Below are 143,713 nucleotides of genomic sequence, written 5' to 3' on the forward strand. Positions count from 1 at the left end.
TCCAGGCGTGGAAAGTACACAGGGCATATCTTTTTACGGTCTTCTTAAAAACCCCACGGTAATATGATGCTATTTCTTCATTCCGTCACGCTGTCTGAGTTCCCTTTCCTTTAATTCCTTTTTGGTCTTTCACCATTTGTGCACAATAAGACAAGACTGGACCAACACAAACTCCAGCAAGGCATGCCTGTGTCTGCCTGGGAGGATGGACAAGATGAGTGAGTAATTAAAGTTTAAAGAAGGAGAGAGTCTGGATTCTACCTTTTTCCCCCCTCTTTCTGACCATATGGATGAATGAGTCTTGAGCAGTTTTGACTCATGTCCTATTTGTGACACCAGTTTGATGTTTGACAGAGATCTGAACTCTTCAAACCTGCAGAACAACCACAGCACTGTAGATATCCAGAGCAGAGATTCCCACAGTGTGTTAACAAGGCTGGCTCTCTGTTCCTCTCATTGCTGGCAGACTGAATCCAGTTTTACATCTTGAATGTTAAAAGAAAAAGAATAATCTCACAGCTGCCATGCAACCCTGCCATGCAAGTATTTAGAGCTAGGAGCAAAGAATATTCAAAGGGATCCAGAGCAAGTTGTTTTGAATAAGTTTGTGCTTTCATGTTCGCTTTGCTTTAGTCGATGGAACAAAGATCAGATGAGCTGGTCAGTTTCGCCGTGGGTTCCCTGGCTCTGTGTGACAGTCAGAGTTAATTCCTCTGCAAAGAGCTCTCTGGGAGCTTAAATAACGAGTGACTAGAATTAGATTTTGCTCAACGTGCCCTGGCTTGATTGACACATTCTACAATCAAATCAAAGTGCTGACAGCTGGGACTGATTTCCCCCAACTGTTGCGGTTTAGGGACAGAAAACCGAACGATTGGGAAAGCAAAATACAGAGGAACAAAGTAAAACAGAGACAGAGCTTGAAATATGGGTAAAGAATGGGTCTTCTTTTGTTCCTTGACGTCACATGAGATTATTATTTGGAGCTTGGGTGCTATTTGTTTTATATTAGACAGCCTGTTGTCATTTTTGACAGAGAATGGTGACTGAAAAATAGGAAATTGAACTGCACCACAGAGATGCTCAGATAGTTCAGGGTCTGCAGCAGCTACACTTAGCCGCGCCAGCAAGAGGGCCATTTTATTATCGTGTCTGTTTTCTCTTGAGTTTAACATGAAAATGTTATAGTTTAGTTTATAAGTTTCAGATCCCATAAGCAGAAGTTTAGGTGGAGCCCTACAAGGCAGCTTTAAACTGTAAACACAACATCACCTTGTAAAGTTTATCCGCCCTGTTTGTCGCCCCCACCACCAGGGAAATATCTAACTCTTAAGGCCTTTGCGCACAAGACATTTTTTTTCAGTGCAATAAAAAAAATAAATGCTTCTCCAAGCTGTATGCAACCAATCGAGCTCATCATCATCATCAATGGAATTTCTCTGAGTGATATTGCAGCTATTATATTTGCAGACTGAGGTAGATTTTCCGAGGTTTCCCTTCTGATACGAACACATCTGAACAACCAAACTACATGTTGTTGACAACGTCACATTCAAAATTTTCATCATGGCAGATCATTTGTTTCACCAAACACCGTTTTATATGATAAAATAGAACAGAACTACAGAGACAGCAATTTTGTTGGACACGTGGAGAGGAACAGCAAATGAGATTCAGTATGACGACGGTGTGTATATCACACTTCAACAGCTTACGGAGAACTTAAACTACCAACTAAGCTACAGCCTACATCTTACCACACATGCGATCTAGCTGCCTCTCCAGGTCAATCAGCTCTCTGAAATTCCTCCTCTGTTTCCTCAAGCCTGTTGTCAGCTTTGCTGAAACACATTGTGAAGCAGCTGTGTTACAGTTTCAGTACGTGAACCAAGCAGAAAAGTTCACCAAGTTGTCCTGTCTTACTCAGTATTTGGTATGCCCTCTGATGTCTTTTTTGTTGTTGTTGTTGTTTTCTTTTTTCTTTTCATTGAGGTATTTATTGCCATGGTGAGATTTTTTTTCAGAAACTTGATAATTTACTCGTTAAACCATGTCACCCTTGATGTGAAAATTGAGGCAGTCGAAATTCGCTGTAATCTATAATTTTGTGCCATTTATTTCCTTGGGAGCTGAGGGGATTACAGATAAATAGACATAGTTCTCTGACTCCTTGTTAATGTAAAACTATTGATTAGCACAGCTTTAAAGGGACAGTTCAGCCCCTAATCAAAATGACATGTGTTCACCTGGTCTGTAGTGCTCCTTAGCCATCAATATTTTTTTGGAGTGACTCGCAGAATCTCGTCGATATCAGCCATTAAAATGCCTGCGTCCTCTCAAATATGATGGGGCTACATGTCATACATTTGCAAAAATTCAAACTCATGACCTGGTTGTTGTTACAGACCTTGACATGAGCGGTTTCATGTAGGAAAAGCTTTTTTTCAGCAATAGAATCTACTGGAACTACTTTAGAATCTACCAGAGAGAAAATAGTTCCTACATGGAACTGCTCATGACAGTAATTTTGAATTTTTCAAATGCATTTTTTGGTGCCATGGAGTCACATTATATTTAAAAGAAGGCACACATCTCTACAGCCAGTATCTCCAAAACTGTGCAACTCACACCAGAACAGTCTAAATGAATAAACAGCACTACAGGGGAAAATATGTATTTTTCATTTTGGGGTGAACTGTGCCTTCAAGAGTTTAATTTTGGTCAAAGCAAACTAGGATGTTAAATGTGCCATTCAATCACGTTTAAGACAAAAGTATTGAAATCTGTATCAAATGGCGTCATTAAGACAGGACATAAAGCCTGCCACCATCTGCATCAGTGGCGCCAGCAGCCATAATCCTGTACACACTGTGCATACATTTTTTTTCAATGATTTTGATTGATTGATTGATTGATTTTTTGGCTGCGTCCACTCACTATGATGCAAATGCATCTTGAAGCCAATGATTGTTGTACATGTCACGGGCCACACAATGTTTATCCTCAGTGCAGGATAAACATTTTTGCTGCTCAATTGTGATCCTAGCAATGTTTAGTGTTGCTTATCTTGTGTGTTAGCAAGCAAAAGTAGTTAGAAATGAGCAAATGAAAACTGAATATTTTCAGGCTTTTGAAATAAGTAAGCAAACAAGCCTCAGCAGCGAAGAATGTGCAGAGAGCAGCAGCATGAGCACTGACTCTGCTAACGTTAGTGCTGCTAGCATTAACGTTTCGACGACAGAGGCTAGCAGCCAGCTACATGTCCAAGATCCTCCCGCTTTGCAAAGCGATGAGCCCGGGAGGAATCTACTGCTGCAGCTGCCCTCATCAGTGACAGCTGTGCAAGCCAAGAATACTTGGATGTTTTGTCTCAGGAGCAAATATCCACAGTATGTGGTACCTCAGCATCTTAGGAATGACAAAGACAGTGTTAAGGCTGATGAACTCAAGTGGGCACCTGACTCTGTTAAACTAAAAGCATTACGGTCCAGATTCAGGCCTCCCAGAGGGTGGATAGCCCCACCTAAGGAAATATGCGGGAAGCAATGCAGAATTTTGGAGGAATTTTTTTTGATGAGAGCCTTTACCCCATTCTGCACTGCAGCAAAAACATGGATGGAGTTTTTTTTTGTGTAGCTTGCATGATTTTCTCATCAGGGGACACGATTCTGAAAACAAAGGCACTGAGTGACTGGAGCAATGCAGAGAAAATAGTTTTGAGATACTTGGCAACACCAGCTCAAATGAGCGCACAGCAGAGTTTGTTAATATTGGTTTGGGAAAGAGCCAGTCATCTATTCCAATCAACACAATATTGGAATTGATGCAAAGGCTGTTCTGCAAGAGCTTGCTGCAACAGGGAGACAGAATGAACTTCAAATAGGCAGGAATGCTGCTTAATTTTCTCATATGGCCTTTTAACCGTTTATTGTAGCAGGTTGGTTTGGGCTTTGTGTTACATATTGTTGCTGTATATTTTTTATGGCAAACTGTTTATGTTGTTGCTGTGATGCTGCTGCAGATGAGAGAATCTGTTGTCTGCTAAATGCCTGTACGTTTCTCTGGGCTACATTCAGTGTAGTGTATTGTATTCTATTATTTTGCTGGCTGTTGTTTTCATTTCTATTGACTTGTCTTTGAAATGCCTGAGGTAGGGCTAACCAGAGTTTTATGGTGGTACCATTAATGTTAATCTCGCTTGCTTGCTAACTGAGTAGACTGCATATGTGCATGCATGAGAACCTAGGTGTTAAAGGTGGGCGCCCCTACAAGTGGGCAGGCGGTTCCTGCGCGTACTATGAAATATAATCCTGCCGGTGCCACTTATCTGCATCACACTGCTGCCCTGCTCTCTCTACAAAAGTTCTGCGTATTCTGTGTCTCTGAAGTCTTGACATAGTGAATCGTACAAAAGGCGATAACAGCACACATTGTATTGCAGTCCACTGTACACATAAAAAGTTATGGTTGTACATATGGCATCTATGCTGACATTTTTACATGCTTGTTTGTGCTGGAAGGCTTCTGAGATTTCTGCCTGAAGAAGATGTCCTGCTCTATTCATATAACTGAGAGAAGTTTGTGAACTGTGACTTTGGACTAAATAATACTTACTTTACTTGACTAACGAAGCAGATGTCTACAGAATGAAAATAGACGACCTGACAGGCCGTACGGAGGCCCTCGCTCTGACACATGATTCTAATAAGAGTCAAAGTTTAAAGTTGACTCATTCACCGTTGATTTGAACCCAGTGATGAGGTTGCCGTCTCCTTGAATCCTAAATTCGATGGGCCCTCTTATGGCTCCTTCGAAGTATAAAGAATCTGAAGTTTTGTTTTTTTTTTAAATATATTCCCTCTGCTGCCAGCATTATGAAAAGAACAGTGAAGAAAGACAGGACTCCAACTGCGACTGCAAAAAGAGGAACGTGATGAGTGCAAAGAATGGTGAGAGGGGGATTTGGGGTTAAACGCAAAATCAAGAATTTAAAAACATCTCAACCACGAACTTGTATTTTCCTAACCTGCATGGGACCCATCTCTGCCTCTGCCTCTCTAAAGCTCTTGGTGTAGTTTCATTAAAGTATGCTTTTAGTAAATGCACGATCTTATCATGCATCTCCACTCAGCTCAGATCCTCTCTCGCTTCATTTGTTATCACTTCTAATCTTCCTCTTCCTTCCACTGTTTCCCACTGCCTCACTCAATCCACCCTCACCCCCTCCTCACACACACACACACACACACACACACACACACACACACACACACACACACACACACACACACACACACACACACACCTTTTCTCTCCCCCTCTGTCTGATTTACTCAGCCTGCTTCAAGGCACTCATTATCTACTTGAAGTTATGGAGTTCCTTAAAAGGCAGAAATAGAAGAAGGGCAAGAGGAGAGGAGTAATTCTTGAGGCCTGAGACACTAAGACCTCCACCATTCTCTCCTCCTCCTCCAACCCATCTTTTGTTTTGCCTTTCACTCCCATCCCTCCGTCCGCAGTTTGTGTTACAAACGGTAGCCCTGTCTTTTTCTGTGCTTGCCTTGTTCATGTTTTTTCCTCCCTAAGCTCATCCATCATGTGCTGTCGCCGCCGGTCGTGATGCTGTCGTGTAATTATCTCATATTTATGCGAATATTCTTGTCCTGTACTAGCACTGCCTTTGGTTTTATGCACACTCAGGGTTCCCTTGACTCTATGCCGCTGGTTTAAAAAGCTTCATATCATAATTCAAGCCAGAGGGAGACATCTGATTGGCCCACAGGCCCAACGGCACAGCGGGATCTCTTTGATTTTACGCCACTCTCAGTGGTTGCTGTCATTTTCAGACAACAGGAAAAAAAAAAAAAAAAAAACGATGCATGTGCTAATTACTTTTAGGCACCTACTCGCCTCACAGGGTACAAATGCACCATAAGCAATTTGGAGGATACATTTTATTATTAGTGTTTCAGTACTGTGCAAACATACAGTTTCAATTTGAGGAGACACAGCGGGAGTCTAACCCCTAACCACAGCACGGCTGGTGCCATGCTCTGCCCGTTGAGCTTCAGAGCCAGAGCGTGCAGAGAAACAGCATGGAGGTTAATCACAGCCTACACTCAATGCCCCGAAGGTCCAAATGCCCCTTGAAAGTATAACTCAGGCCACGTTTAACCTGGACTCCATTCTCACATCTTCTTTCAATTCAGAGCAGAGTCTTATTTGGTTATAATAAATCTCCGTACATCTTTCTTGCCAGCATTCCTGGCTCTACGCTCCGAAAAACAACCTCAAAGGCTCCCAGGGCCCGCTTGATCTCTAATGATGGATAATGCAAACAGGTTTAAAATCAAACAAAAATGTCAATTTTCTTCACTTTTTTTGTAGCAAAATGTATACTTTAATGCAGCTATTGTGGACATTTTTCCATTTTTCAAAAGAGATTGGACACTTTTGGCTGGTTTCTCTTTGCAGCAGCTGTCTGACATCTTACGGCCAGCACTGTGTCATCAACTTCTATGGTGCACTACAGTGACTGGACCACGTCATTGTCCTGAATGGACTACAAACTGATGAAAGATGTTTTCCCCCTTTTTCCATATGTATTGGTTATGTGCCATAGACATTTTAAGATGGCTTATACACTGTAAAAAAGAAAAAGCTGAGAAAACTCAAAATTTCAAGGCAACAGACTGAAACAAATTTCTAAGGTTTGAGCCCAACTCAGATTCTTACGTTTTGAAAACATTTACCAACTAGTGATCTTTTGTTGAGATAATTTACTTTTCTGCTTTAGATATACTTAAAGCTTTGAAATTTACAAACTCAAAACATTGTATTTAAAATATCAAAAATATCAAGTAAATTAATTGAAGTGCATGTAAATGTAAAAATTTTCATTGGAAACAAATCAGAAAAAAAAAAAGACAAATCAGGTTTACACTTCACTGTGACCATATCAGAGATTGCCATCATCAAGCTCCTATGTATGAAGTGTTGTGTTTGTCCCATATGAGTCAAAGGAGGGGGCCACAGGCAATGGGGTGCCCTGGTAGTTCACTTGGTGAAGCGTATGGCTCGTACCGAGGCTGTCGGTCCTCTGCAGCGGCCATAGTTTGATTTCAGCCTGTGGCCCTTTGCTGCACACTGTCACCCATCCCTTTCTACCCATTTTGTGTCTGTCTTCAACTGTATCAAATATGATGTTACATATAATACATATTATATTAAAAAATATATATATTTGAAACTGCATGCTGTGTTTATACCAAAGTCCAGCTTTGTGTGCAGGTGACAGACTAATTGCCATTGCGTTGCCGTTAAAGTAATGTCAAGTGACATAAGAAGAAAGTCAGACTTTCGTCTCCTATTTGAAATCAAAAAGTCATTGTTATTTAAAGTTTCAAATTACGTAACGTGACATCACTTACTTAACTTAAATCGTGTGACTCATGTAAAATAACACACTTCTTTGAGCCCAAACAATTATCTTCTCTTAAACCGAACCAAGGAGTTTTGTTGCCGAACCAAACTGTGAAAGTTCCCTGTTAAGCACATTTATTTTTGTTACCATGACAATTAACCACCTGACTATGGATCTTCTCTCCACAGATCTTCACAGGAAGAAATGGCATATCACCTACATGTAAAATTAGACTTTGGCATATGCACAGCATGCAATTTGAAAGTGTCATTTGCTCACAGATTGAAGAAATTGAAGAGAGTCGTATAAACAGTTTATTACTCATTTTTAGTGCTAATATTTGACTTCATTTATTGCCAGTGATGGTGGCTTTGCAGCCCTATTGCCAGTGATTTGTTGACAATTAGACAGTTTTTTGTTTTGTTTTTTTTAATACCAGGTCTGTGATTCAGAAATTCAAGGTTTTTTCCACTCAGCTGCTCATTAATTGCAGTCTAAATCAGGGCTGTCAAACATAACACCCACAGCCCACAACCAACCCACCAAAGGGTCTAATCCAGTCTGAAAATTCCTTCTAATTTTTCAATAAAATACACTGCTATTCCTGATTTGTCTGGTCCACATGCTGACAGTAAGAGTAGCAGGCCCTGAGCCAGACAAACTATTGTGGTCCCCATGAACTTGCATACAGGCTACATGACACAACACTGTCAGTGGTAGGTTACTGTCCAGGCAGGAGCCGCCGGTGGAAAATGTCTCTGTCAGAAAGAAGAAAAGTGGACACAGAATGTTGTTTGTTCCAAAAAAAAAATGGACCACTTCTCGTTCCTTCATGTGTAATGACAACAGACTGACTGAATGTGGAAAAACTGAGACATATTGTTGAAATTGCACTTATTTTTTCAGGCTGTTCATCATTTGTTTTGTAAACCGATGGTTCATTAACTGTGAATGCTTTCAGAATATACTTGTAATTTTTTCCACTAAAAGAAAGAGGAAAATGTGGAGGTGTTGTTATTTATGGGCTATAATGCAGTGGTTGTACTGGCTCAGTCCACGTGGGATCACACTGGTCTATTTATGGCCCATGAACTAAAATGAGGTGGACGCCCCTGATCTAGATGACATGACCTGAACACAGCAACAAAGTCGGTCACAACCAGCTCTGTGACTGTTGAGGATAATTTGTATATAGTATATATATAGTTCCAATTTACACACATGACACATTATTCTAACATATTCATATTAGGCCTATATTATCAGAACATTTGAAACTCAGATGTTCCTCACATTTTTTATTTTTTCACTAAATAAATGATCAATGTGCAGGCGTGTTGAATACACACTCTGTTGGGAATGCTTTTGGGATTGATTTTCCATGAATCTTACAGGATTGATGTGCTGCACCCACATATGGAAGATGTATGAAGCTCTGCAGCGAAACAGCTGATGAGATATCGGGCAGAATCAGCATAATAAAGAATAATGGGGGAGACGGCTCCAAGTTGGACACGGTGAGAGTTATATGGCTTCAGGACTGAGAAGTCAGGAGAAAAGCCTCCAAGTTACTGAGAACAAGAGGCTGGAACCAACTGTCAAAAAGATGTATTCATGCTTTGTGTTTTGTGTTTGAAGAGAGAACTGGATTACATTAACGATCAAGCTCCTGCTCCAAATCTTGCCGGGGGTTAATAACCACACTGGAAACTGTTTTGTTTCAGCCCACAGTGCTGTTTCCTAAATGATTGGCCAGTAGTTAATGAGGTTAAATAGACTCCTCTTGTAAAAAGTAGCACCATGCTGTTTTTATAGGCCTCTGTTGCCCTCCTGTGGCGAGCAGCGAGCGTTACTATTAGCAGCTCATGACGTCCCAGGAGCTGTGAGTGTGTTTGACCACCTGTGTGTAGTTTTGAGCTGAGAAGAATGATGTGTTATGTCCTTCTGCTAATGGAATCACGGGATTAGATATGTTTTATGTTTCAGGTACCGTGAGACTCGCCCGCTCTCCTGCCAACCCACCAACCGTCCCCGCATTAATGAAAATTAAGACCACATTGAGTTTGAGTGTGTATGTGAGTGTGCACTCACTGATTGCTGTCTGGACCTTATTTAAGTAGAAACAGATTGAAGAATGATAATTAGCTCTAATAAGATGGAATTTCCCTAACTATGTCAAACAGCAGCCGCATCACAGCGCTGCTTTTAAAGGGACTTCAGGTCAATTGGAACCACATATACTCATACACACACAAAAAGTAATATGAAGCCTATGATAACTCTTTCTGCTATTATCGTCATAGTAATATGTTTTAAAATTTACAGAAAACATGTGGCTTCTGCAACACAAGTAATGCATGCTATATGCAGCCAAAACTTTAGCCGATAATTCAACATTTTGAGAAATACCTGTATTGCCAAGAGTTAGATAAGAAACCTCTCTTACAAATAGGAAGCTACTACCAGCAGCTAGTTAGCCTAGCTTAGTACATGGCTGGAAAGAACAGATTTTCAAGAGTGTATTTTTTAGTAAGTTAAAGAGGTGCTGTTACGTGTATTTTATAGACAGAGCAAGGCGAGGAGAAGATCAATACCACTGTTGTGTTTGTACACTAAATATAAAGCTAGCTAAAGTTAGTTAGCTAAAAGTTTAGCTTAGCATAAACTGGAAACTAGATTTTTACACTTTGTCTGTACAGATTAAACAATATGGTGTATTCATTAGTGAGTGTTAGAGGTGCTGGCAGGTGGACTTCACACCCTTCGTACAGAGCCAGGTGAACTGTTTCCCCCTGTTTCCAGTCTTTATGCTACGCTAAAGTAACTGGCTACTGGCTGTGGCGTGTCATTTAGAGGAATAGTTTGACATTTTGGGAAAATGCACTCAGGTTATTTGATTTATTGTCAGGAATTAGATGAGAAAATCAATTACACCATGTCTTTATGGGAAATATTTAGCTACTGTCAGCAGCTGCTTAACTTAGATTAGCACAAAGACTGGAAACACGGTTTTTACACTTCGTTTTTGTTGTTGTTTTTTTGGTTTGTTTTGTTTTTGTACAGATTAAACAAACAAGATACAAATTCACTACTTTGTTTTAGAGGTGCTGGTAGGTCGATTTTGTAATCCTCAGACAGAGCCAGGCTAGCTGTTTACTTGTTTCCAGCTTTTATGCTATGCTAAGCTAACTAGTAATTGGCCGTGGCCTTATATTTAGAAGATTAGTTTGGCATTTTAGGAAAATACACTTGCTATTTGTTTAATTGTCGAGAGTTAAGATGAGAAGACCAATGGCACTCTTGTGTTCATTTAGTATGAGTATGAAGAAGTGAGTCTTAATCACGCCAATAGGGAGATTTTTTTTAACCTTCAGACAGAGACAGACAGGCTGTTCTGCCTCTTTCCACTCTATGCTATGCTAATTTAGCTATAGCCCATCTTAAAGACTGGAAGCAGGGGGGAGCAGGTAGCTTGGCCCTGTTCAAAGTTTAGGAAAAATCTGCTTACCAGCACCTCTGAAGCTCAATAATTACCATGTTATTTCTCATTTGTTTAATCTGAAAAAAAAAAAGAACCTGAAATGTAAAAAAGACTAGTCACTGTTTTATGAAGGGTTATGTCCTGGGATTAGTTGCCAGGCAGCCAACAGAGGGTCCAAGAAGTTACTGCTCAGTCAAGAAATTATCACATAATTTTTATTCTTTGATTTGTAATGTGTTAATTCATGAGCTTTAGAGGCGTTCAGACAGAGCCAGGCTAGCTGTTCACTCTTATTTCCAGTCTTTATGCGAGGCCAAGCTACCTGTCTGCTTGCGTTACATTTCAGAGATAAGTACAAAAGCAGTTGACTTCACATTCCCATTTTCCCACATTGAGATTTGTCAGATCAGTGGGCGTCAGAGTGTCTTTTTTTTTAAATGCATAGTCTGGTTCCTCGGCTCTTTAACAAAAGTGGCAGCTATCGCGTCTGATTTGGAGACCTGACTTACACATCTGAGAAATGTTGGTCTGTTCCACGAGAGAAGAGCCATTAGCACACACGCTTGAGAACCATGTCACGTCATGATCAAACGCAATCCTTCTAACGTCTCCAGGGGGATGATGTTGACGCCTGTCAGTCTGGAAATTCTTCCAAAGTCATTCCAAAAGCTCCAGGACTCTGCTGAATCCTCGCCAACTACATACCGTACAACTGGAGAAACTGTGGGACAGTAGTGAATCTTCCAAGAAGTCATCGTCCTGCCAAAATCTCTCCAAGAGCAAAGTATAAAATTCACACAGGAAGTCAAAAAGAGCCCCATTTCAACATCCAGGGGTCTGGAGGCATCTTCTGTCCTTGGCTTCGGCCAGCACTCATGAGTTCACCATCAAAAAGAAGCTTGAGAAAAATGAGATTCGTGGCGAGGCACCAAGACAGAAACCACTGATCACTCAGAATGAAAAATGAATGCTTGTTTGAAGTTTGCCAAAAAGCGCCTAGGTGATCCGTAAGAGTGAAAACTTGTTGGCAAATTCACATACAGTAGACGTCATAACAAAATCCTTGCTGTTTATGGCAGGAAGACAAACAATATATTCATATTTAGATATACAGTCGTAGGATTATTGCTGCAGCATTGTCAGTGCATCTGGATTCATCAGGCTTTGATTAAGCCAATCAGAAAGTCTGCAGATTAACTGATCAAAGCCAGACGTTTTGCAGTGGATCTGGATACTTGATTAGCTCAGTTATTTTTGTTCCTTGTTGTCAGGACTGATGTTTTCACAGCAGCACTAGAAAGGCTCAGCTACACTGAATAGAATGGGTATGTTCTCATAACATAACAACAGTGTTGGTTTTATGTCAGAAAAACTTGGTAACATAATAATGACCACTTTAAGTCTGAAAAACTTTTTAACATTTTAACATTGAGGGAATGTCATGCAGGAATGTTCAGTGTTCCTAGAACCATAAACAAATGCTCTTAGAACGTTTTGGGAACCAAATTGGCCAGGAGCTTCCTGAGGTAATGGGCCCTTTTTACAGGGTATTAAAATAAAATTAACAATGGCCCCATTCAATTCAGGTGTCTCAGTAAGTCGTCATGAAAGTGTGACTGTGAGCCAACATGAACAACAGACATTTTTCACAGCAGATATTTTGGCATCTTATAGCAGGAAAATGCTGCATTCGTGTTACATTGAAAACTCAGATTTTTTTACCCCTGCTATATCCAGCATGGCATGAACTTGGCGTCAAATCAGCCAAAAGTCGTCTTTCAGTGCAATTAAACCAAAGTTTAATGGATATGAAGTTATATTATATCACCTTAATGATGCTTACAACCTGTTAACATGGGAATCTTTTCTGTCTCTAACATCCATCTCGCATGAAGTGAACGCAGCAAAGCACAGGTGTAATCGATACCATTAAAGACAGCTGCGTTCCATTTAGATGAGCTACTGTAGTTCCAGCAGGGTCCTGGTCTTGTGCCTGCTGGCTCACCGTCGTGGCTGACTGGGAAACTTGATGAAATTGAGTCATCATGAACTGAAATTGTTTCACTTGTTCTTTTCCTGCTTTGACAAGTCCAAATATCTGCTGTGAAAAAGGATCTACTATATTCAATGAAACGTTGGACACTAAAACAAGCACTTCATGCTTGAAAAACTGTCTCTGGGGTTGAATCCGTTCTGACTGTAAGAGTAGGTCAAAGTGCCTCAGTGAGAGAGAGGAATGTATGTAAAAAGGATTATTTTCTAAGTTTTTGGCTGCAAAGGTTTGTTCTAAATCTGATATCTACTTTTGGGTTTAAGGGGTTTTGAGTTATTTTCCAAATTTGTGGGTTTTGGCCTTTGTCTGTCAAAAGAAATGTGACTTTTAAAGGGGAAAAAAGATGTAGATACACATTTTTCTGCACTCCACCATCAAATACACACGCACTAAAAATACTATACAAGACATCACAGTGGAGATATCAGACCAAATATTTGAGTTACATTGTGTATATTATTTATCATCATTAAGTAATAATATGTTTGCCTGTTTTGCATATTTTATTAATTCATTTTAAGGTCACTGAAATATGTTGTTAAATGTACAAATTTTACTTGCCAAATGTTTCTTTTTTAAAAACTTAATCATTATAATTTGCATCCAAGGGCTTTTTTCAAGAGTCTGCCTTGTGTTCGCACAAGTGCACAAACACCAGACACTTTAAACTATAATATATTATTAAATATGCTCTTTATTTATCTGTATTGTGTAAACAATCTGCTAAATGATTTTAGGAAATAATTTATTAACTTTTAGCTCTTCCATTTATTTACAAATCACTTTTTAATTTGATCAATTTATTGTTGGAATTCTTCTCTGAACTATTCTTAAAGTTGTTCAAAATAAATATTACTGAAGCGTTTCATAATTTGTACATATTTTTAAGGGTTGAACTGTTCAGCTGCATTTCTTTGTGATGGGTCTGTTTATTTGTTCATAAAGTATTTGAGTAATCCTTTGCGATACTTGACCATCTAATTGTTAATTATTGAAATACTTTGCAGGACTCTCTGGGTCATTCTTTGTCCAACCAACTGTGACAAACTAAAACTTGATTTCAGGCAGATACTTCTCACAGTTTGATAGCTGAAATAGACAAATTGAAATCCTGTCACAGTCATTCTACACGTTAATTCAACTGTGAATCAGTTCATCTCTCTCTCTCTCTATTCAGAATCACTCATGGAAGTCAGATGTCCTCACTCAACTCATCAGACTCTGTCCTAAAGTTTGCCCGTCGCTCATGGTGATAAAACAATGAATTCACTCTCTCATACTGACACATCTGTGGAGAAGAATCTGTGCATGGTGACGACAGCACCAGTTTGGTTTATACAGCTTTTGGTCACACTAACTGTTTGTAATAAACATTTCTTAGTGAACAAGTAAATGCCACATGGCTGCATGAAAAAGCTTAATTATTACACTTTGCAACTGACTGATTTCCACATTAAAGTGTCTAAAAACAACTAAACCTTTGTTGTATAGTCTGTAGAGTTGTGTGCTAACATCACAGATGTTTCCAATAAAACCAAGAGAAATCCAAATTATTCAAGTGGCATATCTCCTTCACCCTGTCTAGTTGCTACAACCTCTGGGGAAATACATGAAGCACCAGATAGACAGTGAGGAAAGAATTTGGTGAACTAGCTAATGAGACTCTTTCGTTTACTACTGTTTGCATTGCTTATTTGTGATGCATTATTCATTGCCACTTACTGTGGCGCTTTGTTGCCGAAATTATCCCAACCAACCCAGGAAGATTATTGGACGAGAAGAGAGGTCCAACAAGAGGAGATGTTGGTGTGGTATTTCCAAGATGGAGAGAGCTTTGTGGCTATCAAGAGATTAGATAGGTACACACCCTTTTGGCTGTGAAGATAATATATTCCCATGCTACTTTACCATGTCATAAAAGTCTGTCTTTTGTTAAGTAGGTCAATTGGTGGACTCACAGTAGCTAAAGAACACTCATACACCCTCTAAAACAGAGGCTCTCAAACTTATGATGAGTGCCAATTGAGGGAGCCAGAATATAATTGTGGGCTGCACAGCAAAAGCAATGAATAAGTTATAGAATATTTCATGGGTCTCATAAAGATGTTAAGCACTGAATTCACTTGCAGATGAGGCCGATTCCTCTGTCTTCTGAGATCCAACAAAGTAAGAGTTAATCAATTTTCTCTGAAACCTTCTTTTCTCCTTGACCATCATTTTTTTCGTGGTGGGTTTTCCATCTCACTTCCTTGTAAGACTGCCAAGTTTCCCAAAGAAATTGTTAATTTTAGCTACCAGCTCTAGTATGGATAGAGTGGTTTTCTTTGCAGGGTGCCACTCCTTGCCACGCAACCAGTAGCTTTTGGCAAGTTGTTGTGACGTGGCCACACAAAATGTTTCTGAGGGTTGCCATTAGCCTGTGGGCTGCACTTTGAGAAACTATGCTCTAAACAGTTGGGTCGAGGCACCAAAACGAAACACAGACCACAAATAGACCACTGTTCTGATTGAGAAATTCCTAGAAGCACAGATGACAAATGCGTCATTCAAAGTGCTGCTGTGGCCAGTAGGATGTCACATTGAGCAAATAGACTGGTGTTAAATCCAACATCCACCTGAAACATCCACGAGATACACAGTCGTTCACAATCACAGCCTACTTGTAAGACGGTATGTTAAAGCTTTTTCTCCCCAGTGGTGCAGCCTGTAAGTCACCTTCTCTGGGCATCCAAAGGTCGTGGCTTCAAATCTACGTGTGGACAAGGCCCACTTACCAACTAAGTGACAACCTCTGCATGACTCTTTTTACAAGCACTCAAATACTTACAACCTGCGTGGACCCCGCTCATAACCGCTTGTGGCTGAGTCTCTGCAAGATGAAAATAAAAGACGTGTTTGGACCAGCATGAGGCTGAATATGTTTGCATGGCTAACACAAATCAAGCAATAGTTCTTTTAAATACCTCCTCCTTCTCTGTGGTCAGTGCCTGAATCTCTCACCAGCACCGCTGCCTGTCCAGCAGGTGGAGCCCTCTATCAGAAGTCCAAAACTTGCATCCTCATACTAGCAAATTCCCTTCTGAGTATGATGAAAACCAAAAGAGGTGTCTGACTCCAAAAGCAGAATCTCAACAAAAACTGTGCACTTAGAACATCTATACATATGTCACTCCTGTTAAATAATATATTTCAAGTGTGATCAAGGTAATTTATTATCATGACGCAGAACAGGGTTGTACAACGAAATTAGGATTGTAGTTCCTTCATGTTACACACAAAATACAACATACAGGTAATCAATTGAATTTAGAATAGAACAGGATAAAATGTAAAACGAAATTAAATAAATCAATATAAATTCTGTAGTGCATTTTTTGACTTCAAACTTATTTTTGGTACAAACTTAAATATAATGAAATGAAGTAATGACAAATCTGATAAATGATAGTGTGAAGAAGTTACTTTTGGCGCTACAGCCTGAAAGGGGAGGACACAAACAACAGCTGTACAACAAGTTGTGTCATTATAGTAATGTTTTTGTTGTATAATATGATATAATCCAACACTACATGTCACAGTAAGAGCTCAGAAAGGACTGTAGAATTGAATCAATGACCTTTCTGACTGTGGAAGACAAGAACTTAGCATTTGAAACATCATTTTAATAGCCTGGATTTTGGGTTTAAAGCCCTCTCTTTGTTAGTGGAGTCTGACAAACCAAATTTGGGTAAAAGCTGAGGAGCCTGTGTGTGAGCGTGTCAGGCTGAGAGCTGTGTCAGTTAGATACACAGACTGCATCTACATAAGAAGCACATTATAAGTACTGAGACAACATCTTGTGGGGGAAAAGTATTAAAAATATGGCAAAACAATGAAGTGGTAATGTGTTAAGCACTAAAATGAGTAATCAATTACTGATTAGCTGTCAACTATTAAATTATCACTAATTCTTTTGATAACTAATCAATCGTTTTGAGTAATTTTCCGATTCCAGCTTCTTAAATGTGAATATTATCTTGTTTCTTTAGTCCTCTCTGACAGTAAACTGAATATCTTACTTGTGGACAAAACAGGACATTTGATGACCTCATCTTGGGCTTTAGGAAACACTGATCATAATTTCCTGATATATTGTAAACCAAACAGCTAATTGATAAAATAATCAACAGTTTAATCCACAATGGCAATAACTGTTAGTTGCAGCCCTAAATGTTTTAATGGCACTTCTGAAATTTTTCTGAAATTTAGAAATTTGCATGTAACATTTTTCAAAAGTGCAAAAATATGAAGGTTAGAAATCTTCATAGTCTCATAACCGACTTTATTGTAGAATAACCCTGAGCTTTTTTTTAAACTTCAGCTTTCTGTCGTGGTGGGAGACGCTTGTTTCAGAAAAAATCTCAACAAAAACCGGACAGTGAGAGTTTCACAAAGGTATTAATTAACAGAGGTGTTTCTGCATTGTGTCCGCTCTCTGTATAATGACCCAGCTGCATATTTCTGTCAGGCTTCCCCGCCGCGAGGTGAGTACAGTAGGACATCGCGGTTTGCAGGTGGGGTTAAAGGTCACATTTCCAGGTGTCCACAGCTGGAGAGAGCTCACCGAAATTCCAACAGGATTATTTTATTAAGGAAGACATTGGGGCCCGGAGTTCATAGATTTGCTCCTGCAGCTGGAACAAATGTTTCATGACTGACTGTAAAGCAGCGACTGTCAGGAACCGACCATAGCAAATTGTTATACGTTTGAAATGGAAAGCTGGACACTTCCCTGTGGAGCCTGGCAGGGTGCAGATTTTCTTATGTGCTGTGACCACTGTGAATAAGCACAACTAATGCCTTTGTATGGAAACTATGGAAAAGAATTACATGAGAATTACTGGAGCTCAGCTGCCAGAAAGTAATAAACATGGCAGGTTAAGCTGATATAAGCTGATGATCTACATTATGTTCAAAATGACTTCTCTGTTGGTAGCCTCTCTTTGAAGAGCATCTTTTGAATTATTCTGTGGTTTATTAACAAGGGACTCGATCATTTGTGTCTTTAGTTAGCTGGACCAGTGTGACTGGCTGAGAGGCTGGGGCGAAAAAAATAAATAAAAGGGCACCAGGTGTATTCAGTGAGGGACAAGCATGCTGAAAATTGTGTTGCACTTTATCAAGCTTTGTCTCCTGTTTACCACTTTTTTTTTTCCACCAGAAGAGCACTCTAAAGAGCACTTTGTCATGTTTTTCTCCACTGGAAGGGTGCTCTACAGGGCACTATAGCATATTGTTTTGGACATTGGTGCAATTTGTCACATTTTATTTACCATATAGCCATCTAAAAGGAAACTTTTGCTAAATTGCACCAGGGGGGGCAATCGCTCCTGATTTAAACAAAAGGCCTCAGACCCGTGACAAAGCTCTACTCTGGGTGACCAGGTGTCCCACTTTATGTGGCACTGCACAGCATTTTTATGACTTGTCCCACATCCCACAAATTGAGACGATGTCCCAAATTTTGATTGGCTCTGGTTTTTAAAAGTCAAACCACTGCAATGTGGACGCTTTTCTAAACTCTGGCTTTGATCCAGTGGTTGTGAGGAGCACAAAGACGGCTGTCATCACAGACTGTGTTGGATGGCTGTCAACAGGAAAATTATGAATAACTGCAAAGTCTCAAGCAGAATATGATGGAAACTACCGCAAGGGTGAAGACAGTAAAAGGCGATTCTCAGAGAGTTTTGCCAGAGATGGAGAAACTACACCGTGAAACGATACAGTAATACTCACTGGTGGACTCGTGTTGGGGGCCTAGAGCGCCCTCTAATGCAGTCATTCCTAGAAACTGGGTCATGACCCACAGGTGGGTCACAGGAGATTTTGTTTGGGTCGGCAAATAAATAAAAGACTATAGAAGAAACTCAGCCAATTTAGGATTTCTATCTGCACTACACGTTTTATAAAGCATTAAATATTGTTTTACTGGTGAGAGGAAAAAACGAGAGCCAGTTTATTCTGTCTAAATGCACTTATTTAGTCTCATTTCTGAAGTGAGCTTGGAAGTCCGATGTTGTTCTAGTGATGAGAGGAAATAAAACAGTGACCTGCTGACTCGGCCTAACTGCATGCAGGCTTATTTATTTATAAAGTGTTTAACGTGTGTATATATTTTCAATAACATGCATCATGAAAATATAAGGTGATGTGGAAATGTCAGTAAAAAATGGTCAGGAATGTTTATTTATGCACAAATTAACTCTTCCCAAGATCTGTTGATATTGTGAATGGGCTTGTGATGGTTGTAGCAATGGATCCTCTGACTGTCTGTGAACTACACTCATTCTACACATTCACAAATGGGTGCATATTCTTCAGGGTGAAACATTTGTGTGGATGAGTTTGCATGTCAATTTGCACCAAACCCAGGCAAATTCTAATTTTCAGTCGTTCCATTGACCTTGTATGCAATTGTGCCATCTCTAAAATTCACTTCACAGTGTGCTTGAACACAGTAAGTGTGTCATCTCGATGGTGGTATCAGTATCAGAACAACCCTAATAATAATAAACTTTATAGAGAACTTTTCAAAACAAGATTACAAAAAGATTTGCAAAAAAATTAAGACGGAAACAGTCAGGTAAAAAAGTATCTTATGATATGAAAAATTGCATCAGAAAAGATGAAAACATAAGATAAGCTAGTAAAAATATAAAAAGCCCACTTAAAGGCATACTTGTAGAAGTGAGTTTTAAAAAGAGAATAAAAGAGGAAACTGTGCCTGTTGCACACTTCCTCTGATCAACACTTGCCAGCGGTGTGCCAAGAAACACTATAATACTCTAAGAGAGACAAGGGAAAAAAGGAGTGATAGCAGGTGATCGAACAATGTGGATTTGAACATTTCCAGTTTTACGAGGAGGGAAATGCACTCAACAAGTTTGTCAGGCCTCAAGGATACACACACAGTTTGCTTTGATGAGTAACAGTGAATGTAAGAAAACTCCAAAGAGCACTTTAAGGTTTGAGTTGAGTAAAAACTGGCTGCTTAAAGCTATAATAAAGATTTAGGTAAATTTAACTGATAAATATTATATGGTTTATCTTTTAAACATGACACTGAAGTAAACAGAAACACTGATACCGTTAAAAGTCAATTTAAAGCATCTCAGTATCTTTTTGTGTCTTTTTGTAGAGTGCATCATTGAACTAATTTGCTTTGGCTGACTGAAATGTTATGTACTTTTATTACTAAATAGCTTTGAACATTGGTCAGCAGAGACATTTTAGATACATACATACGCACAGAATCAACTGTCAATGAAATAACAAATATATGAGGTCGTAGATCTGTCTCTGCAGAATCACAATCAGCTTTATTGGTTTAATAAGTAAATACATGGCAGGAATTTGAGTCTGGTTTTAAGTTTTTCTCAGTACACTTGCACAAAAATAGACATGCAGCTAAAAACAAGGACAACAAAGCTGCACAAACTATACAGAGAATTTATATACATAGCCAACAAGTAGTTGAAAATGGGTATATCTAAAAATATATGACTATGTATTAAAAGTCAACACTCAGCAACAGCATACAAAGTCTTTATACAAGTCAAGTGTTTCTGTAGATTGCAAATGAATACAATAAGTGCAAAGGAATAAATGCTGAATGGGTGCTTTATATATGCGTGCATGAATTGGATAATTTTGTACCATAAATGCATGTATACATGTCTATTTACTGTATGTATATAAAAGAATGATTTTACTATGTTGGAAAGTTCATAAGCCAAAATGTTGCTTAGTAGAAACATGGTTACTTGAATTTTCTGATCTTCTTTGTGACGAATGAACAGCTGATATGGTCAGCGATGCAATTCTTTAAATTGGGATTAGCGTTTCAGTACTGTGTGCTGCATTTGTAACTAAGACAGACTTTCTTGGGCAGCTTTATGTGAGTAGATTTTGAAACCTTGGTTCCTCCTATACAGGTCATGTACACCTTATGGCGATGAATAATTAATTGTGAGGCGCTGTACTGTACACCGCCCTACTATGCCATGTGTTGTGTCACTGTAATGTCTTGTACTTCTAGTTGTTTTCATTTGTTTGCTTGATTGATTGTCTTCCTTTTTTTTTTTTTAGAGCCTGTGGTTGGCTCAGTTTTAAAGGTGAGAAGATGCTATTATGATCATACTTGCCAACCCTCCAAATTTTGTTCCATTATTTGCACCAACAAATAAGTGCTCTCAACTGGGCAGCCCTATAACAGTCTTTTAGGCATGGAAGTGCCAGACCCCCCTTATTCTTTGGCAGTATATTATAGCTCCTCCTGGGTTTCTTGCCCTGCCACAAGTACTTTGAAATAAGTCTAATTCACTCCACAAATTGTTTATCTGGGATTTCAACAGGCAGAGTTTCGAAAAAAAAAATACAAAAGTCTTGGTAATAAATTCATTTTAACTGATTCCACTCTTGAGGCTAGACTCATGAATGGGAGCAGATTCCACCTGACTATGTCCGCTTTAATGTTCAAGTTCAAAGGATCAAAGTTAATTGGTCCAAATCTTTCAGCAGATACACACCTAAGTATTTCATTGAGTCTGCTTTCCAGTGAATGTTATACTCAGACTATATCTTGTCTGAGGGATGGTAGTTATAGGCCAGCACCTGTGTCTTTTTAACGTTTATTTTATATCCTGACATCGAACCAAACATTAGAAGTAAATTCATTAAATTAATAAGAGAGAGCGAGGGGTCTCTCAAATAAATCAAAAATATAATCAGCAAAAAGGGCAATTTTACGTTCGAGCCCCGTAATGCTTTTTCCCTTAATATTATCAGTCTGCTTAATCCACTGACTGAGTGGTTCAATGAACAGCACAAAGAGCAAAGGTGAGCAGACACACCCTTAAAGGCAGCCCCTCTCCAGAGTGAAACCTTTTGTTAAATTTCCATTGATTTTAATTTTAACAGATGGTTTGTCCATACAGATTTTTAATAATATTAATATCATTAAACCCAAACTTTCCTAAGACCTTGTACAAGTATAACCACTCCACTGAGTCAAAAGCCTTTTCAGCATCCAATCCTAAGACAAATTTGTATGTGTCTCATGATATGTAAAGTCCTCCATATATTATCCTGGGTTTGTCTGCCTCTGATAAAACTGGTTTGATCATGAGAAATAAGATCTGCCAATAAATATTCTATTCTCCTTGCTATTATAGATGCATACAGCTTATAATCCACATTAAGCACAAAAATTGGTCTTTAATTGGCACAATCTATTCTGTCCTTACCCTCTTTTGGAATTACTGATATTATGGCTTCTCTCCAAGAGGGTGGAATTTCAACCTTTTCTAGAATCCAATTGCATACTGTGAGCAAGCCAGGTGTAAGTTGTTCTTTAAATATTTGGTACCATTCTGAGTTAAATCCGAGACCTTTAGCCTCAGGAGACTCAAGACTATCCACTGGCAACATTTTAAGGAAAAGACACTGAGCCATAAACACAGGTACATATTAGTTGATAAAATATAAAGACTTTTTTTTAATTCTGTGAATAGACTACATATTTTTTCAATTGGAGACTGCCAGAATCACTTTACAGCAATTGCAAATGAAAATGAACCGTTATTCATTTTCATATTTTTTTTTGTCAAAGGCACAAGGAGCCACTGCAGGGATGCAAAAGAGCTGCGTGTGACTCTGAAGCCACAGGTTGCATGGCTCTCTGAGGTGTATTGACAATAAGGCTTTTTTCAGGCCATTTCCAGAACAGAAGTACTCACCATCCAATCGCCGAAACAAATATGACAATTGCAGAAATCTCCAGATATCAAACGTTTCTGATATCAAATCAAACCATGAGTTTTTCTATGGTCTTCCTCATGGAGGAAAAATGGTTAAATCGTGCCCCAAACCTTTGCATTAAATGGCATTGACCCAAAAACATGAGACATGATGGAACAAGGGAATTGCCATAATGCTTCAATTATAATGTTTTAAGCCCCTTTTCTCTCTCAGCTCTATGACTGGAGGAATTAGAGGACCCAAATGGCCAGAAGTGACCCTGCCCTTAAATGTAAAAGTAGAAATTGATAAACAAGTAAGTAAGTAAACAAATAAATAAATCAGTATATACAACATGCAAGGTGTAGACAACAGTGTGGGTGAATGTAGTCTGTAGATTTTATTTCCAAACATGCAGGTATTCCAACAGTGAGGGGGCTGCATGTGGTTTGTGACATCTGCAACAGAGCAATAATGATAAAAATAATTACTACACAGTGGCATCAACTTTCATAAAAGAAGGTGATGATCCACATAAATAAATAAAACATTAATATGGCGCCAGCTTAAATTTGTAGGTCACGTGACCGGGCAGGAGCGCCACTACTGACTTTAATGATGCCTAGGCGATTCATAGCTGTACAAAAGTGATGCAGGCTATCTCAATTTCAAAAGCACAGGTAATTAAATAATCAGGCAGCAACTTCAAGATGGAATCAAATTTACTAATTTCCCCAGATGAGCACCTCATAAAGTAAACTAAGAGCCTGCGTATTATCATAAAGCGTCTACACACTGAGTGCCATGAATTATATCATCAATGATAACTTACACTCACCAACGAACACTGTTGCAACAAAGGAAGAACAAAGAGAAGAAGTGGCGAGCCGGGTGAAAAGTCTTAATTACACGAGTTGCATGCGTGCACGCGCACGAAGTCAGAATAGGAGTGACGTGCCATGACGTCGTTTATATTGGTGACATATAACCAGGCTATATGTGAAATGTTGTAAAATGTAAATACACTGTAGTCTATTAGTTGTGAAATGGGTGTCTAATTGTTGCAGGGTTCTTGACACTATATTGACAGTGACGAGAGTAAAGTTAGTCTCTGCTGTATAATAGTGATAATAAATATTACAGCTAGCGTCATTTTGGATGATTAACTCGTTTTCAGTCACTTTTCTGTGTATTTAAAACTATATAGTGTCCCCAGCTGCAGGAGCCATGAACGACATTTGCATGTGTGGAGTGGAGTTAAGACATTTGTCATGTGGAGTGGCGAATAAAGGCAGCAGGGTGGCGACCGAGAAAGTCACAGACGAAAAAAGAGGGAGGGAATTAGAAGTCAAATTAGGAGGAAAAGAGGGGGGGAGTCTGTAATGAAACCGGAGAGAGAAAAGAATCGTGGAGTCTTATACCACGAAACCCATAAGACAGAGAGGAGCAGAGAAAGGAAAAGGCCTGATTCAGTCTCTCACTGCCTCTTTAATCAAAGATTGCAACAAAAAACAGCTGAGAGACTTTTAATCCTCATTATTTTTTTCATTCAGTGAGCAGCAAAGAAACAACATTTCAAATTTTTTTCTTCTGTGAGAAGACACACAACTCAAGTAAGTAAATTAGTTTTTTTCTCTTTAAATATTCACCGTGCCTCTACCGTGCGTTAATAAGTGTAGTATTAACTGTAATAACGTTAAGAGGCGGCATGACGCGGGAGCAGGACGCACATACACGTGGCACGAAGCTGAGACAACTTTACCCGTTTATACAAAAGGCTGTCTGTCTGTCTGTCTCTGTGTGTGTCTGTGTATATGTCTGTCGGCTCAGTGTCTGGGGTAAACCTGAGATAATACAATGTAAAGTGTGCAAAAAGCTCACAGTGTGGGAGTGAAACAGAGAGGTGAAAGTGAGGAAACCGCAAAATGAGCGCGCTGTTGTTTCGGTAGTGAACGCTCATTCTTTAATAACTAGTTGTTTCTGTGTTTATTGGGCAGCCAACTGCTGCTTTAGTAAATCCTGTCATGGGGATCATCTGTAACCACATGAGCACACAGCTACAATTAGACACATATGGTTTGTAAGCGCTAATTTAAATGTTATTACAGTTAAAGCCAGAAGCGGTGGTCGCAGACACGTTACAATACGGACATGACCAGTGTTGCCTTCATGGACACCCCCTGAAATGAGATTTTAAACTTATGGATGGGTGCTGGAAATCCTCAAAAACGCTTGAATTTTGTGTTCAAGGTTTGAAAAATGCTTGGATTTTGGATAAAGAGCTTGAAACTGCTTGAAACTACAGTTGCATTGCTCTCATAATAAATTTCTACACCTGAATGGATAGTTTGCATCAAATAGGATGCTAATCTGCTTACAGGTAAATAATCATTTTGAGTATTCGTGTGTATATATAAATATGTAATTTAGTGCTGGAAACACTTGCAAATGCTCCTGGAAAATAGGTTGAATTTGACTTTGGAAAAGGTGTAGGAACCCTGGAAAACCTTTTGTGATCAGATTGTAATTTAAACGAAAAGTTTAGAGTAAAGAAGCCTATAATAAACAAAGAGTTTAGGTGGGTTGTGTTGCATGAAGTCACTCAGAGAAGCTTTGTGCAGAGGTGATGATGATTACATTGAAAGCTTATATCATGTGTCATTACCAAACATGGGCTTATAAATTGGGTCTGCCACTGCACAACTATAATTATTCAGTGAGGCTGCACAATTAATCAAAATATTAGCAAATATGGCCGAGTGCAGTATCCAAATCGCAGCAGCTATAGTTTTTTGATAAAGGTAGAATGTGTCACAACATACCCTACAAGTGTAGAATTGCAATACTACAGAGATGCCCTGACCTGAAGAACATTGTCGGAAACATGCTTATTTGGTACCAGGGTAGCAAATTTTGTGCATTTTCCCTAAGTGATAGTTGAAAAAAAATCTGATTTTTCTTCTCATTTTATTTTATTTTTATTTTATTGAAGAAAAATCTTTAGTAGCCTCATAATCTGTGGTAAAATAAACCTTCTGACAGATGATTCTGTGAAAGTAAAGCAGTATTTCCCAGAGACTGGGTCATGACCCACAGGTGAGTCACAGGAGATTTTATTTGAGTCAACAAATAAATAAAAGACTTCGCAAGAATTCTGCAATTTTAAGATTTATATCTGCAGTGCACCTTTTGTTTTTTTATTTTCAATTATTTTCTAATTTTCATCTGTTTATTTTTTCTCATTTTAAGTTTACTCAGTCAACAAAGGCCTCCACCAGACAAATCAATGTCCAATGAAGCACAATTATTGCCATGTAAACTATTGAGTAATGCAATTTTAATTAAATAATTAATGACAATCGTATTTGCTACTGACCCCAGCAAACATGACATCATCATTTTTTTTCCAGTGAAAACTCAGTGCAAAAGTGGGCATCGATTACTCATATTGCAATCACAATATCTGTCTAAATAATCACAATATGATTTTTTTTTTTGCATTTCGTTTAGCCCTCTCAGCGTATGTTCTTGACATTGATTTCATGTGTCTCTCTGCCTCCTTCAGTGTCACATGTAGGTAGGCGTGGAATCATGGGAAACAGGTGGTGGGCAACCCTCCACTTTTTGGGGGGTCGGCTTTGAACCCAGAATTCCGACACATTCGGACAGCACGTGAACGCATCGTTAGACTTGCTCCGGGACGGGTCTTCTCAGCGGCCGCCCCGCCGGGTCGGTAACCGGACCCCGGACTGAGGTCATGCCCGCGGAGAGACAGCTGCCGGCCGGCCGGGCTGCCTCGGGGGTTGCGTTTTTTGGACTCCTCGGGGAACAGAGGCTCCTAGAGAGCGACGTTTGTTTAGTTAGAAACTTGTGAGGATAAAGAGTTTGGCCTGCGGTCCTTTGTGTCCTGCAGCGGTGAATAAACACGGCTGGTCAAGGTCAGAAACATCCCCGCGGGGAAAAAAGAGCAGAGGGCTGGATGGGAGCAGCGACAGAAAGACTTGAAAGAAACCGCGACACGTGACGAATCAAACATGTCAGAAAAGACAGAAAAGCTTTGATTTTATCATTGCAATCCTAAAAAATATATAATATAACCCTCTTTCCTAAAAATAGGCTACCAAAACTCTCCATGACCATAACGGTGAAGCTGGCAACATTGCATCATTCAGCTGGAGCGCAGGTATTTCAGGAAGCAGCTTCCTTATATGGTGTTTTCTCTCAGGGAGGACTTCACCTGCTCTCCCTACACACACACACACACACTTCACAGTGTTGTGACAAGGGCTCACAACTGCCTGCCAACCCTTAAAAAGTCATCTCCCTCTCATGTTTTAACTTGATTGTTAGAGTTTGTTGTGTTGACTTTCCCGCGTCCTCACACCAGGCCACTCCTTATTATCACCATGGTCCTGTTGCAGTGGCTATTGTTGTCAGCCTGTTCGCCATGATGGCAACGTGTTCGTGAGTCATACAAATACTTCATTACTGTACTTGAGTAGAATATTCAGGTATTCCTCAGTTTAAAAAAGTTAGTGTCCGGGCTACGATTAAAGTGTCAAGTTGACTGAAAATAAAAAGACAAGTTGGGGTTAATTTGATTCACAACAAATAAACTTTTCCAGTAATGTAAACATGATAATAATTCAGTTGTACATGAGAAAGTATTGTGAACTTATTTAATTTAAGTATAACGGGTGGAGACTGAATTTACACACTCATATACTTGAACTATGTTGTTTTCAAACTATAAAAAAGAAGGTTCTTTGGAGAATCAAGTCTCTGATCATGTTCCTTTAGAAACTTAATTTAACGAGTTGATTGAACTCTGTACTGTACATTCCTTAAACTCATCATTTCAAGTCAAAAGAAAAACTTCATAAGTTCTGAAATGTACAGAAAATAAATACTAGGGGTAGGGGTTCGCTATTTTGGAGAAAGGTTGATCATATTTGAACTCGACAAATAAATAAATCTTCCTTCAGTGCTGGTTCAGAGGATTTACCCTCCCTTGGTCTGAGACACTGTTTGTTGCCCTTTTACAGGGGAGATATTGGCTGAATTTAATTTAAAAAAGTGTAGCACAACCCACCTTTAAGTTTAATCAACCTAAGTGAATAAACCTTGTATATTTATGTGAAGTCAGTGAGAAAAGATTAGTTAATTCGACCAAATTAGTTTATGATTTCCCCACATTTTAACACAAATATCTGTACTTTCTAACCCTCGCATTTTCAAAACAGGCTCGTTACTTTAGGTTTGCTGCATTTGAGAGGAATTATTGATTAATTTTATTTTGCATCACTGTGCGTCACCGTCCCAACATCAATACTGATTTCCACATAAGTGGACGAGACAATAACACAGAAAAAAGACGATTCCTCGGTGTGTCCATCAGTGCATACCACGCACAACAGACATACCAAGACCAAACAGACAAGAGAGGGAGACTTACTGGTACTTTGAGTACATTTCAGACCCTGCACTTTTTCACTTTTACACGAGTAAAGAAGCTTAATCAGTTTCCACAAGTATCTGTGCTTCTACTTGACTAATGAAGGTGTGTACTCTTGCTAACTCTGTCAGTTTCCTGTTGTAATGGCAGCAGCAAACAGGCGGGAAACAGAGAGGAAGAATGTGTGATAAGCAGAAACAGAGGTGGAGGCAGCAGATCTGAACTTGAATAACTCGTGTGTCTTGCATCAGTCACACGTGGTCATATAACCTGAGCTCAAACACACACTCTCACACACACCCACAGCTGACACCACGCTTTTCTTATGGACACACACGCAAATGGGCTCCTCGTGTGCTATTGTGACACGCAGAGTATCCGTGACTCTGTGTTGCATTTACAACGATGTCTCCTGAGCAATGACTGCCCACACTGTGAATGTGATGTGTGTTTATTGTGCGCCGCAGCCACAGCACCGTAAATCCAATCCATGTGACGATCGTCTCTATACTTAGGACTTTAATGGACTGTGTCAGTCCGTGTTTGAATGGCTGTTCTGTCTGTCGGTTCTGCTGGATTAACACATTAACAAATACTTTGTAACTTTGACGTCCCGGTTCATACAACCTGCACTAGTTCTGCACCCGGTATTTCTCTAAACAAAGACACAAGAGTTTTTATTGTTTGTAAAACAGAGGGAACATGGAGAGGATTAGTGGTCCTCAAAGTGACACGGCACATTCAGCGCAGGAAAGTGGATTTACACCTGGGGTTAAAAGAGCGATGAAAGTCTGATTAGTGTGTGCCAGCTTTTCATGTCAGATGCTATGTGGGTGCTGTGAGCTCCAGTCTGCTTTGTAAGTCATGGTGTTGTAGAAACCCAATGACAAGCAGCACAGTTAATGATTAAAGTCGGGGATGGAAGTATAACAAATTACAACTTTAACTGTTACTTTTCACTGTTGATGTTTCTCGAGTCTGCAGTTTTGTTCGTACTTAAGTATACATTACGCCATGTGATCTACTTACTGACTCTTAAAACAATTAGAATGAGCATCCGAACCTTTAATTTGCTTTTGCAAACCATGACATATGGACGTAAAAAACACAGGCACACAAACGACCTTTGATTGAATGCACGCTAATGATCATGCATTGATATCAAAGTAATACTCTGAGCGGTTTTTAAGAAGAATACGTTCTACTTTTAGTTTTACTCAGTCAATATTTAAGCAATGTAACAGTACTTCTACTTGAATACAGATTTCAGTGCTCTTTCCATCATTAGTTAAAGCGATGCACTGATGGAGGATCATTTTCTCCACATCTCAAAGCAGCGTTGGCCATCCTCACCCCGTGGAAATATCTGCCATTGCTATGGAAGCGGAAGCGCTGATTGATTCATCTTCTGTGGCTTGTTTCCCCACTTCAAGCATCTTTTGCAAGTTTTAAACCATTATCAGACCATGATGAACAGAATTTGTAACTTGACATTTGAAGCCAGTTGAAAATGTGCCTGATTCACACTCTGATGAAAGAGTGAAAAAAAAAACAGGAACAAAGTAGAGACAGTAGAGACAGTGGGCCAGTGTTATTATTCAGATATCAGGAGGCAATAAACTGGGGATAGACTGTCAGAATCATGTCAATATTGAGATAGAATTGATTTATTGGTTGGCTGATCGACAAAATTAATCTGTAACTATGCTGGTCATTTTAATTGATCATTTTCAAACAAAATAACAAAAACGTGGTTGTCTCTGCTTCTTTAATGTGAAAATTAAAGTACATTAAAACAATAACTTTAATATTTTTGAGTGTTGCTCAGACAAAACAACATTTGATGAAGCCACTCTTGGATATTGTGATGGGCATTTTTCACTGTTTTCTAATGTTTTATCGTTCAAACAGTTGATTGAGAAAATAATTGGCAGATTAATCGATTACACTAGGGATGGGAACTGATTCATCTGTCTGATCGATCAGAATCGTACGCTTCAGCGCTTATCAGTTTCTTTTATCTAGAGATGTTCCAAGACAATTTTTTTCTTTTTCGATACCGATCTTTCTGCATCGGTCGACCTCCTTTCGAATATTCGAGTATGAGTGTTTTCTCATAATTTTACCACTTTAATTGTCATAAACTTGTGAGTTTGTCCTTGCAGATTCATGATTTTATACTCTCAGATCATTTTCAATTTTTTTCTCAGTAACGTGTGAGTTATTTCTCATAAATCTGCCGCTTAAATTTTCTAAAATCATCAATTTATGACTTAAATCACTCTCCTCCCCACTCTGTATTTATTTATTTGTATCTAGAATAGTCCTAATATGGCATCGTAGTGTTCATACTCAGAGTTGCATTGATGCCGAAAACCTGTGCAGGCGTACTAATTTTCCCCACACAGAAAATTTCTCAGGAATCAATGAGGCTAACAATAAACAGAAGCAATAATATCATTGGCATCCAAGAATAACCGTATCATCACCCCTGATTATAGACAGCCACAGCCAAAAAGTCAACCTTTTTACTGTCAATGTGCTCTTTTGAGTTAATTAACATGTTAATTTGTGGCTTAGACATTTATGGGACTGAGTCAATGAGCGCAGTCTTGCCGTGTTGTATTGTCGTTGAGAGTTGGGGAGTGGTGTGTGTGTGTATGTGTGTGTGTGTTGAAGGGGGTTTCAGCATGGGGTGTCAGTTACATAGAAATCCCCCTTTTTCAAACTCTGTTTTCAGCACAAAGGCAGTTCAGTGGGCCTTGGATAATCGCATTACATGCACGCTTCATGAGCACATACGCAGAGACAAATCTGTCCCATTAGATCCTCGCTCCTTCTCCCATACAACACACACACACACCCGCTGAAGAGATGCCCTCATTAGGAACTACTAAAAATGTTTCCTGTCTGACTGCAGCCCTCCTCCCACGATTCCCCCTCCCTCCTGCCCTCCACCCCCTCAGATTGAGTGGCTGAGACTTTTCCTCCCTCTGTTCCTTTCCACTTCTCCTCTGGTTTGCCGCCAAATGGAATAGCTGGGTATATTTGGATCTTTGTTTTGTGCTGAGATGTTTTCCAGATGTGTGTGCGATCCTGGATGGTCGTGACTGAATTCTGCGCGTTGGTCACACAGGTTAAAGTGACCGGTGACCTGTCCCGTGTTTGTATTTTCCAGGCGGTCATGACTAAATTTGCTCAGTCGCGTCATCGGTTTCACTTTGTTTGTGTGTTGTTGCATCACCACTCACTTTAAACTGATTAATGCCAGTGAGATCAACCCCAAAGCCAAACTGTCGTGACATGCTGTTAAAAAAGACTCTTTGAATTTGGTTGTGGAAATGTTGCCCTTTTCAAGATGCTCCTCCCTATTTCCACAACAAAAGGGCAGACTGCTCAGGTGCTTTGCATTGTTTCCTCCGGTCAAAATCAAGGGTGAAATTGCTGCTGTGTTGACAGCACAGTGGGAGGATTTCTGAGGACAATGAAGTGCAAGGTGTTAGGTGTCCAACTGGGATTTACAAAACAATGGCCGGTCACATGGGCACTCATTAGGCCGACTGGGAGAAAAATGTGCTGTCTCGAGGGACTCCATCCGGTCTCAACTGTGAAGTAACCATAATGAAAAATGAATCAGTGAAAGAAGAAGGTGCCCTGTTAATAATAAGTTTGTAGGGATGTACAAATATTCCCATGAACATGAATTGAATTATTAGTTGAAGGTTTTTCACACAGAGAAGTTTTAGCAGTGTTTCTGATTGGTCAGCACCATTCAAACTTTCACATTGATCTATAAATTACACTTGGCTGTTTTGCTTTTTTCTTCACTGAGCTTGAAGTAACTCCACATTGGGCAGCCCAGTGGCTCAGCTGGTGGAGTGTGCAGCCCAAGTCCTCGGCAGCGGCCGTGGGTTCAGCTCTGGTCTGCGTGACTTTCTGTCCCCCATTTCTGGTCCATCTTCAGGCCGTCCTGTCCAATAAAAGCTGAATCCCTAAACTGTAAAGCTTATTTGCAGCCCTTGTTTGCATATATTCTCATGTTGACTTTTATTTGTGTTAAGGCTTTGGCAGGCATTGCGAAGTAGCCTCGTGAAGCCCAAAGAAATACAGTTAATTGTCATAACAGAGACTGTTTTGATTAATTAGGTGTTCACCTCAAGTTTCTCAAGGACACCTCATGTCATTGTAATTATTTTAATTATTTTCTTTCGCTTTTTCTCACAGAGAAGCAGCGATGGCGCCCTCTCTGCGCCAGGCCTACAGGAGGCGCTGGTGGATGGCGGTGACAGCGGTGTTTGAAAACCTGCTGTGTTCAGCGGTGCTGCTGGGATGGGGCTCCCTGCTCATCATGTTGAAGAGGGAAGGCTTCTACTCCCACCTGTGCACAGGTAACATCAGCAGCTCTGCATCGCAGCCATATTGGTTTATTTTTCTTTAAAGCTAAAATGTCTAAAAAATCAAGACATACAGTATGTATGTTGAATTGTGTGCTTAAATTGTCCAAATGTTTCCAACAATGATCAAACCCACAGAGATTTGTAATTTGTTTCAGGTACAGGTGTGTTTCCTGTTAGCTGTTAGTTGGGATAACTTACAAGAAAACAAATGATTTTTAACTGATGACACATTTCACAAGTCTGAATGAAGAAATGATGTATTACTTCTGTTTTGGGTCTCACCAATAAAAAAAGGTTCAATATAGAGAATTTTCCCTCTTATTTATTGGTGTTATTGGTGACCACAACTGACCCCAAACATAACACTACTACGTAGGATAACATACATACACTAAATAACTTGAAAACCTGAAATGTTTCCCTATTTGATGTAACATAAATGGTTTATGAACTTAAAATTTCAAGGCAACTGTCTTTTTTGAAATGATTGAAATGATTTACTTTGCTTCTTAAAAAAACTTGAATATTTAAGTTTTAGAAACAACAAAAAAGGTTTTCGAAAACTGTTGAATAAATTTGAAAGTGAACTATTTGGTTTATAATTTAATCATTTTAATTGCAACCATTTAATTTTCAAGCACCCAAATAATAAAACTAAACTAAAACTGAAATGTTGACGTTTATCTAAAGAGGAAAGGCAAATTATCTCAACAAAAGACTATAGGTTGGCAAAACTTGTTTTATTTATAATGGTTCATTTTGCAAATATTATTTTATTTTTACTCACACTTACTCAGGAAGTAAACCAGTGTAACAGAAGGGTTAAGACAACTGGCTCATGCATCACACATGAGGGAGCAGTGTCTATTTGCAAACTCGTCGTCACTGTTTGCACATGTCAACCAGCTGTTTGGTTATTTGTAGAGCTTTGAGAAGTATCATTATTTCAGTTATTTACTTTATAAAAGGCAAATATTAGAGTAAAATTTGAAAAAACACACTTATGCAGCAGAAATCCATTTTTCTCTGTTCCTTTTCCTTTTAATTATCTCTTGAACAAATGTTGTTTTATTGGTCTTTCCCTGTATACATTCCTACCTCTCCACTCTCTAATTAACCCTCCGCACTCTTCTGTTCCCACAGGGAATGACTCTGTGGGCTTGTCTTCGGGTAACTCATCTGACGGCGAGGTGGAGTGGCTCAGCTGCGTGGATCAGGAGGAGATGCTGAATCTGGGCTTCACGATTGGTTCGTTCTTGCTCAGTGCCACCACCCTGCCTCTCGGTATCCTGATGGACAAGTTTGGGCCACGCCCAATCCGCCTAATGGGAAGGTAATTCCCGTAAAAATAGTCACGTATACCGTATCTCTCACACTCGTGAGGGAATGTCCTGGGTCCCAAACACTTAAAACTGCTTTTGTTAAATTTTGATTTTGTCATTTGGAGGTTTGGTGTCTTCACACGTCCTTATAAATGTCCTGATGGTGAGAATCTACAGAGAAAGCTGCATGAAACAGTAGTGAATTCTTCAACTACTACTGATTTGATAGTAAAACTAAAAAAGCAGACAGATCACATTCCCTCAGTGGGCGGAGGGAGATTACACCTCTTCTGTGTTCTCAATCAATGAATGTAGGTGTGGCACAGAGTGTGTGTGTGTGTGTGTGTGTGTGTGAGTGAGTGTGTGTCCATTGTTTGTATACTAAGTAGTGAAATTCTTTCTTGGGTGTGGAAACATGTTAACAACTGCACATTCTCGTATAATTATACAGCACTGAATGAGAACAGAGAGGAATGAAAATAATACACATTAATTCATGTGATCACTTAAGTCCATCATGTTTGTATGGCATGTAAAAACATTAAAAAAAATATATAAACACAGACAGATGAGCGCAAATAATTAAACAGTGACATAACCAAAACAAATTCAAGAAAACATACTATATAAAAGCACATAAACACAGTCAAAGTTAAGAAAACAGTGACACAACCACCGGTCCAGATCATGACAGCATGTTTGACTGTCCAGAAACCAGTGTTTTATAGATCCGGAGAACAATTTTAAGAGCTGTGATGTTCGACACATGCGTTGTTTCTCTTTTCTCAGTCATGGTTTTCGCAGCCATGAAATTGAATAGCCTCAGCAGACGCTTTGATAACGTGATGAACGTTGATAAAAATGGAGAATGAAACATTTATCTGCAGCTGCAACATCCAGGCTGTTAAACTACTGGCAGCTTCAGTTCTTTGGCAGATAACCAATTGCTTATGCAACTGCCATTTTAGTGTTATTTATGTATGAAAATATTGCTTAACTCACGCCCACATTGGTTGGCTGTATTTAAGATTGTGTGAACTAATTTGCATCTTACTTTCACTGAATGACATGACAGTTATATGACTCAAAACATTTACAAGCACAGAGAAGGCTGAGTCACCAGCATTTTAGTATTTCTATCATGTCCGTCTGAGAGTTTCTATAGTTGTATATATAAAAAACACAAGCACACACTGATTGTCAGCATTCCAAGATATGATTTTATTGTTATTCACCCTTTATTTAACCAGGAAATTCCAACTGAGAAACAATATCTCTTCTGCTAGGAAGCAAAAAATATAAAAGTTTTCATATAAAAGTGCAGACAACAGACAGCAATCAGATACAAAACACATGCATTACAAAGACATAAAAGCATACTACAACACAAGAAACAGATATATATATTTAAATAAATCAGAGGCTTAAAGGATCATGGCAAATCATGGCACTTATTAGAAGTAATACCACTCGTTTAAAACAACACAATACTAACATTTCATAGTATTAGAAGTATCAAAGCTATAAAAAATAAAAGATCTTAAGTGCTCATTCAAGACCTCAGTTCAGTTTAGTTTAGAGCTCAACAGATACTGGAATTTATTGACGGATGCTGATAAAGATATTAGGGAGTAAATAAATTTTGTTGCTGATATATTTGCCGATACTCTTTAGACAGAATGTGATATACAGAATATAGAACATACATATAAACATTTTTGCAATGATCCCTTGAAAGTGGTTTACACTTGTGACAAAGATATGGTAATTTAGGCAGGATATTTGACAGCTTACCAATAAATTTGAATATCCAAGATGATATCAGGGGACTGAAACAGTTAACTTTGACCAATATTTTAAATAATTACAAATATAAGAAATAGAGCAAAACATGTGTGTCTAATAATCCTGAATTACAAAAAAGGACCAAATATACATAAAGTGCTACCTAAAAAGAAAATCTGTTATGTGTTCTGGTAACATAAAACAGGTTTTCACAGAGACTATTCAAAGACTTTTTCCTTCCCAGGACTGAACAAAAATTATCCTATTTTGTGTGCCAAGGGCTTTTTCTCTTTTCTGTGATATCAACTATCCTTTTTTTTATACTAGTATTGTATCAAAGTTTAAAATGATGGTACTATGACAACCCTAATAAGAAGCAATGACACCGTTCTGTGAACACCCATTTTAAAGTGCCTTTGAACATGTTAAGAGAGAAGATATTCCACATTAAGTATGATTTGTTGCTCAATCCATGCATGTGAGGCGTAAAAGAAAAATTTACCTGGTTTGGTTTGGGTGGTTGGAACCATGAGCAGAATTTTCTCAGACGATCAGGTGTTTTAGTTACTGGAGTAATATGTCAATACTTGGATATGTACTCGGGTAATACACCAAGTAAAGATTTTGATAAAGTATGCATAAAGTCAAAATGTTCTTGTTCTTTTGTTCTAGCTCATGTTTTGCTCTGTCCTGTGTGATGATGGCGGTGTCTGCCTACGACCCTCACGGTGAGTATAAACACAAACGCTAACACACACACACACACACACACACACACACACACACACACACACACACACACACACACACACACACACACACACATCTGTACTAGACATCAATGAATCAACCGCAAAATGTGACATAACCAGTGAGAGAGCTCAAATTCTTTTCTATGTAGCCAAAATGTTAATGTGAATATTATGTAAGAAGGTTTACTGAGTAATGATTTTAAGTTTAGAGTGACAGGTGGAAGCACCACCACCACCTGAAGCGAGGATTTACTTCGAGATTAGAAGCACAAGTGCTCATCTGGAAGAGCGACATTCTGCACGTTAACATACATTGCTGAGGGTTTGTTCATGTACCTGGATTATATAACACTCTGCCTACAGCTAAGACAAGAAGGGCTGAGTTTGGAATATTTAGTTAGTAGCTAAAACTAAATGAAACTGTAATAAATTATGTCATGTATGTCTCCATTGGTCCAATGATTAGCGGCTTAAACATCATACTCAATACTGCTTATTGCAGTATTTCTTTCTGTATATGTACAGTTTCAGTGGTAGAATCTCATTTGCTGAATTATGGTCTTTTAATACACCTTAATATCAATACACAGTCTCTCAGAAGTGCTGAAGAATTTTAAAGCAGTAAGAAAACTTCTTTCAGACAACCAGACAAGACAGGTTGGTGCGTGTTTCCTAATATTAAACTTTTCAACAGAGACAACTGAATTGCACCAGGTGCAGTTGGACAGGTGTCCAAAGGCATAACATGAGCAGTCAACAAACTCTCCAAAATCGATTTTCTCCACATTCTTCACATTCCCTCTTTCACAACTGTCCGTGTGACTCAGGATTGACATTTTGCATCGATTTGCAGTCAACATTCTTTTCCTTCTGCTGTTTTCATTTTACCGTTGTCAAAGTCTTTGTCACTACGTAAAACAGCGTCGGCCTCTGAGTTTGTAACCTGCAAACTAAAAATGGTAAATTACCATTTTGCAGGCATTTATCCATTTTAATGCCACAGCTCACCTCCACTACGTGCAAATGCTCCACCAAAACTTGCCGCTGCGGGGGTGCTGTCACAGCATACTGGGCTGCAACCTAAGTTGCTGGGTTCAGCCAGACCTGATTCCTGACCTGACAGAGGTGTTGTTGTTGCTAGAGGGCGTGGTTTGACACAGTAGCTAAGTATCGTATTAAATGTGGCCTGTTGAAAGTGAAAGAATTTAAATGGAGTAATTAAAATATTAAGCATGCATTTCATGTCACTTGTGGCCACCACTGGCGACAAGCTGACAACCCTTAAATCTCACCAATTGCCTTTGGCTGCAATGGACACCACATAGTTGTAGATGGAAATAAAGATGGGAGAGAAGAAGAATGCGATTAAAATCGGGGTCAGGTTATGAACAATAGCTGGCAGTCAGTCTCTCTGCACGCCACTTCACATTTTTAAATCACATTGGCTCAGCTGGTATTGAAAACACGCCAGAAAAATGCCTGTGTGCTACCTAAAACTGCAATATTTTATTTCCTGTGGCCTTTTTATTGAGCTCATGTGCCATCTGCTACTTCCACTTTATAAGGGCCTCAGTATGCTGCACAAAGTGCCTGTTGGTTCACCACATCTTTCTCTTTTTTCAACTTTCAACTACGAACTGAACTGACAAATGTAGCTGTAGCAACATAAAAGCAGCCTGCAAAAACACAAAAGAGGAAAAAAGTAAAAAGTGTAGTCACTAAAAAAGTCTGTGAAACCTTTTAAGGCTTTGGGAGGACGTGGTGAAAGACATGTCCTCCAGTATTGTTCTGAGAAAGTAGATTTTGGCATCAATTCTTCTGTGGTTCTCCTTTTCTCTGCAGTTCTGTCAGCGCTCATTTTCTTGGCTCTCTCGCTGAATGGCTTCGGAGGAATCTGCCTGACCTTCACATCCCTGACGGTGAGACACACAACCAGCAGGACACAGAAAAAGACAGATTCTGACTGATTAGACTGTAGGTACATCATTAGTGACCTGTAGATGTTCATGTGGTTTTGATAGCTGACTGATTTTCTATAAATCATTCTTCTGTGCCAATTCTCATTGTTTTGGTGGGTGTGGCCCTGTCCACATGCTCAGCGACGCCCATAGTTACATTCCTATCATGTTCATTATCAAAGACCTTTTTGTAAAGAAAGAAAGTAATGCGAACAAGGAAGAACAAGCACATGGCAGCTCATGTTTGTGAACTCTGTTGTGTTATGTACAAACCACAAATTGGATTAGACGGTCACCAGAGGCTGCCTTTGCTTTCGCACTATGTACTGTATGTGTGTTCCTGGCCGCCACCAAAAAAATTTTATCAGTGTGTCTCATATTAATAGCAAGTCTAAGTTCAATGAGGACACCCAGGACAAAATGTGGTCTTTAATGTGACCAGTGTGGGTCGTTAAAGGCACAGTTCGCTGTGGGGTGAAGAAATTACTTACGTTGTAGAAGAGTCAGATTCTGAGCCACAAGGAAACTCTGTCGCCTCCTCCTTCTGTTTGTTTGAGTTGTAAACATTCAGTCCAATGAATGTGACAAATCAAAACAAGTCTGCATATCCTCTTTCTTCTCACACCCTTTATTGGAAGCTGCATTCCCAATCACATTCTTTTTACTTCAAAATTCACGCTATGAAATGTGACGGTTGGATTAGATCTAGGTGCAATGTTATAACGAAGAAATATTTCCCAATTGTATGCATATTGTATGCAACAGTATGTACTTTGTAAGGGGAGCTGCAGTACAAAGTACTAAATGTAAAAAGAAAAACTGAGATTTGTCATGCCGCTTAAAGAAATAGTTCTGATTATTTGAAGTGGGGTTGTATGAAGAACGTATCCATAGTCAGTGTTTTACCAACAGTAGTAGGTATGGGATGATGCACGTGACGCACTGTACCCAAAAAAAAGACTTTCCCATAGACTTACATTGTGAAAGATGCTGTAAAAATGGTGGGTGTTTTTCTTTTCTTTTTTCTTTTTTTTCGAAATTAATTGTTTCACTGTCAGGTTTCGATCAGTTTGGTCCAATAACATTTAGAAAAGCCGCACAATTTTATCTTTTAACCATTATTGCCAAGTGCAAAATCCAAATCGCAGAACCAAATTGCAATTTTTTGAAAAAGGAAAAATGTGTGAGAAAACAGATTAAAGAAAACATGTTGTTTTTTTAGTTTGGCACAAACCTCATTAAATATCACATCATAACAATTTTAGTTTTTTTTTGTTTGTTTGCTTTTCAGTGAACATGAAAACTGTATTGCAAAACTGATCATTTCCTTAAATCGTATCGCATATCACACTTTCAGTCAAAATAATGGCAATGTGGCCTTTTTACCAAATCGTACAGCCTTAGTTAATACACTGACTATGAATGAGTGACTCATACAACCCCACATTTAATAACCCTGACTCTCCCTTTAAGCTGCATTATAGATCACATACATTTTCACTTTATGTTTACTATGTCCTGTACTCACTGACAGCACTGTGCAGCTTGTCCCTTATTACAGCACTGAGACTGAAAAAATGTCCCTCCTGTGGTTGCATAACTCATATTCTGAGTAGTACTGGTACGGGTTGTTGTGTTCCTGGAACAAATGAGCAGAGAAGTTTTGGTAGCTGAGAGTCTCAGCGTGGTCGGGGCCTGTATTTGTGTCAGCTGAGGAAACAGTGTGTGTTGTGACTGGAAGCCGTGTTTGTTTACATTCGTGTCAGGCGTGTGCGTTTGCGTGTGATGTGTCAGCTGGCACCAACATTATCAGGTGTGTTTTATTGTTGTCGCTGCCTCCTGCGCCCTGGCAAGTATGTAGGTTTGCGTGTGTGAGTGTGTGTGTGTGTGAGACAGTGTTTCCGTCTGAGCCGCACATGACTTCTCCCAGATGGAAAGTCGCCCATTTGTGTTTCGGCCAATAGCGGCCTCCAGTTGACCACACACCCTCCGCAAAGCTCGGCCCACTCACCTCTGTTCAAATCACCCAAGGCCACAACTTTCTCCTCGTGTCTCCTCTGGTTCCTCTTCTTCTTCTTCCTTTGTTCTTGTCTTCCCGTCTTTGTCTTCTCTCCGGTGTCTGTTCTGCCCAGCAGTCAGCAGAAAATCAATACTGGACCGTTTCAACTCTACGTGACTGTGCACACATGTGGATGTACAAATGTGTGTGCATGCTTATGTACACACAGGGAGACGAACATGAAACAGATGTTTAGATAATGAAGGTCCAGGCTGAGAGTGGACAGATGACCCTCTGACTCTGTGGAAAAGACAAGCTAAGACACAGAAGACACATGTCTCCGTCTCTCTGCAGCTCAAATTAAAAGGATTGTCAGCTGGACCCATATATCTCACTGAAACCTGCTGACAATGTGAATAAACAGCTGACACGACCGTTTTACAGAAGGAAAACATAAATTTGTTCCAAATTGAGCTATTATTCATGTAAAAGATGTGACATGCATTTGTTGGAGATGATTGTTAACACAACTGCACAACGCATGTTCATTTTTAAAAGACAGACGCCAATAGAGATGAAACCATATGAAAATTTCATATCATGATTATAGTGACCAAGATTATCATGGTTATTGTAAAAGTTGAATGTTCAAGAAGTACCGATACACACTGAAATAACTGTCAGTTTTTCACTGACACAAAACACTCGTTACATGATGTACCAGGAGACTGTTGCCAACTTTAGTTGGTGCTGGACTGTTGTTGGACCATAATCTGACTCATTGGATGCACACTGCAGGTATGAGTCCTGCCATTGGTCGCTTGGTCCAAGCAGCATCACAGCGTCAACTGCCTATGTTTTCAAAGACTCCAGGAAACAAGACCTACCTCCTAGTTGCTGTCTCCTCACTGAAAATGACAAATTAGCACCTGGGATGCTAATGGTACAACTGTAAACAAGCTAACAGCTGTTAGTCTGTCTTTTGCTGTTGGTCATTGCACTAACATTACGCCTCCGCGTCCCATTCATTATTATCTTATTAAAACTGACCAGTTAGGAAAACCTAGGATGCTCAGTGTTTCTTTTCTGTTGGCAGGTTACTCTCTCTTATAGAGGGAGCGAACTCACAGCTGTGTTTGTGAGCCATGGCTGGTAGCAAGAAAAACAGTAAATCAGGGAAGTAAAACATTATTTCCTGTTCACAGCAGTTATCTTCCTTGCCCAGATTAACATGTCAAATGACCCTAATCACCAGATCGTGGGAGATTGCTGCATAGCAATGATGTCATCATCCATTGTAACATCGTCATATGCTGGTTTGGTAGACATTGCACAACTATGCTGGACAGTAGGGTTAGGGTTACTGAGTTTTTCAGTGCGTGGCGATCAAGCACAGCTCTAATGATTATCAAAATTTTCAAATTACTAAATGCAGGGAATTTTACCACAGGTCATCGTGAAACAAGTAGTTGTTTTATCCCCAGACAGCCGTTTAAAATCACTTAACAAGCAGCATGGTCAGTCATCACAAACGTATGCTGTTCAGCTCCACAAGACACCAAATGTGCCTTGTTGAATTTTGGGGAAACGTGTATAAAATGATGCACAACACTTCCGGAACATTTCCATTTTATGGCTGATATGAATAGTCGGTGGATCAATTTGCTGATCCAGAGAAAATTTTGCGCGAGCTTCTGGTGTTCACGCCCATGTTGCCGTCTATCACCACCCTCACACCCAATGAGGAATTTGTTGCTTCAACCGACATTTACCATCAACAGCAACATGAAAAGTGCCAACAGGGAAAATATTAAGGGGTTATTAAGTTTGCGGTTGAGAAAATCTGAACTTTTACACACAGGATCATTATGTTTCAAAGCTACTGACACCAAGTTAAAGTCACAGTGAAAAGGAATGAGTCCGTCACACAGTACAAAGCATGATTCAAGCTGCCGTCGTCACGTTCTCAGATAAAATATGTTCACAGGTGGACACAAAGAGTTTCACATGAGTCAGTCTTTCTGCTTGACACACACACAGTGAAGACTCATTAGTTTGATGCTCTAATCAATACACCATCACTAGAAGCAAATTATGAGTCAAGTTACATTTGACAAGAGAACCTGTTTATTTCCTCAGTGAGTCGGTGTAGCAGCAACAAGGAAACTCAGTTAGTTAGTTAGTACACTTAGTTTTTGACCACTAACTTCCACACAGGAAGGCATTGTGCTGTTTATATTCTATTAATCACAGACAGGATTAATAGTAAACACACACACACACACACACACTGGCCTCTCTCCTTGTCTGACCTCTGTGTAACTGGTTTGGGTGTCCCAGCCTTGACTGACCTCTACACTGTTGTTGTTGTTTTTCTGAGGAGCGAGTGACAGCAGAGCTCAAGAACTGAGAGACGCACACGTGGCGTCATCATTTAAACCACGTGCTTTAGAGTTAAAGCTCAAAATTGATTATAAAACAACAACAACTCTTTATGCTATAATATTAAACCATTAGACCTTAAGGAAAGGTTTAAACATTGTTGGTGAAATAATGTTTAACTGACCTTGATCAAGGTAGTTAAATCCTCCGCCTCGCTCTACAGATACATTATTTGCACTGTTGTTGTGTGCACATTCACCATGTGGACAGTAATAACACATCCAGTCATGTTGCAAGCAAAAGCATAAAATTGGCAGAGAAATTAAAAAATCCGTAGAGGGAGCCAACAAATTACAGCAAGAGGCCAAGGGATTATGGGTGTTAATTCAAGGAGCAGTGATGAAAATTGGAAATGAATGAGTCGCTCAGCACCAGTTCTGCTGAACTGAATTTTTTGTTTTTATTTATTTCTTTTGTGGACGTAATAATATATTGAAGACAGCTCAAACCTGTAAATATGTGATGTGTGTTTTATTGCAAGAGTTGAAGAGAAAACTGACACAACAATGTCCTGAATTCCTGCAACAAAACTTTTTTTTACCAAAACTTAAGTAACCGTTCCAAAAAATGTTCTTCTTTCAAGTGGTTTAATTCTTGAGCATAAATAAACCTTTATGCTTTACTGTCCCAAAACATTGTTGTTTGATACTGGAAATGAGACTCATGTTTATGGTGCGCATACAACAGCAACTGATAGATCCTACTGATTCTACATTTAACTCGATGAAAATCAGCCCAGTGGCAGATCAAAATCAGCCCAACGGCACATTGATAGGCTGACTGCAAAGACAGATAGGCACATTGTATTTGTGTGTATTTATGTGGGTGTGTGTGTGATGTGTATCAGGTACGTGTGGGTACATGCTTATCTGGAATCAGTTTGGCAGGATTTAGGAATAAATATATGATTTCATTTCAAATATGCACAAAATTAACCTGTGGTAAGACTTCAAAAGTAGCCTGATTCTGTGGGAAAAATGCAAACATGGCAACCCTGTTTGCCCTGTTGTACAATGTGGCTGCATCGTCCCTTGCAATATTAAAAACTGATCTGCAAAAAAGCTCTGAAACATGTTTTAATTTGCCCTACAGCATTTTACCGAGTTAGTGATTTAGATTGATATCAAGCCTAATGAACCTGTACAAACACACCCTTGTGGTTTTGAAGGTCATATCAGGTTATTGCTCCAGAACACAGAGGTGATTTACACCTGCCTTACTTTATTCAATGGCACATCTCTGCCAGGCACACAACCTTCAGGACATCCTGGTCACACCAGCTTAATTTAACAACAGTGCCTGTCAACTATGCACGGTATGTCAATACATTTGTGCGTCATGTTGACCTTGAAGGAATGAAGACAGTCTACTTGCATTTACTGTAAGAAACGTAGGATTGCCATTCAACAGTGGCAGCTGCAGGCAGGGACCTGTCTGAGAAGTGCATTTCCTCGCCGTAGTTATGAGAGCTGTCATTCTTCCACGTGCTAACTTTAGTCTTTGCTGCCAGAGAGAAATTAAATTTGCTCAACAAATAGAAGCAACTATGCAGGGAATTGAGGATATTTTGGGTAAGAAAACTCAAAGGCGAGAGTCACATGTCATGATTTAAGGGCAGTTAAAACACCTCCTCTATGTTTGACTGCTTTTTATTTTTTTTGGTGTTATATAAGTCTTATGCAGCTGGACAAGAGCGCTGTGCCAACGCTGTGAGGGATAAGAGTCTGGACCAGGCAGCAGAGAACTGAGGTGGAGAGAAGAAGCCGGTGTTAATCAGCTGTGGTTTAGTGTTTCCTGCTGGGATCTCCACTGCAGCTGTGACATGGGGAGATCAGTCAAACCAAAAAAAAAAACTGCTACTCTCTTTTTCCTCATTTCTATCCTTGATTTTTTTATACACCTCTTACCTTAGTTCTTCCTGTCCTGGGGCTGTTTTACAGAAACTTAACCTATAAGCTAAATTTATCATAAGTTTTAAGGAAGGAAACAAGATTTTTCCCAATTTTGTATTACAGAAACAAATCCTGACAAACTTTTCTTCTATTTCATCTCAAGTTAGGAAATCCTAAATACCCAATCCGACATCACTTATCAACTTTTATGTCTGTTACTTAGCAACCAGCATGACTTTTCTCATCTCGCTAAACTAAACAACTTTGTAATTGTTGGTTTGTTAAAGATACTAAAACATACATTGAAACATACAAAAATGAAAAAAAAAAATCATTGACAGGCACTTAACTTGAAGTCATCCATTGTGTAAAAGCAATAAAATTAGAGTAGAGATACAGATTAAACATGTTAGCTTACACTAGCTTGCTACTAGTTAGCTACTTTTCGGAAACTGCTGCTGTTAGTTACTGTTGCAAATGGTAATGCTACCATTAACTGCTATTAGCAAATACTTCTGTTCTTTACTGTGATTGAACACTGCCGTTATTTACTGTTAGCAAACACTGCCATCAGCTACTGTTAGCAAGTGTCAATGTTGTCTATAAATGGGGTTGTGTTTAGCATGTTCACGAGAAGAGTCAATATGAACTCTCATGTGGTATTCACAACATTGTTAACTGTAAGTTTTCTGAAAACTCTTCAGTTCACAATTTTGTGTACATGACTTCTCACATCATAATTGCGAGTTCACAAGCTCCATTGGAGAGCAGCATAACACTACTTTTAACTATTGCTAGCAAACTATAAGACTAGTTAATTCCACTGTTAGCAAACCACAACACTGTAAACTACTGTCAGCAAACGGCAACACCACCACTGGTTACTGTTAACAAACAGTGAGCACTACCATTAGCAAACACTAACATTAGCTACTGTTAGCTAAAACTTCTGTTAGCTGCTGTTAGCAAACACTACCGTTTGTTAGTAATTTAGCTACTACTATAGGTGGAAAACTGAAAGTTAGGACAGCTTAATGGTTATCCTAAAATTAGGAGAGGTGAAGTTCAGATGATTGTGTACGACACATCTCCCATCTTAACTTAAGATAGGAACATTGCCTCAGGAATTGTTCACCTGTAATAAGTGTTTTTCCTGAATCCGATCCTAACCATAATTACCATGGTTACCAGACAGTTAGGTAAGGTCAGTTTCCTTTTATTTCCTTTTTATTCCACCTTTCTTCCACATGTTCAGCTGCATCAAAATTTCAGTGCTCATTAAGCTACAATTTGGCCCGTTCTCTCAGTGATTAAAGTCTTAATTAAAGCCAGTGCCAAAGTCTTACAACACCCAAGTGAGTGGGCACAGCAGGAGTCGAGCCTGAACTGATTAGTCGTGACAATTGAACAGCCAAAGCTCCGTTTGTGTGTGACTTTCTGACACCAGTTGAACCTCGTGTGTGCCTCCCTACAGTCACATGTTTCTGTCCACGTCCCCCTGGCAGTGTTAACATGCCGGACATGTGCTACAAGGTCCTGTGTGTGTGAAATATGTATTTTATGAGAACTGCCGGAAGAGGGCAATGGGAAACATGCCTGCTGCTGCCACATGCACACACACATGTCATGCTTTTCTTTGCTTTCTGTCTCAAATCTCTCAGACACACTTGGGGTGCTGCCTGCTACCACATTTCTGAAAGCAAACATGAGTTCGCTGACATTTCACATGGTTGGAATATCTTTGCTTTAACATTAGTAAGAGATGCAAACTCTGCTTGTGTGCTCAGAGGGCCCTCTCGCCTACATACCACAAATCAGAGAGTCCAGCGCTGTAGGTCTCAGGGCCACAGACCAACCGTGAAGTATTTCGATTCTCAGAAGTGCTGAATGAAGACGGGTGTTCTCTGGGATGTTTTTCTCGTCTCGCTCAGACAGTCAGGCTCTTTCTTGAACATCCTCAGGAAAGCATTTTTTTCCTGTTTACCTGCCAAACTCCTTGTTGTGTCAGCCATTGAAGTGACCACATGCTTCTTACTGCAACATACGCACAAACGGCCACCACAGCCTAATCTCCCACATGCGCACAGAAAAACATCCACTGCCACAGAAAAGCTTCCCGACGCCTTCACGTTTTGCTAGAAATCAGGAGCGAAATGCAGCTTGAAGACCGTCTCTATTAAGTTTTTTGAAACCTGCTTGGGAGTTTTTCATGGGCTCTGACTCACCAGGGAGTCCCCTGCAAATGTGGCTGAACTTTTTTAAATGAGTGTCACTGCATCATTTTAAAGCAAACCCATAAGTTAGACAGCAGACATTCATTATAAAATGAACTGTCACAGGGTACTTAAAGCTGCTATAATCAACATTTTTATATTAATATAAAATCAAAGGACTGTCGGTGTGAGAGAGGTGTAGTAATGTGTCCACAGATAATTATCTCCAGATTCTGAAGATCTTTATAGCACCCTTTAACTAATGACTTTGGTTTACTGGCCCGCAGCTTTACTGTTCACTCTCCCCACTCTCATCAATGTTGTTTACAGTTGCAGGAGGCTCAAAAGCTCTGAAGCCAAACGTCAAATGGCAGAGTTACTCACTAGCAGATAAACGTAACACAACATTTAGCAGCTAAAAAGTAAGATATTTCCCTTGGAAGGTAGTGGAGACCTAAACTGAGATAAAAGAGAGTGATTGTTGGACTTTGATGTATCAGGTGGACAGAATTACAACCATAAAGAGATGATGCTGGCGCTCCATATCTGCTGCATCCAAATAGATGCATACATGGACCTCTAATAGTGGAGACCTATCAGTTCTGTTTGTACTTACCTTCTTGTAGGACATGTCCCACACAACTGTAGTAGATCGGCATCTGGAGTGGCTGCACTGATAAGTCCACACGAGTACGCCCTCTGATGACAAAACTTCAAACTGTCACACTTGCTGTCTTAAGCGTGTGGACTAGGGGTGTATGATAATGTCAGCAAGTCATCAGTATCAACTGATAAAGACCTTCGTTGCAGTTAGGTGGAAAAAATATGTGTATATATCATCATCAACATCTGGACACTGACAGCACACAGTGAACTCTGACCCAGCGGGGAGATTAGGTGGAGGCAGCAGAAGTTTGGAAAACCACAGTCAGCATTGAGGGAGAATAGCGAGCTTGTCATGCTGCACACCTAAAATCCCACACATGTGATTTTATAATCATGATTGACCCATTTAAAAGTCTAATCAAAGGACATTGAGTGTGTTGGCTGCACAATAGGTCATTGTTATGTTTGCTAAGCTTCTTACTACTGTAAATAGGTCGACCTAATATATGATGTGTTAGTGCCTGGTGCACGCCACCTTGTCCCCCTTGACGTGTGTCATGCGTGCCCCCAGGCCGGGTCCACCGAGTCCTGTGAAGTTCATCGAGAGCGGCTATAGATCGGCTTCAGCATTTTTAATCCTACCTCAAAGAATTTGTTGAAATAGCAGGAACAAAGATGGAGGATGTATTATTTAAGTATAGCTTAGTCTGTGCTTGAACTATGGGGTCAGGACCCAAACTGGGTCATGACTTTGTTTCTTGTTTCCTCATGACATGGAAACTAATATTTTTTTAATGAGTCTGCTCTGCAGGGAGAGAGAAGTGTTACTGGGTGCAAACACCAGGCAGTTCACAGTGTCTTAACGCAGAGGAACTTTTCCAGTCTGATTCATCCTTTTACACAAGCAGCTGTCTGCCCTCTGCTGGTCAAAATAACTTACTGAACCTTGATTAAACGATTTTTAGGTTTAACGTATTTCACACTGCTGAGGTCTAGATGAACATGTTTGATTAGTGTAACAACTGTGTAAGTACATTGTTGTGTTTATTTATAGATTTAGTTTATGAACTCTCTCCTCCTCTGTCCCTGCAGCTTCCCAACATGTTTGGTGCTCTGAGCTCCACCGTCATGTCACTGATGATCGGCTCCTACGCCTCCTCTGCTGTCACCTTTCCAGGAGTCAAGGTAACTTACCAAGTTATACTGGCAGAAATGGGCAATAGTATTTACACATTCTTTATGGTTTTTGCAAATACTTCACATGAATTCAAAGCCAAATAAGAGTTGTGGACTTGAGTCAGATTCAAGTCACAAATTTGATGGTTTTAGACTGGACTTGACAAAATGAAAAAAAGACTTGAAACTCGACTTGGACTTTAACAGCAGTGACTTGTGACATCACTTGGCTCCAGTTAGAGGAACTGGTACCAAAGATAATCTCATTCATGTTTAAAAACAACAAGGTTTTCAACAAAAAACACACAGCATATACAAAATGTGCAGATGGAGACGCAACAACTTCCAACTTTGTTTGATATTTGAAGTCGTACAAAAACGGCAAGTTGAGGCTCTGCTGTTAAAATGGTTTTACATTCGGTGAGGAGCACATTATGACATGTTTAGGACTTGAAACTCAAGGTTTTGGGACTTGTCCATCTTGACTTGGGACTTGAGTGCAAAGACTTAAGACTTACTTGTGACTTGATCCCACATCTGGCCATAGTACTAAATTATAGTGCTTTCAGGATATATAATTATGTTATGGATGAAATCAGAGAGGTTTTTTTTGACAAAAATATACATTTTTAATGAAGTTGAATGGTTGATTTTCACTGAAGCCGCAGCGTGAGAACCCAGTGTGTTTAAAATCACATTGCAGCTAATTAACCCTTTGTTTACATCCTTTCCAGCACCAAGCTTAAGTCATCAGGTCACCAGCAATATGACTCCAAGTAAATCCTAATGTTGCTCTTTATGAGCTGGATGTGTGAAGAAGCAAATGTTTGCCGACACGTTCACCATAATATCTTTACTAGATGATACTGTCGGTGTTCTGCTTTGATCTGCTGCCACCCAGTGGCCAAAAACGTCAATGAATGCACCTTTAAAAACAAGACAATAACAAACCTTTTCATCCCATTCTCGCTTCCTCTCAGCTGATCTACGATGCAGGTGTGTCCTTCCAAACGATTATGTGGATGTGGGCGGGTCTCGCCGGGTTTGTCTTTTGCAACTGTTTCCTCAACTGGCCCACAGACGGCTTCCCAACACCTGAGGAGGTCGACTACAGGTTAGTGTGACTGCAACTCTGTTTCCTCATCTCTTTCTAAAGACACAAAAATATTAATCAGATCAATACTGCTTCACTCTAACTTCTCTCTCTCTCTCTCTCTCTGTGTGCGTGTGTGTGTGTGTGTGTGTGTGTGTTCATATACAACAGTAAGATCCTCTCACTACAAGACTCATCAGACCAGAAAGCTGTTGGAGAGAGACTGAGCCAGAAAAATGGAGACATCCATCACTCCACAGAGAAACTTCCTAATGGGCATGATGTTGCATCCAGTGAGTCCAAAAAAAAAAAAAAAAAAAAAAAAAAAAAAAAAAAAATATGTATATATATATATATATATATATATATATATATATATATATATATATATATATATATATATATATATATATATATGTACATATATATACACACACATACATATAAATTCTCTTATGTAACTAATTTAACAGTGTCCCTCTCCTCCTCTCTCAGATGCTATTCCTTTCCGTCGCTCTGTGTTTTCTCCCATCTTCCTGTGGAGCCTGGTTACCATGGGGATGTCCCAGTTGAGGATCATCTTCTTCATGGGCGCGATGAACAAGATGCTGGAGTTTATGGTCACCCGCGGTGACCCGCATCGTGAGTCTCAGACCCTCACCCACATTCCCAGCAAAGAATTACAGTGTTTTATTTAATTTATTGTACGTCATCGACGGGTTATTGACAGAGTGGGTGTGTGTTTTTTGTTTTTTTTTCAGCACCTGAACACATTGTGCTTGAGGCAAAGGAGACAGGTGAGTAGTGTATTAATACTTAACATAACTTGTCTGTCATGTGTTTAAATTTTTCTTTCTTCTTAATTTCATTTGATCCGTTCTCCTTCAGTGAGTTTCTACTCGTCCATCTTTGGCACGCTGCAGCTGCTGTGTCTGGTCACATGTCCTCTGATTGGATACATCATGGACTGGAAGATGAAGGAGTGTAATGAGGAGAAGACTGGTCTCCCAGGCACAGAGCAGAGGTACTATCCATGCATTGAGTCATGACGCTTCAAAAGCAGCAGAATATTGATCAAATTAATCAAAATCAAATTGCAGTCTGTCCTAAACATGATTGGTCCATTTTTGTTTGTGTCATTATAATGGGTGTGGTCAAACATTGTTAATATGAAATTTGAAGTGGGGTTGTTGATGTACGTCGACGTGTATTAATTACAGTACATGATGGTCAGCAAGCCCCCAGTTTGGAGAAGCAGCAGGAGTACTGGTGTAGGAAGCTAAACAATGAACTGCTGTGGGCACGATCAGCAGAAGAAATTATTTTAGCCACTTATAAAAGGTCTTCCTAAAACAAATCAATGTCAGTATAAGTGTAGGCTATATTAAGAAGATTTTCACTGCTTTAGTTTGCTGTCAGACAGCCTTTTCTGACGGGAAAGTGCCACTATACAAGGCAAACATCGCTCTCCCCAAACTAACCAAACTGCATTAACAAAAACAGCTCTTTTATTTTTCATAACACTAGAGTTGCTGGTCTGCTGCTGCTTTGATTGATTAGTTTGATTTTTGTTACTGAATGACTTCAGTGAGTCCAAACTAACCTTTTAAAATACTGAAGTCACACAAAACCACAGACAAACCTAACAATTGTGGCAGTGCCAGACCAGCAGCTCCTGTGCTCTGCAAGGAAAAATTACTATTTTTGTTAAGGGAGCCTGGTTGAGCATGAGAGAGAGCGATATTTGGCTCATAAAACAGCGGTTTCCTGGCGTGAAAGGCTGTCTGATGCGGTGAAAATATTCTAAATACAGTGTATACTTGAACTGATGTTGATTGTATTAGATGGACCCTTGTTAAGTGGCTAAAACACATTTTGCTGCTAACTCTGTTTCAAGTTTCTGTACCGGTACTCCCCTCTGCTTCTCCTAAGTATTACTGTAGGTAATACACTGACTATTGGTAAGTACTTCGTACAACCCCTGCTCAGATAATCTGAACTGTCCCTTTAAAATCCCTCTGTGTCTTTGTCCAGTGGACCCAAGAGAGATGCTAAGATCCAGAAAGTGACCAACGCCATGAGAGCCTTCATTCTCACAAACATGTTGCTGCTCCTTTTTGGAGCCCTCTGCCTCATAGACAACCTGCCTTTACAGGTAACACACACACACACACACACACACACACACACACACACACACACACACACACACACACACGTTAAAGCAGCCAAAGAACATGAAAACAAGTAAAGAATAAATAGTGGATTCATTGATTGATTCTTTTCTCTTTTCCTTCCTCAGATCTTGACTTTCATCCTCCACACGATGGTGCGAGGCTTCATCCACTCGTGCTGCGGAGGCCTTTACGCTGCCGTGTGAGTGCTGCGCCTCTAATTCATCACCTGAAGCTCTGTTTAACACATCGTAGAGGAAATGGGAAAATAACCTCAGGGGTGTGATGTTTCACAAAGTAATCATTAAAGAGGTGTTATAATTGAACATATTTTTTAACAAAGTAGGACAAGAGAAACAAATGTGCCTTTATTTTCCAGTTCATTACCTGTAGGTCTGTTTGAGACTTGGTAATGAAACAGCAGACACTTTGCTGACCCATTTAGAGTTGTTTCCAGCACCATATAAACACCAAACATAAAGCAGCACTTTACAGTGTGATAAAAGCAACCAGATGTGGTGACAAAAGCAGTGGATGCTCTATTACGTGTGTTACACCATTTAAACCATGTGTGCAGCCATCCAACATATTCTGGTGACAAAATTTATGAGCTGTTCAAGTCAATATTGACTATATTGAATCAAGTGTATAAAGGGTATTGTTGATATGATATAGTGTAATATTTAACCCCTGTTGCTTCTTGAATATCACCAAACATGTTGTCGTGAGGGATTTCAGCTCTTAGACTCTGGCAGTGTTTTCCCATCTTAAATTCATACCACAGAAAACAACAGCTCAGTTGTTTAGCAATAATTTTCCTTATTCATCTTTTTAATTGGTGTGTCAAACTTTCTGTAACCACCCGTGTCTCTCCCGCAGCTACCCATCCAACCACTTTGGCACCCTGACAGGCCTCCAGTCCATGATCAGTGCCGTGATCGCTCTGCTGCAGCAGCCGCTTTTCATCGCCATGGTGGGACCGTTGAGAGGAGACCCTTTCTGGGTAAGAAAGCACTCTCGTCTCTCCACACCGAGCGTGTGGTTTAATTTGTATTTGTGTCTCAATTCTGAGGACGCAGTGAGACATGAGACATTCTGTGGACAGTTTGGGAACCACTGCTCTGACTGACTCTCGGTCTTTCTTGTTTTCAGTTAACTGTAATTCTGACTAGTTTGGCTTGTTTTTGCAATTAGGTTCAAAATGTTTTCAATTAGTTTCCAGCAGCTGCTTGTTAAAGTCTAATTTCTTGCTCAGTCCTGAAAATGTGATTTAAGAGTTAAGTATTTTTGTCATTATTTTCAATGGCAGAATAAATTCTAGCACCCACCAGGAGCTGTGTGACTGTAGTTTAGTTTATTTTTTTTATTATTCAGGGACAGTACATACAAACTAAAAACTAAAAACTTTTCTGAAAATATTCCAGAATTAGCCAGAGGTTTACTTTTCATCTATAGTCCCTGTCCAGGTTTAAAGTTTAGTTTAAACAAGTTTATGCAGCTGTTAACTGTAACTCTCCATCTCTGTCATCCAATCATCCATTTTCAGATCAACCTCGGCCTGCTGATCCTCTCATTCACTGGCTTCCTGTTGCCGGCGTACCTGTTCTACCACCGCAGACACCTGCTGAGAGAAAAGGCAGCCAGAGACAAGCGGGCTGCCGAACAGGAGATGCAGGCGCTCAACCACACCGAGGCCAACGGCTACAAACCTCACAGCAACGGCCTCGCTGCTGTGGAGGCTTAGAGCGACGCAACAGAGGCGAGGATCACGGGAATTGTAGGATTTATTTTTATATGTGCCTTCAAAATGAGCACCAGTGATCTACTCATCCAGTCATATATATTGTGTTCCGATATTTCCAGTGTTTTGTGTTTTTTGATCATTGCTGGTGCACATTTTGCTCACCACAAACCATAACGCAAAGCAAATAGGTTCCCCATGTTTGGTTATGACTCAGATTTAGACTTTAAGTTCCTTGTGACTTGTGGAGAATCAAGTGTCATCATCATTTGTTGCTGTTTATTTATTTTGGTTTAGGTCAAAGAGCCAAATTAGTGTGATTTAAAGCCATAGATTTCACGCACACGCAAAGACACGCACACGTCCTGGTATGGCCTGTGTGTCAGACTGCGGATATCACGGTACTTGAAACACTGTTTATAGTTTTCAAAGATAATCATTGCAATCCGTGCTAACACCAAAGAACAGCTTAAAGATAATAGGAAAGCTGCACTTTCTACTTCAGTATTGTTTCAAAAGTCTGCTGAAAGAAGCAAGCTTTTAGTATATTGTGCTGTTTCTACTGAACTCCCTTCAACAAAAGCTATAAATATATTTATCTATCTGTAAAACACTATTAAAAGCACACCAGCTATTAAAGACAATTCAAAGCATCTGAATATCAGACTTTTGTTATGTACTGTATGTATGGAGGACCACAAGCGTCATGGAAATAGAAATAAAGCATTTAATTCATTAATAACTGATGTTGCAATAAAAATAGGGATCAATATGTTTGTTTACAAATTAATGTATTACTCTATAAGTAAACACTATATTACAAAGATTTTTTTGAAATATAAAAAGAAGAATTAACCTTTCTTTGGTACCACCACTTTTTGCTCTTTGCTCCAATAACAGTTGAGCAAGTTTAGCACCTGTTTCTTGTACTTCGATGTGCCGTGTGCTCGGCTCAGCTATGCTGAAAAGAAAAACAACTTCCGAAGATGGTTAAAAGATGTTGCTGGGGAACCTGTAAAAGCAACGATTGCTGTAGATTAGGTAGCATTATCTAGCCTATTGTTAACAATAGCAATCATATGAAATAGTTTGCTGATGATTGATGCAGATTAACCAGCTAGTTAGTTAGCATTTTGCTAATTTTAGCTAACTATGATTATATGACACTTTGTCGCCCAGCAACATCTTTTAACCAGCTTCAAAATTTATCAACATAGACGAGCCGTGCATGTAGTATATTTAAGTACAGGAAACAGGAAATGAGTCGACCAAGGTTCTACAGAAAGGCGTGATTTTACAAATGAAATATTTACAAAAACAGCATAAAACAGTCAAAAACTAAATAAATTAGAAATACATTAATGGGACCATTAATAAATGATACAAGTTAAAAAGCTTTTTGAAAAGATAAATAAAGTACTGTAGTCACAAATTGAATTTAGTATACAGATTTTAAACAGGCACATAAAATTGAATAGCTTTTTTTTTAAATCACTATTTCCGTGACACTTGGCATCTTCCAGATATATAAAGAAGATTTTGGGGCATTTTTCAGAGCCCAGTCGTTCTCTCTCTCTCTCACACACACACACACGTTCACACACAGATAGGCTGGTTGTAGAGACACCATATCTACCTCCTCTGTTTTCCTTTTTTGTACTGTCTCTCTGCAACCGACTCCTACGTCTGTCCATCTGTTTCTCTGTTCACATTAGGAAGTATTAAACCCTTGATCGTCAAATGCCCCAAAAATTTAATCAGTGCAAAATTTCTCCTCATGCATCCATGTTGTTTAGAGGTATTGCTGAGTCAGACCTTGCATTTCTGGAATTTTTATATGTAGAATTAAAAACATTCTAGGGAAATTTCACAAGGAAAAAGATGACTGACTTTTAAAATTCTGTGTTGATGTTATGAAACACTTTGTACTGCTTTATGCACAGAAATGAACTAGTGTGTGTATAAAAATGTATTTTAAGTGTCTTTTTTTTATACTTTAGCTGCAGTAGCATTAAAAAAGGGAAGCATTTGTTTCAGTATCAGCAAATGTTATTTTGTAGAGTGCTTTTAATGAAGCTCGGATGATTTACTACATATTCTGCTTTTGACTTTTAGCTTTATTTTTTTAGTCATATTGATTTTGGAGAAACAAACCTCCATCAAAATTCTTTTTGTAAATAGAACTGAGGTGTGTCTTGTATTTTATTACATATTCTGCTTGCTTTACTATATATGGGTGCGTGCAGTATATTAACTGAGGGCTGAGGAGACACTGGCTGTCGTTTAACTTGTTTTTTAATGTGAGTTTTCTGCTTGGGTGCTCAAAGTCACATTAAAAAAAAAAAAAATTTTTTCAGCCAGCTTCAGATCAAAAGAGAAAAATGACAACAAAGTGTGTCTCTTCTGTCCACAGCAGCAGGATCGTGTAGATTTATGGAATCAGCTGTAATGTATGATTTTTTTGACTTGATCCATTTCGGTGTCAAATAGCTTTAGCAGATGTTTCTTATCTCGTCTGATGCATTTCTTTGCTGAGTGTTTGCTTGCTGACACTGAAGGAAATTCTGTGTTTTTTATTAAACTCTGTGCCTTTGCTCCGATCTCGGCTTTAATGCAATAGATACGAATGTGAGATTCATGCCTCTGCCAAACGTCTTTCTCTGTAAACCAAAGCCATGTGTAGGAAGTCTAAGTTAGTCGACAGTATGGCACCTTTCCTCAGGAGAACGTACAGAAACAAATAATAGGAACGCCTTTCCAAAACAGTGCATAAGTCCTGCGATAAATTACTATTGTTGACTGTCACAGGTGTTGATTCAGCGATGTCATTTTTGAGGCTGTACTTTGTGTTGTTTCGTCCAAGTACTGCATTTCAAGCCGTGTCTGAGATTTTCCCATTTGTCATACAGTATTTTGTGATGTTTGAAATCCACTGTACCAGCAATTCCAGGAAAAACTATCTGACCTCTGCACCTCTCGAAGTTTAAAGATGACCAGCAGTCAAACAGCATTCAAGTTGAGGTGTCTTCCTTGTGCCGGTCGATTTGTTGATGGTATAATCAGGGTTTCTTCAGGTTTAAATTAAGTTACATTCACATTTCATGTCCATACTGACAAAAAAACAGTACGAATGATATGAAGGAAAATCATAATCCTAGCTGTTAGTGCAGATTGGGTTGTGTTTGGTTTTGGGTCCATGTTAGTTTTGTTTTGTCTTTTTGAATTTTCTCAAAAACGCATTTAAAAGCGAGACTGAAGTTAATGCCTAAAAATCAGATAACTGGATTTTAGACTTTTTAAAGACCCGCAGAAACCCTGGCTGCCTGAACTGTTGCTGTTTGAAGTTTAATCAACACCTCTGACAGTTGCTAAAACAAACATCCTTTTGCTTTATCTGTTTAAGACTCTACAGTGGCTCATTTAATCTTCTGTCTTTGCCCTTGGGGGTTGAAGTGTTGTTATGTCCTGTTAAGTGTGCATCTTCCTTTCCTGCCTTCAATCAATATATCCAGCTTGTGCATTTGCTACACAAATAAATGTATGAATGTTAACACATTTTTTGCGTGATATTTCTTTTGCCATCCGTTTGTGACCTCCACTAAAACGTCACACGATGTCACAATGCCCTATTGCTTTGAAGGGGTGTAAAGAAAACTTTAAATCTATATATGTATTTATATAGCAGGTATATGTCTTAGAATTTCATCTCTCTAAAGGTAACTAAATGAAATTATTTTTCAATTTTAGATTTTTGTTTAAGCTACATTCACAGAGCCTTCACTCTCTGCTAACAGCTTCAACCTGCATTAGAAAAGTATGCAGTTACAATAACCACAGGTAATGATGGACAAGTGTCAGGGAGAAGAAAACACTGGATTTTTCAATAAAAGAAGCCTGTTAAGTATGTGTGATAAATAAAAAATAAGGAAAAACAACAAAAACAAACATAATACAGATAATGGTATAAAAAGTTCCTAAAATACCAAGAAAATTAATTTCTCATGCAACAATCACAGGAAATAATCTCAAAATTCATTCAAATTGTTTGTTTCACACAAACGTCCTCCAGATACTGAGTTCGTGGTTTGGGTTACTTGTAATTCATCTGTTGTTCTGAATCCAAGGAGACACGAGAAAAGATAATAACCAAAGTTTATTTGATTTTGGCATTATGGTCAAAAGATATCACAACAAAATCAAAGAGGGACATACATACAGAGCCTGCTCAGTCATTCATAACACCACACAGCTCCTCAGCAGCTTCCTGCCTTTTACACTGTTCTGTAACATTTTCTGTACGCCACCACACATCCACTGTGTCGCTGCTCCTTTCACACTCACACATCATACAACCACTTGCATTAATTGATTCATGCCCTCTCTCATTAAACATACTCCCAATAATACAATTATCTGTAAAACACACACATCCTCTTACAAAATGCACACACGCACACACTCACACACATTCAACAAAGGCGTGCACACAGTGGGCTCCTGTCTATCTGAGGCTGTTGCTGTTGGGTTGTGATCCAGCGAGGCCGGGGTGGTCAGGACTGTGGCGGTTCTGGAGAAGGACAGAGAGAGAGAGAGAAGTAACACACTGGTTTATACTGAATACAAGTGTCAATGAGGTAATATGTTTTATGTTGGAAAAACAAACAAACAAACAAAAAAAACAGGATCTGTGAACACAAGTTTTCTATTGTAATCATGATGTGAAACCATCGGTGGCTAAACACTTTAATAGACATAACCACAACTTGAATGAATTATGATACATTAGACGGTGAAGATGCCATAGAGAGATGGTATGGTGTATCAGACACACTTCCTTGATACCCTCATTCCCAATGGGATGAATGAGGAATTTTCATCAGCTGGTTTCTTTAGAAGTGAATATATATTGTTTGTTTTTTCTTGAGTTTGTCATGTTTTAGCATCCTATATCACAAGACTGTGCCTGGAAAGGTGACGGATGTATTTGTCATGCTGTTGTCATCTATAATGAACCCCACCTGTGTATACTGATTGTGAAACTGCCACAACACGCCCTGAAGAAGGGCGCTATGTCCGTGCAGCAAATTAAATTGGAGTGCTGTACTAGGCTTAGTTTTTTATTACTAACTACAGTAAGAATCCAGGACCCAGTCTGAAAGGTTTGAAGAGGTACCGCAAACTTAGACATGTTTTTTGAGTTGTAAACAAATTTATATTACTGCTGGTGTTAATATTGACATGTCTTAAGAAATTTATAAAAATCAACATTTCAAAACACTACCCAGTGTTTTAAATCATCCTGAGCCTTGCAAGGCCAAGACTGAGACAGAGTCAACTATTTGGGAATACTAAATTGTGCAAATCATCAATCAAACTACATGGTTGAAAATGTAGTAATCCATATTTTCAGTAATGATATTCAAACACACAATATGTAAATTGTGCTGCTACCATTCTCTCTCAAACTAAAACAATAACAAAACATGTAGTTTGACGATGTTTTGAAGTAGCGTGGGATCATATGAGTTGTTATCTTCACTTAAACAACCACATAGCTAATAAAAATCAATCTGGCGTGACTAAGGGAGAAATCATATTCATGGACGAGGGAATGATAAAGTTTTATTCACACAATGTTTAGTCAATACTGCCGACTTCCTTCCTCACTTTCCAATGTGTCTAATGTATCCAACAAATCCCATGTTTCCCTGGAAGTTATAGCAACTAGCTAGCGATGGCTAGCAGGTAATGCACAGTTACCTAGAATAAATACTGGATTTATCTGCAACCATTTGGGATGATGTAAGTACACAACTCAACATAATATGTCACGTCTCGCATTTTTAAGGCTGAAATGTTACATATTACAGCTTTAATTAAGTGACCAACTAGGATATAAAGGAGTTCACATATAGGGATGAATCCACCAAACGCCCAATATCCCACATCTCTGCAGCTCTATAGCAGATTTACCGTATTTTAGCAAACTGTATTGATTACTGCTCAAACATTAACTGTTTTCTGTCAAATCAAAATGAACACCTAACACATATTTTCCTCATAATAATATTATTCTGCATCTGACAATTTTATAAGTTGCAAACAGCTTGCGGATAGGTAAGCTATAATTTTATACAGTCAGTTTTGAAGTTCAAAAATCAATTCCTGCAGTGGTTAAATACTCAGTATTAGATATATGTTTTAACACTACAACTTTTAGGAATGAGTTTGGTGTGTCATCTCTGCCTATAACTGCATTAGGATCGATGACATCTTCATATATTTTCTTACCTTCTTCTTTTTCTTGTCTTTCTTCTTTTTCTTACGGTCGGGATCATCGTCCCTCTTTTTCTTCTTCTTCTTGGGATCAGAGTCTGATGGAGTTTCTGCGACATCAAACAGAAGCAGGTCAGTGGCCTGAAGACATGTTACATTCATGACAATTGTGTCCGTGTATAGTTTTTATCATACCTTGTGGTAGTGGGTCTTGCGGTCGATGGTGTTTGTGCTTGTGTTTGCTTTTCTTCTTTGGGGGCTGTATGTGCATCAGTCTGTACTGTTCTGGGAGCTGAAGAAAAAAAACAAAACAAAAACATACATCTGTATAAGTATTGTTTTAAATAATAGAAATAAGACCTGAAGCATAACTGTTTCTATCAGACAAGAATATAAAGAGAATTTCAAGAGTCAAAGAGAATCAGAGTCAGCATGCTGAAAATGTGCGGGACTTTAGAACTTGTGTGTGTTGTATTTAGTCAGTACCGGTCCTGTGTGTAGTCTGAAGCCTGTGAGCAAAGCGCCTGTCAGTGGGCTGAAGGAGTTCCCGCACACCGGAGGCTTATCAATCAGAGAGCGCAACGAGCTGCCGTCCTGAGTGCCCGGACAGTCAATCATACCTGCAGCACAGAAGAGAAAGACCAGTCTTACAATTGTATATCTACAGTAAGTATATCCCAATATCTTCAAAGACAGGTTTGGTGTGGTTCTTGGTATAATATCCCCATTAGTAGAGCTGGAGTTTCTTCACAGGGCAGTTTTATAAGGTCAAACCTACAGCAACATGTAGCATAGCATTAATTACAATTTTATTCTGACACTGATGCACTCTGGATTGTTGCCTTCCTGTAAATCATCATTTAATGATTTGATTTCTGTGGGTTTGCAGGGTGGCTGTGGTTCAAGAGGTTGTCCATTTAAACCAGTCTGATGACTCCTCCTGTCGAGGTGTCAAAGTGCCCTTGAGAAAGACAGTACAGGGTTTAACATTAACCATGGCCACAAAAATTCCTGTGGCCACTCAGTATTCCACCTAAGTGGCCCCCTGTGGCCACAATTTCTTTTTTTAATCCCTATACTGTGAGCCAGAGCAAACACAACATTACAGTTCCACAAACATGCCGACTCCTTTGCACCTATCAGTTCAACATTCTACAAAAACAGCAAACAGTACTCGTCACTAGCTGGCTACCAATATAAGAGTTCAAGTGGCTGGAATATGAAACATCTAAAGACATGTTTCACTGCAATATGTGCCGTTTTCCTCAACTAGGTGGAAAGTCTGACTTTTTCATCAGAAACAATGTCTTCAGGAAACACCGCATCACAGTTCACGAGAAAGGACAACACAAGTGTCACAGTTAAGGAAAGCTGTGTTAAGTTTCCTTTTCTGTATTGTGCTTAAAAATATTAGTGTCTCTCCCTGCACTGAACCCCAAGTTGCCCATGATGGGCAGGCCAGCACCTTGCATGGCAACACCGCCACCATCAGAGTACATACACATTACTATAAATCCAAGTGTTGCTGGAATGTAGGCAAAACTCTGGTGATATGATAGGCATCATGAAACAATGGTTGCAAATTAATATATTGGGATATATTACAAAGTTGTAAGCAAGGTGATAAATTGCTGTTTGTTTTATCTACTTGAAGGAAAACTGTTTAAGTATAACGAGCACACCAACTTATATATTAAGTCTGAGTTTAAAAAGTTTACTTTTTTAATGCAATCAGAAGACTGAAGATGGAAAACAACAATGCATTCTAGCAACCCAGGGTTTAAACACAATACAAAATAAACTACAACTACTACTACAAATAAACTACAACTACTACAACTACTACAACTACTGCATTGTCAGTGTTTTTGAGAATCGATACAGTACCACAAAACATAATATCGAAATATTCAAGCGTATCAACATTTTCTTACACCCCTATTCATGATCCAATGACGTGAAATTATAATACAATAACCATTATCCTAGATTAAGTCACTTGGAAACTAGTGTGAACATGACTCTCTGTTAGGAGACAACAAATGTTTTAAGATAATGATTCATGTTCAAAGTGTGAGCATCATTAACACTTGGTTGTCAGGACACATTTATTCCGACTCAGAACCCACCTGGTAACTCTGGCAGAAAGTTGCTGAGCTTCTCCTTCACCTTCTTCCCACAGAATTTGTTGTAGGCGTGCTCCAGGTTGTAGTGCGTGATGAGGTTGGTGTTGCCTGTTAGCTCGTTTCCCACTAAACACACAGATTAATTTCAGTGTAAGTCATACAAGCACTTACAAGTCATGGAACATGTAATTAATTTATAGTTACATTATACTGATAAGGGATTCCAGCAAAAGTTATATCTTGGTGACCATTTCCAACAGCAACTAATGTTAGTTCAGGGATTCTCATTAGAATTTGAGCAGTATGCTACATGACGTTTAATGTTACTTAAAACACAAGAGCAGAGTTAATTAAATCATATGAAATGAAAATGTGTATGTATCATAGACGACATAAAAAAACAATCCTACCTAAGAAAAACTTGCGATCAAATACCTGTAATAAGCTTACTTGCTATTTTCGGGCAAGTATTTATCTTACTGGCTAACGTTAGCTAGCTAGCTAGCTATGTTTACAAACTGCTTAACAACCTTTGATAACAGCTCAACTCTCTCTCAAAATTGATAGACAAATAACCTAAAAAGAAGAAAATAGTTGTAATAGTCCAGCAGTACCAGGAAGCTCCCGCAGTAAGTAGAAAGGTTCATTCATGGCTCCGGGCTTCCGCAGAGCAGGCCCTTCATCCCCGAGCTGCGGTGGCATCTGCCCCGCCATGGAGACTTGATTCTGCGGCAGCGGCGGCGGAGGTTTCCCTGGACCGAAACCCAGAGCCGACGAGCCGGGCGGTCCCTGAACTTCATTTTGCCCGAACAGAGTTGAAAACATTTCCGTCATATTTGTCGCTAAAAATACATTTATATGTAAAGAAAAAGCCGGTCTCTTCCACTATATGGCCTGCTACTTGTTGGGATGCAGCTCACCGAGAATCCATCCGAGTGTCAACTACTGGACTCCTCTCTTCTTTGTGGCATTATTGTCATGGCCCACGTACCGTAATACCAGACATGAACACGCACATTACCATAATGATTGGTATATTTACTCAACGAACAAATCCTTGATCGAAAATTGAGGTTTAATATTAATATCAATTATTTGAGAGTTTGGGACATATGTTTTTCTATTGCGAATCAGTACAGTTTTTCTGGAGTGACAGGCAGAGCTGGCGACAGTCCAAGGGGACTGAGCTAAAACAGTCAAATTAGGTATTATATTTGTGTTTTGTTATTAATATTTTATTTTTATTAGGTTAATATTGTACACACAAATACAGATACTTTAAAACTAAATCGCAGTTAGAGCTGCTAAGTAAGTCTTTAAACTGTGAGATAAGGCCTAATATTGTGATTTATTCATTTATTTTTCATGATTTATTTAGGTATATTTTCTTATGTTAACGTTTTTCTTGTTCTCAAGCAGTTTTATTTTACTTTAAATTTTATTTTGATATATGTTGTAGTCCATGCTCAACCAAGAAGTTGATAACACTGTGATGATAGTTGAAAAGTGCACTGTTGTTTTTTGAATATATAAATAAAGAAAACAAAAAACATAATGATTGGTATATGTCACTTAGGTCACAAAACAATTTTTAGTTGCAAGATGTCAGGTTTATTTTCACAGAAACAGGCACAGTAAACAAAAATCAATATATACAGTTAAGTTAGTTGATATATCTGAAGACGCAGTCATTTGAAGATCAAACATCAAAGACATCAGCAGGGCAGAAGGAAGATGCAAGCCTTTCAAAGTCAGTGACAGAGGCCTAAAAGTGAAAAGACAAAAAACCAAAAACACACCCACATGAAAGACTTTCAACACTTAACACAAATTTGTTTTATATCTCTACTTAAGAATGCATCGGTAAAAAAAGATCGGAAAATCACATGACACAGACCAGCCATTAATAAATTAGTAAAATCTATTACAAAAGTAAATGTGAGTACAATTAACTAAAAATGTTTGCACTATTAAGTGTAAAATATAGTCCATTTTACAGCAATATTTTCATTAAAAAATATGAAACAATGAAATGAATAACCTGCCTATTTTCTTGTTTGGGTTTAGCCTCCATATAACTTTAAGGGTGTTTTTAAATATTTGAAGAAGATACTCATATTGTTGCTGTGTAGCACTTTGTTGTCACAAATAGTGTATCTTGCTATTTTCTCCACAAGTGAAAAGTTGCACCACACCATGTTAAATTTCCTTTCTACCATTCTCTCACAAGTGCCAGACGTCCACGGCTGTTCCACAGTTGTGACATGTTTCAGGCTAAATAAAAAATGTTGGGGTGGGTTGTTTATTGGCACAAACATTATACAAAGTACTGAAAACATTTGGAAGTAATACAACTACCCCTGTTTTGTATTTATATAGTTTTATATTATATAAATTTAAATTATTGATAGTTTTTTAAAGGAATCAATACCAAATAATACTACAATGGCCTCCTTAAAACTGAACCAATACCATTTCACTTTTATGTTTAAAAGCATCACTCCCATTTTCAATATATAAAGGTTATTTAAACTTGCCTGAGAAGTAAAATGCATTTTTTGCTACTGTTCAATCATGCAGCAATTACAGAATGTATGAGACTGAAATTAAGAGTATATTAGAGCTTTGGAGAGCTTTCCAGATGACATTTAATGTCACAAATACATTTTAGAGTAAAGACTCGAGCACTACGTTATACATACATTCCCTCAGTGAGTGTGAAAATAAACATGTCATTTTTTTTTTTTTTTTAAATCTTCCATTGTTTCTTTCTCACCTTCCACTCATCAACAGCTGTAGAAATACCAAGTTCAGTCTGAGTGATACAATCTCTACCAGCCTGAACCTTCTGTGCGAGGGCTGCATTCTCTGCTTTAATCTTTTCCAGCTCCCGTCGCATGTAGGCCTCCTGCTTTTGATAGTAAGGCATCAAAAAGCTGCAGAAGTCCCGCTCAGGAACCCCACTTGGCCGCCTAACAGAACAAGTGAGACAGTAAAGGAATAAAATGTTCTGTATTTTGATCACATTCCAGAATGGAAATATTAAGAATGATGTACAGTGCAATGAAGAGAGACAAATGCACTTGTATTACAGGTAATGTAGTGATGGACACAAATGATCAGACAATAAGATGTTCCTGAGTGATTAACTTAATGCTGCGGGAAATTATTGGTACCGTTTATCAGCAACTGCCCACAAAGTTGAAGAATTGTGGAAACTTCCATGATGAGAAAGTTTTGACTAAATTCAGTTACCATACAACACTACAATTATTTAGTTAATTAAATAAGGGACAGGTGGAGAGAATCTTGTCTGCTCACAGAAACACATAAAAAAAACATCAAATCCTAATACAGGTCAAAAAGTTTATGAGGGGCCATATTTTCAGCAGGAAAATTAATTTACTTGTTGCTTTAACAGTTTATTTGAGCGAGTGGCAATAGGAGCAGTGGATGTCAGAATTCAGATGTTGTTTTACAGGGAAACTGAATATATGTAATAGAAAAGCTTGACATGCAGGTCAACAGCAGGTCATTTTACGGTGGAGAGTTATTAATGCAGTTTACTGACCATGCTGGGTTTTGATTGTTCTTTGCAGCTCGCTCCAGTTTGTCCAGCTCATTCAGTTTGAAATCTAACCGGCCTTCTTCAATCAGTCTGCTGATGTCCTCCTTTACAAACAACAGAGACGGACATTCATGTAAACAGGTGAAAATAAAGGCAGGTATACAAGTAATAAGTAATACAAAAAACAAGGCAGTTGTCGTTTATTTTCATACTTGGTATTAATGTGACGTGTGGCTCACCTGTATAGTTTTCCGCAGCTCCTCTATGAACTGCTTGTGAATGCTCTCCATCCTCTGAGGGTTCTTCTCATACAGTGGACGAAATGTGCTGGCAAATCTTTTAAAACTGTAAGTGAAAGCAGTGTCAACAAAAAATGGAACAAATTTCACTTTCTACCACTACTACTTATATAGTACTGAAAGTATTAGTTGAATAATCTATAAGTTAACCGACAGAAAAATAATTGATAACAACAGCTTTGATTAATGATTAATTCAGATGATTCAGATACAAGATAAGATAAGCTTTTATTGATCCCCAGAAGGAAAATTCGGATTATTAAGTCACTTACCGGGAAAAATGTTCCACTGTTTACAGTCTCTCAAATGTGAGGATTTACTGCTCTTCTGTGTTTTTATTATCTGAATCAAATATATTTGGGCTGGATTGTTAGGTCCAATTTTTTCACTGTTTCTGACATTTTATCAATTAAACCTAAAACTATTTATTAATCAAAAAAAAAAGTGAGAGATGAAACATTTGTTGCTGCCCAAAACAAATCTGTCACTTTAAAGGGAAAATTCACCACTTTTTTGTGGATGTCCAGTCAGTGTTGACGGTAAATGTATTCAACAAAAGCAATAAATTCCTCATTTAAGCCAAGTGCCAACTACTTAGTTACATTGTATAGGAGGCAGATATCGTTGCATATCTCCAAAACTCAGCACCTCACACCAACACAATCTAGATACATAGCACTACAGGTAGGAGGAAAATATCTATTTTTGATTTTGGAGTGAGTTGTCTTTTAACTCACCCCAATTCGATGAACTTGTCAAGACTCTTCTGCATCACTTTATCGAACAACTCCAGTCTGTTAAACCGAGCTTCAGTCTCCTCCGACGGCTTTTTAACTGATTCCGGCTTCGGCACCTGATGTGAAACATCTTCTGTAGGTCCATTAGTCTGATTTTCAGCCGAGTCTTTCATACATATATTCTCTACAGTCTCCTTTTGAGCTGATACTTCGGTTTGTTCCATACTTCAGGTTCCTCTGTTTACGTTTTGCAGTACCCGCCAAATCTACGGCGAGCCGCTGCGCCCAGAAATTCCCAAACATTTTGTTCCGCGCAGGCGCAGTTTGATAGAGTCGCAACGTCCAATCAGTCGTGTCTGGAACATATGCATCCACGATCGAGAAGGGAACCCCAGATCCCACGTCAGGCCTCGCGAGAGTGATCCATTTAACCCAAACCATGAACTTTCCTATATCAAGTGTTTTCTGTCCCTAAACCTACATACATGTTATCCACATCGCCGACTGTCACATTATGAAACACAACTAGCTTGTACAAGATGCACAATAATTAAACGACGCCTGCAAATCTCGCGAGAGCTTCAGATGAAGGGTTCCCTCCTAGATACGATACTGCCAGTCAGTTACTTCAGCTGTCATTCCTTCTCAAACTCCTTGTGGTCGACTCGACTGTCGTGTCAGCCAACATGGGTTTGATAACAGGACTGTGTACTTTCTTGTACCACTTGCCTCAGATTTATAAATGGCTCCTGAAGCCGTATTATATCACGTCGTTCCTTATGACCATCGCCTTCCTGGTGGTCAGAAAGACTCCCGGGCTGTGCGAGCACCTGGCGACCCAGCGGGAGGACGGCAACTCCTGCGACTTTGACTGGGTGAGAGCATGCAGCATGGAGGGGATAGTCTTTCCCTGCCTGCTGTTAAACGTGGTGGCGCTAGCTGCTGTTAGTCAACTTAGCTCATTTAATAACTTATTTTCACAAAATTGTTTTATGTTTAATAGGAATGCATTATGGATTTTTGTCAGCAATACCGATAACCGATATTTACCTGCTTCTCATGGAGATACTGATAAGATAATAGTAATACTTAGATAGTTTCATACTGTTTTTACCTGTTTAAAAAAAAAGTTTATATAATCTGTAGTTAATGCACACCTGAAGAAAGAATTTGTAGTGAAAGATGAATGATTTAATATTTTACAGCTCTGACTTAACCAAATTAAATTGACATGGATGATCAACAAAAACTAAGAAAACTTCAGATGTTATGTGTGTTATTTATTAAATGTTATTTTTCTAGTAAAGTGCATCAAAAAAGGTCACAAATCTACTTAAGCTTTTGTAGAGCATTTTGCCCAAGAATTAAACACTTTGCCAAATTAATTCTTTGAAATAATCTGACAAATCAGACATTATTGTAGCCAGTATACCTGAGCTATAATTCTGTTGTCGGAATAATAAAAAATAATATGAAATTATTAGAAATTATTGTGCATTCCTAATGTTTGTGTCTTTTGTTTCACAGAGAGAGCTGGAGATTCTCATGTTTCTCAGTGCAATAGTGATGATGAAGAACAGGAGGGCGAGTAAGTGTCCCCCCACCCCCACCCCCTCCACCTCACACACACACACACACACTTGTCGTTTACGTGTAAACCACCTGCTGTAATAACATGGCAAGTGTTGTTTACACTGTAAATAGTCACGTCATCAAAAGTGGCCCACAGTTTGGGAGCAGGGAACCACCAGGATTTATTGAGCCACATAAGAAATGTTTCTCCTAATTAAAGCTGGGATAGGCAGTTTTGTTTTAGCGTCATTCTGCAAAAGTTCCATAATAAGCTTTAAGTAGGGCTGAACGATTTTGAAAAAAAAATGAAATAAGTTGCAATTAATTTGACTGATATTGTAATTTTGATATGTTTATATGTTCTTTAATTTGCAATGTTAAAGGGGATGATAATTTTTATATTAGTATTCTCATTTTCATTAAAAAAACATGGTGGATCTGTACCACTCAAAGATGTTTTCCTAAGTCTGACAATATTTAGTTTAAAATGCTATTTTTACAGAGATTTTGCCTTTAACAAACATTGCACCTCCTGCGATTTGAATGTTGTATTGTGAGCTCGATAAAATTTTGATAATTTGTTCAGCCCTAACATTAAAGCTGTAATATGTCTATTTCTAAAAACAGCAGACGTATTTTATATATTTTGTTGAGTTGTCTATTCCCATTATCCCATGTTTCCAAGAAAGTTAAAATGCAGAGAAATCTGTAATAAATTCAAGGTAACTGTGGGTTTCCTGCTAGCTGTGGCTAGTTGCTATCACTTCCAGGAAAACAAAGGATATGTCAAAGAGCTTGTAACTAAACATAACATTAATAAAACTTCATCATTACCTTGTCTTTTGTCATTGTTTTAATGGAAGGGAGACTTCTAGCGACACTAGACTCCTGCTGTTCCTCTGGCCTCATCTTTAACCTAAATTGTAGTTATGTGACAGTGTTAAACTTCATATCCAACAACAAGGACACTGGGTATGTGTGTCCTGTAATGTTTAACTGTTAAACTTCAACCAAATAGTTATTTGTGTCCTATAATGTGTTACTGATTCAAATCCACTAAGTGAGAAGCCACGCCCAGGAAGTGCTTTACCAACACCCTTGCTTTGTTGTGTAAACATTACAGCGTCTGACCTTGTATCAGCAGTGTGAAGGTTGTTTTCCTCTGCTGCGCTCATTGTTTATCTCTCTTCTCTCTGTTTCTTAGTCACACTGGAGCAGCACATAGGAAACTTGTTCCTGTTCAGTAAAGTGGCCAACGTCATCCTCTTCTTCAGGCTGGACATTCGGCTCGGCATCCTTTACCTCTCACTGTGTGTCGGTCAGTGGACTGATAACCCTCGTTCTGAATACTGCCTCAGTCCTGATTAAATTCAAGTTATGAGTAGGGAGATATTTCTTTAAACTTTCTTCCATAATGGAGAAAATATTACAAAAATGTTCCTTACCAATGTTCCACCAATCCATCACCTCCACCTCAAAATGGTGCAATTAAAATGTGTCTGTTGATAGGCGACGCCACTACATGCAGGAAATCGTTTAGCAGAGATGGATCCACACACATTTAGTCTTGTAGTAATTTTTGTTAGTAGATGACAAGCCAAACAATAGACAGTGTCATTAAGGGCTAATTCCGGTATTCTTCAACCTGGACTTTTTTTCCCCATGTTTTTAAGTGACAGTAGTTTTTGAAATTGGTCCAGTATTGAGCGAGGCTGCAGCAGGCAAAAGCGAAACTAAGCTGCAGTTAATCCCTGCAGGGATTTTTTTTTCTCTTTCTATTCTTTCTTCTTTTTAAATAGTAAGACTTTTTTTTTGTTTAACCAGAAACAGCTGCTGTATCACTCTGTTCAAAGCAACCAGAGTCTCCTTTTGCAGGATTTGTAATTTTAACATTGTCATCTTCATTCAAACTCAACTCAAGATTTACTTCAGCTTCTGCCAACAGCAGCGCTCTCCCTCAATACTTGATTTTTTCAGAAATTGTTGTTCCTATTTGTCACTTATACACAGTAACATGGGAAAATAAGGTCCTCATTATAGAAACATTTCCTAAGTGTTTGTCCTTTTTAACTAAAGTTTCCTAGATATAAAAAATCATATCATCCTATTACAGAAGCAACTCCTAAACTCATGGCTGTGTCCTGTCTTATCTCAGATCTTAATGCATGACACTTTTATAATTGCGAAATTCATATCCTGAGTTAGGATGTTTTCCCAAATGCGGTCAGGAAACTGTAATACCAAAAATCCTAAATATCATCCTAAAGTGAGATAAGAGTTACTGTAATGAGGCCCCCAGTTGAAAAATACCAGTTTCCCTTTAATATGTGACATTTGTTGTGTGAAATGGCACATCTGCTCTTTTTCCATTACTATTGTTTTATTACATAAAAGTGTATTTGTTTTATTAGTGTTAGCAGAGGTTGTCTTTATTTCCACTGCATAATAAAACAGTGTCAGACACCCTCAGATGCTGTATAGAACCTTATAAAAGGGACAGTTCACCCCAAAATTTAAAATGCAGATTTTTCTTCTTACTTGTAGTGCTGTTCATCCATCTAGACCGTTTTGATGTGAACTGCAGAGTCTGGATTTATTTTCTGTAGAGATTTCTGCTTTCTGTCCAGATAGTTTTAGTATAATGGAACTAAATGGCACTCTGCTCATGACAAAAAAAAAAAAGAAAGAAAAATTGAAAAGTTCAATAGCAGTGCCTCTTTTCAGAAATGATGACGCTCAAGATAATCCACAGACCTTGTTGTGAGCGGTTTCATTCATGAGCTGTTTTCTGTCTACAGTAGAATCTACCACAAATACTTTTTTGCTACTAGAAGGAAAATAGGTCCTACAAGAAATTGCTCACATTGAGTTCTGTGAGTTACCTTGAGTAACCACGTCGATGATTTCTGTAAAGAAACACTTGTGTTGAGTTTTTCAGTTGTGTTCCTTTGTCACTTTGAGCAGCACAAGCCGAGTGCCATTTAATTCCGTTATCCTGGAGAGAAGGCGGACATCTCTGCGGCAGATATCCCCAAAACTTGACACCTCATGCCAAAACTATCTGATTGAAACAGCACTACAGGCTGGAGGAAAACTATGTAGTTTTTCCTTTTGGGGTGAACTGTCCCTTTAGACCTAAACATTGACTTAGATCTATATATTTGCATACAGCTTCAATGGAATTATTGATAGATGTTCTTAAAATAAGCCAAAATTTGGGGGAATTGAATCAATGTGAATACAACCCTGATTCCATATGACTTACAAATCCTTTTCCACTGACATCCAGTTGAATACAGGACAACATATTTAATGTTTAAACTGATAAACCTGAAATTGAATAACACATCTTTACTGCAAACGGTGCTTTTTGAGTTTCACTGTTTTTTTAAGGTTATGTCCAGCCACTGGGAACATCTGTAATGTCACCGTATCTATGCTTTGTCTGCAGCGTTCGTCATGACCTGTAAGCCGCCTCTCTACATGGGCCCAGAGTACATCAAGTACTTCAGTGACGTGACCATAGATGTGAGTGTTGCTCCAGTTGTGTATCATATAAAAAAGTTTGGTTTGATTGTTTGCTTTTAGTTCAAATCAGTTACACAATGCAAAGTTTTGTTTGCATTATTTTTTTCATCAAACACAGATGGACCATTATAACAGCAGTATGCCAGTTATTATAATATGTCAGACCTTTAAAATGTTCATATTAAAACATTAGAGCAGCCTAACTGATGGTGCCTCAGTCCTGGAGGTGAGTATGTGTGAGTGCACTAATCACATGTGGTGTTATTGACTCATTAGGGGGAGCTGCAGAGAGACAGTCGTGTCACCTGGATTGTTGAATTCTACGCCAACTGGTCGTCTGACTGTCAGTCTTTCGCTCCCGTGTTTGCCGACCTTTCTCTCAAGTAAGAGATGAGTAAATATGAGCCTGCCAGTAGTCAAGATGCTGAAACATGCACTTAAATAAGCCACTGTGATGTCTGTCGGAAACATAATGCTTATGATTAATAAACTACTGACTTAAAAACTCAAATATTTCTTGATTCTACTGAGCACTCTGTATGTTATGATCATATTTATATAAATATATAAATCATTTAATCTACTTAAACCAGCTGCAGACACTGGTGTCATACACTGTACTATAACTATAATGAAATACTATGACTATAATTATAAACATATTGTTTTCAGAATCGTTCTGGACAGCAGCTTCATAGTTGTGGTGTGGACTCCACCATCCATGTTATTGTTCTTGGTGTGGACGTCTCTTAATAGTGTGTTATGAAAGCATGATTGGCTTAATACTCTTGTTCATATTCCATGGTGTGTTTCTATCCAGATCGTACATTTTTAAAGTTCGATTCTAATCAAAATAAACTGAAATTGAGATTCCTTTTTCTGTCTTCTTAAGCAATAACAATCACAGTGTTTGATTAAACTGCAATGTTTCAGTTCTGCAGGAGACTCTAAGGCCTTGTTCAGACTGCCAGCCCAAATCCAGACAATATCCAGACTGATTTTAAAAAGTCTGGACAGCAAAAAACACATGATTTTTTTTTTCTTTTTTTCTTCATCCAAGCCACATTTGAAGGACGCTCTGGCTGCTCAAATCTAATTTCTGAGTGTCTTTTGACAGAAGTGCATCAGAGCGGCTGAGCAGAATCCATGCTGCTACTAGCAGAGTGACATGGCAGAGACACAAGTCTGTGCATAGACACTGATATAATATTGTCCTCTGGCACTTTGGGAGCAGGTTTAGGCACAAACTCTCTAACAAATATGATTTGCCTGCAGTCTGAACAAAGCCTTAGGCAAATACTCCCCAAAATTATACACGCATCAGTTTTGACTTGAGATCTAAAAGTCTCTTTCCTCCCGGACATTCTGCAGGTACAACTGCGCCGGACTCAGGTTTGGGAAGGTGGACATCGGACGCTATGAAGAGGTTTCACAGAAGTCAGTAATTTTTTTTCCCACTCCCATCTGTGCCTTGTCTTGTAGCTGCAGTTTTAATGTCATAATTATTGTATCTGTTTTCCACCAAGTTCTGATTCTTAAACCAGTTCTGTTTAGAATCCTTGAAATGTGGGTGCTATCCACTGATTCAGGCCATGTTTCCACCAGTTTTGAGTGGAACCACCAGGATCAAGGATGCGTCATCAACAGAGGGCATTGCACAGTGACTTGTAGAATATAACTTCAATTCACACTTCCCCACTGAGCACTAATGGGGATTTCAAAGTTGATTTCTAGTCGAAAACTGTTTGATTTTTGGTCTAAATGTATAAGACTTCAACCATTTTCAACAAACCAAAGTGCAAGTACATGAACTTTCACAAAAACTAATTTGTTCAGTTGAAAAAGACACAATATCAGTCAGAGTGAAGGTGTTTCTCTAAAGTCATATTTCACTGGGAGGTGAAATGTGATCTTTACAAAAAAAAACAACTTCAATGCATTTAATGTCCTGGTTTCCAGGACATTGTAATGGGAGACATTCTTAATGCTACATAAAGATATTGTGCTAAGAACTTTGGCATATTGGTTACAGTTTTGACTGTTCTGAAAATGTATATTCACCAGGATGTATTTTAAAGAGCATCAAAAAGTGTGCATGAACAGAAGATGTGGTGGATGATAAATAAATAAATGTATTTTCAATGGAAAAATGCTCACTGGGTCAATTCAAGAAAAACACACTATTTTTTGGTTCCAGCTGGGAACCAACTTTTCGGGTTCTGAACCAGTTTATTTTTGATCCAAATGCTCCGAACTGTTGAAAATTAGGTACGTGAACCAGTTCCATCTTGGTGGAAAAAGGCCTAATATTGTTTGTTTGTGCTTATTTCTATAGATTCTTTGAGCTGAGGTGTTGACTGTCTTATGAATTATGTCTGAACAGGTACAGGGTCAGTACTTCTCCTCTGGCGAAGCAGCTTCCGTCACTGGTGCTTTTCCAAGGAGGGCGGGAAGTTATGAGACGTCCGATGGTGGACAATAAAGGGAGAGCTGTGTCTTGGACCTTCAATGAGGTAAGTCTGGTCTGTAACTAAGTTACATACTCAGTAAATTTTGCTTGAAACAGCCTCGCATTCGCACACAGATGCTAATATGAAGCGTATTTCATCCCTAGGAGAACATTATCCGAGAGTTTAACCTCAATGAGCTTTTCCAAAAATCCAAGAAGCTGAACAAAGCTCGAGGTCTGAAAGAAGAGGAGCAGAACGGCTTTCAGCCAGAGGAGGGCAGCGACGAGCTCCAGCCTGAAACAGACAACCCAGATCAGCCCACAGAGAGCAAGAAAGACCAGTGAAAAGTATTTAGAGAGGAGCTGCATGAAGTCTCTTCATTTCTTCTGACATTGCCATGCCTTACATTATTGCAAAAGTCCAGAATATTAAGGAATGGAGAAATGAAAATAGATACAACAGATACTAGATGTCATCTGGACACAAATGTTTTTTTCTGTAGCAAATAAAAACCCAAAAAGGCTGGACCAGCAAGATCACATTTCCTTGGTCTGTCTGGGTAAAATGCAGCATGGCTTGAATGCAGCCATGCAAAAGATAAGCAATGATTTCGGGACACTTTATTACAGACCTTAAGTTATTTTAGAACAAATGCCTTTTTTTGTAATGATTGTTTTTTGGCTATTTTCAGCAACATCTCATTACTGTGAACCTTTGCTGCCTGTATTTTCGACGAGTGTGCTTACCGATGTCACATACTTCAAAACCAAAGTCAAAGATGACAGCTGAAACTGAAATAAAAATAAAAATGTGTGTGCAGTTAAGATTCATGAGGCTTTGAGTTTTTCATCAGTTTGACCTTTTTATTCTGAGAAGACATCTTTTTAAAAATTCTTTATAAGGCCATTTTGGAAATGTCTTTAATGTACTCGTTACAGATATTTGTGAAACTCGTTCCATTCATCACAGCCCACAATAGTGATATTTTATCTCACATAGAAGTATACTTACTATACCCACATGGTTTCAGGTTGTTCAGTGGCCACCGTCCTTTGGCCAGAGCAGGAAGAAAAGTTAACACAGGTTCTTTATCTCCGTACGACGGCTGCTTGTGCCATGAATGATGCTTCTTTTCTTGTTACCACCCACACACACATGAACCGGGGTGGGCTTTTTGACAATATTCTCACAAGTATGCACGCCAGTGAAGCATTCAGCACAACAAAACAAAAATCACATGCACACTGAAGACATAGCCTGGGAGGGTTGAAAACTCGTCGTATAACACGGTCATTTGGGTTGAACGGTGATACTTGTGTGCTTCAAGCGTGTACCTTCCCCCCCAAAAGACGTGCTTCATTCAGCCAGCTTTGACATTCTACTACAAACACTACTGTGGGCCTTGATAGAAAAAAAATAAAATAAATAAAACTTTTACTGTAATGCCCATTCCTGAAAGACACAAACTCACATACACACCTCCCCTTCTCTAATTATTCTTTTCTCAACATGGCTGTGGGTAAAAAAAGAACTGTACCTTAAAAAAAATGAGCAAGTCAATCAAAAAAAAATCTAATCTGCCTTACAGTTTTTTTCTCAGAAAAGTGTAAAAAATAAAAACCAATAGAAAAAAAATTTAAAAATGCGCTTGCTTTACTATGAATAGTTCCAAGGCAAAAAAAAAAAAGTAACTCATTGCAAACCAGTCCCTCCTTAAAAATCTATTCAGTGGCATTTACAATTTCATCTATAACTTTTTTTTCATAAAAAATATTCATATTTCTTTTCTCAATAAAAGAGAGAACAAACTAGTAGAGAAACTGGTTTGAAATTGTGTCCAAAAACTACAAGGTTGTCTTGTCTGGTGAATAAATAAGCCCTTCCCTCGCTGCCCCTATTTGGCTGGCCATCTGTTAAAGGTATAAGGTTCTGCTAGCGTCTTGATTGACTGACAGACAAAAACATTACAGAAAAGAAGGAAAAAAAAAAACACCAAAAAAGACATACAATGATCTTAAAGCTACAAACAGATTTTGCATAATGTCTCTAGCATAAACATTACAAGCGTACATTCCACAAAGATGCTTGTGCTGCAATCGTGATTCAGAATTTCTTTGTGGCTTTCAAAAAAATTAAGCTCAGTCATTCGCCACTTCAGCCGTCCTCCAAAAGGATCATCATCATCTTTCTCTTTGGACGATGTCAACTCCAGCGAGAGCTCGTGAGTGGCTGATGCAGCCATTAAATATAAACAGGCAACTGATTTGAAATCGCTTACTTAAACACAGTACATCTGCCACCCTCATCAATATAGTCATCTTCAATACCTGGCAATTTGACCCAAGAATAATCTGCAAGATTTTATACATTTATATAAAACAATATTTAAAAAAAAAAAAAAAAAAAAAAAAAGATTTATAAAACTAAAATGATACTGTGTTTATAGGTCGGACTCTTCTCTCCATAATCAATACACAGGTTGTGTGGTCCGTTCAGACAGAGGAGAAGACAACGTTTCTATTGGTCAACAGTCCTGAAATCCGCTGGATAAAGGCCATCCTTTCCTCAGTTGTCGGACACGGTGGTCAATACTCTCATGTGCTAATGTACCAAAATAAAACAGCAAATCATTGAGTAGCTATGCGTGTTCTATAGACATATCTGTACCCAGCCGTGATGATACAGTCACATCAGCCTATGGCTCACCAAGTGGCTAAAATGGAGACAAATTGATCCTGTGAAAATGAACCAATGTCCCCTTTAACTCTTTGTTCAGAACTGAAAGGCTAGCAGAGAGTGGCCAGTGGCATTACAAAGATAAAACAAAGTGAGTACCAGACCGGGCCTGCTCCTTGAGTCTGTTGCAGCGGAGATTTACAGTCAGTCGTGAATAATATCCAGCTCAGGTAAGTGGAAGTAGTCCAGTGACTCTTTTTTTTTCCCCCAGAACTCCTCGTGATAGACCGTGAAGGATGTCTGTCACTCAAACCGATATCTCGTAAGTGGTCCCTCCGACGCCTGTCACCTTCTTCACCCCGCCCCCTGGTTTGGATGTGGTGTGATTGGCCAAGACTGGGCGAGAGGTGGATCTGATTGGAGCCATCAGGAAGGGGAGGGGAGGAGTGGGGGGCAGATTAGGGGTGAGGACAGAGGACAAATGGATGTGGAGGTGAGTGGTGCCACTTCAAAAACAACAACAGTAACACGTTATAATAACCATCATTTAGAAATGGTGAGTGGATATTTAAGTAAATTTTCACTTTTAATACAATATTAAGTATTTAATGATTACCAAGTGATTTATAACCCTTTAAGTAATTATTATACAGAGAGATGGACCAGATATTTGTATGACCTTGTTAATGGTTAATCTTTAGCTTGTAAACCTTTGCATTGCTATCATGAAGTTACAACTTATGATTATAATACCTGTATTATGATTCTACAAGTATTGGGATTCAAGATTACAATTTATTGTGATCTGTGCTTGCTTTTTTAACACAAGACGCTAGGGAAAAGTTAAATCATACACTAGAGACTGTATATCTTGACTGATGTTTCCAAAAACAATGTACGTAACATGTTAGTCTTCATTAGTTTTTATTTGAGCAGACACACTGCTATACTATAAAAGTAGTAAATAAAATACTAAGTTAACTGCTTCATTTGGCTGTTCCTGCTCATCAAGCTGGTGCCATACGAAAATAATAAATAAAATAAGATGCTAGGCCAAAATAGATAGTGACAGGGCCTCTGTTCTTACTAAACCCAACAGAAAGTTTGAGTTTAAGTTTTAACCCTTTGAGGAGTGTTGAAGCTGAAGGAGTAGATTAAGTTAGAAATGTGTAGTCAGCAGTTATTAGTTTGTTTCCACTGATCAGGGGAAATATATGTCATTTTATGTTTAGCATGTGAAATAAACCACATCTGTTTACAGCAATTATTTCAATTTATGGTAATGGTAATTATGTGTTAGGACTGGGCTATTGGACTTTATTGTGACTTCCATGTCTGTATTGTATTGTGGTTTTATGTTTCAAGCTGTATATTTTAATAACACTGTAGGCCCATTTCGTAATGATGGTTGTTATAAAGTGTTGCCACAACAACAAACAAAGACAAACAGTAAAAAGTTTTCTCCAACATTGATATTTTAAGGCATTTGGTAACTAAATTTGTGAGTGAGTGAGAAAAGAACAATGGCAGAAAGGCTACAGGACAGAAGTAAACAGCAGCGTGGTCATTAGACATGCTTCCACAGAGCTACACACAGACTGACATGCTGTTAACACTAATGCACACATTCGTCTACACACACATCCAACTGTGAATGCTACACAAGCAAAGACTGGCTGTAAACTGTAAAGGAGGAAAAGGAAGACTCACACAGATCAGGGAGGAAGAGGAGGGCTGACACAAACCAGGGAGGAAGAAGAAGAGGATTAGGAGGAAAAGGAGAGCGAGGAGGAAGAGTAGCAGGCTGACGGATCTGGCGACGGATCACTACTCACTGTGGAGCCTGTTGCCCTCCTCCAGCTCCTCCCCCTCCCAGCACAGCCCCTCCTCCTCCTGCAGGCCGAGGTTTATGCTGAGGCCCGGCCTCCCCAGTGTAAGACTGGGACTTGCCGAGGGAGAGGCCGCGAGGTGGCGGGGAGACGGGGGGCTCTAGTGAGCGGACCCCCGGGGAAGAGGATGAAGAGGAAGGGTTACGGGAGGCTCGGGAGGAAGAGTCCTGGTTATGATGGAGCAGGTGCTGGATCTCAGGAGGCCCAGAGGAGGGAGGGGGCGGGCTGACGGCACGCAGGTAGGCCCTGTGGGGGGAGGAGAAAGTGGCAGAGCCCTGGAGCAGCTGCCCCTCCCTCTGCTGGGCAATCTGAGCTGAGAGGAAGGGCGATGTGTAGCCCTGCAGCCGGGTGCTGGGTGAGACTACCTCAGGCTGGCCCGTTACAGTCGCTGAGGGATACAGAGCGTGAGGCTTTTGTGGCGACAGCTCGTGGGCAGCTGACTCGAACTCTGGGCTCTCGGATGGCGTCAGCAGGCTGTCATAGGACAGGCTGCCATTCCGAGGCGTCTGATTGGCCAGGCTTTTGTAGCTGGTGTCTGTGGTGCCTTCTGATTGGAGCGTGGCCAGCGGGTTATGTGCCGTGTGCGCTGAGCGCAGGCTGGAGGAGCGGGAGCCGCCAGTGGACAGAACCAGAGAGGATGGGTAGGAGGTGTAGGAGCGCCCAGTCAGGGAGTAACCTGACATGCCCCCTGACAACCCCGCAGTAGTCCCGCAAGGGGCTCCGGGGCCCTCGCCCCTCTCCCCTCCCCCTCTGCGCGCCCCTACACCTCCCCCTACCACTGTGGCCCCGTCCAGGCTGCTCGGCTCTGAGCGGTAGCTAGGCTGGCGGCTGGACTGGAGGATGGTGGGAGATGGAGAGTCAAGACTCTCACCGCGGATCATCTGAGGAGAGGACAGAGGAGGAGCAACAGACCAGGTACAGAGGGAGAAGGGGAGGAAGAGTGTGATGAAGATGAAGGCAGAGGGGAGAAAGATGAAAATCACAATGTTACCTAAAGAATAGATAACATATCAACATTTCTACAGATTCTAACAGAAAAAATAGAGTGGTGGGAGAAACTGGATGCTTGACCGGTGCTCTACTCCATCATCACACTACTGGACTGGAAACATTGACTGGCTGGAACAAGCACTGACACTGCATGTCAAAGACTGTGTGTATTAGGGTTGGGCGACTGGACGAATATATCGGCTACCTGCGATTGACTGAGTTCACCATTGGTTGTTTGATTTTAGTCATTTTATTTTGTAAATTTAATAATTCAATTTAATGGTCTGCAGAGTGACAGCCGCTGCTCAGCGACACACTCACTGGAGCGGAAGACGAGTAAGAGGAAAACAGGATGTAGACTTTTTTCACATCTAACGCAGTGAATTCAGGATTTATTCCAACCAAAGCAGAGTTGGTAATTGTTAAACAGTGAAAAACCTATTCAAATACATTTTCACATATACACTCCAAACTATACCCTGAGGATCAGGTTGGGACATTGTCCAAATAAGCCTTTACACACATACACCAAATATTAGCAGACTGTCCGTATCAAACATGTTCACGCATGTTGGAAATGAATTATGTGGTTTAGGCAACGGTTGGCACCTGCAGAGCGAGCAAGACGAGAAAGAGGACTCACTTGTAATGACTGCTGTTTTTGTGTTGATATCATTACAAACCAATTCTCAAAATTAGTGATCGAAGTAGAGATCTACCGACTCCAATCTACTTGCCTGCAAGAGAGACAATTCATGGTACACTGCTTTGCAGGACAAACACTTTTACTGACTGTGATCTAACTTTTTCACATCACGGATGACAAAGAAAGGCAATAAAACACGAGCTTAAAAACAAATACTCATCGGAGTGGAAAGCAATATACAGGCAAGCAGAGAAGAGACAAAGGGAGATGAAGCAGCTGCAGACCGCACAACGCCATCAACACACCCACTTGTGCACTCTGGACACTGTCTGCTACGCTCACATGTGGCTCACCTGGACTTTGGGCGGGGGAGCTGGCAGGGTTTAGTCTAGGGCAACTAATGTGGACATTTGTAGTCACACATCCAGCTCCTCCAGGTAGTGTCTGGATAACTGCAGAGTTGCAGTGCATGTGTGAAAGGGGCCAAGACAGTTTTTGTGAGTTTTATTAAAGCTTATTTTAGTTTGGTAAAAGAGAGAAACTTGATTTCAGCAGGTGATGGGTTGTTTTTGTCTGTTTAATAAAGACAACAGGTGTGAGACTATTTCCTTTCTTGACATTTGGCGAGTTCCTTTTGTTTATTTATTGGACGTAGTGAAAATAACATATCGAGCTTGCGAACATATCTGTAATTATCTGATGATCTGGCCAACAGTGGCCAGTTGAAATTTTAACACATCGCCCAACCCTAGTTTGTATCAACACATGAATGGAAATACAAATACATACAGTACATGAACTACACATTCCAGTCAATGCAGTCTCGGGGGAAAGGATAGATCCACTCAAACACACAGAGACAGCCAGAGGGATACACGCACACACACAGATGACACTAGCTGAGACTTACTGATCGACCGATGGCCACTGAATGATCAATTTAAAGTAAAAACAAAAAAAGAGGGGCATGGTATTAACCACAAAGGAAATTAGAAGGGGCAGCCACCAGACCATCTGTTACAATTATCGAAGGGATAATGTTTGTTTTGTGAAATAAGGTAAACCGTATGCTTTAAACATGATAAAACAAACTTGCTATGTAATAATCAACGAGTTGGTGTGTAATTCAAATAATGTATTTATATTTACGTGTCTGTGTTTCCAATCAGGCAAAGACATGCGGTTAACTTCACTCTAAGCTCACTGTTCCATTAATACTCATAATGTACAGTATCTAAATTATGTTATCTGAAAAGTTCATACCCAAAACCTCAAGGTCTGTGCTAGTGTAAATCAATACGTACCTTGTTGGGGTGTGTGAGGGCAGTGTGGTTCCTTCCTGGGCTGTTGTAGGCTGGTCGGTACTTGTACATTGATGGCGTAGGTGGAGCTTCTGTCAACAAGCTGCTCTCTGAAAGAAGAGAAACCAAAAGTGACATTTTAAATAGGTGTGTCTGGGATTGCAAAAGTTTTAACTTCTTTACATAAGAGGTAAAAGACTAAGTACCTGGACTGCATTTGATGGTCAACACTCAAAGGCTGGCATGTCCAGTTATATACCTGTACTTACCTAGATTCCCTTATGTTTGTGTGTGCGCATGTGTGTGTGTCTCACCCTCCGTGTCAGCACGGGGTAGGCCAGGGTAACGAAGCTCCGGCTTTGGAGGAGGTGGAGGCTCTGCATCAGCTGACTGGCTCTCCATCTGATCTAGACTGCTCTTAGACTGGAAAAGACACAGAGAAAAATTGTGTAAGCAGCCTTCAGGCTCTTTCACCAATGCACTGCAACACTGTACTTATCTTGGCCCTTCTTCATCATTTGTGAAATGAAAACACCATATCACAGTCTGTGGAAGTTAAAGTGTGCATCCTACAAATCCCAGCACACCACAAAAAGTCTCTCCTGTTGGGCAGGCAGACTGGAGTCTCAATGGCCTCTCTTTCTATCACCCTTCTCTGCTTCCATCACAGCTAGTTAATTCTGAGACTCGGCTTGTATTGATCAACGCAAAAACAGTCATCACGACAGAAGAGTCCTCTCCCTCCTGCACGCTCTGCAGGCAACCACTCACCTAAACCATACAGAATATTTCCAGCATATAAGAACGCATCTAACGCGCACAGACAGACAGTCTCCTGTTGTGTGCTACTTGTGTTCAAGGGCACGTTTGGAGTGCATATGTGAAAACAGCTGTACAGTTTTACAGGCCATGTTCAGACTGACAGTATAACTGACTGAAAACCCATTCACTGACATGAATGATGAGGCCGTCTGGTTCAGAGGGATACAGCAGGAAAAACAAACATGATTATCCAGCAAAATAGTTGAACTCAACATTTGCTGCGATACAATGCACCATTATCCACCAATAGAAAATGATCACTTTGTAACTTCAGCAGTATAGTTTAACTGTTTACTTTGCAACTTCTGTAACTGAGGATAGAACAGCTGTAGCAATAATAGCTTCTTGCTGTGTAAAGTCTTGTTTCATAAACCACTGTTAAAGGTTTTGGCATCTGATAAACTGATTCACTAAAGTTACTTCAAAAGATTTTTAATCTGAACGCCAGTTTACGAAGCTGCTAAGACATGTGGCAGAGATTTCTGATACTGTATTATACAGTCTTATTCAGTGGGTGACAATCAGGGGGTCCTGTGCTGTGCATCACATTACGCAAAGCTGGCATAGCGTGGATACCCTCATTAATCATTTAAACCTTCCATCACATCAGCAGGATTTAAACTGTTAACTGACAACGCATGCTTTTCTGACACTGGTGAGTTGTTCTGATTCACAGTGAGATTTGTAGAAGAGCAGTACACTAGCAAGTCTCCAAACCCCATGTTTTATTATTTTGTTTGAACATTTAAGGACAATTTAAAAATGTTTCTACTGGCTAAATGACAACCTAAGACATAAAGTTTTTCAAATATGGAGAGGAGAAGCAGAACTTGAGTTCAGAATGTGTCATTTCGTCCATAGTAACTGCAGTGCCGGTATATCACCAGCACCAGTGTAGGCTTCAGCTTGTTCAATAAGTCGCTTTTTCTGTGTTGCTTGTCGCCTTTCCGTAATTAACCACTTGGAATCACTTTTTTGTAGATTTCTGGGGTTTTTTCCTGTCTGAATGTCACCTTACAATGTGTTGCAGGAGTCACTGTCATCAGCCTGTGACACCTAATTTTTTGAAAAATGTGAGAGCCACTCCTACTTTGTTTTGGATTCAAGAAATGAATAAAGACTATGCACAGTCGAGCAGCAGACAGAGAAGCATTTATATTAAAACTAAAGAAATTTCTAAATGTAACAAATTGTTGTTGCCGTTTCCCAGTGCAAGCATTAGCAAAGTCCTTGAACACTGTATCATGTTAGTTCTTCAGATGTTTTATCAAATCGCTTGTGTTGTAGGAGCTTGTGCATGAGTACAGTATCAGACCGATACTGGTATCTGTGCATCCCTATTCCAGGCACAATATTTTCAGTCCACAGCAACAATACACACAGTCAAACATAAAATATGCACCAGTAATTTCTGAATAACATGAAAATACATGAGAATGTCTGTGGAGTTCCTACATCCAAACCTCCACATGTGGATTGCTTGTTTTTATTGTTGTTTGTGTTTGCTTAGTGTTTGCATTTAGTATTGCTTACCCTGGTGCTGTGTCGGTCATTCTGGATGCCGTTGTCCAGGACCTTGGCCTCTAGCTGGGCCTCAGTGAGAGGCGGTCTAAGAAATGGTGGCTGTACTTCCATCGCCTGAGGGCTCCGCCACCGGCCCATGTATCTGTGACAGGGACACACACATACACTTGAATCAGGCTTAGCAGTTCATTGCTCTACGATCAAACATAATCTAACACCAGAAGCCACACACACTGAAGGCTTGTATTCATATATTCCTTTAACTAAGCACACAAGTGAGAACAATAAAAGAGGAGGGTGGAAAAGTCGAAGTGGAGAGAGAGCAGTGGAAAGAAAGAGGCAGTGGAAAAAGAATTAATTGCGGAGCAGAGTGTTAACGGAGGGGAGAAAAAGATCGAGGCTGACCTGGGGGCCTGGGAGCTGCAGAGAACATGTGAAATATTCCTCAAGCAGCCGTTGGTGAAAGGGTTAACGCCTCCCCGAAACTTCCCTGTCACCTACAGTTAAAGGGAGGAGGAGAGAAAAACATTCCGACATGAATGATACAGGAAAGGAAACTGTGTGACTGAATTCAGTGATGCAGAATGTGACGCACACAACGAGCTTTTGTGTCTAACCTGTTCATTTGTGGTCCTACCACGGGCCACTAACACTATGTGGAACCCAGTCAGGCCAGCGACTGGGACAAAAAACAGGCCAGCCACACACATTACAGCCATACTGGAAGGAGAGGGTCAAGGAGATTATAACAGATAGAGCAAAAAAGCAGGCTAAAAATCACACTTCACATAAAATGGTAAAAGAAAATCCTGCATCTTGATGACTGCAGTGAGCCACGTGAAGGATACGTAACAGCAGCATGTGGCGTGTCCAACTGTTGGCGGTGGTGCAGGACATAAACCAAGCCAAAGCCAAATACGTTCATGATGTGGGTGGTGAGTGAGAGCAGGAAGAGGAAGAAATAGCGGTAATTCCTTCGACCGATGCAGTTGTTCACCCAAGGACAGTGGTGGTCAAAATCCTGAGAGAGCACGGGATCAAAGAGGGACAAGAGGGTGTAGAGAAGAAAACAATGAGAATAACGAGCAAATACTGCAACAAAACATCAAAATCAGATGAATAGACAATTTCTACCTCCCACTCTCACATGTGAAAATCTAAGAATAGGACAGATCTAGGTTGAGCTGTCAAGTCACACAGGAGTTTATAAAAACTCACTCTGAAATTAGGACTTGCTAAAACTAGAAGACACATCACTCACACACACAGGTATACTTCATGCAAACTCATGAAGGTAGCATTTTCAAAATAAGTGCTCTCGAGACTTTGATACATTAAATTTCAGACATATATTTTAAGAATTACAAAGCCAAGGATGTGTTGTCAAAGTTACAGTGACATCCAATTAATATGTGAAAAATATAGGAACCATGGCTCAAAATGATCTTTTCCACAATGTCCCACATCTGTCCCAGACTTAACAACCAACCAACAAAGTGTCTGTGTGTTCAGCTCAGTACTTTAATAGATTCTAACTGAATCTCTATGGTACTGCTGATGAAAACACACAATTTCCTGATTTTATTGCTTTATAATAAAAGCATCTAACTGATGACTTGTTGTGTGTTTAACAGCTGCTCAACTTGAACTAACCATGTCTTCAAAGACACACCTTCAATCTCTGCTGTGCTGGGCTTATATGCCAAATCAAATCGAGTCAAGCCAAGCCAGCACATGTACATGGAAAAGGAGCACTAGTTCCCTACACTTACATATATATAAATAAAACACTGTTTGTTTAGCTGCAGTTTTCTTTATTCTTTTAGTCACTGGTTGAGTTAATGTTTCTTGTAACTGTTCAGTTTCTGATTGGTATACTGCAACAGAAACTTACATACATACTTTGAACATATCTCAACATGACAGTAAGTGCCAGAGACACCTGGCATTTTTCTGAATTTGAGCACCATACAATTAAAATGATATATATTCCATGACAAATACATGTAATAATTTAATTTGTAATATTCTGTTTCTCAGCAGTCTTAGCCAGGTGCCATTTTTAATTGCACCCAGGACTACAGGACATCCTTAATTTCAAGCAATAACAGGAACAGTATTAACAACGTAACCTGGGAAAAAACGGGCAATTTCAGTCTAGATAATCACATACTGTCACCATGTTCTGCCCAACTATTGTACAACACTGTGAGATAAATAAATTTGGAGTCACAATACAGCAACCCCATGATACTGTGTGTGTGTATGTGCGTGTATGTGTGTTTACCTCCACACAGTTGTCGCACACTGAGCAGTGAGAGCAGCGTGGCGGGCGGTAGAAGCGGCAGGTTGAGCACCACTTCATGCGCACCTGGATGCCTTTGATCTCCACTGTCTTATAGAGCGGAGCGCGGAAATCATCCTCTTTATCCTCATCCTCCTCCGCTGAAGACAACAAAATGCACACACTGAGACTGTACCACCATCATAATACCTGGTCACATGGTCTTCACTACATTGTGTCTGTAAAATATTTTATACACCTGCTTTTAAAGTGAGTTTTTACCTAATACAGTATTAGTGTGTACGATTTAGTTTTCATATACTGTTCATGTATGTTTACCTCTGGGGAAGACTCCAGGGTCCATGAAAGTGGCCATGCAGAAGTTGGCGAGGGTGAAGAGGAAGATCACGGCGATGTAGATGGGAATGACAGAGGAAAAATACTCCGACAACCACGGGCACCTGGACAGTATGAGAAAGGATGGAAACAAAATTACAGTTTGACATATAATTGCCGTAACTACTGGTCTGTCAAAATCTGACATATTATCTCGGTCTATTCAAGACAGACACAACAGCGAGCAGAGATTACACCAGCAGGCCAGAATCCCGGCTCTGGCTGGCAAGACACGGATATGAAAAATGAGTGAGTAACAGTCCATCAATGACTGCTGATAAGCCTTTGTGGAGGCAATTTACCACCAAACAGCTCCAGTGAAGCTGCTGTGATTGTAAATGGGGTGCTCACAGGTGTGACCGTGAGGAGCTGTGCGAATGCAAGTGCTGCTGAAAAGAGGGCAAGTTAGCTCAGTGAAGTTAAATAAATAAAGGTTTAACAAACAACAAAAACAACACGTCTTCAGATCAAACATAATGTATACAGATATTTAGACATGCTGTTGGCAAAAACAAATATGTACAAATATTTAGTTACGCAGTGACACAACTGTGCCTGTGTACATACCCTACAGTTGTCACAAAACAAGACTTTTGTCTCTCTCTTTTTAGATTAACAACCTGCACGCAGGGCTGATACAGAAAAGGTCTCTCAGCACGGTTTGGTTTTGCTATTCTGCAAGCCAAATTTCAGGCAGGACAATAAAGACGGAGCTGAATTGAGGTCTTAAATGAGCACTAATTTATTGTATCAGTTTAAACATGTGGTACTAAAAAAGTATTAAAGTATCTATACTTCTGACAACCAGAAGGCCTAGACCCAATTAACATTAAACACGGGAGAAGCACTGAAGTGAAAAAAACAAAAAAAACAAGAAGAAAACAAATGTGGGTTGAGCAACTATAACTGTACAACAAAAACAGTAATATGATTATTTGACTGTTTTATATGGTTGAACAGGATTAAAACATCCCAAGACTGCAAATAAAATCAGGCAATACAAATAATACAGAAGTAAAACCTCAAAATACAAAAATAAATATTAATAATAAAAGTAACAGGACAAAGTGAAAATAAAACATGCTAAAATTAATAAAGAGCTTTTTTGAGATATGTTTTAGGCATTTTAAAAGATGTCACTGATATGTGCTGCCCCAGTTTTATTTACATCATGTCAAGCCCTTGCAGCCTGTCACACTTATTCAAACGGAGTGACGTTCACAAAAGTCCATGAGGATTCAGTTCAGGAGTCAATGTTTTAGGGTGGACACTGGGAATGGAGATAATATACACATAGACACTTTGCATCATGTTTGCATTTTGTGTGAGTGTGTTTGCACATGTGAAAGAGAAAGAGATACTTACGTGAAGCAGAAGAAGAGGGTGGTGGACCCAACAAGGAAGGTGGTGGCTGCAGATACTGGGACGTATCGGCTGGGTCGAAATGGACGGGGAGGAGCAGATGCAGGGCCACCTACTCCTCCCCCGACCCCCCCACCACTGAACCCCGGCATCAGAGACAGAGAGAGAGGGGAGGAAGACACAGAGAGAGGTAGATATCTACTGCCTACCTACTATAAAGGGGTACTCTACAGGTCAAAATGGTGAATTTGGTGTTTGTTTGGGAGGAGGGGCCATGACTACAGACTGGAAAAGAAATCCAACACTATGCAAAGCAGCAGCTACACAGAAACATGAGGGATCCTCTGTGTCCAGACACTAAATGTCTCCCAGCACTAAAGCAATCACGCAAAAACAGAATTTTTTTTCTATTTAGCAATATACAGCTCCACTTGCGTGTGTACAGCTTGATGTGATTATTTAATTTTTGTGCATAATCTTAATAGAGGCCTATAAAAGCAAAACTATACAAGAGCAATGTGATACAAAAATATGTGTAGGTAATTCATAAATATTTTAGTATGGCTTTAAAGAAACTGTTTTTGGTGCAACAATATAAATAAATCTAATTTAAGCTTCACTCTGGCACCAGCGCAACCTTAACACAGCTGTGCATGAACATAAAAGCATAGACACTCGCACACACAACTAAAACCAAAGCAGTCTAGGTTTCTCTCCACTAAAACTCATTTTTTACATTAATGCTCGTCACTGTGCTTGAGTTCTGATTATGCCTCTCAGAGAAAATGAATATAAAAAGAAAAGAGCAGAAAATTATAGAGGTAGTGGGTGGATAGCCAGCAGGCCGAGAGCAGAAGCACATAGAGGAGAACAGGCAGAGGATTGAGCGCAGCAGCTGCTGATGACTTCTGTGATTGTCCCGAGAGGGCTTATTTAGGCACTGGGTGGGTGGAAGAAACTGAGGATGGCGGCAGGAGGGACAGTTCCAGCTTTTCAAACTAAGTCAGCAGGGGAAAACAACTAAACAAATTCACTTTTAAAGCAGTCGCGGGAAGCTGCTTGACATCAAACAAAAGTCCAGCTGGAATTTCTTTTTTAAAACCTGCTAAAAAAAATGTTTTAAAAATGATGTCTAGCCTTGCCTTTATGGGTAAAATAGCTCAAATAGCCAAGCAGAGTCCCCCTGGATCCTTTGAGACCCCTGCCTTCAGTCTTTGTGTCAATATGGGGACAAAATCAACTCATTCCAAAAAGAGGCCTTGTCACCGAGGTGTCACCGCATTTGGCCAGGTCCGGGTGTAGAGACCTCTCCCACCTCCAATTTCTCTGCAGATAGACCTCCTTTCCCATTTTGCATCTCTTAAATAAAGCCATGTGCAGCAGTGGAGTTACATAGTCTCATGCATTTTAGTCCTTTTTCTCTCTTTGTCACCCTGTCTTCTTTCACCCACGGGCTCTGTGGGTAACCTGTCGGAGGCCCCTGTTAGAAAAGAAAAATCTGTCAATATGCAAAATCTACATAAACAAATAAAAATACGTATGGCAAAAATACTCATTAGATTAATTGGCAGCTATTTTGAAAATTGATATAATTTTCAAGCAAATTTCTCAAATATTCCCCAATTCCCACTTCTCACTAGTAAAGATGTGCCACTTTTCTTTGTCCAGCGTGATGGTAATAAAATATATTTTAAAAGGTCAATTTATGGAATATTTATGGAACAGTTATGGGTATTTCAATGTTCACCATACTATGACATTTCACAGGCCAAGTGATTAAAGGATTATTACGCAGGATTTTTCTGAAAAACAAAGCTGAGACTCTGGGGATGGAATGGTACACGAATTTGTCCAAAAAGTATTTGGTACACAACATTTGGATCGCTATCAAACTTACTCAGTTTGGCACGTCAAACTGTTAGAATTGTTGATTTATATCTATTGCTTGCACACATGGAACAGAAATTCAAGAGTTCAAGTTTTACCCGGAATGATTTGCCAGTGCACCAGTTGTTGTGCAACAGCTGCAGCATGCTGTTTGACCTAGCCTGGTTAGTCATATAATGTTGTTGCTCCTTAGTTACAGCGAAAATGGACAATGCTTCCCGTCAAACCGTATGTCAGCACGCTTTAACTTACTTAACTGTACTGTACTGTGACCCTAAAACCAAGGTATATAGTGAACTGTCAATTTTGTGTACTGTTCCACCCTTTATACACTCACATAAATAATCCTTCTCAATCATCACTTAGACCCACTGGAAGTGAGTGATGGTGTCTGTTTCAGCAGAAACCCTGCCATCTGCCTGTATTTTCTTACTTTGTCATTACTCTGCTGTGTTTGGGACATTTCTGGGCATCAGTGTCCATATTTGACAACCTGGGAATGAGACTCGACAATCAACTACCTTTCTGGTGCATTTACAAACAGTAACTGGCAAATCCTACTCATTCTGCCTTAAAAGAAAATACTTTAAAGAATAAATTAATATCATATATAGTAGAGGCCCTTAGGGTTGTCACAATACCATTGTGGCAATCAATACCTTTTTTTTTCAAATAACAACCTGCACATAGTGTTGATACAGAAATAACTGAACACTGGTTTTTCTGCAAGCCAAGTCAGGACAATAATAACTGAACTGAGGTCTTGAATGACCACTTAGATCATTATTTATAACTTGTTGCTTTCGATACTATTGAATATTAGTAATTATTGTTTCAAACATGGTATTGAAAAGGTATTACAGAATCAATACCTTTGACAACCTTAGTGGTCCTTCACAGAATAACAGAATGGGGGGAAAGAAATACATACCATAATACCATGTATGAAAATGTTTCAGTTACAGGCTTAAACCTCACTGTCAAAAGTTAATTTCCTTGTCATGTTACAGGGCAGAGTTGTCTGAGAGAAACAAGAGGTTTCACTCTGATTTCACAACAACTAGGCTGACTAACCAACTTCTTACTGTCTCTCATCATTACTCATAAACAGAGTTGTTCAACAGCCTGCTGTTGTTAAACAGCTGCCTGCCTGTCAGCTCAATGCCCTCAGGTGATCAAATGAAACACCTCCCTCTCCTGGAAATTCAAAACACCATGGGAGAGACGACGATCTGTACCGGGAGTGGACGCCTTTGACGCGCGCGCACACACACACACACACATCTGACTAATTTCCCTCTATCTCCAGATGAAAAACTAGTCCGTGCGGTGTGAACACAGTGAAAACGGATCCGGAGTAATCTGATAGTTTGGTCACACCCCTCTTCAACAATCATCAGTACTAACAAATACAGAGCTGTGGCCAAGGCAGAGTGTCAGTGTGCCCGTTGTTAATCATCTCATCTCATCTGCCCCACAACAAATCCCCCTCCCCGACTATAATGGATGTTAATCCTAAAATCTCCGTGTCGAGCCCTGCCTATCATGTCCCCGCAACAATCTGCAGTTCACAGGCTAAATACACCGATAAGTAGCCGGTAGAGCTAATTTAATCAATTCTGAGAGCAACAGTGACACACTGACAGTTGCATGCAGATGTCTTGTTAAAATCTAAACAATTTGACTGACAGTCACTCCATCTTTGGATCATACGTTGAAATCGACCAAGCGTTAAACAACAGGCCAGGGCAGTGCTACGATTCAGTCAAGACAACTACCACAATAAACCCAATCAAGAAGACACACTTCAGTTTTTAAACTAAGTGACAGACACTGGGATGTTTTAGTTCGATATAATGAGACATTTAAACGCGACCCACAGTTAGTTAATCAGTTAGCTCTTACCTAGCCTCGAAAGTTTTTTGCGACACTGTTCAGTCCTTTACCACAGCTAGCTAAAAGAGTTAGCCAACGTTACCTGGCTACTAGCATGGGAGCTTTACAGTCGCGGAGCAGCTTTCATTGACGTCTGACGAGATAACTACAGCTGCGTTCATATAAATAGTCACCACGAAGAGCAGGTAAAACGAGCAGCACATACCTAACACCGAACATGCAAGCTGTCCTGCTTGTAGGGTGTGGGTCGTTACGGTCCTCCTTCAGTTAGCCGCTAGCAAACTAGTTAGCTCGCTGGCTAGGCCGACATCGGAATCCCGGAACTAGTCCGTCGTCCCTCAGGTGGGATAAACAGCCAATTAGAGGCCGAGTATGTGAGGGGGTGTGGCCTCAGGCACAGATCAACGCCCTCTATGATGATGTATAGTGATTTTTTTTTTTCACAATTTTTTCTGCCATTTGTTATTTCAGTGCGAAAAAAAAAAATCGGTTTGATTTCAGTTAACGTCTTCAGTTCCACTGATGTTATGAGAGCAACATGACAAACAAATTTCTAAACTTGGGGGGTTCTTCATAAATAAACAGATGCTTAAGGCTTAAAACCTCTTTTCTCTCTTTTTTAAAATTTTAATTCAAAGTTAAATTATCTCAAGAGTAATATTTTCTACTGCCTGACATTATTTATTTATTCGCTTATTTCAAATTCTCTATTTTGTTTTGTACTGTTATTTAATATTCAATTCATTTATCTGTCATTACATTTATTTGAAATATTATTATTGTATGTTAAGAAGTTGTGTCATACTTAATTGTTGTTCAAAATGCTGTTATAACATCAAAGGAAATATCCACATTAATAATGTGAATCACTACAACAGCATGCAGGCTTGTATAATAATTGATGAGTGCTGGTACGAGCTGTCAGTTGTTTACAGAATAAACAGCAAATGAGCTCACATTGTAGTGCCCCTAAACAGTTACTGTCTGTCATACTGGTACTGTGTTGTCAGTTAGGGATATCACCTACAGTTTAGTGTCCTTTGTCCCGCTTACGTCCGAACAGACACGATGAACATGACAGGATATATACAACAGAGGAGACAGAACATGTCTCACACTTCACAGACACATTCATAATAAGTTTGCAATGTGGGACGAGTCTTTGTGGGAATACTTTGCGGTGGTAAAAGCCCAGGAAAGCCATAGAATTTTTAAGAGTTTTCTCAGGCTTAAGTTGTAATTATGTCCAGACCCAGAATTTAAAAAAACAAAAACAAAAACAGTTCATTAGGTACTAGATGTGCAGATAAACATTAACTGATATAAAGTTCAAGTGTTGACGGGCTGGTCAATATATCAATATTGTGACATGAGACTAGATATCATCTTAGATTTTGAAATTCGTTATGTCATGATATGGTGCAAGTGTTGTCTCATATGAAGTAAAGTGATGTATTTTTCTGAACTTATCAGACTGTTCCAGCTGTTTAGGACTGCAACTAACAATAACTTTCACAGCTTATTAATCAGCTAATTATTTTCTCTATTACTGATTAATAGTTGTGTTAAAATATCAGGAGATAGTATAAACTAACATGACATTCTCAAATGTCTTACTTTATTCACAAAGATATTCCTTTTTCTGTCACAGAGGTGTAAAGAAACAAAAAAATATTCACTTTTAAGAAGCTGAAATCAGACAATTTTGACTTTTTTCTTAAGAACTCAAACCAATTAATTATCAAAATAGTTGACAATGAATTTTAAAAAATCGATAATAATCAATTAATTGTGCCAGCTCTACTATTATTTATGCTATTATATCTTTATTATATTTTTACCCACTATGTCATTATATCCACATTATTGTGTTAATATTTTCTGAAAACACAAATAGTCATCTTTATTGTATACTGTTGCAATTCAATGTTACAATTTTGATAAATATAAAAAGTATTTGGTCAAAAATATTGTGATATTTTATTTAATCCACATTGCCCAACCCTAATATATTAGATAAGGAAAATATGAAAACCATTACACAAAACACCAAACGTTGTACATATAAACATTTATTACCCAAGAAAAATCTTTACAAAACATTATCACAAAAATAATTCCTGCACCGATAAAACATCCCTTGCCACAAACTGCAGAGACACCTGTACAGTGTGTGTATAAAAAGGGGAATAATTTACAGCGGGTACCAATTTCTGTACTTAAATCTTCTTTCCGTTTGCCGTCTGTAGTCCCTGAAAAGCATAAAGACAACTGGGAAACAAAATCCAGCTCCTCTGGTACAAACACTTCCTAACAGATCTCCTAACATTATTCCCACATCTTCTGCGAATGAGTCCTCTTCCCTGAAGTGTTACTTCATTTCATGTCCATGAAGCGGATGTCCATGATAAGCAGAGTATGTCTGGGCAGTGGTCTGGGCGCTGGTGACAACACCTTCATCACCTGTGTTTGTGTGTCCACATAAGTCACCACGATGAAGCCACACACAGGGCTCTCCACTATATCCTTTCTTGCACCTTCCTCTCCGTCCTCGGCACTGCTCACACTCAGGACGTGATATGTGAGGTCTCTTCCTGGTGTCACAGGGACCAGCTTCAGCTGTGTGTCATCCTGAGACATTCCCAGTGGCAAGCACGAGTCCGGGATGGATGGTGCCCCGATCTTGTAGATGCGGACGTCTGAGAAACGCACCTCAAAGGAAAAAGGGTAGAAGAGTCCACGGAAGCCGTAGAAATACTCACGGATCTTTTCATCCCGAGCATCCCGCCGGCACTCCTTGGAGCGCTCCACCACCCCTCCGGACTTGGGTAAGAGTACCACCCGCACAAAGTGAGGGAGGTCTCGTTTGAGTTCATTGTAGAGCCTCTCATGGTCCAGCACCAGCACCACGTCCACCTCGAAGGCTGAGGCACAGTGGACCAGAGCCTGGTATCCGGAGCCCTTCACCCAGCCACAGGTGTTGATGATACAGCCTCCCACGCTGGCCTTCCTGTTCACCTCACAGCGCTGAGAAAACACCTCAGCCAGACGTGATGTCAGCTACGCAATACGAGAAAAGAACAGATGAAAGTGGGCAGAGACAAACAAAATAAATGATGACAACACAGAATGGTGGTTTGAAAGTAGGATTTTGGCATCATACTGTTATGTTATGAAGTGTCTTTCTTTTCTCACCTTATTGTAAAGTTTGATGTTGGTTCCTGGGCTGGTTGAGCCAAAGTGGTAGACCAAAGGAGCCTGGACTGAGAAACCCTCCTCCACATCTGCAGGACGCTCAATGCACAGAGCTGACACTGTCCCAGGTACAGACACCTGAGGAACAGAACATACTTTACACACTCAAACTGATGTCTTTCAGCACTTCAATCCTTTATCCCAAGTGCTATAAAGGATATTGTATATCACAAGCAGGCCACTGGTGTAAATCTTGTCTTAGAAATACTATACCTCTCCCTATTTTTACTGCTGTTACAGAATGCAGTAGAAAACTCAAAATATTTTGAATTTCATTGGTTTTATGCCCTGATAACATCATTTACATGTCAAATTCTTCTTTAAAAAGACAGTCTGTATGGTGTGATAAGTGCAATATAACAGCCTGTACAGCTGTGTCATTTCTGAAGTGTCTATTTTCTTTTTCAGACACAAACCAATACTGCAAGTCGGCAGGGTTCTGGGAGAGTCACCTTTATATTCAATTCTTGAAATTGAAAGCTCATTTGACTGATTTTCGATTTAATATTGAAATTGTGACACCTCTTTTATCAAGGCACAAAGGTAGTAGACTCAAAAAACAAAAAACTTCCATATTGGTGAGCTAACCTGTCCTGATGATATTATTTAACGTCATGTTATCTATGTTATTGTAGTAACAATTACCTCTGGGTCTACACTCACTGTCTCACACCATGCTGTTTCTGTTGTTGTGTTACACATCAATGGTGCAACTGACCACTCATAGTCACTCATAGTCATCTATTATAAAGAGACATGACAGGCTGTTTATCAGCCAGGGTTTGTGTGCTTTCATGGAATTTTGCATTTAATGCATTTAAAGTGAAACTATTGAACATTTTATGACTTTTCTTATTAGTATTGATGAAGTATCTTTTCAAGATACATATCACAATTACTTTATTGCCCAGACCTACTGTAGGTTCAATTTGCATGAAGTGAAGATGATAAGTCTGTATGATACAATACAAAAAAAATTAATATCAGCTGATGAAATTTCAGTGATATGTCTGTGTTCTGAGTCAATGTTTACTATAATAACTCCAGTTCATCTTACCCCACTCTGCCCAACATCCAGTTCCACCAGCGTTGGCCTCCGGCCCAACCTTACAGCATAGCTTAATAGCAGCCGACACACTGTTGACTTCCCCACATCTGTCGGTCCCACCACCATCACCTGAGGGATGATCAATTATTAAAGGTTAATGCAGCGCTCACTTACTTTGATCTGACAAACTGCATGTACAGTAGTTCTTTATTCAATCCTACCCTTGGTCCCCTCTCATTGTCCCGCTCTGCTTGTTTTCTCATCTGTTCCAGGGCAGTGTGTGTGTTCAGGTAGAGCAGCATGGGAGTATCCTTGGACACATAAGCCACCTGTGGCGATGAGGGGGAGACGCTGGTTATTTGAGCCTCACATCCATCAAATGTCAAACTCACAAAGCCACATACAGCTAAATGTGATACCACATCCCATTAGTGAGAATGCCCAAGTAAAGCCAAAACAGAACCCACATGAAAATGTTTTCATAGACCCTCCTCCAGGTGCTCACCTCTGGCTTCCCGTAAAGATTCACACTGCAGCCCTGCCAGGTGAAAACTGCAATCTTGGAGCCTGGTCCAAATGTGTACTTCTTGTTGCGGTTCAGCTCTGAGCCGAACACTTCTGCCAATCCTGTGAGGAGCTCCAGTTCAACTTGCTCTGCTGCCTCCCCTGCCTCCACCTCAAACCGAAGTTCAGTCTCCTTCTCCAGGTCAAACCTAGTGCTGACCTTCCCAGTTGTTGGAGCATCTTCACTCGTCTTCACCTCACCCTCTGTTGCCATGACTGACAAGAGGTGTCACAAATACCTGCAATAATGACATATGAAAAAGAAAAGCTCATATGATCACACAGTACTACAACAACATCATGCAAGTTGTAACAGTGAGTGAGTTTACATGCACAACAGTATCCTGGTTATTTTTTTCAACATGTAAACAGCTTATCCTGGTTTCAGAAAACTGGATAAGACCTTAATCTGGTTTTGAGAAACCTGGATATAGTATCTGGAATACACTGAGTTGACACACACTACTGCAGGGCCCACATAGACCTGTCTCCTCTTACTTTCTCACAGTAGCGTCTTTTCCTCATCACTCACCTCATTTTCTATATCTGTGGTCATATTATAGCTTTGTTACATATATTTTAATAAAAATCAAAAGTTTTACGCCCTCAATGTTGAGTCATTTTTTCCTGCGGTATCAAAACTGGTATCAAATGTCAATATTTTTCAAAGTATTGTATCAAAATGAGAAATTCCAGTATCATGACAGCACTCGTAGCGAGTAACATTAATAGTAGCAGCCTAAAAAAAAGTTTAACAAAAGGAAATTTGCAGAGGGAAGGCCAGGTAATGAGAGATGAGAAAGTGAGAACATGTTTGTACTTAATAGAAAAAGAAAACTGATATGTGTATGTGTACTCACATTTACTTCGTCTTATTCTTAATTTTTATAAGTTGTATTATACAGTAGTTGTGTGCTTGAACGTCTGCTTGCTATTATTTTTACAATTCTGCTTTCAGTAAGTGCTGAAAGCAATAATATGGAATCAAAAGGCAACTATATGCTGAGTAGATACATTTAGTCTTTCATTTTTAACCGGACCTTTGAAAGCAACCATATACTAATGTGGCTCGGGATTAAATTGAGTTTGACACCCCTGCTCAATAAAATAGAGAATCTTCACAAATATTCTTAAAACATATATATATTTGACCAGGAAGGGTTTTGCCATGCTTCATTTCCTTTGTTAAAGAGACGAGGCTAAAATTACAGCACACACCATCACACAGTCGCATCAATGAACAAACAATTAATTTACTTCAGTCACATTTATCAAGATAAAATAGCACCTGAAGGAGAGTAGCCACAGTTTGTACCTCTGTCTGATAATGTTACTTTAGAGGCACAAATTGGTACTTGAAATGTTTCTTTTCAAACATGAATGTAGCGTTTGAGTGCTATAGCATTTATGTCATCAGGTACCACCAATCAACTCAACCTTACTCAGGGTTAACGTTAATCACAAATCTCTGCTCCGTCGTACTAGAGACAGTTCAGTCTTGGGGTCTAACTGTTATCTATAGTGAACAGTCCTCTCAAAGATTTTAAAGCATGCTTTCTTATCAATCAGCACACCTAGCTCAGTCATTAGCAGCTAGCAGTAGGCCGTAGCTCACTCAGCCAGACTAATTTCAACAGTAAGGGCGGAATTACAGCTCACAAAAAGCTCCAAATGCTCAATAAACTACTGACATATCATCAAGTGAATGTCTACTGGCTGTGTAATGTATCGTATAGTACTTACGGACTACTTTTAAGCCCTCTGTAGAATGAAAAGAAGCTCCCGTCACTCGAGGAACCTTTGCTGTGACGGTCGCGTGATGATGAGGTCACGTCCTTAGCAACCAATCGTGCTCGAGTAACCCGTTGGAAACTATTTTTGAGCCAAGGCAGGCTTTTTGTTCTCTTTTGTTAATCGTTTAAACTTACTTCATTGGTCTTTCCAGCCACAAGTGAAAAAAACTTGAGGTTTTAAATGCAACTGAACCAGTCAAAAGTGAAGGAGCTGTTTTATATTCAGATAATGTATCTTTGATTATCCCCGAATATGAGCTTCATGTAAGATATTTATATCTTTTAATTGCCTCAGAATACACGGATGGTAGTATCAACCCAACCCAGAACAGCCAAAATGAATTCTGAGATGGTGCTGTGACTATCCTCTAAACTTCAGCAATATATATAATATAAATACTTTCCCCCACATACAAATGAATGCTTAGCCAAAGTAAAACGAAAATAAACATATACCCACACAAAAAACTAAGAAACAAGAAACTCTTTATTCACAGAAAACAGATATAAAAGCACAATAAATCGTTGAGAAATGGACGGAGACAGACATAAAAAAAAAAAACAAAAAAAAAAAACAGCAGGACTTTGCATGCAAGACATGTGTTGGCTCAGAGATGGTCCACTAGATGTCGCCAGGTGTCCAGAGGATGTGAGCTGTTGGAGCTCGGATCATCAGAGAAGAAACTGAGAACATCCCATTGGTCCCTCCTCATCATTCTGCTTCCATGGGCCACATCTTCTGAACACTTAGCTGCATGCAAGACAAGATTTTTTTTTCTTGTTAAACTCTACTCAACAACCAGCAGTAAAAAAAACACTTGTGCAAAAATTCTAGAAGTTAAACAGCTTTGACTGAATTGAATAAATCGGACTGCATGTAGTTAAGTTAAGTTAGTATCAAAAACCTGATTCCACACATACAGAAATTGGCATGCATTTCATTTTCAGAATTTCAATTGTTTTGTTTTTTTTACAGAGGGGTCCACACTATTTAGCCTGCCACTGAATGTAAGAAGACTGTCAGAAATAGACTAATGCAGGCCTTTTCAATTGGTAAATGTGTCCCTTTCACACAGTGGTTCTCCAATAGGGGCCTGTGGCACTCTGCCAGGGGGCCAGTGAAAAGTTTTCAGATTTCTTTTTTATTTAAATTATCATTAAATATGAACAAAAAAGTCTTTTTTGCTTTTTACGCAAAACATTCTCTCCAGTATGTATTCTATCTTTTCATAGGATGTTGGCTGCTTTAATAAACCTCCCATCCTTTGATTATTTATAAAGAATAAAAAGTATATCATTGTGATTCTGTATTTAAATAACCTGCTAACATTCTTAAGCTCATATGTGTGACCACTGTTTATTAGATCATTTTATTGGTAATTAATTGAACAGTGATGTCTGTCGTTAAGCACAGAGACACTTTGAAAAAGTTTTAACTCAGGCTGTTTAAACAAAGGGAATTTAGGAATGTCAAACTGAATGAAAACAATAAAGCAACATTGTGTTTATTAAAACAACACGCTACTTCTGATCTAGGATTACAGTTGCATTTTTTCCTCACGACTTTAGTGCATAATGTTTAGAAAAATAATAAAGTGAATTCCAAACTTGGCACAATAGCCATGATAAACATCCGGCCCCTTGGCACTGTACTTTTTTTGAGACCTGCACCCCTAAAAAAGTAATTGAATGGGCCTGTTATAATGGCTGAAGGTTGGAACTGTGTCGTAAGCTCGACTAACAAGCAGCGGACATCTCCCCAAGGCTGGTGACTCATAAAATACTAAGACATGAAAGGAAATCCAAGTTTAGGCTATGACACACAGCTCTGGGGGAAATGGAAATAAATGAAACAGTGGATCCAGATAAAATGCTGGTAAAAACAACTGCAAGCAATGAGTCAGTGTGTTGCTGTTTATCCATTGCCTCTGACTTTTTCACCTGATCAATAAAAATACTGTGCTCAATTTTAACTATTTTCTGAGTTGTTTTTTTAAACTTTAAGACTAATGAACTGGTCTAAATTAAAATGTATGTTTAAATAACACAAAAATAAGTCACCAGGAACATCCCTATACAAAACCTAAGTATAGGTTGAGAGAGCCGACCTTTAAGGTGTTCTTTGGATTATCAGAGAACATTTCAGAGGGTACAGAAATTTTAACAGGTTAATGTTTTTAATTAAGTTAATTCTTGTCCACAAAATAGGTAATCAAGAATAAAATCTAATATCAAATTTCCCCTATAATGGATCCCATTTTACGTCATACATAAAAAAAAAACAACCAACCTAAATTGCCTTTCGGAAAGTGACATTTCCAATATAAACACTGCGTAAGTTTTTCAATATGTACCGTATGTGCTGATGTTTAATTCCCTTACATGAAACTTAAAACTACAAGGACTTTTTAGCTGGTTATGAAAGAGTTTCAATTTAATACTGATGCCTCTATGACCCATATAAGCGAATGAGACCATCAGCACTAAGATTGGCTATTTCTGTATAGTTAATTTTAGTGGCTACCACCAGGTCAGATTCTCCATGAAATCAGATGAAACAGGCCTGTGTTTACATTTTCCCAGGCAAGGTTACAGTGAATAGTAAATTTGCCAGTTAAAGAGAAGCAGGAGGAGATTTTCATTTAAATAATTTTATTTTTGACATTCTACTTTGTGGTTGTTAAGGTGGAAACACTACTGCTTTTGTCCACAGGGGCCTCCAAAATCAACAAACTATGAAAGTTTCTTGTAGTAGCTTTAAACTGACAGCAGAACCTTTTTCCCTTCAACTCTTTTTACCTCCAACACAAAACCATACAAGTTCTAAGGTTTCAATATACAGATGAATGACATTAATTATGTAGTGTGACTGTGTAAATCCTGTCTGACAGCTTTAAAATGACAAACCTTCTTCGGGCGTCTACTCTGCCTTCAGAGCCTCCTGTAGAGCAGCAACTACAACATCAGGTTGAGGAAACTTCAGCTTACGAGGCGGACCCTTCTTTATTCCCGTCCACAGAGATGTTTCTTCAGAGACAAGACAGAAGAGCGGTGTTATTTATAGAAACAATGTAGGAGATGAGCAATACTATTCATGTGTTACGAGACTTCTAGGATTATAGCAGTAATGTCAAATGCTTTTGAGAAAATTTAAGATACATTAGCTCCAATACTCAGACCTAATTGGTAAATGTAACAACCTCTAAACTTTTGACACAACTAATCAAACGTATTAACACAATAATCCCAGGGCACATTAAGCCTAATTAGACATGGGACTTACTGTGTGTTAGCTCATCTTATTCTTTGTGCAAACTTTATTCTCTCTGGTGGCTATTCTGCACTCCTGGTAAACACAGCCTCCTGTTGACTGTTCGAACAGGGTTTAATGACGCAGATGAAGACATTTACTCGGAGTGCAACTTTTGGCAAGATTTTACTGTCTTCACTTCCTTTGTTAACACCTCAGAATAACAGCTGATGTGAAACTTTTTAAATGTGAAGATGAAAGTAATTTTGTAGTAAGTGAAGATAAAAAACAATGACGACTGTCCAAAGCAAGGCCTGTTGTGATTATCCTGAGAAACTGTTTAAAGTGTTCCTGGGAAGACACATTGCTTAGTGATAATTGTCAATGCTATGAAAAACAAATCTGATTTCATTCACCATCACTACTATCCATCCCAGAGTGAGTCTCTCATAACCTCCGCAAATGAAACCAAATTAGGTGCATGGCAAGCAGAGGTAAAAAAAAAAAAAAATACTGTGATTTTGGTGAACTGAACCTGAAATAGCTGCAACAAATAAGCAAAGTTCAAAAACTGAGATAAAGACACTTGGTTGTCTTCCCCTGGGGACAACAAATGGCTGAGATATTTTTGGATTTCCCCCCTTTCGCCCTCCTCACCTTTGCCTCCATCCAACAGAGTGATCTCAAAACTGTTCCTGCGAGGTTTCTCAGGGTTGAGGACCACAGTCAGTCCAGGGTGGGCTGCCAGGAGGGCAGATTTGACCTCCTCGGCATTACGCCCATACACTCGTCAGCTCTTACTGCAAAAATTAACAGATCAACAGTCAGGGGGACATCAGCTACTAAAGTTATCCACGGGGACCAAGGCTGCATATCATAAGGCAACTACATACATTTACTCAAGTGCTGTACTTAAAGGCACAGTTCACCCTAAAATCAAAAATACTGCTAAAACAAAGATACGGGAAAACTAAGTACTGTTAATATTGTGTTACGAGAGGGTCAGACTATCACTGAAATAAAGAGGACATGTCTTGATATGAAAATGACTTCCGAGGGGGGAAAAAAAAAATCGCCACAACAAGGGGCAAAAGATGACTGTCAGGAGGAGGGGGTCAAGGAGCGGTTTCCATCATGGAGATAAAGTGAAGATGTTCTCCTGAACAGTGACTTCATAAACCTGCATGTATAGCTAAACAGCCAATACACAGGACAGTATGTAATTATAGATCATTAAATGAATGCTGAGAGGCTTTATATGTAATTTTACAAAAATATAATTTTAAAGGTACTCAGACACGATAATAGCGACATAACTATGAAATGGCTTTGGTTTTTCAAACTCAAAATGTCTTCAAATTTATGAAACATACAGTCATTACTGAAACACTTTAGTTTGGATAACAGCAGACAGACTGCACGTAACTCTACGACAGGTCTGAACCACTTATAAACTGTGTTCGTATCTGAAAGAAAATTCAAAATGCGAGAAAATTGGTGAATGCTACAAGCTCTCCTACTCGTACACACCACTTCAGGACAAATCTGTTCGTCCTGTTGCTTCTTGCAAATATAGGCTGTAATGTGGTAAGACCGAGATACTCACCAGTGTTCAATCACCACTCTTTGGCCCTCCTGGCCGTTCACATCCTCTCCTCTGTCCTTCTTCTCCTCCACGGATAGTTTCTCCTCCTCAGGCTCAACCTCCGCTTTACGCTTCATCCCTCGACGACCTGAACACACGTGATGATAACAAGACGTGTTCGTTCACTAACACTGATTAAAAGGTCTGTTTAAGAAAATAATCTAACGTTACATGAAGACAGGTTGATGTCAATGACATTACCGTCATCTGTCAAACACTTCTGTGACTCAAATCATAAACTGGCAGATTGTATTTAAGTTAAATAAAACTTGAAATATTTGTTCCACTGTTAGCCATGAAGCTAGCTAATCTTAACTCCACAACAGCCTGGACCTTGAGTCTAACGTTACGAAAGAAAGTTTAACAAAAACATGATATGAAAACCGCTGTATAAAACACTGTGTCTGTATATTAACCCGACAAGATACAGGGCGTCTCTATAATGTCGCTAAATAACGCTGTTTAATTTGTTCTTGCATCGGTTTGCTGTACAACACACCTACCTTTAGCGGAAGCCATTGTTGTTAAGAAAAAAAAAACTTTCGCGCGCACGTCGAATGTACCAATATATTTGGCTGGAGGGGGTTTCAGTGTGATGGACGAAACCATTGGTAGGAAACATTTCCACTGATCAAAATTCAGGTTATCTTTGTATTATTTATACAAACTTCATATAAATACAGAATTTGTTGAAAAATAACGAGCCCTGGTTTACCATGCCACCATTTTTAAAATCCCATGTTTTTTAAAAGGATAGTTAAAGTGCCGTTGTATGTATGGAAAGCCATTTTAGTCAATATTAAATAAATGAATATATAAATAAATAAATGTGGGTATGGAATGAATGAATGAGTGAATGAATAATCAAATAAATAAAAAAAATAAATGAATAAATAAAATCAATAAATAAATTAACACTTTTATTAATTTCAGGGGCTTTTATTTCATAAAACCACATTTATGTATTTCCATGCTTTTTAAAAAAATTTCCAATTCTTATATGCAAATAAAAGGGAATGGTTATCTCAAAATTCAGACCAAAGCAACCGCAACCAAATTAGACTCAAATATTAGGTGTGTTCGAGATGAGCCAGACCTGTACAGATTTGAAGCAGTATGAGGTCAAAGTATAATTACTGTGAGACATGGAAAAAAATTATGTAAAAGTGCATCATAATTGGATAACTTAGGCCAGTCATTCCCAAACTTACAGTAAATACATTACAACTATAAATCTCAATACAATAATTTTTAGCTGGATTTTTTTCCCCCAGCAATCACATAATGATCTGCCTTTGCTGTTCACACATTTTGCATCATTTTACATTTGATATTAACATGTTTTTGGATATGCACAAATATCACAATGCTTTTCAAGAAGGTGATTAAATGAATGAAAGAGAGGGCGGCTGAGTTCACACGCTCAAACAGGGATTACAGTATGTAATTATTCTACAGTTATTAATTTATAGTATTAAATACTGTAAGGACAATTGTAGTAAAAATTGTCATTTTGAATTGTTTTAAAGGTTCAGCATCCAAGATTACAGGGATTTATTGGCAGAATATGTCAGAAAAGGAATTCGATATTCATATGTATGTTTTCATTTGAATATAATCACTCAGACATAAAAATCGTGCCTTAGAATGACCCATTTATGTCAACTGAGGGTGCAGATCCTCTTCTATGGACAGTGCCATGTTGCACAACCATTTTCCTACAGTAGCCTAGAATGGAAAACTCAAACACTGGCTTTAGATATGGTCTTTTACATTTTTTCCAAGTTTCCCATGTAGGTTTTTCTGCAAGGGGAGGGTGAGACGAGGCGTTTACAATCTGCAAGCTCATCTCCCAATGCCACTAAATCCTGGAAAATGGTCCTTAAATGGGCTAGTTTGGATTCACCAAAGTCACACATTAACATAAACAAACTAAACGAGGCAGTGGTAGTCCAGCAACTCCAGTGTTCTGCGAGATAAAGTCTTTCCTGTCAGAAAAGTTGTCTGACAGCATGATAACGCAGTGAATATATAGTGTCAACCTGAACTACTATTAATTATTTTAGGTGGACATATTTAAGGTAGCTGAAATACATTTTGCTGCTGACCCTACAGATCCACATTGCTTAGCTTCCCACACCAGCACTCCTGCTGCTTCTCCAAACTGGGGGCATGTCAACCACCATCTATTGTAGATAATAAGACTGACTATGCATAAGTATCTCATACAACCTCACTTCAAATAATTTGAACTATCGCCTCAAGTAGTCAATCATAAAATCATGAAGCCTGATTTCATTGTCGTGGTCTGTTAACCTTTATTTTCAAACTTGAGGATTAATCATCTTGCCTTTTCACTTTTGAACAATGCTAATGCTAACTGATGCTAATCAAAGCTTTTGGCTTACTGTGTTTTTAACCAAGACAGTTTTTGTTGCATGCTTATCTACACTAAGTTAAATTTTGATGATTTCATTGGCTGCTGCAAAGTGTTTGCAAGAATCTTTTGTGTTCTTCAGAGCCAACACAGATCTGGCCAGGCACCAGAGTGTCTTTCATGGAAAGCCATCCCAGCTGTTGCTCCAATTTAGGTGTTTGATAATGTGACAAAGAAACTTGTGAAAGAGGCCAACAATGGATTTTTTCTGTTTTTTCTTAATTATATCATAATTGATTTGACAATGACACAAAATGCTACATTTGATGTGACAGTTTTTCATAGTTTTGTTAGGCTCCACAGATGGTGTGTTGGGACCAGACTGTTTCTGGTCTCATGCTTGCGTCATTCCATTCAGACCTAAAACCTAGAGATACTTTGAGGATCAATTCCCCCTTCTGGTCACTCCAACTGAAGATCTGTCTAATGTCGGCAAACAGTGTGACAGATGAATGCAGGCCCCGGGGGTTGTGCTCCATTATTCTCTAAGTGTCTGCATGATCCTCAAATGCAGACTTGGAAGGGACAGCTGAAAGACGGCATCTAAAACAAACAAGAAGAAAGTGCAAGAAAACCCTGCAGAGCAACAGACGGATGTGTTTGAAGACTCCAAAGACAGGAGCAAATATGGTGCTACCGGAATAGAAATACTGAATCCCCATGTCTTTCACAGTGGATGTGGCAGTCACATTTTTGGCCACTCGAACAAATTGTTTAAAGGACGTCACAAGCTGCGTCTGTGCCAACAAATACGGGCTATACAGCCTCCCAGAGCGAGGCGGTGTGACTGACTCACAAGCGCTCATCTAATCACATGGTCCTTTGTTCTTTTGCAAACAACAAACTCAAGACCGGCTCTTAATCTTGGCACTGCAGTCACTTCTCCTCCTGCTGTCGTTGCCATATGATTCATACTTTAACTGTCTTACTGCCTGTCTTTCATGAAATAGACCAGACACAAAGACACATCAACTCTCCACTGATTCTCTGGGTCCCAATCTGGCTTCGCAGTCTGTTGCGGTGTATTTTTAGCCGTGCGCGTAAACCTTCAGACTGTCGGACAGGTGTGCCCTGTCTTCACCCCGCTCTCCTCTATTTCTTCTGACTGACTCAAGACCGGATGTACAGATCTCCTTCACACTTCACATTGTGTAGCCCTGTCATCATGTGCACACATTCATGCTCACAAACATTCATGCATGCACGCAGATATTTCTGAACATGCACACGACAATAACAGAGACCGGATGAATATTTCATTCATAAAAACGGGTCCTTTTTTTTTGAATGTTTGCTGCTGTCAGCTGCAGCATCTTATCCCCTGATTGTTTGGGACTCTCCTGCTGTTTAATTGTTTGCTAATCATTAATTGCTTCTTCCTCTTCCAGTGGTTCTAGATCTGTTAAGCCCTTTGCAACTTTACACAGTAAAACACTGCAAGCTGGTTCAATTTAAAAACACAAGTTCCCCTGCTGCCTTGAAAGTATGAGTTTGAAGAAATTCCCTCAAGGGATTCTTGAGATGTTCACACGAATGGGATGACCTGAAAATGCCTGTGGCCATAACAACATAACAGTGTTAAAGCCCTTAAAAAGTTTTTTTTTTAATAATTCTGAATCACAGATGTCCTTTAGCATACAGTCATGAATGAGCAAGAAAAAAAAAGCTGTAGATCCAGTGATCACTCACTCACTCACTCACTCACTTACTCACTCACTCACTCACTCACTCACTCACTCACTCACTCACTCAATTACTTTACTTTTACTATAATTACTTTTCACATTTCAGATATCTCTAAGTTGTTGCAGTCCAACCAGAGAGACATTTCCCCTCTTAACGTCTCAAATAGTTTGATTTAAGCAGTTCTTTAAATTATTCAATATTTCACAAGATGAACTGAAAACATGCTGACACATTTTAATCGCAGAACTTTATTTTTTCTTCTTTTCTCTCCGATTAATCATTTCACAACCCCTCATACTTATCTTATTACACAGCTTAGTTGAATACTCAGTTCTGAGTGGTCAGTTACAGTGGTCTAAGGTCTGTTGTTTCTTTATAACAGACCGTTGCTATGCAGAACAGGTCTGATCTTATACTCTGGAGGAGCAGCAAAATTATCTTTAAATCAAGAAAAACATTTTAAAATCAACATTTTTTGTAAAATTATTGAGTGTTTTTGTTAAGCAACCATGTTACAGGCGGGCTAATAATATTCAGTGAGCTGCTGGGGTTTATTTCACAATAATGACCTGTTCACTGTACATAATTCTTTACATGTTAATATCCAACAGTGTGATCGTTATATGTAACATTTTGCTGATAACACTTCTGTACTTTCACCTATGCAGGAACATTGTTGCATTTTGTTTGAGTTGATCAAAAGAGCCAGCTACTTCTTCCATCACTGAATGGTTTACAACATAATATTCTACATTTCACTGTATTCAGTTCTTTGTTTATGAATGCAGCTCTTGTTCATTTATTTGCACATGGTTTGAGTCTCCAGCTTTTAGGGTCATGAAAAACATGAAAATGTAGTGCATTGCTATAAATAGCAATGCAATAGATAGCACTTGTAAAGAAACAATAGGCTCATTACTGCTCAATGGGCGAACTTATAGCAAAGTTTTACTGTTTTTGTTTCTATTCAAAATTACTTATTCAGATAGTCATCTCATTCTGCTCTCTGTGTCTTGCCTCACTCCTCTTTCATTTGGTGAGTTATTGGGAGCAGAGGTTCACTGCCCCGGAGGCTCATGTTCCCACATGCTGAACAATGAGAGCTGGTCAGTGCAACCGTGCTGCAAATGACGGTCATCAATAATGGAAGTCACGGTGACTGCAGCATTGTCATACTGTAGTTATAACCCCATTTTCCTCTTTTGTTTCTGTCTCAGGCCCTTTGACGTCAGGGTGCTCGTCTTGGTTCATCCTCTGCAAATAAGACGAGTGTGATGGTGAACGTCAGAGAACACGCCAGTGACACGCAAACAAACACGCCAACTCATACGAGCCAACACTCGGGCTCAGCCAAGACGAGCATAACCACGTGGGAGAGACCGTGTGACAGGCAGAGACAGAGACAGATAGAGGAGTGCTGGAGTGACAAGGGTTCAGACAAAGACTGAGTGACAGCATATGAAAGGCAAACGCACAAAAGAGAGGAAGAAAGGCAGTGATAACAAAATGTTGTGGAGAGTTGGGGGTGAATGAGTGGGCACAGTGTGTGATGAGCGCACATCATCAAAGTCTGACGACTTCAGAGAAATCTTCTCTGCTAATGGCCTATTTGTGTTCCTGCACTGGATAAAAACAGTAAATGCGTCCCATGACCACCCAGGCATCTGCTTTCATGCATAGAGGGCAAACGCCTACAGTTCAGCCGTGAAATATCAACCCGGAAGTATAGGAAGAGTAATCGCATCGGTCACGATTCAAGTTTTTGATGTGCATTTCTCGAGGTGGTGAATACTGGCAGGAAGAGCTGAGAGGGGACTCCACAGTCCTCCATTACCACCATCTGCACAAAGCTGTGAAATTATGACCCACAGTCAATGTCTTTTTACATAATACAGGTTCAACGCTGCTTCCAAAGCTGTTTTACAATTAATTTCTACCACAACGATAACTGTCCACCAGATGGTTACAGGCCAATGTCCACTGAACAATTCAGTCACCAGCAGTGATATGTCACTTGTCCATATACTGACCTTGTCCATTAAAAGTCTAAATACTGCTGATGATTTTTTACTGTTGTTGGAAGCCTTAAATGCCCATAATCATAACTGTACTAAGTAATCTTTTATGCAAAAATGACATTTTGGGAAATAGAGATAGATCAGATGATTGGTTGACCACTTTCATGTTTTTAAGCTAAATATAAAGCTACAGCAAGCATCTAGCTGGTGTATTTTAGCACAAAGAGGGGACCTACCAGCACCTCATACAGTATCACATCTTAAATATGTCATGTCAAAGTCACTGTTTTTGTGAGTGTGTTTTTTTTGTTGCTGTTGTTTGCCTGAAATAAGGTCTGTGGTTAACACAAGCTTAAGAGATTTTCATGTATTGGTCCACAACATGAATAGGTCAGTAAACATGCCACTCCTGAATTCTGAAGCTGTTTCATGTCTTTAAAGAGGCAGTTGCTGACCAGTGGCTAAATGAGAGTACAGATTTTGTCGGGGGGCATTAAACGTCATCGCAGCAAACACTAGTCAGTTGTGGTGATGTTCAGTCATGTGACCGTAGTGTAGTTCATTTATAGTGTAACATCTAACAAGCTTTTTACTTCTGGCATCTGTATTGACACTTAGCCGAACGAAGTGAGCATATTCTGTACTAATAGATCGAGGTGTTTATATCTCGGAAGCCATCATTTTGCACTGCCGAGTGCTTGCTCATGGTGGGAACTGTTAAGTCTCTGTATATGTTCATTATATAGAGTAATACGGTCTAGACCTGCTCTATGTGAAAAGTGCCCTGTGGTAACTTCTGTTATGATTTGGTGCTATAAATAAAATTTAATTGAAATGTATCAACCCGAGTTAAGAGCTCCTATGTGATCATTCTATTACATTTGTCTGAAATGAAAAGTTCTGTGAGAAAGATGCTGCTAAGGACAATAATTCTGTGGGTTGATGATGATTTATCTCTTGTAAACTATGACTGTGAGGGGTGAGGGCTCTTTCATCACAAACAGGAGAAAAATAAAGGTGAGAAAAGAAGAAGAAGGAAAGGTGAGAGCAAAATATGGTGTGAAACTGATGAATAATCTGCGAGCAGGAAGACAATAAAAAATGAAAAAGGCCGTTCAACTCAGTATCTCTGAACTTTATCATTTGTGTGTGCGTATGTTATTGAGTATGACATAATGTAAGTGTATGTGCATGTGTCTTTGCGCTTGCAAACACATGCATGAGTGTGCGCATCACCACCATCGTTATCATGGTGAGAGTTAATCTGTTGAGGGGGTGTGCTGCTGATTCCGGGACACATCGTCACATTTTCATCCTGGCATTTTCCCCATTCTGCCCCTATCCTGAATCATACCTCACCCTACACCGCACCCCCGACTCCCCTTCCTCCTTCCAGCCCCTCTGAACCTACGCACACACACACACACACACACACACATACACGCCACACTTGGACAGCTCATTCACCGTCTCCCTGTTAATATGGCCCAATATAGCTGCCTTCTGCACATGGTGAGAACAGCAATTGGGGCGAGGAGTGAACACACTGGAGACTGATGACCTTCAGCAAACACACTCACACACACTGTCACATGGATTTCTTACACTTCACACACTCAAGCACGCGCACACACACACACGCACGCATAACAAACGCCACCTCCTCCCTTTTGACAGGAGCACTATGATGTAACTCTCCTTGAAAACTTTTTCTTTCTGACTGAATGATTTATTTCTCCAAAGATGGTAAAAAGCTATCAAATGTCAAAATAAAAGACAAATGCTGCTGAGCAGATTCATACTTATAATTTTACTGTGCTTTTAGTGTGAAAGTGTAAAATATTAATTATGTAGAAGTTCTGTTTAGTGCGTTGATTCAAGACAGAATGAACTGTTACAACACTAGACTACTATCATCTTTATGCTCTGAATCAATTTTAAGCTTTCCTCTGTCTATAACTATTTGTATACTTGATTTAAATTTTGATTTTATGAAATAAAATAAAATATATATGTAGAAAAAAACAAAACAAAACAAAATAAATGTATTTTGTTTGTGCTTGTGTGCCACTTTTTCGCTCATGTTTTCCTATTCTTTTTCAGCATTCTTAGCACTTAAAGACATGAATGGACAAACAGCAATTTTATTTGATTGTTTCTTTATTTTCTAATAAAGCAAAACACTTTCTGCACATTTTTCCCATTGAAAAAAATACAGAATCTAACAGCATCACAGTATCGTTCATATTCTAGGCAGAAACTCACAGTCATGATTCGGGGTTGATCGGTACAGTGTGAACTTATTAACACATGAGGTTGACAGGGACCATATTGCCTGCATGAATAATGCAGAGGACCACAGACAGGTTGGCATTATGTTGAACAGATTGCTGAGTTAATACTTCATCCCTGTGAATAAATACAGCTCTAGTAGGGGGGGGGGGTTTCATTTTTGACAGCTTGAATGTCTGTGGTCTGTAGTATCATAAAATACAGATATATATGACTGAAATCAGATGGACCCCGCCAGAAATAAAATGGAAAACAATTATTTTCACATAACTGATCAGTTTTTTGGTCCACAAAAGGTCACTAAATGGTGAAAATTTGGTTTCCCAAAGCTCAAAATGATGCCCTGGACAGTCTTATTTTGTCCACAACCCACAGATATTCAGTTTACTGTCATAGAGGAGTAAAGAAACAAGAAAGTGTTCACATATGAGAAGCTGAAATCAGAGATTTTAGACATTTATTCTTAGGAAAAAAAGAGAAAAGATTCAAAATGATTAATCCAAATCAAAATAGTTGGCAATTAATTTAATAGTCGACAAATAATCAATGAATAATTGCAGCTCTAGTTGTGAAACAGTTTGGGGTCTCTGAGATGTGCATAAAAGAGTTTTTCAACTTTCAATCAGTTAAAAAAAATACACACATCCTCACACACACAGTCACACTGATGGAGACAAATCGCAGGTCAAAGTGTAGTGTAACAGGAGACCGCAGGACAGAGACCTGAGGCTTCAAACTACACTAAGAGCTGTGTAGGATTCAGCCCTGGTGTCGTTTTTACCTTGTTCTGCATCCGTTTGGAGTAGACAGACAGAGGCCATATTTTTTTTTAAAGAAAAAAAGGCACATGCACACAGGCACTCATTTTAAGAAGAGACCTGATCAAACTGGTCCTCTCAGGACTTTGGTTATTAGTCTGCAACTGTCCAGTCCCACTCACACAACAAAAAGTGGGTCACTCACACAAAAAAGATCAAAATGTGAGGCATCGGGAACTTAATCCACTCATAGCCACTCTGTCTTTTGCCAATAAATATGAAAAAATTGCAGTTTATTTTAGTTTGGAATGGTGATTGCAAAAAAGTTAATCTTGCGAGTGTGGAGATTGGACTCTCTACCCACATATGATTTGTAGGAGGAACAGTTGGCAGAGGAGGTGTGTTCAATAAGATCTGGGGCTTCAACTGAAAACTTTCTAATATGTTTAATGTTAAACACTTTAGTGTGTATTTCTGTTTTTTTTTTTCCCTTTTAAATATACTTTTGCATGTTTGAAAGCCCCAGTGAAGACGCGTAGTGGTCAAAAAATGTTTGCAATTTACCCTCATCGCTTCTATTTATTTTTTGGAGTGCCCGGATTGCTCTGATTATTTAATTATGATGATGCTTATGATGGAGCTGTGTTTTGTTTTTCTTTCTTTCCTCTTTTGCTTACTGTTGTTGAATTCCTATTTAAAAAAAAACATCTGAATCTGAGGTACAAGCCTTCTGTTTTTTTGCGAGTGAGCATAAGTTTTCTGATATGTTTATATTGTCTCACTGAATCTTTTCGAAACAAGTTTTTACAGCATTTCTGCAAATTCTTAAAAAGTCTAAAATTTACAATCTAAGTTTTAGGCTTTAAAATCTTTTAAAATGTTTCAAATATGATTTTGACAGGTCTTTAAAATTGACTGATGATGTTATTGGTACTCGCTGGAGGTGAATGATCACACTGTAACAACTAATAAATGAAAAAAACATTGAACCAATAAGTATTCATGCAAACTGTGCATGTACTTTGTACATTTATGGATGTGAAATTACTTAATTTGCATTCGTAATGCTCTTAAAAAGGTCTTCAAAGTCTTAAATTGAACTTGTCAGGTTGTCTGCAAGAGGAAGAGACAAGACGTGAAAACATAAAGGGAGAGAAAAAGGAGTTTCCACATTTCACTTGTTTGCTTCCATTTACAATCTAAGCATCTCTTCTATCACCACACGCTGTTGTTTATTCACTAAATGGTACTAAATGAAAACTAAAAATCCAGCTAATCTAAAATACAGAGAAATTATGTGAAGAGAGTATTTACAGTGATGATGATGATGTGCGATATGTACAAAGTGTGGGCGGTGGTTTGCTGGCATCTCTGGGATCACACGAGATATTGAATCTGAAGGAGTAGGGAGGAGGAGAGTCGCTCTTGGCTGCAAAACTAATGATCCTCTCCATCCTTTTCTGCCCTCAGATGAATATCTAAAGCTCACGTTTGCTTCACACGTCTCTCTGTAGTTCTTTACTTTTCTTTTCTGTACTCCCAAACCTCTCATCATATGTGTTAATCCACATATTTCTCCTATGTCTGGTATCATTAATCACCACTATTTTCATGATAAAATAAATAAATTAGTGAGTGATGATAAATTAGAGATGGCGCGCGGTGGTTGATATAGAAAATAGCTGTTAATGAGTCACAACGCCTGCGTTGTTTCCAGCTGTGATACCATAAAAAACATCAGGAGACACCACCAGCTGTGTGTGAGTTGTGTCTTTATCGTTTCATGATGTTGTTGTAGGTTTCTGCCTTTGTACCGTCACCATCAGACTCCATGATGTGACCTAGGCTTTATAAAGCCTGTACTAACAAGCAGCAGCTACTTCAACACTGAAACCCTATCCTGCTCAACCCAACTGCTCTTTAAAACAACTCCCCGCTGCCTCGCCTGTCTCCTGCGTCAGCATAGCACCTCCTGCAAGTCAAGGAGGTGACTGAAAGGAATCAAGATCCAGGTTTTTGTTAGAGTTGGAAAGAGTAGGGGGAGAAATTGGAGAAGAAAAAGGGTGCAGAGGAGGGAGGAGTTCAGCCAAAGAGGAAGTGGAGGGAGAATGTGACGATGAAGAGGGAAAGGAGGAGGTGGAGGAGAGATGGGGTGCAGGGTGAGGAGGAGGATGAGGGGAAGGCTGCGTCGTAGCCTGGGGGGCACTCCAGCTCAAAGCAGCGGACGGAGGAGTCTTCGTTCCCATAGTTGGCCCAGTATTCTTCCTGGTCCAGCTTGGGGAGCGCCACCTCGTGCTCCGACAGTTCGTACTTGGATGAGAAGGTCTCAGAGGGGGTTTTGGGGAGGTACGGAGGCTTGACAGCAGAGAAGGGGAAGGCCTTCACCGTCTCCGTGCTCTTCTGATACGACGCCTTGGATGAAGATGCGGGCTTGTGCTTTGAGAACCACCAGCGGGTCTTGGTGCTGAAGGTGGTGGTGGTGCTTCCAGCCAGAGAGCCGGGGTCAGGCAGAGGGCAGAGGGCGAAGTCCATCTCTCGGAGGAATCTGAGGTCCTGGCCGCGACGATGGGATGGGGAGGTGCACATGAGCTCGGATGAGGAGATGCGGGCCTTGCGGAACCACTCCCAGAGGGGGCGAGCCTCGCAGCCGCAGGACCAGGGGTTGCCATTGAGGCGGAGGAACTGGATGCCCTGGGTGTCTCTCATGGCCTGGCCGGGCAGCTCGGCCAGAGAGTTGTTGAACAGGTAGAGGATGGTCAAGCGGCCCAGATCGCGGAAAGCCCGACGGTTGACCTGCCTGATGCGGTTATCGTGGATAAGAAGGCGGTCCAGGTTGACCAGGCCTCTGAACACGTTCTCAGAGAGTGCACGGATACGGTTTCCATGCAGGAAGAGATGGGTGAGGTTGACCAGATCTGAGAACAGGTCGTCCTGCAGAAAGTGGAGCTGATTCTCCTGCAGGAAAGTCAAAACACAAGATTTATTGTGGTGGAAATCCAATCAAATTTTGATGGTTAAAAGATGTTGTTGGGTGGCCTCTAAAAGAGACACATAGTCAAATCTTAAGTTATCTTATGTTAGCAAAGCACTGGCTAACTAGCAAGCTAATCTACATCAATCATTAGCTGCCTAGTTGCATCTGATAGTACAAAAAAACAGCTAGCTAACTAGCTAGCTAATCTAAGCTACCAACCAATCATTAACAAGCAGGTTACATCTGATCGCTAATGTTAGCAAAACACAAGCTAACTAGCTAGCTAATCTGCATTAATCATTCACTCGCTAGTTAGCTTGCATTTTGCTAACATTTGCGAACTTAAGATGTGGCTATATGTTGCTTTTACACATTCACTGAGCAACTTCTAGCAACTATCTTCAAATTTTTGTTTTCTTTTCAACATAGACAAGCCCAGAACATAACATAACTAATAACAGGAAACAGGAAAGGAGAAAGTCAACCAAGGTGCCACTAGTTACTAGGCTTCCTCAACTGTTAATGCAGCACAGAGCAAAAAGGGGTGGGACTTAGAAAGGGCCCTTTAATTAGACGATCTTGGCTGTATATGTGACATATGATTTCCCCTTTAGAAATCACTGAACTGGAGTCCATAGTCTCTGTTTCAGTCAGTCATCACTATCAGGTGTGATGGGAGGAAGAAAACTCACTTCTGCAGTCTGCAGTTACCATATATGTACACTCCGGGAGCATCCTATTTGAAAGTAGCTTTGCAGTGGTCAGAAGTGACCTCTACCGCCTGGAACCAAACTGAATGTGGGAGAGATTTTTTCATTCCCTCAAAAGGCCATCTTGGAAGGCATTCACTCTCTGATTAAATTGCTTGATTCAAGGACTCTCCAACAGCTGAGATCTCTCTGTCAGCTGCCAAAAGACTGACAAGAACAACTCTGCCAAAAAAGTACAGGTGACGTCTTAAAAACTCTCAGCAAGCTAATAACTTTTTAAAAATTTTATCTAATTTTCAGTGTATTGAAATCAGTCACTTCCTGTATATTTATATGTCTTCTTACATGTTCCTTTTTTTTATTTTTGTATTGTTTATTTAATTTTGTGAGTACATTTTATTCTACTATTGTATATTTTTATTTTTATTCTTCTTCTGTCTTTTATTACTTAATTTACTGTTATTTTGTAATAGAGCATTTAGCAATAGAGCATTTTCACATGAGTGTACTTGTATAACCATTGTGACAATAAATATCTTTGATCTTAAATCTAATTATATAGTACACCTTGTATTTTAAAGCTATTTAGTTCTGCTGTGTTGAGTGTTAAATACTATATAAATAAGGATTAGAGTTTGGTATTTTTTCATTGTCCAGTCATGATTTTTCCTAGTACTTAATGTTAATAAAAGAGAGTATTCACACAATTGCAGATGAAACTTAAAGGTACATTCATGTAGCTGGATGTTTAGTTGAAATGTTGCGCTGTCAGTGGTTTTAATAATTTTCAGTCATCAGGCTGGAGGTCAACTTAAAGAAGCAGGCATGTATTGGTCGTATTTTCTTCTATCCACTGGTGAGATCGGCCTCTACCTTGTTCCAGAGTTGTGTTTGATCATTTTGTTTCATATGACTTGCAGCTAGAAATGCTACTAAGAGCAAATGTGTGGGCACACGGTCCCTTTTGTGTATTACACACTCATTTATATGCAAGGAAGATTTGGCAGCGGCTCACTTTGCTCATTCTGTGTCATTTCTTCACTGCAATCAATCTGAGAGCCATCAGTTGTGCTTGATAATAATATGATGGTAACACAAATAAAATTTGTTTTTCCACTGTTTAATTGTTCGTATGAGATGAAACAAATCACAGAAGTGATAGTTTTTCAAAGATCTACATTTATAAAGAGGTGGGGGCCTGTAATTAGTCTGTTGATGGGTTAAGGGAATCCATGTGTGTATGCACCTGTCCTTTGCCTTTTTGGATATGTACATCCTATTGTATTTGAACATTAACCACACTTGTACTAAATCTGGATGTATGTCATTGTTTTGTATAGATGATAATGGAAATTGAAATGATGTGAAACTGTACTGCATGTATGGAAGTTAAAATAAAGTTTACATTATAAAAATTAACTGTCCAATTAAACAGTGCTAAATGTTCCTGATGAGGTGGATTGCTTCAGTTCAAGATCTTATGAGTCTTAATATTATTATTTATACTCAGCTTGCATTTTTGTGATTGTGTGCAACTTACTGAACCTTCTTAAAACAATCCTTTAATATACATAGTATAAAAGTGTGTGTGGGTGCACAGCCTACAAGTTGGCAACTGTATAGTGACTATGGGTGTCACAGTTTCAATTCTAAATCAAAAATTGGTTGAAAAGAGCTTTCAATTTCAATAATCAAAACCAAAAGCAGGGTTGGCAATTCCCCCAGTGCTTTTTGGCATCTCAACTCGGTGGCAGGCGGTTATGTAGGTCATACAGAGGCATCACTATTAAACTGAGACTGTTTGATAACCAGTGTAGGTTGTTTAACGTCCCCATATAGCATGCAGTTTTTTTGTGAAGGCAGCAACCTGCTGGTACCGGGAGAGACTCGCTTTCTACAACAAATCTTATTTTTACATGTGGTTTTTGTTGTGTGAACGAGTGTGTGTGTGCATGCTGGATTTACCTGCAGGTAGAGGAACTGCAGGCTGTACAGTTTGTGGAAGAGGTCATGGGGGAGAGCGGCCAGCTTGCAGCGATGCATGTGCAGGCTCTGCAGCTTCTCCAGGCCCCTGAAGGCTCCACCTTCCAGGCGATGCAGAGGGTTATCACCCAGATCGAGCTCCTCCAGCACCCTGAGGTTACTGAAGGCTCCGGCCTCGATCCATGTGATGTTGTTGGCGTACAGCCAAAGAACCTGCACAGAAAAGAAGAGAAAAGATCGGGGATGGGAGAGGAGAAATAAGAGACTATAAAGAATGTCTGAAAATGTTTCTGGGGAATTCAACAGATACAAAAGCACATAGCACAGGACTAACTGTTACTTCAAACCTGTTAATTTGATATACTGATATCCTTTCCAGCATTTTTAAAACATGCCTGTTTTGGGTCTCACATTGAATGGTAATTTTTCATCACATTAAACCAGTCTTCCAGTTTGGGTGGACCTTGACATAACTATTTTTGCATAATGGATTTTTTGCTAAACATATATGCTTTAGGGAAGTAGTGGTGGCATCTTACTCAAGTATAATACCTGCAAATAAAACCAGATATTGATTTTTAAAACTTTGTCTAAGCTATTTCTTCCAGTATCTGCGAATCTGCTCCCACAGACCCACAGCCTCCCCAGCTTGCTGTCTGTCCCAACCTGTTCTGTTATAAAGCACCTGACCACATTTTTCCAATTAAACTCTCTCCAAGACAATGAATTGATTGATTCCAACTGCTTATCAATTAAATCTTCACAAAGTTTCCTTCACTTTCCCAGTATTCATCTGAGTAGAATGTATTCACCTTTTTTATTTCTTGAAGGCTGAGTTTAGAAATAGTACTGAGAAACGTGTCTATTCTGTAAGCTGATGGTGCCATTTTTACCTGTGTCTCGAAGCCAAAAGAGTCTGCGCGCAGCTCTGTGATGCGGTTGTTCTGCAGGAAAACACGTTGTGAGTCATACGGCACACCAGCTGGCACTATGGTGAGGTTCTGGGACTGGCAGCTGACCGTCATGGGCGTAGGGTAACACACACAAAGCCTGGGGCATGCTTCCACCCCGCCCGGCTTCATCACCACCAGCCACAGAATCAGCCATAGACACAGTCCACCTGCAGAGAGACACAGAGACAAAGGAGGTTAATTCTCGTGAGAAGAAAAAGAGCAAAATTGGAGGTTGGATAAACAGCAAAGGGTCATTGCTGCAGCAGTTAGTCCTGGTCTGGTGGACATGCACATTGTGTGTGACAGACAGACAGACAAAGACAGAGAGGTTGATTTCAGCTTTTGGCACCAGTCTTTCATTGCTGTCTGCCTGTCAAACCTGCAGCTGTTGTCAGTGATTCTTTTTAGCACTGCTGTGCTCTCACCCGTAACTTGTTGATGGCTCCCAGAACTTTGGAAGTCATATATAATTCACCAGATTACATTACAGAAATCATTCACCCATTCATATCCACTGGGTCACTTAACACCAGTCTCCATTGCTGGTGTGACATGGTTGCATAATTCTGGATTTCAGCAGTTTAAAGCACTAAAAATCACCACAAATTTACAGTAAAGAGCTTCAAGAGACAACAAACGTGAATCACACGTGCCCCCCTGCATTAAATTAACCTGCTTTCCCAGTTCTCAGGCCATCAAAAGGATGTTTCCGCTGAGAGGTTCGCCACAGGGGGCACGCGTAAAACCTGCAACCAGACCCGGATCAGTGTCGCTTCTTATCAATATTGCAGCAGGTTCTTGGCACAGCTCGGATATCTGCACACAAAAGTGGCCACCGCGGGAAAAGTACATGCATGAAATAATGATGAACTTCCCATTCAGCTGCCGTGCGCAAGATTTTCCAGCGACTCACCTCTTGACCTCTTAACAAGTTGGACCATTAGCTGCGCTGGACACGGAGGAAGAACTGGAGCTTTTGAGTGGAATCAGACACCTTTCCAGAGTCTTTCGTAAGTCTTATTTACCCCAAAGTAAAGAGATGAGATGAGGAATAAAGTTCAGAATCAAGCGCGTAATAAATCATATCTGTATTCCTCCGTGCGTAAAGGAGATATGGAGAGAACGGATAAGGAGTATTTGGTAAACTTTACAAGAGAGACAACATAAATTAACTATCTTTTAATCACGTGCTGTAGATGACTTTTAACGTAATGGACTACATTCACACTTTCCTTCACATCTTTTGCTGCCAAATCGTTGCGCTAGGATGTTAAGCAAGTGCGCACTCTGGCTCCCTCATATGCTTCATTCTTTTAATTTTCACATCCTTAACTGACACACACGATGAGAATCGAAATAGATGTCGAGCAATGGTAAGCAATTTAAAGTACTACGCAAGATGACGGTGTGTAAAACTATAATAAAGTTCAAAATTTCAGCTGTTTTCAAAGAAAGTCATAGTTTAAAATCCCAGATCACCTGTTAACTAGTTGGCCTATTTGCTGAGCTGGACGCGGAGGGAGAACTGGAGCTTTTGAGTGACGCCTTTGAAGAGTCTTTCCTAAGTCTTATTTGCCCAATGAGATGAGAAATAAAGCGTAGAATCATGCGCGCAAAAAAGATGTGCATAGCTTGGATAAGGAGGTTCTGGCAAACTTTACAGGTGAGCCAATGCATATGAAGTAACTTTGATCATGTGTTGACAATGACTTTTCATATAATGACATAAATTCACACTTAAATTAGATTTCCTCAAGAGCCTTTGCTGCTAAATCGTTGCGCTAAAATGCCCCCCAAAACTGCGCACTCTGGCTCTCTCCATACGCTTCATTCCTCTAAATTTCAAACATCCATAATTGACAAACACGATTTAAATTTAAGTGGATGCTGAACAATGGTAAACAGCTAAAAGTATTAGTAAAAATGACAGTGCGTAAAATCATAATAAAGTCTAAAAGTTCAGCTGTTTTCCACAGACTGCTGTGCCCAAAATAACAAGGAAACATTCCTGTGATTTCAAAGTTTTAAATCCCTCAGATCACTTGCTTCACTATTAAGAAGAACATAGAAGTGACCTGCGACATGTCAGCTAAATCACAGAAATGCATTTGCAAAATCAAACATGCATTCAAGGTACTCACTCTTGAAGTTGTGGACGTTGGAGCCCTTCACAGACCAACGAGTCTCCATGTCGAACCAAAGCCGAAAGCGAGTTAGCCTGCGCGGCGTGGAGGTGCCTGCTTGCTGCTATCTCTGCTGAGGTTCAGCTCTGGTGATCGAGTCGAGTGGCTGCGGCTTCAAGCAGTGACGACCTGGAGTCCCGGGAAGCCATTTATACCCGCGGCCCGTTCGTCGCCTACACCCGTGAGCAGCGGAGGATCCTCTCTACGTCAGCCCGAGAGGAGGGGTGAGGTGAGCGCCACCGGAGGAAGAGACAAGAAAGGCAGCAGCAGGGCGGGTTTGGACTGTGGAGTTACCTAAAAAAGTAACGCATCACTGCCTGGTTGAAGTGAGATTGTCACTTTATTCCTCAGCCTTGTGATGAGGTCATTAAAAGCACAGTCAAACACAATCCCTTACATTTTGCGCATGAGCATTATCACTTTTTTTAAAAAAAAGAGATTTATCTTGAATTTAGGTCTAATTTCAGTGGTTTTCACCATTTAAGACAAAGCAGTGTGTCAGGAATCCGACTCATAGTGAACAGTGGAGGTGGGACTTGGGAAAAGGGTAAAAATATTAAGTGTATTACAGTCCAAAAATGTTTTTGCGCTTGTGTGGCTCCATCGTGGCACATGCGCTCACAAGGGGGTTGGAGGAGGAAAGGACAGGAGGTGGGAAAAAAAACTCACTTGGCATTAAAGCCAAAAAATCATCTGCCTGGATCATTTAGTGTAGGCCCGTTTGGCCAGAGGCCGAGAGCCGCCTACAATTGAGAACAACAGATGAAGATGAAAGGGAAACCCAGCGGTGGAGCGAAGTGATCTAACACAGCATATGGACCCGGGAGGAGAGATGATGACAAACCACTGACAACACACACACACACACACACACACACACACACACACACACACACACACACACACACACACACCCTTTCCTTCTGTATGTAATCAGCGATGGAATGTAACTAAGTACATTTACTCAAGTACTGTAGGGAAGACTGGAGGCACATCTTTAAGATTTTCATTACACCAGTCATCTTCTGATACAAGAAACATAAAAGTACACTAACTGACAATACAATTTATATATTTCAACTTGTAAGGATAAGACTATATTATTAAATTTAACATTAATCACACTGCTACTGTAGTATCTAATAATGTAACTATATTTTATATGGTTCAAATTCTGTCAGATGTCAGGCAAAGCAAACGTCTGTTTTTGCAGAAGACTGAGTGCTAGCTAGATTTTAATGATGTGAATTGTGGTAATTTTACATTTAAATTCAAATGCTGTTATCAAAAGTATAATGTCATTGACAGGGGTTGGTATCATCTCTAGAGAAATCCAAAGATTTTTGGGAAATTTATGACAATGCAAACTCTAGAGATAAAAGAAAGAAATCAGACCGGTTGATCTTTGCTGTATCAGATGTTTGTGTAAAAGTAATAAAAGAGCAGCTACTGTTAGCAAACACTATGGTTAGCTAATGTTCACTAAAACTATTTGCTAATCTTAGCGAATAAGACCTTCTGCTACTGTTAACAAACACCACTGTTAGCTACTATTTGCTAACATTACTATTAGCTAATGTTCTAATTAGCTAGAACAGTTCTAGCTAATTAGTGAACTGTTCGCTGACACCACTAGCTAATACTTACGAAAAATACATTTAACTACTGTTAAGAAACACTACTGTTGGCCAACACTTCTGTAAGCTTCTAATAATTAACACTACTGTTCGCTAAAACTACTAGCTATTCTTAGCGAACAATACCTTTAGCAACTGTAAACAAACACTACTGGTGTTAGCAAACACTACTGTTAGCAACTGTCAGCGAATACTACCGTTAGCTTCTTAAGTAAGCACAACAGGTGGAAAAGTGAAAGTTTATATAGCTTAAAACCTAGGAGAGTTTATTTTGTGAAGTTAGGATGCTTGTGTAAAACACTTTTCCTATTGTCAGTTATGATAGGAACATTAAATAAAATGTTCATCTGTAATCGCCTTTTTCCTAAATCAGTCCCTATCCCTAATTACCATGGTTACCAAAACCCTAATTACCATGGTTACCTAACAGTTAAGACAGGACGTGCATGTTTGGAAGTTTCTGTAATACAGCCCGTGCTTCTTACAGGGCAGCCATGCTACAAACATATGATGATCTTATAGAATATGGTGCATAAATGTAGATTAAACTACCCAAGAGTAAACAAAGTTGTTAAAATTAGCTCAACCTGAAACATCCATATCCATATACAGCATGCAGCAGCAATGGGGCAGTAATATTAATCCAAAAACATCTTATATAGAAAAACACTGACAGGAACCATTTTTGCTACTTAAGTACGGGTTTTAATGCAGGACTTTAACTTGTAGTGGAGTGTTCACGGTGTGGTATTAGTACTTCTACTTAATTAAATAATCTGTTCATCCACTGCTGTATGTAATAAATCAAAGTAAATCAAGATGTTATGACTGACGATGCTGTCAGCTCTGTGCTCTGACAATGATGGACATCATGTGAATGAATAAGTCACAGTTTCAGTCTAATTACACATTGTCTGGGCGGGACGGGGGACGGGACACTGAGGTCTTCTGCATGTGAAATAAACCTGGGGAGGGGTGGGCTGAGTTTACTCACTACTGAGTCCTCCCTGCATGACACGGGTCATGGCCCGGTCCACCATGATGCACATCATCTGTTCCCACGTGAACAGAATTACCAAAACCTGCTCCATGAAAGGTCATCTGCAACTACAAGCTGTGAGCGCACCACGGCGCATACATCGAGTGTCTAGGATCACACTGTTTCTTGGCTGCTGTGTTGTAGTTGGTGAAGGCAGACAGCTCAACAATCAGGCATTAGCAGCCTCCATCGGGGGGGATGCGGCACAGATAAGGTTGCACGCATGTGTGTGTGTGTGTGTGCAAATAATGTATTCACACTGATAACTGGGGGAGGCAGCCAGCTCACCAAGCAGACTCTATCTTCAGGGAGGATGTGGGAGTGTGTGTGTGTGTGTGTGTGTGTGTGTGTGTGTGTGTGTGTGTGTTCCTCGTTTTTTACATCCTGGTGGAGACTTTAACCTGTATGCACACAAACTCATGGGGTCCAAGATTTATAGGGATCTACTTGCAGAATCTGACAAAAATGTAGAGAATATTCATAAATATATTTTCATTAGTGTAAAATCACCTGAAAGTGTAACCTGTAGCTGAGTTGGTGGAGCGTGCATCCCATATGTTGGGGCTGTTGATCCTATCCTCTCCTGTCATCCCCTCTCTACCCTCTTTACTGTCATATATTCAGCTGTTCCTATCCAATAAAGGCAAAAATGCCCAAAAGTGCGCACAGAATGTTGTTTTCGAAACCTTAGAATGAGACATTTTGCTAACAAAGGTCACATACTGTAAATGCAATATAAAAGGTTTTTCAGAATAATGACAGGCTTCGTTGAGGGTCGATGATGGCGTCAAGGTGAGGGATGAAAGTTAAGCGAAATGAAACAAACAGGAAAGAAAGTTTAGACACGCTTGTCTAGGTATGTACAGCTGATTGGATCAGAGGCACAGGTGGTTAATTAGCAGGACGCTGGTGACTGGGTGCGTGTGTGAGAGAGTGGTGTGGTCATGTTCCTAAAACCTTAGTTAGAACAGCTTCACAGAGAGTCGGGTCTAGATGGAAATCCCATACCCGTGAAAGAACCTGTGAGAGTAATCATCCAAATTCAAACTAATTCAAATTCATGATCTTTCCCTAATCTAACCTAAAGTATTTTGGTGGTGATATTTAAGTTCTTAAATTTTTATGTGTTTAAATTTTTCTGATGTCTGAGATATCGTCAAAAGTAATGTTACACAAAAATGTTCATGCAATAGTAGAAAACTGTGCACTTCTTATGACAGCTCACATTCAAGTGCTTGCATACTGTAGGGAGACGCCACTGCAGCAATGGTGGCTTGTTTACTTTTGGTACTTTGATGGATTTGTCTAAATGCTGCATTTACAGGTGCCCCAGCAAGAGCTTTTAACCATCTTCAAAACTTGTTTTTCTTTTCAACAGACAGGCCTAGCACATAGCATATCGAAGTAGGCCTACAAGAAACAGGTAAGGCCAGATTGCTGAACTGTCACAGAGCAAAAACGGACAGGAAGTGCCAGTTTCAGTTAAAGGGATACTTAAAATTTAGCCATTATCTACTCACCCTCATGCCAATTGAAAGTCAGGTTTAGTTTTTTTTTAGTCCACAAAACACTGTGCTCCCAAACAGTTTAGATCAGTGTTCCCCAACCCTGGTCCTCAGGGCCCACTGTCCTGCATGTTTTAGATGTTTCCCTGCTCCAACACACCTGATTCAAATGATCAGCTCATCATCAAGCCTCTGCAGAAGCCTGACAACAGCCAGATCATTTGAATCAGGTGTGTTGGAGCAGGGAAACATCTAAAACATGCAGGACAGTGGGCCCTGAGGACCAGGGTTGGGGAACACTGGTTTAGATAATTGGTGACCAGTTTATAAACGGACAAAAATATATAAAATGCCTCCAAACTGCTTGAAACATGTCTTTTATACCATGTCTTTGGCCTGTATTGTCACTCTTAATCTTTAACTTGGAGCCATGTGCACACTGTCTGAACTGGGTGTGTGCGGTGTGACGGTGTGTGTGCAGAAGTGAACGTCATGTCAGGGTGAGTAGATACTGACTGAATTTTCATTTTTGGGTGAACTATTCCTTAAAGGTGATAGTAAGGGGAGGCAGCTATGGAAAACATTATGTAATGTACGTAGAAAAAAAGCAGGCATGTATGTAAACACATACACACACACATTGAGCCTACACATCTTCGCTCCCTGATCCCCTCCCTTACTTTATCTCACTCGCCTGCTGTGTCAACGTGAATCATGGGCACACTGGCATTTGAACTGGTGAAAACACAACATGTTCAAAGGATCTGTCCTGATCCTAAAAAAAAAAATGTCGCTGACTCTCTTCATAATTAACCCTCACTATCTCTGTCACACACACACGGACACTCACACATGGTGCTGAAGACCATGTGTGTGGACAGTATGTGCTGAGTGGATTTTGACACAAGGATCACTGTCAGTAATTGTCTTTCTAGGCGTTTCTTCAGTTTTCTTTATGTGTGAAGTTCGCGTGATTCATATATTTACACGTGAAACAGAAGAAAATGTTTGTATAACCTGAAATGTGACTGTATGGTAAAACGGCGTGCGGCTGTCGAGGCCCAGAATCTGTAGGCTGGTAATTAAATGCCAAAGTTTTTCACAAATCCAAGCTAATAAATCCAGCGTGTGAATGAAATGTGTATTAGTGTATGAATCAGACAAAATGTGGGTGTCAACTGGGACAGTAAAGGTCTGACAAGACTTTTGTTAACAAGATAATGAATCATTTGATATTTAGTTACTCTGTCACAAGAGAAGCTTCGGTGTGTAAAGTTCATATTTGCAAACAATTTAAATATACGCCCCTTAAGGTTCTTAAAGGCTTGAAAGTTGTAGAAAAATGTAATGTGGGTGTCAAAATTCATTATTTCTTGAAGGCTATGTGGGTGATTTTCCAGTAAAGTAGAGCCTGGTCACCTTTATTTTTCCCACAACAGGTGAAATTAAATCACAAATTTAAAATCCTTCAGTTTATTAAACACAGAGAGGCAACGGCTGCAGAAAGTGGAAGAAAAGTGACATAAAGAAACACTGTATGGCCAAAAATATGCAAACACCAAACTATTACATCCATATGCGATTGTTAAACATCTCATTCAAATCAGTTTTATTTCATAAATCACAGATTTGCCTCACAATCTCAAACCGTCTTTCCGCAGAACCTGCCACAACAGCCTCCACTGCTCTGGAAAGATGTTCTTGCCTCCGTAGAGTGTGGTGGTGACTGTCTGTGCAGAGATTGCATGTATTTCTCATTTTGCTGTGATCGGGACGCTTTACCAGCCCAAAACATCTGTATTTGACTTTCTGGACACTCAACGATCAACTATCTGTCTGGTGTGTTCATGAACAAATTCTACAGAGTCTACCTTTATGAAAAAGAAGTCCTGCATTAGCAAAATGTTTAATTACAAGTTTAAAAAAAGTCAATTTTATTTAAGTAAAAGTACACAAGGTTTGATCCTTGAAGTAGCAAGAGTGAAACTAGTCATCCCTGTGAGTGTTAGATGATTATTACTGATGCTTTCATGTTTACTAGTAGTAATAATTGAACTGTGTTGGGTAGTTTCTAACAAGTATTTCAAATATTTCTTCACATTAGCTCTGTAATAAATGTTGGAATAAAAAGTATGACATCTTTCTGTGTAGTGAACTAAAAGTATGAAGTGTGTAAAGGCATGAGTGAAAACTGGAAAACAAACGAAGTACCTCAAAGAAAGTACAACACCAAAAGTTCACAAAAAATGTGCTAACATGTGTGTCCACATACTTTTGTCCATCGAATAAAATACATATTTCATGCCTTATTAACAAGTATCATAAAAGGAATCATAAAAAATCATTGTCTTCATTAGTCATGGAGCAGTTTGGTGTGTTTAGGCAAAAACAGAGAACATTTTCTCTACTCACAGCAGATGGAAAACAGGACATTAAGGCTCGTAAACGAGGCCATTACAGCTCCTGTTGCTCCAGTCAAAGACGACACACATGAGTTAGTTGGCAGATTTAGAGTAAGGCTGTCAACTCTATGTGTCATAAAGACATCCTCAGTCCCTGCGACAGATTCGTTCGATTTGAAAAAAATAAAAATAAACAGATAAGAGATCACATCATTAACAGACTGAATTAGTTTCATCCTTCCCCCCACGCCTTTACTCTTATTTCTGTCATACACTTGTTTATGCGAGTCTGTAATAAACCTCCTGGATACTGAGGTTGTGATCATCGATGACGCAGATACAAGGACCTGTCACCATGCACGTGTTCCCTGCACACACACACACACACACACACACACACACACACACACACACACTGGATGTGACAGACTGTGTGGAGTTAAATCAAGTTTTTCTAGGCTCACTGTGTTGTCACACAGCAGTTGCACAGAGAACTTGAGAGAGGCTGTTGTGGGGGAGTGTCCCCGTTATTTTAGGTTTAAAACCTGTCAGAACTTTTCCCCCGTGTGAAACATCTCCACCACTATCTGTAACAACACGGCAACACCCGCCCTGACTGCCAAGACTCTCAGTATGACAGGAGACGACAGACTGTCCTCCGAGGCTGCTGTGAGTCCTGCAGGTTTGGACTTCATTCACAGAGTCAGATCTTTCTTTAATAGGTCTCTATTGATTCAGCATCGCAGTCCTTTCACATTGTTGGACTCAAGATTCAAAAGCAAGTAATAGTAATTAATTGCATCATCTTCAAATGGTGCATTGTATTTAAAGGTGGAGTTGTCAGTTGCTGATTGTAAATGGACCACAAAAAATGCTGAGTCTCATTGCTGGGGAGTCAAATACCAGTGTTTTGGGTTGGTAAAGTGTCCTGAGCACAACAAAACAATGAGAAAATAGGAAGGTACAGCTGGAGGGACAGATCTCTGTTCATGCAGGCACTGCCACATAATCCTGGTGGATTGTGGGTAATGATTGTGAGGGATTGTTTTTGATTTTTATATATTGTTGGGGGGCTCTCATGCCTTTAATATATAGGACAGCTGAAGATACGACGGGAAAGCTGGAGAGAGAGAACTGGGGAATGACATGCAGCAAGGGGTGATAGGCAGGAGCTGAACCCATGACCTCCGAAGAGGACTCACAGCCTCAGTGCATGTGGCTAATGCTCTACTGACCGACTGAGCCATTTTTGTAGCATTTGTTAACTTAAATTTATCTGTAAGTTCTATACAAATTAAACTGAAGCTTATTGGAAAGTGATTTTGAGACATTATCCAAATCTTAAAGTTTATAAATGATAAAAGTTTAACTGCTGCTGTAAATGCAAAGAAAAACAAAAACTTTGACAATAAGACCTTGTGCAGCTGGTGCTACATTAAATAAACCAGTCAATCCAAAGTACTCAGTAAACCAAACACAAGAAATAAAGAGAATGAATTCAGGTTTCAGTCTTTCATGTTTATTTTAATATAGTTGGATATTTTGTATGTCAAGGTGTACAACATACAGCTCACGCAGTTGTACAATTTACGGTCTTTTTTTTTTAATCTATATATCTATACATATTCTTACTAGATGACATTTTTTATACCATCTGTAGTACATAGTTTACCTCACAATAGTTGAAACATTTATTTAGGCAAAAGTATATATCAAAAAGTAATATTTCCCTTCACTACACTACTGCTATATCAAAAGGCACATTTCTTTTGGTGCAGTACAATAAACAGTTTGCATATTTATAGTTAAGATTTCAACAACACTTGAGTTTTGGCACTGCAGAAAAACAAAATGTAAACATACTGGTAAGAATGAACAAAAATATAAGTTTCCCTTTATTAACCTTCACATGTCACTGAACTTGTGGCTCATTTACTTTAAAATCCTTCATGACGCTAACAAAAAGAAAATAGGTCATTCCACTGTAAAGTTAGGCACAATGTTAGCTAAACTAAGAGGCCAGCAGGTGGCAGAGTCGTGTCTCCTGCTCTACTTGATGTATCTGAATGAACTCACATTGTAAAGCAACTAGTGCAGCAAAGAAATCAGTGTCGGCAAACAAACATGACCTTCGTCCTGACAGACGAGCCTTACTGAGCACTTTTTATACACAAGTATGAGCATGAGTTCATCTTTTGTTTTTTTACAGTGTGCACATCACTGATTGGTTCAAGTAAAACAACACAAACTTTATAAATATTTGTCTGACACCCAATTGTCCCCCATTCAGTCACTACACTCAACATTTTGGTCCTGCACTCTGTAATAAGAAAGAAAAAAAACATACATGGAGGGATAACTTGAAGATGTCCGCAGTGAGAGAAACAATATCAGCAGTGTTTTCAGCTTCAGCTATCTTTTGGCACTCTGAAACCACAATAGCTGCGGCGTTAAAGGTGACTGGCATTGCAGAGAATATTAAAAAACTACAAGCATACATACATTTGCATTAAAAAAAAAAAGTCAACATACGTCATGTCACAGTCAAGAAAAACAGCATTAGAGCCTGATTATAACTAGAATTAACATGAATCCTGGGTGATCTCACTTCCTGCTGTACTGTTCATGTAAATAATTCCATCATTTCTGTCTGCATTTCCTAAACCAGCAGTAACAGCAGTAGCCAGCATGCTAGAACAAGACTAGTACAAAGAAAGAAAGAATTTCATGTAGCACATTTGCCAAATTTACAACAAGGCCTAAATAATTAGGAATTTGATGTAAACAGTGTTTCATAGAGTCTATGAAGTTTCTCTGAACTCAGCAACTCAAAAATTTTTCAGGAAGTCCGGGGACTTTTTGCACAGGTGGCTGGGGAGCAGCCTGTATTGGTTACTGTTTATTGCATTTGTGAAATTTGTCATGTTTATCATCATAAATGTAATTCTTATAATGTGTGTCTTCTTTCATAAATTTAGTGTAAATGGTGAAATCATTTGAAACCGTGTTTGAACAGATGGTAAATGTTGGCAGGTAACACACAGTTGAGCCACTGTGTTTTTTTACAGTGAAAAAAACAACTTAATGTATCATAATTAATGTTGAATTTAAAAAAAGCCTCAAATGATTAAGACTTTTTTGTAAACAGCATTTGACAAAGTTTAGAAAGTTTCTTCTACCTCAACAACTCACGTAGTTATGCAGTTTTTAAGGAAGTCAAATAATACTGATGACTGTTTACTGTCATAAATTTCATAAATTTAGTGTAAATGCTTAAGTCAGTTGAAACTGTGTTCAAACAGCTGCTAAATGTTGGCAGGTACTGTAGATGCACTTCAGATACAGAGTAGCCACCGGTACAGAAACGGTGTGACAAACTGACGCAAGAACTTCACACATTGCATTGAATTGACAAAAAGCCGCGAAAGATTCAAATATTTGCAAAATTTATTAAGTTCCTCTGCACTTAATAACGCTTAAATTGCATTATTTTTCAAATGAGTCTGGGGATATTGCGGTTGCTAGTTCAGAGGTGAAATCAGTGCGTTCACAAATATCTGCTGCTCATCTTTGCCAATAAGAGAGCCCAAACATGTAAAGGAAATGGACATCAGAGACCGTGTTTCCTGTGTACTTACAGGACGTCAGTGAAGTAGGCGGTCCTTTATTGTGACCCAGGACACGTTAACATGCACTCTGCTGAAAGAAGGTGGTCACATTTGGCCCAAACCACCTCTGAACTGAGCGATTGGATCTCAATGCATTTTGGGAGTATTCACACCTGGACTTAAGGCTGTCTGTTTGTGATCAGATCACCCGCACGTCAGTACCGGGTGTAAACAGCCTCTGGAGCAGCCAGGAGCAGGATAATAAACAGTTAACAGTGGCTGATTGTCACAAAGCTCTGAGATGCTTTAGAAAAGCTCAGTGTAAAAAGGATTGTCTCACAAGAGGTAAAAGGTTATGCAGAGGGTCAACCACAGCAGAGGAAGCTCTTAATTATTAGGGATACATTCAGTTTGGCTGTGAACATGCTCCAGGAGTAGGCTACATCTGTACAACATGAAATGCATTTACAAGCACCTGATGTCACTTTTCAGAGAGGACTCACGTAGCCATCTGAGAGCTGTCAATCAAACAAACTGAAGAGGTAACAGTGTCACTAGTGGTGTTAAGGACTTTTTAAGTGCCAGCCGTTGCTGTCACCTTACAGACTCTAAGAGGAGGCTTTGCTCTTGACTCGCTGAGAGGCCAGACGTCGACAGTGAAGGTAGACAGAGATGGGGTGGATGAAGGCGAGCAGGCTGAGCAGCGTCAGACCGATGTTGACCTGTAGACACATGAGTGTAGAGAGGAGGAGGAGGCAGTGAGAGGAGAGTTCATAGGTAAAAACAGTGCGATGTGGAAAACTTGCACTTTGGGTCAGTTTTCACTGAAGAATAACTCGATCTCTTGTCCTTTGTTTAATGTAAGAGTTCAATTCTCTACTGTTATGAGCTGCACGTCTGTCAATACTATAGTAATATTACATTTGCCTACAGACTCACATTTCACAGTTAGCTTGTTGCATATTGTTAATAGTATTTACCAGTTGTTTTGTATATAGTGTTTTTGGGAATTTTGATGTTTATCTCAGTTTCTTAGATAACTATTAGCATCGTCATCCTCATTCAAAGTCAACAGAAACAAAATCAGATCATCAAAATGCTCATAAACACTATATACAAAACAAATTAGCAAAAGAAAACAAAACATAAAGGTAATTTCAAACAAAATGTAACAAGATAACTGTGAAAAGTGTAGTAACTTACTTAAGGATTAAAAATCACTAAGTTTGTTGGTAAAGTTAATGTTATAGACCCCTTTTCTGTTGGTGAACATTATGTTTTTTTGTGGGTGGAGCAAAACAATTCCTTTAACATGTTAGCTAACACTTTCCAGACAGTTTTGTTGCCTTATTTTCTCTCAGTGGCTGGAGAAAATATGAGCTCTGATTATGTACAGTCACTCACTCTCCAGGTCTGCAACTGTTACTTGAAAAAATTCACATTAACTAATGGGAGCAGACTGTCACGCTCACTCAATGGATGGACAATCTTTCTCTAATTTCCCTGGGGTTGGGCGATGAACATATCGGCTAGTGTTTTTCTTTTGGGTGATTTTTGTCATTTTACTTTGCTAATCTAATGGTCTGCAGAGTGACCAGGTGCTGCTCTATTACAGTAAACATCCGCTGGGAAGGAAGATGGTGCGCTGAGCTGAGTATGAGTGAGAGGAGGAGAGCCACAACCAAAATATTTTCACATCTAATGCGGTTGGTTAAGGATTTATTTCAACCAAACCAGGGTTGGTGATTGTTATAACAGTAGAAAGTCTTGACAAGACATTTTCTTTTCGTTTTTCTTTGTATTTGTCTGTCGAGTTTAAGGGAAGTGTCATTTATGGAGTTAAAAAGGCATTAAAGTTTGTCTAAGTTTGGTATAAATGAGAAACTTGAATGAATTCAGAAGGCGACTGGTTGTATTTTTCTTTTTATTAAGGAAAGTGGGTGTGAGAGACGTTGTGAGACACGTATGCCACCAAAATTTGGAGACACAGATGTGACATTCTGTGAGGTCATTTATTATATTTTGTCACTACTTGCATACATCTCTCAGCTTTCATCTTCATCATCCTGTTTAATCATAGTTGTATTTAGCTATTTTGACTAGCAGTGGCAGCTGGTGTGTGATTAACCTTCAGTTCTGAGCCATTACTACATTGATTCTGGCACCCAACAACACAGCAAGATGACATTTCCACTTGGTTATGTGGGCCAACTACTCTGAGGTGACTTGTGATTTACGTAACGTAATCATGTCAGCAATAAAAAGGTCGCTACTATCTGGAGGGAGGAAAGAAACAATGATGGGAAACTCTCAAGACTTTCCATGGCTCATCTTATCTGTCCCTCCGGCTTGTCCCCCTCCAATCTGGAGGACACTGAGGCATCAACTGCATATCAAGCATGAGCAGTAAATTTAAAAAGCTCCTTCAAACGCATAATTTTCTACCACTGGGTGGTACTGGGGTGAGAGGGAGCAAAGTAAATACAGTAGGGAGGATTTATAGTCGCATGAATCATATGTCATGTACTCACATATAAAGGATCTCCACCCAGAACTCCTTTCACCAGGGCGAAGCAGGGATACTGCAGCAGAGAAAACACTGCAGACAGAGCCATGACCATACCGTACAGCTTCCCAAAGTGGCATGATGGGAAACTGCACACACACACACGAAGAGATGACAGAGCAAAGAGAAGAATTTAAAATATGTTAAAACTTTTCCCATTTATATGCACTGTTAATAATATTTAATAAAGTTTATTAATGTAGGGATGTGCCATATTATATCGATATAATTTTTTCATGACGACAAAAATTCCTATCACGATTCTGGCAATATTACAACTTGTTGACAGAATGACACGCAGCAACAACAAGTGCTGTTGAACGGAAAAGTAACATTGCTACCAGCTCTCAGTATGTTTAAGTGGTTTGGCTACAAAAGTAAGACACCCAAAAAGATGGTAACCAACTAATTTCACCACTCCAAGCAGAACCGCCTGGATGAATATGAGAAGCACCAACAATCTCACAATGACACTCTCACAATATTTTTCAGTATTTTGTCATATCATCAAAAATATTGTTATTGTAAAATACCCTGAAATATCATGATATTAGTTTGGAGCAGCCTTTGGAGCACAAAATAACAGAATACTTAAGGACAACATTAACAACAAATATCATAACTAGTGCAGGGAAATGGAAATATACTATATACTAAGTACAAATATGCAAGAGTGCAAATGTTCCAGGGGAGTGCAAGGAATGCAGAGTGATAATTGTGATTAAGTATATCAAAAGCACTTGAGATAAAACAGACATGGAGTCATCTGGCGTCCTGAAAAAGCCTGGGGGCAACAGTTCAAACTCCTTCTGGAGAGCTGACGGCCCTGGCGGTCCAACGTTACTCCTAAGGATCTGCCTGTCGTAAATCACTGCGACTCCTCCCTGAAACCTTACTGGAAATTTTAACAAGACTTTCAAGTGTGTGTTCTGAGGTTTTGAAATCATGATAAAAAAAAAAAAAAGATTAACTCAGTAGAAATGCTAAAGTTCAGCTCAGTTCAAGTCTTTGCAGGTTTCAAGTTCGTGTTCAAGCATTTTCAATGTGACAAATATAAATATTACATATAAAATACAAAATATCAGACAAAATATTGGTCAAATGAAAAAGACTTGATATCACTTAAGATAAATGACTTTTGTTATTGCTATTTTTTATATGAATAATGTAAACTATTTCTAAAATCATTATATTAATCATACTTATGGGTAAATATCATACTCATCGTAGGCCTCTTTGTTTGGTTTACAAATGATATAAATGTATCTTAAAAAATATACTTTAGTAAAGTAGCAAGAAAGATTTGCGGAGATATTTCTTGTTTCTTGTTTTGATTTATATCTCTTATGTCTGAAGTCTAGGCTCCTCTTTGTTTGTTTTTTCTCTTTTTTGTTTGTTTGTAAGCCAAGTGATTAAGAAATAGCTTTTTATATAAATTTCTATATTTCTTTAATATAAATTCTGGCATTTTATTTGATTTGTTAATCTATTTTGATAATGTTTAATTTGTACGGTATGTCTCAACATAGCATCAGCATGAGATTCAAAACAGTCTGTTATCAAGAGCAATATCCAAATATTTGCAGCTCTAAACCAGGTCAGTATCAACATCTTTTATGACAGTTGGCAGCGAGGCTGGTGGTGACTTGTGTTTATACTCACGCCACGCTGATGAAGGCTGCGTTGCCGCCGTACAGGAAGGATCGGTTGAGCACCTGCAGGATGAAGGTGAGGTACTGCAGCGGCAGGTACGGCGTGGAGGCGCAAACTGAGAACAACACACACTGCAGCGCCGTCAGGAAGAGAGACAGCACCGAGGCCCGCAGGTCTGCCTCCTGTTCACTCTCTCCTACAAATGCACACGCATGAAAACAGAACATCGTTACGCAACATTTCACTGATGACAGCGACTTCTATCAGACAGAAAGCAGCAAATCAGGGAACTAAGTAGCGTGTTAGATCACCAGCCCAGATTAGACCCTTGATATGCACATTTCCTACAATCTGTCATCACATTTTACACACATTTCTGATTTATCTTAATCAAAGTATAAAATATGTTTAGTTAATGTTCATAACATCGATGCAGATAAATAAATACTGACTTTGCATTTCTATAAATGAACTGTATTAGCCATATGGGCACCACTTTAGTTTTAGATTAATATTTTAGTTTAAAGGGATAGTCCCAGAGAGGCTCATCTTAATCTGTAGTCACCAGGCAGCCAATACTTGAAAGCACTGAAAAAATACAATCAATGATGAAAGAGGTGAAAAATATATAGATATGAAAAAAAAGTCTGCTCTACATAGACAAGAGAGACGCACAGCTGAGGCACAGAACAGGACAACAATTAACAAATTATCTCTGTGTATTGCACATGTTTATTTTATACTGTGAACATTTTCGCACAACTTTTAATATTTGACAGTACTTTTGCTCTGCAGCTCTCTTGCATTAGTGAAATGGTCGAATTGGCAGGGGATTGATGAATTAAAGAGCAGCTACAGAGATTAAGTAAGTTATGCAAGAGGAGAATTAATATGAACCATAGAGATTTTTCACAACTTTGGAACCAGAAGTTGTTCTGCAATTGACTTATAACTGGCCTATAGAACATTAATCATTTTTTAATTAACGATGAAAAAATCTGATAAAAGAAACAAAATCATTATAGAAGTCTCAAAGTTTGTGTTTTTCTTTCTTTATTTTGTTAAGTATAACTACTAAAAGGAACATGAGATTGAGTGTGGCCTGCTGGGTTCTTCACTGTTAGTCATTATTAGTATTAACACGTTACCTGCAGCACGAGGTTTTCCCTTGTGTCTGTCCATGATGAGGCCGTTCCAGGGAGCACAGAGCACGCCACACAGCTGCGTTATAGCGAATGCGTTGATGTATTTGCTCACTGAGGGAACACACAAAGGCAGAGAAAAGTCCACTCATTAGACAGGATTTGTCATAATTAAAACCACCACCTCTACAGCAGATACTTGCTAAAATAAAATTTCTGCAGTTGTGTTATCTTAGTTGAAGTATTCATTGGACTTGGAAGTTCACTTCCAAACTATTTCCTGTTTTCCAGGTAACAGAAACTGGGAAAGACGTGTCTAAAATATGCAGAAAATATGGGAATATACTTAAGACATGCTCAACAGCTGTGCAGGTGAAAGGGCTGTGTGTGAGTGCAGCTGGAGCACAATCGAGCACTTTAATTAATTTATTAACAAGTACAAAATGTGATTTCAAGCACTTCTGATGATTGATGCGGTCAGACTGGTAACTTGTGGCTCTACCATCTGAATGAGACTAACACAACATGATCTCTGACACCAGCTTTGTGTGGAAATACTTCAAAATATAAATAACGAGAACGCCAAGTGTACGCTGTGCTGTCTGAACAAGGGATTAAATGCACTGGACTGAGGTACAAAGAGCGGTTCGCTGCCAAATTCAAAATCTCAGACAAAACTCTAAGTTACAGCACAAAGAGTGCAAGAATACTGGATTCATACTTTATCCAAAACAACTCTGGGTGAAATACTGGCAGAGATGGTTGCATATGATGGATTTAACGTCAACAGCTGGCTGTGGCAAAATGTACATTTCACTGAAGAAAGACGGACAAAATCTCCAAAAGAATCCATACGAAAGTGAGTGAGAACTTTTTTAGAGTTTTGCTTTTTAACTTCGACTGAGAAATTGTTATTCTGCCTCAATAGTTCTTTATACCATCAGATAACACACTAAAGTGGTCAGGTCACATTTCTCTTTGTTACAACAGTGTTGCCTGAATCATGGCCAATGTGTTTTGACAGTAGCCGAAATTATATCTTAAAAACAAGTTAGTGTGTTTACCCAGCGAAGGCTCTCCTCCTGTCAGCCGCTGCAGCATGGGGTTGAGGGTGCCGATGAAGAGGTAATGTCTGAGCTGCATCACCGACAACCAGACCAAGTGCCAAAAGAAGAACCAGGACACAAAACACTCACGGAAACTCTTCTCTGAGAGAGATGAGAGGAACATTTGATGGAGAAATAGGATATATCATTACTTTAGTTCTGTTTTATGTTACTATGTATCAATCTACGTCACATAAACCACACAAACTTGCAGTTACACACACCTTGTTTGACAGGGACGTCCTTGTTGAGTGGCATTTCCTCCGTCGTCCTCTGTGTGTCGCCGTTCGCTGTTGTCTGCTCTAAGTTCAGAGTCGCTGATTTACCACAAGTTATCCTGAGGTCAGAGGTCACAGTGGGTGGTTTGAGTACATTGATCTTTGATATTTACTTACTTTAAATAATTGTAGTTTCCATGTTCTAATTGGCTAAAATGACATAACAGGACATAAAGGACATTTCCAAGAGATGTCGGACGGTTTTAGGTGGGCCTTTTTGTAAATGACTAAAATACTGAAAATAAATTTACACTTGATGCAACCCTGAAGCATGCATGAGATGTTTGTATGTTGGGGATTCGTACCCATATGTGTAGCCATCAGGCAGCGGGTAGGGAATAAATTTTCGGGGCAGCAGGAAGAAGGTCCTGAGCAGGTGAATGACGCCACAGGCGGACAGAAAGAGGAAGGAGGCGCGGAGAGAGATGCCGGCCTCATGTAAGAGCTGCAGGAGAAGACCAGACAAGGTGGAGATCATCATCACAGCATGAAAGGGTTAAACATATCTCGTAGGTTTGACTCATGAGAGCAGCAGCGTGTGAAGGTTTCTCACCTTGATGACAAGGAAGAGTGCCGAGGAAGAGTCAAAGGCCCCATTGTAGAGAGTGATGATGGTGGAGCGGTGTGAACCGAACAGGTTTCCGACCTTTAGGAGACAAATTTGAAATTGATGAAAACAAAGGAATATTGCGCTTAAATGTCTGTGTGTCCATTGGGCTATTTTAGAAATGTAGAAATGTCTTTTTTTTTTTGCGTCTCCTTTTCTGTCATTAAATGTAAAATTAAATCTTGCTGAGCTGAATTGTACATAAACCCTGAGAGGCAAATGAGAAAAAAAACTAAGGTGATTTCTGGTCATTCTTTAGGTCTAATCTAAATTGTTTTCTCTCCTGTGTTTATGACTTTAGAACAAGTAAAAAAAAAAAGTTTTGCCAGGATCATTTTTGAAGTGTTTGTTGTTGTAGTACTCATTTTGGCCACTAGAGGTTGACAATTTATTCCAGGTGTGTTTGAATTTCTCCATGCTCTCTAAACACAAGGTACGGGTACAGGTACAGGTAAGAGTATATTGTGTGTTGAAAATAATGCAACATTACTGTCATGTGTTCTTCTTTTAGCTAGAGATGTATTTTATTTGGTTCCAAAACTCTTCAGCCAAAAGACATGACAGATGTTCCAATATACTGTATGTACCTTATGTTTTTGATGGAGAATTTTTTTTTAAAATTTCATTTAACAAATCTATTAAAAATTAAAGCTCACCTGGAATAAATACTTTTATGCCTGTTTAGAACATATGGGTAGTGTTGCCGTTCTGCCTCTTGTGGCAGAAATGAGTACCACAACAACAAACACATAAAAAAAATTATGCTGACAAAAACAAAAACATAAAATAAATAAAATCACCTACTTCCACCTGTTCCATAGATGGAAATGTGTTTTAAAGATGCTGTTAGCGACATTCATTGTAACATGATCGTAAATAAAGATGGGCGACGCGTCTCCACTTCCTCCCACTGTATAAAAATTAAGCCAAAACATCTCGGACGAGCGCTGCTATCTTGTGCTGGTGACCGAGATGCTTTGTCTTCACTTTTGACGAGCTGTGATCCTCAGACCAAAACATTTTATTCTTTTTTTAAACTCTTTACTAATTAAGGTGGAAAAAAGAAAGAAAGCGTCATCTGAACACTCAATGCTCACAAATCCCCAATGAAACCAGTTCTGATCAAACACGGGTCAAGATTAAGTCACTACATTGCCGATTTCCCACTGAAAATGTTCTCAGAAACATATTTCGGTGTACTTTTATAGCAGTGAAATGTTAAAGTTACTCATTATTCCTCCTCTATATCTTTACATAGTCTAGTCTAGTGAGGTTGTATTTTATGCATTTTTAAGGAAGAGTATTCTGGTAAAACCCTTTTTAGAAAACCAGACCTAGAAAATGACCAGAACAGATTTTTTTTTCCTCATTTGTATTTCTCACGAATTGAATCACTAGAATTTTTTTCACTTGCCTCTCAGGGCTTCAAGAGATTTGCCTGTTTGAATATGAAAATGCAGTTTTCACACACATTTTCACCATTCAAATCCACAGTTTCCCTGAGAGGGTTTGTGTGTTTTTGCCCTCACGAGATCACGAGGTCGGTCTGAGAAAATGCCTGCAGCCAACAACACTGCACTGGGGGCAAACTTTCTGTAACTAGTTTGTGTTCCTGTTCAGTGATGACCGGAGGACAGACCTAAACATTTTTTTTATCTGGTAAACACTAAGATCTTAAACACAATGAAGTCAAACTTTTGTCACTTCCAAAAAAAAAGGTCTTACAACCGAGTTTCTCAGACAGCTTTTCTCAAAAGTGGGTCATGGGACGAGTTAGAGTTAGTCGTTCTTAATCATGTGTCTTTTCTGCCGTACCTTTAGGCAATACTCCAGTCACGGAGCACAGAAATAGCTCAAAAAAGATCTATCACAAAGCTTAAAATGATGAGACAGAAATAATTTTTGCATGAAGATTAGAATTCTGGAGTCAAACTTTTACTTTTATCGGCCACAGAGAGTGCACTGTAGAGTGTGAAGTCGATCAGATGAGCAGATCTTGACAATGCTGCAAACATCTGAATAATCTGAATGATTGCTTCAGTACCTGCATGTTGGTGATTAGGAACAAGATGCCGCCCACTGCCAGGAAGGAGATGGCTGGGAAGAGGAGGTTGGACAAAGCTGTTGGTAGAGGGGGGAAAAAAAAGGGGAATGAGCATCTACAGCTGTGAAATCAGTACATGTTTAGACCTGAGAGACCACAAAGCAAAGACACAGAGAAATGTTTTCACCTGGAATCGAGAAAGCCACCATCAAGGTACCCATGGTGTAAAGAAATCTGATGGGAGGAGGGGAGGGAGAAATTCCAGTGTCAATTTATTGGCATAATGGAGCTTAAAAAAGACAAGAATTTGCAAAACAAACAATTTGATATGGGAAAACTGACCTTAAAGTGAATAAAAATCAAAGCACTTTCAGCAACTAAAAGTAAAAAATTATATTTGATAAAAATCTACCACAATAAACACATGTTCCTCTGCTGCTGTTTGGAGAACTTTTGGCAGACTTTTAATTTCCTTCTCTTGGACCGTATTAAGCGATGATCCGTCCTCATCTCAACTTGTTATCTCTTGTCCAACTATTTGCATTCCTTGGCCTTTTATTTTCACTCCACCCTCTTTAAACGGAAACATATGGATGGCCTTAGTGCCAGTTTGTTATTGTGGATTTAGATATAACTGGGGCAGTGACCTGGGCAGGCGTGTGTGTGTGTGTGTGTGTGTGTGTGTGTGTGTGTGTGTGTGTGTGTGTGTGCGTGTGGTGTTATTTCATATGTTGGAGATCAACTCTGAGGCAGTAGGGAGGATTTTCACAGGGTCTGAACGTCGATACCAAAACATCAGACTTATTTCTGTCCGACATTCCTCCATCCTCTGGTGATTAACAGTCCTGACTTTTTTATTTTTGTAATCATCCTCTTTTTTTTCCTCTTTTTTTTTACTGACTTGTTTTCTTTACTGCTCCCTTTTCTCATTAAACATTTTCCCTACATTCTGCATTACTCAGTGTCAGAGTTTGGCCTGTACACATCTGCATTTTTGTTTCTGCTGCTGTGTGGAGACCTCAGATACTTTACATAACATCCCCAGACTGAGCTGTACTCAGCGGTCACACACTCTTAGAGAGAAAACTGCTAAGTAGAACCTCAAGGGGTTCTTGCCCGAACAAGTTTTTGGTTCCTGGTAATGAAACCCTTTAAGAAAGTTCTACTTAGACACCAACATAGAGGGATATACCTAGAACCATCTGTGAAAGGTTTCACCAAGAACCATCTACAAGAGTGCCCTTCTATAGTGTACTGGTTCCACCAAGAACCCTCTCTGGGAGTTTTTACCACCGAGGGCCTCTACCAGGAACATTTTTATATTCCAACCATATTAACTAATTAACTAGCTAACCAAGTAGGAATAGGCTTTATCTACAAGACACTCAGGAGATTCTACCTGGAACCTTTTTGTATTCTATTGGTTTTATCTAGAACCTACCAAGATTTTTACAAAGAACTCTTTTATATTATGGTACAAGAACCCTTGATAAAAGAGTTCTTCAATGATTTAAACAATCCCTGAAGAAAAGGGGTTCTTTGGATGAAAAAGGGTTCTGAATGTAACCCTCAGTCTTAAAAAAAAAAGGTTCTTCAGAAGGAACCCTTTATGTGCAGTATATATATATCCACATCCACACCATTATTAACAATACTATTTCGTCTCTCTGTGTGAGAAAACAGCTGTTTGTAAGCAAACAGATTGAGGAATCCTGCAGAGGGAAATACCAGAGACAGAATGAAATTGTCTCTTTGCACCACAAGCAGAGAAAATCACAATCATGCAGGGAGACGAGGAGGACAGAAGTTTGTCTGTTTTTACTGAGAATTTGTTTGTTTTAGCAGCGTAGGGCTCCTTGTTATGTTTTGTTTTATTGTTGCAGCAAAAAACTGAAAGTTTTGGCTGAACAACCTGTTACAAATACAAATAATCCTCAGAAAGGAGTGTCTATATTTTTTTGTTTTTGGTACGTAAACTGCCTCATAAATAAGCTCTCTTAATTGCTTATTATGTTTATTTTTTATGCACAAGATACTTTGTGTTGGAGCTGCAACAATGAATCAATGGATCAATGAAGCAGTTTGTTGTTAATCATTAAATTAATCGTCAAGTATTATGATAATTGATTAATTGGTTTGAGAAATTTTCAAGAAGAAAAAAGTCAAAATGATCTGATTCCAGCTTCTTAAATGTGATTATTTTCTGGTTTCTTTAGCCCTCTTAGACAGAAAACTGAATATCTTTAGGTTGTGGTCAAATTTTTTAATAATTTCTAACATTTTTCAGACCAAAAAACTAATCGATTAATCAAAAGGGACGATGAAAATGACAGTGTGTGAAAGTAATCAAGTGTTAAACGTCATTTCGGGACAAAGTCCTCTGGTTGGGGTCACTGCTGGTGGGAGGTTAATTAACTGTGGAAAACTGACATAATATTTTGTTTCCCTGCTGGCTCGGCTGGAAAATGCTGCTCAGGTGGAGGAACAGTGTGCCGCCCAATCACACACAATGGCTGGCAGACATCATGAGAAAATCAGATTCTCAGTTTAAACTCAAATTCCAGGCTGCACAGGACACTTTTTTTTAAAATACATTCTAGACCCTGCAA

General features: G+C 39.4%; 9 protein-coding genes across 12 annotated transcripts in view; 2 read left to right on the forward strand and 7 right to left on the reverse strand.

Annotated features, from left to right (window-relative positions):
- Window positions 1-24,130: 24,130 nt before the first annotated feature.
- On the forward strand, window positions 24,131-54,398 carry slc43a1a (solute carrier family 43 member 1a). The gene is made up of 15 exons (XM_084719086.1): window positions 24,131-24,347; window positions 32,414-32,577; window positions 33,730-33,919; window positions 36,366-36,421; window positions 38,288-38,364; window positions 48,648-48,740; window positions 49,712-49,845; window positions 49,996-50,117; window positions 50,320-50,466; window positions 50,586-50,621; window positions 50,713-50,848; window positions 51,859-51,979; window positions 52,127-52,200; window positions 52,878-53,001; window positions 53,545-54,398. Exons 2-15 carry the CDS (start codon window positions 32,424-32,426, stop codon window positions 53,740-53,742), a joined length of 1,662 nt encoding a protein of 553 aa, XP_084575212.1. The 5' UTR covers window positions 24,131-24,347; window positions 32,414-32,423; the 3' UTR covers window positions 53,743-54,398.
- Window positions 54,399-57,873: 3,475 nt separating this feature from the next.
- Window positions 57,874-63,113, reverse strand: med19a (mediator complex subunit 19a). Its single transcript, XM_084719087.1, has 6 exons — window positions 62,756-63,113; window positions 62,145-62,267; window positions 60,502-60,635; window positions 60,211-60,307; window positions 60,031-60,125; window positions 57,874-58,306 (listed from the first exon to the last, which is right to left on the reverse strand). The coding sequence occupies exons 1-6, from the start codon at window positions 62,973-62,975 to the stop codon at window positions 58,241-58,243; spliced, it is 735 nt and encodes a 244-aa protein (XP_084575213.1). The 5' UTR covers window positions 62,976-63,113; the 3' UTR covers window positions 57,874-58,240.
- Window positions 63,114-63,729: 616 nt separating this feature from the next.
- On the reverse strand, window positions 63,730-67,107 carry pmf1 (polyamine modulated factor 1). The gene is made up of 5 exons (XM_084719090.1): window positions 66,746-67,107; window positions 65,949-66,054; window positions 65,713-65,813; window positions 64,918-65,113; window positions 63,730-63,906 (listed from the first exon to the last, which is right to left on the reverse strand). The coding sequence occupies exons 1-5, from the start codon at window positions 66,967-66,969 to the stop codon at window positions 63,841-63,843; spliced, it is 693 nt and encodes a 230-aa protein (XP_084575216.1). The 5' UTR covers window positions 66,970-67,107; the 3' UTR covers window positions 63,730-63,840.
- Window positions 67,108-67,374: 267 nt separating this feature from the next.
- On the forward strand, window positions 67,375-75,119 carry tmx2a (thioredoxin-related transmembrane protein 2a). The gene is made up of 8 exons (XM_084719092.1): window positions 67,375-67,620; window positions 68,273-68,333; window positions 69,522-69,635; window positions 71,769-71,845; window positions 72,122-72,228; window positions 73,217-73,282; window positions 74,229-74,358; window positions 74,460-75,119. Exons 1-8 carry the CDS (start codon window positions 67,432-67,434, stop codon window positions 74,637-74,639), a joined length of 924 nt encoding a protein of 307 aa, XP_084575218.1. The 5' UTR covers window positions 67,375-67,431; the 3' UTR covers window positions 74,640-75,119.
- Window positions 75,120-75,137: 18 nt separating this feature from the next.
- Window positions 75,138-92,307, reverse strand: zdhhc5b (zDHHC palmitoyltransferase 5b). 3 transcript variants are annotated; one of them, XM_084719088.1, is made up of 12 exons: window positions 92,174-92,307; window positions 88,189-89,665; window positions 86,767-86,888; window positions 86,431-86,588; window positions 84,992-85,164; window positions 84,761-84,863; window positions 84,549-84,640; window positions 84,153-84,285; window positions 82,112-82,220; window positions 81,801-81,907; window positions 78,807-79,741; window positions 75,138-77,384 (listed from the first exon to the last, which is right to left on the reverse strand). In XM_084719088.1, the coding sequence occupies exons 2-12, from the start codon at window positions 88,335-88,337 to the stop codon at window positions 77,279-77,281; spliced, it is 2,187 nt and encodes a 728-aa protein (XP_084575214.1). In that variant the 5' UTR covers window positions 88,338-89,665; window positions 92,174-92,307; the 3' UTR covers window positions 75,138-77,278. The 3 variants fall into 3 exon arrangements, 2 of the variants coding, with proteins under 2 accessions (XP_084575214.1, XP_084575215.1); XM_084719089.1 differs by lacking the exon at window positions 92,174-92,307 and adding an exon at window positions 91,978-92,127; XR_014770614.1 differs by having other exon boundaries at window positions 77,241-77,384; window positions 78,682-79,741.
- A 1,717-nt stretch (window positions 92,308-94,024) lies between these two features.
- clp1 (cleavage factor polyribonucleotide kinase subunit 1) lies at window positions 94,025-98,702 on the reverse strand. Its single transcript, XM_084719093.1, has 6 exons — window positions 98,579-98,702; window positions 96,777-97,074; window positions 96,493-96,600; window positions 96,281-96,400; window positions 95,164-95,301; window positions 94,025-95,028 (listed from the first exon to the last, which is right to left on the reverse strand). Exons 2-6 carry the CDS (start codon window positions 97,047-97,049, stop codon window positions 94,345-94,347), a joined length of 1,323 nt encoding a protein of 440 aa, XP_084575219.1. The 5' UTR covers window positions 97,050-97,074; window positions 98,579-98,702; the 3' UTR covers window positions 94,025-94,344.
- Window positions 98,703-101,509: 2,807 nt separating this feature from the next.
- On the reverse strand, window positions 101,510-104,140 carry selenoh (selenoprotein H). Its single transcript, XM_084719094.1, has 4 exons — window positions 104,027-104,140; window positions 103,485-103,611; window positions 102,536-102,678; window positions 101,510-101,655 (listed from the first exon to the last, which is right to left on the reverse strand). The coding sequence occupies exons 1-4, from the start codon at window positions 104,130-104,132 to the stop codon at window positions 101,549-101,551; spliced, it is 483 nt and encodes a 160-aa protein (XP_084575220.1). The 5' UTR covers window positions 104,133-104,140; the 3' UTR covers window positions 101,510-101,548.
- A 9,518-nt stretch (window positions 104,141-113,658) lies between these two features.
- rtn4rl2b (reticulon 4 receptor-like 2b) lies at window positions 113,659-121,624 on the reverse strand. Its single transcript, XM_084718397.1, has 4 exons — window positions 121,476-121,624; window positions 119,275-119,501; window positions 118,364-118,594; window positions 113,659-115,669 (listed from the first exon to the last, which is right to left on the reverse strand). The coding sequence occupies exons 1-4, from the start codon at window positions 121,522-121,524 to the stop codon at window positions 114,797-114,799; spliced, it is 1,380 nt and encodes a 459-aa protein (XP_084574523.1). The 5' UTR covers window positions 121,525-121,624; the 3' UTR covers window positions 113,659-114,796.
- A 10,595-nt stretch (window positions 121,625-132,219) lies between these two features.
- slc43a3b (solute carrier family 43 member 3b) overlaps window positions 132,220-143,713 on the reverse strand; it is a 21,698-nt gene continuing 10,204 nt past the window's right edge. Inside the window, exons 4-13 of one of the 2 annotated variants that reach the window (XM_084719096.1) lie at window positions 141,292-141,338; window positions 141,105-141,181; window positions 139,007-139,099; window positions 138,759-138,898; window positions 138,400-138,512; window positions 138,134-138,277; window positions 137,076-137,183; window positions 135,937-136,123; window positions 134,240-134,363; window positions 132,220-132,430 (exon numbers count right to left, since the gene is read on the reverse strand). In XM_084719096.1, the coding sequence (XP_084575222.1) occupies window positions 132,317-132,430; window positions 134,240-134,363; window positions 135,937-136,123; window positions 137,076-137,183; window positions 138,134-138,277; window positions 138,400-138,512; window positions 138,759-138,898; window positions 139,007-139,099; window positions 141,105-141,181; window positions 141,292-141,338 (1,147 nt within the window). In that variant the 3' untranslated portion in view covers window positions 132,220-132,316. Of the gene's footprint in view, window positions 132,431-134,212; window positions 134,364-135,936; window positions 136,124-137,075; window positions 137,184-138,133; window positions 138,278-138,399; window positions 138,513-138,758; window positions 138,899-139,006; window positions 139,100-141,104; window positions 141,182-141,291; window positions 141,339-143,713 lie in introns of those variants that run through there. The other variant, XM_084719095.1, reaches the window with a different exon arrangement.

The sequence above is a fragment of the Lutjanus erythropterus genome, chromosome 5 (genome assembly GCF_056507025.1).
Source record: "Lutjanus erythropterus isolate fLutEry1 chromosome 5, fLutEry1.hap2, whole genome shotgun sequence".
In the NCBI taxonomy this organism is placed as follows: Eukaryota; Metazoa; Chordata; class Actinopteri; order Lutjaniformes; family Lutjanidae; genus Lutjanus; species Lutjanus erythropterus.

What these genes read in the sequence shown, in the direction of transcription:
- slc43a1a (XM_084719086.1), top strand. Translation starts at nt 32,424, where the DNA reads ATGGCGCCCTCTCTGCGCCAGGCCTACAGGAGGCGCTGGTGGATGGCG. An exon ending in TCACCTTTCCAGGAGTCAAG is followed by an intron (nt 48,741 to 49,711) that starts GTAACTTACCAA and finishes GCTTCCTCTCAG; the next exon opens with CTGATCTACGATGCAGGTGT. An exon ending in TAGACAACCTGCCTTTACAG is followed by an intron (nt 51,980 to 52,126) that starts GTAACACACACA and finishes TTCCTTCCTCAG; the next exon opens with ATCTTGACTTTCATCCTCCA.
- zdhhc5b (XM_084719088.1), bottom strand. Translation starts at nt 88,337, where the DNA reads ATGCCGGGGTTCAGTGGTGGGGGGGTCGGGGGAGGAGTAGGTGGCCCT. An exon ending in ACGCCACATGCTGCTGTTAC is followed by an intron (nt 84,864 to 84,991) that starts GTATCCTTCACG and finishes CTCTCCTTCCAG; the next exon opens with TATGGCTGTAATGTGTGTGG. An exon ending in ACCCCGTGCTGACACGGAGG is followed by an intron (nt 81,908 to 82,111) that starts GTGAGACACACA and finishes CTCTTCTTTCAG; the next exon opens with AGAGCAGCTTGTTGACAGAA.
- pmf1 (XM_084719090.1), bottom strand. Translation starts at nt 66,969, where the DNA reads ATGGAACAAACCGAAGTATCAGCTCAAAAGGAGACTGTAGAGAATATA. An exon ending in GACAAGTTCATCGAATTGGG is followed by an intron (nt 66,055 to 66,745) that starts GTGAGTTAAAAG and finishes TTTCACTTACAG; the next exon opens with TTTTAAAAGATTTGCCAGCA. An exon ending in CAGCTGTTGATGAGTGGAAG is followed by an intron (nt 63,907 to 64,917) that starts GTGAGAAAGAAA and finishes TTTCACTTTTAG; the next exon opens with GCCTCTGTCACTGACTTTGA.
- tmx2a (XM_084719092.1), top strand. Translation starts at nt 67,432, where the DNA reads ATGGGTTTGATAACAGGACTGTGTACTTTCTTGTACCACTTGCCTCAG. An exon ending in GATGAAGAACAGGAGGGCGA is followed by an intron (nt 68,334 to 69,521) that starts GTAAGTGTCCCC and finishes TCTGTTTCTTAG; the next exon opens with TCACACTGGAGCAGCACATA. An exon ending in TCAGTGACGTGACCATAGAT is followed by an intron (nt 71,846 to 72,121) that starts GTGAGTGTTGCT and finishes TTGACTCATTAG; the next exon opens with GGGGAGCTGCAGAGAGACAG.
- clp1 (XM_084719093.1), bottom strand. Translation starts at nt 97,049, where the DNA reads ATGGCAACAGAGGGTGAGGTGAAGACGAGTGAAGATGCTCCAACAACT. An exon ending in ATCTTTACGGGAAGCCAGAG is followed by an intron (nt 96,601 to 96,776) that starts GTGAGCACCTGG and finishes TCATCGCCACAG; the next exon opens with GTGGCTTATGTGTCCAAGGA. An exon ending in ACAATGAGAGGGGACCAAGG is followed by an intron (nt 96,401 to 96,492) that starts GTAGGATTGAAT and finishes ATCATCCCTCAG; the next exon opens with GTGATGGTGGTGGGACCGAC.
- rtn4rl2b (XM_084718397.1), bottom strand. Translation starts at nt 121,524, where the DNA reads ATGGAGACTCGTTGGTCTGTGAAGGGCTCCAACGTCCACAACTTCAAG. An exon ending in CAACGTCCACAACTTCAAGA is followed by an intron (nt 119,502 to 121,475) that starts GTGAGTACCTTG and finishes GTCTCTCTGCAG; the next exon opens with GTGGACTGTGTCTATGGCTG. An exon ending in TGCAGTTCCTCTACCTGCAG is followed by an intron (nt 115,670 to 118,363) that starts GTAAATCCAGCA and finishes ACTTTCCTGCAG; the next exon opens with GAGAATCAGCTCCACTTTCT.
- med19a (XM_084719087.1), bottom strand. Translation starts at nt 62,975, where the DNA reads ATGACGGAAATGTTTTCAACTCTGTTCGGGCAAAATGAAGTTCAGGGA. An exon ending in TCAGACTACACACAGGACCG is followed by an intron (nt 60,308 to 60,501) that starts GTACTGACTAAA and finishes TTTTTTCTTCAG; the next exon opens with CTCCCAGAACAGTACAGACT. An exon ending in GCAAGACCCACTACCACAAG is followed by an intron (nt 60,126 to 60,210) that starts GTATGATAAAAA and finishes TTGATGTCGCAG; the next exon opens with AAACTCCATCAGACTCTGAT.